Source organism: Telopea speciosissima, chromosome 11 (assembly GCF_018873765.1).
Source record: "Telopea speciosissima isolate NSW1024214 ecotype Mountain lineage chromosome 11, Tspe_v1, whole genome shotgun sequence".
Lineage (NCBI taxonomy): Eukaryota > Viridiplantae > Streptophyta > Magnoliopsida > Proteales > Proteaceae > Telopea > Telopea speciosissima.
The window spans coordinates 51,756,504-51,870,980 of NC_057926.1; the positions used below are offsets into that span (position 1 = coordinate 51,756,504).

The 114,477-nt window shown below is 37.6% G+C and overlaps 7 protein-coding genes, 1 long non-coding RNA gene and 1 pseudogene across 10 annotated transcripts; 1 reads left to right on the plus strand and 8 right to left on the minus strand.

Annotated features, from left to right (window-relative positions):
• Nucleotides 1-8,169: 8,169 nt before the first annotated feature.
• Nucleotides 8,170-13,680, minus strand: LOC122645585 (annotated as a pseudogene).
• Nucleotides 13,681-23,066: 9,386 nt separating this feature from the next.
• Nucleotides 23,067-39,791, plus strand: LOC122646292 (probable serine/threonine protein kinase IREH1). Of its 2 annotated transcripts, none has more exons than XM_043839824.1 (18): nt 23,067-23,940; nt 30,912-30,976; nt 31,117-31,299; nt 31,484-32,863; nt 33,256-33,428; nt 33,843-34,089; nt 34,381-34,473; nt 34,558-34,698; nt 34,783-34,875; nt 35,402-35,612; nt 35,743-35,828; nt 36,194-36,282; nt 37,639-37,690; nt 37,807-37,863; nt 37,961-38,137; nt 38,354-38,446; nt 39,297-39,491; nt 39,580-39,791. In XM_043839824.1, the coding sequence occupies exons 1-17, from the start codon at nt 23,214-23,216 to the stop codon at nt 39,372-39,374; spliced, it is 3,945 nt and encodes a 1,314-aa protein (XP_043695759.1). In that variant the 5' UTR covers nt 23,067-23,213; the 3' UTR covers nt 39,375-39,491; nt 39,580-39,791. The 2 variants fall into 2 exon arrangements, with proteins under 2 accessions (XP_043695759.1, XP_043695761.1); XM_043839826.1 differs by having other exon boundaries at nt 23,068-23,940; nt 37,961-38,134; nt 38,369-38,446.
• A 4,841-nt stretch (nt 39,792-44,632) lies between these two features.
• Nucleotides 44,633-63,589, minus strand: LOC122646296. The gene is made up of 3 exons (XR_006330586.1): nt 63,579-63,589; nt 53,388-53,394; nt 44,633-45,012 (listed from the first exon to the last, which is right to left on the minus strand). It is a non-coding gene; the product is annotated as an uncharacterized LOC122646296 (long non-coding RNA).
• Nucleotides 45,008-47,999, minus strand: LOC122646293 (probable inactive receptor kinase RLK902). The gene is made up of 2 exons (XM_043839827.1): nt 46,656-47,999; nt 45,008-45,632 (listed from the first exon to the last, which is right to left on the minus strand). The coding sequence occupies exons 1-2, from the start codon at nt 47,971-47,973 to the stop codon at nt 45,013-45,015; spliced, it is 1,938 nt and encodes a 645-aa protein (XP_043695762.1). The 5' UTR covers nt 47,974-47,999; the 3' UTR covers nt 45,008-45,012.
• Nucleotides 63,590-67,000: 3,411 nt separating the features above from the next.
• LOC122646295 lies at nt 67,001-67,507 on the minus strand. Its single transcript, XM_043839830.1, has one exon. It carries the CDS (start codon nt 67,418-67,420, stop codon nt 67,028-67,030), a length of 393 nt encoding a protein of 130 aa, XP_043695765.1. The 5' UTR covers nt 67,421-67,507; the 3' UTR covers nt 67,001-67,027.
• A 4,593-nt stretch (nt 67,508-72,100) lies between these two features.
• LOC122646294 (plasmodesmata-located protein 7-like) lies at nt 72,101-74,512 on the minus strand. 2 transcript variants are annotated; one of them, XM_043839829.1, is made up of 3 exons: nt 73,736-74,512; nt 72,566-72,694; nt 72,101-72,465 (listed from the first exon to the last, which is right to left on the minus strand). In XM_043839829.1, exons 1-3 carry the CDS (start codon nt 74,463-74,465, stop codon nt 72,452-72,454), a joined length of 873 nt encoding a protein of 290 aa, XP_043695764.1. In that variant the 5' UTR covers nt 74,466-74,512; the 3' UTR covers nt 72,101-72,451. The 2 variants fall into 2 exon arrangements, with proteins under 2 accessions (XP_043695764.1, XP_043695763.1); XM_043839828.1 differs by having other exon boundaries at nt 72,563-72,694.
• A 7,414-nt stretch (nt 74,513-81,926) lies between these two features.
• On the minus strand, nt 81,927-86,163 carry LOC122646279 (probable peroxygenase 4). Its single transcript, XM_043839807.1, has 6 exons — nt 86,107-86,163; nt 85,879-85,974; nt 85,637-85,722; nt 83,078-83,169; nt 82,229-82,354; nt 81,927-82,142 (listed from the first exon to the last, which is right to left on the minus strand). The coding sequence occupies exons 1-6, from the start codon at nt 86,150-86,152 to the stop codon at nt 81,995-81,997; spliced, it is 594 nt and encodes a 197-aa protein (XP_043695742.1). The 5' UTR covers nt 86,153-86,163; the 3' UTR covers nt 81,927-81,994.
• A 3,062-nt stretch (nt 86,164-89,225) lies between these two features.
• On the minus strand, nt 89,226-94,580 carry LOC122646728 (ubiquitin-conjugating enzyme E2 variant 1B-like). The gene is made up of 5 exons (XM_043840333.1): nt 94,388-94,580; nt 90,676-90,815; nt 90,350-90,475; nt 90,146-90,272; nt 89,226-89,694 (listed from the first exon to the last, which is right to left on the minus strand). Exons 1-5 carry the CDS (start codon nt 94,413-94,415, stop codon nt 89,636-89,638), a joined length of 480 nt encoding a protein of 159 aa, XP_043696268.1. The 5' UTR covers nt 94,416-94,580; the 3' UTR covers nt 89,226-89,635.
• Nucleotides 94,581-98,698: 4,118 nt separating this feature from the next.
• On the minus strand, nt 98,699-108,045 carry LOC122645316 (protein RGF1 INDUCIBLE TRANSCRIPTION FACTOR 1-like). The gene is made up of 6 exons (XM_043838631.1): nt 108,019-108,045; nt 107,208-107,291; nt 101,663-101,839; nt 100,698-100,772; nt 99,518-99,661; nt 98,699-98,872 (listed from the first exon to the last, which is right to left on the minus strand). The coding sequence occupies exons 1-6, from the start codon at nt 108,043-108,045 to the stop codon at nt 98,699-98,701; spliced, it is 681 nt and encodes a 226-aa protein (XP_043694566.1).
• Between the last annotated feature and the right edge of the window lie 6,432 nt (nt 108,046-114,477).

A 114,477-nucleotide genomic window follows, 5' to 3' on the forward strand; every position in this document is an offset into this window, starting at 1 on the left:
ATCTTTTCCTTATAAATAATTAAGAAAAAATTTTCTAAACCCACCAGGGAAGGTACCATAGCAGTTAACACCTCCCCTTCTCTCACCATACATAAAATTAATGATTTCCTTACCTTGTATTTACCATTTATTAAGAATTCAATTTCGCAAAAATCGTCGTAAAAGTGTCAGAACTTATCCCCAGTTGTTCTCACTGTGACTAGTTGTTCAAAAAACCAAAAAACAAAAAAAATTGAAAACAAATAGCTTAGTACTATATCAGAGAAAAATGAAGCTGTAGAAGAAAAGCAGAAATATGTATTAGTCTAAGAACTTGAAAAACAAATCCAACTGGGCAGGTTAATGGGAATCATGAAGAAGCCTCATGGCGGGTGACCTCCATGTCTTGGGGAGGAGTAACTGTCTATGTAAGTCTCTCTCTCTCTCTGTTCTGAAATCTTTCTTCTTACTGTTCTTCAGATTCATCACTCACAGTTGGTGTTATGTTGGTATGTTCGATCAGCAGAGGTATATCTCCTCTCTTTCTCTATGTTTCACTGTGACCTTGTCCCAAGATGAGACTTTCTAGATATATAGCATGGCAGTGAACAGTTTCCTATGTTATGGTTACATGTGTTTCAAATCTGAATCCAATGATCACAGGCTTTTTTGTTTCTATTGATGTATTCTATAATGATTCAATGCAATTCATACTGAGAAACCTGTTCATATCGATGCCAATGGAAACAAGAAATTGTATCACTCATTTGAAACCATTTAGTTAAACGGTTTGAACCAAACTGTTTAAACTGAAACAACTATTAATAATATGTAATGTCAATAATTAACCATTAATGGTAACAATAAATATGTAACGATACAAATAAACAATTTGAGCTAAAGACCCATAAAATAGATTTTAGAATATAAAGGATCTTGAAGGATTCGAACCACCATCCCCTTGGAACATGCTTGAGACATGTTCATGTTCCATGTACTCTACCAATTTGAGCTAAAGACCCATAAAGTAGAGTTTAGAATTTACAAGAGAACCAAAACAATGTCTTTATGCTTCATTTGGATAAAATCAAATAAACTGATCCATGTGTCACAACATATGAGCATATGAAAAAGAAAGATTTGAGAAATCAAATTCAAGACATACAAAATCCAACAAAAATCTAGTAAACTGTATTATCCAGATACAACCTAGAAAATACAATATATACTCAAATTAAGACATTTCACACAACCAAATCTTAATGGAAACAAAGGCATGCACTTGACAGACGTTAGGTTAAAACCCACTTCATTAGCATATTCGAACACACAGATACCCTATATGAAGGGATGCAAACATAAAGGAAAATGGAAAAAATATAGTTGGGGTCAGATAGAACTTCAAGAAGAAGAAACAACCGATTTCCACCACTGAAACCTATAAAGACCCAAAACTTAATTCTTGAGGATATTTGCAGCAAAATGATTTGCTGCAGAGCAATGGGTTACACTGCAAATTGATAAGATCTGGTTTATGTTTATGACAGAGAAAGGAAATAACCCAGCAATCAACTAATACGGATGCGTGAAAGTGAACCAGCTAATAATACAAGTTCTAACTCCTAATCAGCAAAGAAGATACACAAGAAGTCTCATAATCTAATCCATCAGTGGATGTGGCCCAATGCACACATCATTACTAGATTGGGTTGAGAGAAAGATTAACATAACATTCTAGTTTATATTAGACAGCAACAGAGAGCAGATTAACAAAAGACAGATTTCGACCCTTCAAATATTAGAAGTAAAAAGCCAGAACCATTACACAAGCATCAGCTTTAAGGAATTAGTAGTCCAGTGTTGACTTCACAATACTGGTAATTCAGAATTCCTGAGAAGAGATTGCAATGACCCGTCTCTCTCCTATCAGGCCTCTTTCATCGTCATTTTATTTCATGGGGCCAAAAAAATTTAAGCTGTTCTTCATTGGAGCTCTTCCCCAACCCCACCCCCCAACCCCATGGCACAACACTTGGTGTTCCGGGATTTTAGAAGAGATGCCACTGAAAATAGCTGACAAAATTCCTGAAGGGCAAGATCTAATAACTCCTAAGTTGATGAGCTCATTGATAGTGGTGTTATGACGTAATAGGGAGCCCACTTAAGAAAATCCCAAATAAAAGCAATGGTATCGCTGTTAAATCCCAAACAGATGATAAAAAAAACCCATAGAAGATGCAACCTCAGCTAACAGAAATCGAACAAAGATGCAGAGATCAAAACACTGCCATTGTTGTTAAATCCCAAATAAAAACAAGGGAACAAAATACTCAATCTAGCTTCTGAAAATAAAAAGGGGAAATCTCGGTTCACTGAAGCTCATACCTTTGGGTTTCTTGTTGAGCTAGAAATACACACCACCGGGGCTGATGCTTGTTGAGATAGAAATATGCAGCACCGCAAGGAGACACAGGAATACCTCCCTGAAACCAGAACAGTAATGGATATGAAAGAGGAAGAAATAGAGAGAGAGTTACCGAAGTAATGGAGATTAAGGAATTGCGCCACCACTGAGCTACAGAGGACAACGTGGGAGAGAATGGAGAGAACAAATGTTTCTTGCCCTAGGTTGCAGAGGAGATGCCTGCGCTTCTGTCCTGAAACCAGAATGAGTTCTATATGAAAGAAGAAGAAATAGGGTGGGCAAGCAAGCAAGAGAGAGAGAGAGCAACAGATATGGGAGTCTGCCGCCGCTGAGCTACAGGAGACCAGGAGGTTTGCCCTAGGTTGAGGATGGAGAAGTTGGTGGTCGAAGTCGAGGATGAAAGATTTGGTTTGAGTTTTTACACAAAAACATCGAGACCCCTCTCATATTCGTGTGTGGTTTGTTTCGTAAGTTTTGCTCCAGAGCAATGAAAGCATTTAAAAAATGCACTGCAAATCATGCTCCCAGAGCATCTTTGGGGCCAGTCTGATTCTTGGAAGCATGAAATCAAACTGGAGTAGCCAAGCAGAATTCCACTTCCAAACTGCTCCCACAAATCAAAAAACACTGAAATCACTTTTTTGAGAGTGTTACCAATCAGCCCCTAATAAAAGCCTAATCTTAAAATGAGGAACAAAACAAAACCACAACCACAAGACAGGTTAATGAAAATTTGCATTCATCAATCATACATGGAGAAACTATGAGAATGAGGCAAATAAAAAATGATGGCAACAAAGTAAAGAACAAGCTATACCACATCATAAGAACATCATAAAACAAACTAATATCCCAAACAAAACAACATCGAAACAAATTTAAAATAAATCATCACGGTGTATGGCACCACTACCTAGAGAGGTAGTGGTGTATAATAAGAGTAAAAACAACATAAAAGGCAATAAATAAAGAAAGGAAGAGTAAGAAACAACCTAGTATGAGAAATCAAAGAAATAGGGGGGTGGAGGGAGCTCACAACTTAAGTGGAAGTCCGACTTTACTTCTCAAAACCCCAAACTCGAGTTGCAGTAGTAATGATACCTGCACTCTCCAAAACATTTCCACACTTAGTTCAAAACTTCCTCTACAACATGGGGAATGAGTCTATTTAAAGACTTAGAAGGCTCCTCAGGTCTCTTGACGTCGTGGGAGTTCAAATCTCAAGCAAAACCTTGTATTTTTGTGTGAGGGATAGGTAGTTAATGATCAACTGCTCACAAAGGGATAAAATCATTTCTCCAATTAATGGTGATGGGGTAAATTGGTTAATCATGTCCTAGGAGTTCCTTGGGGACCAAGGACGATGTGCCAATGTCTTTGGAGCCTCTAGTGAAAATATTTAGCTGATAGGATCTTAGACATGGGGAACCCTGCCAAATAGGGGGTAAAAGTAACTATAATTCAGTAGAAGTTCCTGTCATTGGTCAACTTGTGGAAGTTTCCACGAACTGACCACCTAAGGGTCTTACATGGTCAAGATTAACCGCACATTAAATTTCACAAGAATCTTAAATCATTCACCCCATGTAATTGCATTTTTCCTTTTATATTTTCAGCCATTGTTTTGTTTTTTTAAAATGTATAATTCTCTTAAGTTTTATATTGCCACGTATTGAACTCTAACTGATTTCAAATTTTGCAGGTATTTGGAGTACCAATCTACCACATGGCATAAGTAAGTCAACATAAAATTTGGGTACTTACCAATCTACTACACAGGCTGAAGAAAAGAAACAGAAGAGGGGAAGAAAAAAAATATGGCTGAGGGCGCTATCATATCTGTTGCCAAGAAACTAGGTGTGATAATAGTAGAAGAATACAATTTTCTGCAAGGGGTGGAAATGCAGGTTGTGTCTCTTCGTGATGAACTCGAATGGATGAGTTCTTTTCTAAGGGATGCTGCAGTGCAACGTAGTAAGTACGAGAGAGTGGATGTATGGGTGAGACAGATCAGAGACCTTGCTTATGATGCTGAGGATGCCCTTGACATCTTCATCTATAAGGTAAAGCAACTACAGAAAAGAAACATAAGAGGGCTTATCAGTTATCCTGGTCGACTAATTACTCTTCACAAGTTTGGGAACAAGATTGACATCATCAACACAAGGGTAGAAAAGATTGCAACTTACAAATCAAAGTATGCCATTGATAAGCTAGAGGATCAGGAGTCTTTGGGCAAAGATGTGGTATTGAGTACTCAGAGGAATATGAGAGCCCTTGATGTGGAGGAACACGATATCGTTGGCTTCAAAAGGCAATCAAAAACTGTGGCAGAAATGTTAATGAAACATGATCAAGGAGATTTGTCACAAGTACCTCATGTTGTTTCAATAGTTGGGATGCCTGGCGCAGGTAAGTCCACCCTTGCTCACAAGGTTTACAATGATGTAAACAGTAAATTTGATTCTTCTGCGTGGATATATGTCTCCCAAGAATTTAAATCAGAAACTGATCTCTTGCAAAACATCAAGATACAAAATCCTGACAAGGAAGATATGGGGAAATTATTAATAGTATTTGATGATGTATGGAGAATAAAAGATTGGGATGCATTATACCATGGTGTCCTAAGAAAAATCAAGAGCACAGAGAGCAGAGTACTAGTTACTTCTCGCTTTTCTGAGGTAGCCCAACATGCCAACTCTTGTAAAGATAAAGATCCCTACAACATAGGATTATTGGAAAAAGAGGACAGTTTAAAGCTCTTGGAAAAGAAGGTTTTCCCCAACAAAAGTCTCCCTGATGACCTTAAGTTAGTAGCAGAGAAAATTGTGGTCAAGTGTGCAGGTTTACCACTTGCAATTGTTGTATTGGGTGGTCTCTTGTCAACAAAGCAGAAGACAATTGATGTGTGGAACAAAGTAGCGCATAGTGCGAGGTGGCAGCTACTTCAAGGTTCTACCGAATGCTTGGACGTATTAGCTTTGAGTTATGACAATCTACCTAATTTCTTGAAACCTTGTTTTCTCTATTTGGGTCTTTTCCCAAAAGAAGGTTCGATCAAGGGATTCACAGAAGAGAGAGGAGAAGAAACAATGTGTTCGATTAATTGTGAAATCTTAATCCAATTATGGATTGCCGAGGGTTTCATACAAGAGAGAGGTGAAGAAAAAATGGAGGATGTTGCTGAGGACTACCTGGAAGAGTTAATTCAAAGGAACATGATCCAAGTGGGATACAGGAGATTCAGTGGAAGACTTGTAACATGTCGAATCCATGATCTTTTACGAGAGTTTGCAATCTCAAAAGGACGACAAGACAACTTTCTTGACGTTTTGGGGAATAAAGGTTCGGCAACGACCCAAACTATGTCACGTCGACTCGCTATTTATTCAACTACTAGTGATTATCGGGAATATAAAGGATCTGAATTTCCAGAAAGCTCATCTTTAAATCCTCGAACGATTATGTGCTTCAATGACTTGAGCAATGTAAGATTAGAGCACAACTCTTTCTACAAAAACTTGAAACTTCTTAGAGTGTTGGACCTACGAGGAGTAACGGATCTCCAGAGCTTACCAGATGAAATTGGGAAACTTGTCCTCCTTAAGTACTTGAATCTACATGGAACTAAGACAGAAAGGCTTCCATCCTCAATACGCAATCTCCGAAATTTGCAAACTCTGGATATATCTGCAACTCAAATCAATAGCATACCTTGGTCAGTATGGAAATTGGCAGAGCTAAGACATTTTTATGCTAATCCTTATTCTGATGAAGATGATTCTACTACATCTGATAGTACTAGCACTATTGGATTTTCTTGTAAATTTCGCTGCTGCAAGATTATTCATAGTGGTGGTTCTCCTCCGCAAATTGGAGGACTAAAGAACCTTTGGACACTATCTGCTAGAGGAGACAATTGGATATGTGATGATTTTTCTCAGTTGACAAATCTCAGAAAGCTACAGATAACTGGAGTGAATATGGACAGTTATGGAGAAGTATTATCGAAATCAATTCTCAACTTTACATACCTTAGGGAGTTGGATATTGATTGGAACGAAGGCAAGCTACAGTTTCCAGATTCACTTTCACACCATGTTCACCTCTACAAAATGAAATTGTCAGGAGTGATGGAAGAGCATCTACCAACTGATTCTAATGTTTTCCCACCAAATCTTACTGAATTAGAGTTGATTCATACAGATCTAAAGCAGGAAGGTGACTCGATGAAAACCCTATCAGCATTGAAAAACCTAAAGTTCCTCAATCTCCGTCTTAGATCTTTCTTGGGAAATCGCATGGTTTTTCCTGCAAAGGGGTTTCCTAATCTTATACGCTTGGATCTTGCATATTTAAAAGACATAGAAACATGGGAGGTGGGGGAAGGGTCATTGCCCAAGCTCAAGGTTCTAAATCTCGTCCGTTTAAAAAGCCTAAGGGCTTTACCGGATGGATTGCGACAAGTCACCACTATCCAGAAGCTTGATTTACTTCTCATGCAACAGGAATTTGAAGCAAGGGTTGCAAGAGATAATGGAGATGATTGGGATAAGATCAAACATATTCCGACAATTATGTTTAGATCAGGCGTTTCCAAACTGCCGGATCACCGTTTTGTGATGTGAAGACATACCGTAGTAAGAATTTAAGGTGGCTCTAAAGTCAAGCCCGCCCGGTGAGTTCTTCAACTTTATTTCCCTTTTCCCGACCCCCTCGTTCAACTTTTCATTTTCAATTTCTCTTCATTATTGTAGGAAAAACCCCTCTTTTCTGATAAAACAGGTGAGCAATCTATGTATAGATGATTTCTAGAGGTTCTAGCTCTTTGTTTTATTATTTCAACGAACAAGATAAATTGTAGAACCATAATCAATGCATACCTCTGAAAATGGACAAAGCTCTACATTTATTCCTTCTGGTTTTTTTAAATTTAGAAAGGCCAGTAACATAGCTTTGTCTTAATGCAGGATATCTTTGAAGTGCCAAAATAAAATCCAGCTTCTTTATGATCAGGAAAATGTTTTGGGAGTATTGGAAGTTCATTTCTTTGACTGCCCCTCTTCTCTTTGCCAGTGGATGGTTGTGTTGTTGGAACAGAGTCTTTTGAACGTTTAAAATAAGTTCCACTTGTCATTCAGACATCTTGGATTGTCATTCTCTCTCACTCTTCATGGTGTGCATTTGTTGCCTATGTGTGCGTATATGTATGTATGTATGTATGTATGACCAGTACAAGAAATCAAGGTTTTAGTGGTGGTAAGGTGAAAAACTACAAAAGATCAATATGATAGGTCAGATAACTAAGAACCATCTGGAGAAGCCAGGTTTCTGACGTGGCAGGTGAGCAACCCATTGCAATATTGAAGAGAAATAATTTGCTGTTACAACTTTTTAAATTTTTAATTGATTACTGTAATTTTTTTTTTCAACTTATTATGGTAAGTTTGTTCACATGGACAAGTTAGGAATTGATTGTAAAGATGCATGCAATATCACTGTAGGAATGAATCAAGGGAACAATCACTTAGGAGATTGAGTAGCACATGGAATGTCTTGGATTCGAGACTTCATCCAATTCATATATATTTTAACCAAGTTAAAAGATCAAACAATATAAATCTTTGGAAAATGGGGTTAATCTGGATTACTTGAGTCAGATTTTTTTCCAATTGGGATCCAGGTGGCACTGCCTCGGTCGCCTTGCGTCCAGGTCCCCTCCAACGCCTTGGTTTGCCTAGATGCCGTGACAACTATGCAGCATAGAGAATGCATTTACAACAATGGCTCTGAGACACAACAGTTTAGAATTTAGACTGTGAATCACTATATCACTAAGGAGTGTAAGCTCTAGAAAATTATGCTGAAGCAACTTATCCATCAGTTTTAAGTGGTTCACTGATCTCTAGGAGCTCATTGCAGAGCCCAGTGAAGACAATTGAAGCTGTTCCTACGGGTATGAACTTCACAAGAGCTGTTGGTACCAAGTCTTCTTCCTCTAGTGTTGGTGTTCCATCTCCAGGAAACCGTGGATCACCCGCGGCTTAATCATTACTGGATGCAAAAGCTCAAATTCCAAACTGGGTTTGTTCAGTACTGAGCTGACAAACTAAGAAGAAGAAGAGGAACAGGAAGAAAAAAAGTTCAAGACCATCTGAGCATGCACAGATCAGCACTGTTAAAGAAAGGGGAAAAGGACCAATAGAATCTTCTACTCCCCATTCAAGTAAGATTGCCAACCAAGGAATAATGCCCCAGTCTAGAGTCTAGACTGAGTGCCAACAAATAGAAGAGTTTTGGGAGGGGGAAGGGGAAAGGTTTATCAAAGAGTAGAAAATCTAATGCCACTTTCATTGCCTACTTCCAAGAGAGGAGAGTACAAATACAGATTAGGAGGAGGAAAATAAAGAAATAATACGGTGATTAGCCCAATAAGACATGTATACAAGGTACTTGCCAAAGTTTATCTAAAACAGAAACTATAATGCCACGTTCATTGCTACTCCCAAAGAGAGGAGACTACGACCCATTAACTAAAGGGGAGGGGGAAAAGAAAAAAGAATTCTACAGCAATTAGCCCAATGAGACGTGTATACAAGCTAATTGCCAAATTTTTGCATCCAAATTAGTTGGGACCAGCTTCTCTACCCGTCAAGGTGAATTTATGCAAGACAGACAAATCCTCAATGGGTAAAGGCAATTTCAGAAAAAGGAATTGATGTATTCCTATGAGTACGCCATTGGTTCTTATAAATAACTCTCCGGATTGCAGATTTAGAAGTCCTAGAGGCATCAGTTAAGTCAACCTGTTCTTCCCTTTCCTATTCATTATAGTAGCAGAAGCATAGCACACATTACCAAAGAGTAAAGGAATCAGTACTTGATCAATTGTTGGTGAGAAAGGATGCCATAATAAAGGTCCATATCCTGGTGCAAGTAACTTTTGCAGGGTATGGGAGGGGTGAAACAGAATTGGCCCTAAACTATGGCACTTTTTAAAGAAAATGTCCACCATTAGACTTGAACCAACATCTTCAAGCTGGCAGCCTAATGGATGGAATAATCATAAGTTCATAACGTCGAATAATTGCATCTTCTCCTACAAGGTTAGTACTGAGAAACTTAGATATTTGAGGGGCCCCATTCTATGAGTTGATCTGACCTCTAGCTGACAGATCAATCTCAACAAGAGTGAAGCATTTAGCATGGGCAACACAACAGTGTCTAGGGGTGTTTTCTCCTATGCTACTACGCCTGGTAGGGCACTTTAATACCATTTCTCTCGATCTACTTAGCATAGGGCTGGGTGACAAAACAACTTGAGTAAATCATGATAGGAGTTAAATATATATATTTGATGAATTTCAATAGGATTGCTTCCTCATTGGGAATATGGAGTTAAATATTAATAGGGCATAATCAGTTAGTTGATTAAAATATGTTTGCACCCCCAAGGGAGTGGCATATTTTGTGCTTAAGCACTTCATAAGGAATCTAGCCTTCATTGAGAATCAAGGATCAAGAACTCGGGTTTTGATAAGGTTTCAACCTGGCTGAAACTGAGTTTTGGTCGAAACCAACCGAAACCTGGTACTTTTTTCCATTGATGGGGAAACCTTGCTTTCGGTGCCAAAAATGCTTTTTTAGGTCTGACTTTTTTGCAGATAGTCTAATTTTGACATTTTAAACACAATCCATGAATTATTAATCACTCAAAATGGTACTTGTGGTTATTGACCCAAGTTTACCAATGTATGCGCTGATCATGGAACTAAATCTCGGTTGAAACTCGAAACCATGAGTTTCAACTGAGATATCTCGGTTTCGTGGCTTTCCGAGACGAAACCATTGGGTATTTTAAAAAATGCACTGTTTCAACCTGGTTTCGCATATTTCGACCACGTCTCGATCGAAACAGTAGTTTTGTTTTGAAACTAGGCTTATATATTCACTTGTCTCAACCGAGACTTGGATATTTCGACCAAAACTCGACAGAAACTCCTCTGTCTCGGTGGTTTCGACTGGAACCACTACTCCTACAGACATTGTAGTTCTACCCCTAGAAATTTTAGCTCTTTCAATCTGAATCAAATCACCTCTCTGTACTAGAGCATTCAAAGGCTTCCGTTCCACATTTCTATGACACCTCAAACCACTTTCTCACAACTTATCATGTATCAGAGCTACTCCTAAACCTTGTCCAATTGTTTACACAGTTATAGCTGCTAGTATGGTTGGATACCCTGTTAGCTTACACCTTGTTATTTAGCCATTGTAAATGGGTATACGGTTTCTCCTTATGATATAAATATGTTTATTACAATAACTAATAAATAAGCATTCCACGAAAAGCATCCCCTGCCCCAACCTTTAAGCCCCTTAAGGCTGGACAGAGAAAGTTCTGACTACTAAGCATTTTAACCCCCTAGTGCCTCCACCTAGTGTTTCTCCTCCTCTTTCTTCTTCTCCCCCCCCCCCTTGTACAAGTAGATGGTAAAATGCTTGTGAGTCATTATGAGAACTGAACTGACAACATCTTGCAGTCGGATAAATTCCGCAACACCCATGACCCTCTATCAAAATGCTAGGGTAAACCATGCAATACAAAATTGAGATTACCATGCCCTTTGAAGAGATTTTAACACATCTGCCTTTTCCTTTGGAAAAATCAGTTAAATTATATTCCTTTTCCCTTCTAATTGAAACATAAAATTAATAGCTCCTAGCATAGTGACAGCTATTGTTGCATAAAAGTCTGAAACAAAGTTGCAGAACACAGGTCAAGTGCTTTTGTTCAAAATTGCACCAAAAAGCCCCTACATCAATTAATTCACTTTTAACTTTTCCTTTCTAATTAAGAACAAAATTTAATGATCGATAATCCACATTGCTGACTGAAACAAAGTAACAGAACAGAGTTCAAATGACATTGCTGAAACTGCACCAGCAAGACCCTCATTCATGACATTGGTTTCTAGACTAAGGCCCTGTTTGTTTGGATCTGAACTTCAGCAAAATTAAAACAAAAACCAAATGAAATTTTTTGTAATGATTACCAAGAATTGTATTACAAACTCAAAAACATACTCAATATGCTAACCAAATTATATTTCACATTTCAATCACAATAGAATGTTCACGTCCTACATTATATATGTTGCAGGTCCCACATGTTTTTGTGTCACTTTGCATCAACTCTACTTCCAACAAAGCATCCCAATGAAAGTTTCTTTTATAACTTATTCCTCATTTCATTTTACTTCACTTTACCACTGAAAATTATGTCTTACCACACTCTACTTCAATTCACTTCAAACCAAACAGGGCCTACAGATTAGAAATACATTATCCCAATGAAAATTTGTTTTGATATTTCTTTCTCGTTGCATGTTATTCCACTTTACCCCTGAAATTTTTATTTTACTTCACTTTACTTCCAACCAAACAGTGCCTAAAGTTTAGATTTTGTACCTTTTTTGCAAAGGCTAACTTATTAAAAAGAAAATCCTAATGGTACAAAGCAAAGTAGATTGAGAACCAGTCCTTCTTCCACATCTATTAATATGGCAGTCCAACATGTTTTGTATCTTTTACAATAGTTATAAAATCTAGGCTATTTGAGTTTAAATCTAAATGAAACAGTCTTGATGGAGCAAAAAACGAACATTTTCTTGGAAGTAGATGAAGACCACTAACCGCATAAAGTGCAGTAGTTGGCTCCCATAGGAAAAAGACACCTTGGAGAACTACTTCATCAGGAAACCGGATTTAGATAACAGCATTTTTGTACTGCTTCCTTGCAGCTTATGCCTGCTTCTGAATAAGCAGCTGAGATTTAGCAATCTTTTTCTTCCTCATCTCAGCTCTTCAGCAGAGAGGTTGTAGAAAGACTCTGGCAGACCAATTTGCATTGCTATGCTTTCAGGAATAGAAAAGAAGAATCGAACCTAGAAGTGTACAAACTAAATAACTGTCAGAAGTAATCACAGTTACAGATGGACAACTACTCATTGTTAGGATATATATATATATATATATAACTTCTGTATACATGAAACCAAGCAGATGATAATCCAAAGAAAAGGCAGTTCTTTATTTGGGGGAAGGGGAGATTAAGAAATATCCATAAAGCAATTTTTACCTACAGAATCTTGAAAATTTGTGCAAGGACGATGATAATAAAATTAACCAGTAAAAAACAAAAATAGTAGGAGATAAAACTGATAGAATCCAATCTATGCCCAATGAAAAATGCTATTTTTAGTAATGGATCTTCTTATTTTAAAAACGTTAAAATGTAAAATACATATCAGAGTTAGGAGTTAGATGGCAAGTAATTATGAATATGGGATTCCCTCAGTGTGTATCGTGACTGGAGTAAAAGGGGGTATAGCACCAAGTGAGCAAAGAATATCTGTAAAAAGCTTATCAGATATCTGTCTATTTTCTTTGGCTCCACGGGAATTTCTACCTCAGTTGATGCCACAGAAGGTAAGGCTTCCGTCTTTCTTGAGAAGCATAGTACAACTTCTGTCTTCTGTGGTTCCAGTAACAATCAATAAGGACTCTTTGATTAAAGATATCTGCTCCTTTGAAGGTTCTTCCATAACTGCCCACATCTCCCCACCTTCATCTTGGAGTATAAATCCAACATACTCCAGTAATTCAACACCTTCTGCCAGTGCACCAACAGCCTCTCTTATCTTTGGATTGCTCATTCGAATTCTTCGGAACTTGGCATTATTCGGTTCTTTAATGATATTCCTCAAAAGCTTGAGAACAACCTCCACTGACCCTTCTGACGGCCTTCCAGAAACAAAGGCTCCAACACTACCCATCAATTCATTCCTGGCGCCTGCATTGGACACATTAGCTTGCGATTCCTCAACAACATAAGCATTTTCAACCTTGTCAATGACTCAGGCCTCGATGTGTACAGACACATCCTTTTCGGACCTGAAAGATTGATTGCAACTAGGCACTCGAAAACATTAAGAGAATAGCCATTCTGAGAAAGTTTTCCCGAGGTAATCAAAGATTCAAAAGGATCAAAACCATCTGTTTCTCTGTGATCGCTGATCGGGATTGAGAGCATTCTGCTTCTGCGAAATTGGCTCGTTCTTCAGCCTCTGGTTTGTATCGGAATTGGTCTGGGGTGTCTGCAGCTTTGGCTTTGGAATCGATACTGGAGGATTTTGTCTTGAATAGACTATCTGGATTGGGGGAGCAAGAATCGGGTTGGAGGAAACAGAAGAAGAAGAAGAACAAGAGCCCACTACAATCGACAGAAGTATATACTAGACCCAGAGGAACGCCAACTGGATCGAACCACCGTACACCACGTGTCATGTCCCCGATGTAGTATTGGAGCACTTGTATTGGAAAAAGAAAGCTGCTTGACCAACAACTGCTTAGCTCAGTGGATGAGCCGTGGTGCGCTTTATGTCCATGCTCACCAAGAGGTCTCGAGTTCGAGTCGCTTGGCTGGTATCTTATCCCCTCCCCGGTTCAATCTCCCCCCCCCCCCTTCTATCAACTCTCATTGGCTCCCACACTGGGTAGGGGCTACGCGACCAAGTAGCGCATTCTCTCCCCCTTTTATATATCTAACTCCAAAACTTTTTGAGAATAAATTAGAAGAAAAAAAATTGTAAGTTCTAAATACACCTATGGAGGTGTCATTTAAACACTCTCATTTTATGGGAGGGTTGTTTTAGCAAGCCAGGGGGGAGTGTATCAATGAGGTGGGATAAAATGGTATCATACGAATTAGGGTAGCGAGTTCATTGCATGTGAGGAGGAGAAAGATACTTACTTGGAAGATTTTAAAAAAAAAAAAAAAAAAAAAAAGAGGAGAAAGATGACAACGAGGTGCTAGCGTACTTTGCCCCGACGGCTTAGAGAACATTGGCTCCTAATTGGTTCATGTATATTCAATCAAAAAAAAAAAATATTCGTTCATGTATTCGATTTTATTTAGTCTCAATAATTTGGTTCAATTCCGATTTAAGTATAAATAACTTATTGAGACAAAAAAAAAAAAAAATTTTGAAAAAGAAATTATGACCACATGAAGATAGCGTCTAGGGGTGTTAATTTGGCCCAGTTAATCTGAGCCTGCCTTGAGCCCGAACAAGGCCTAGGCTGAAATTTTCAAGCCCAATGTTGGGATGTGCCGAGCCCCATACGGCTCGGCCCGATCCTATGTATAATGTATATAAATCAATTGGGGGACAGAACTCGTGTAGGGGAAATTCTCCCATCGAGCATGTCTCGTAGGGGGTAGGGTCTTTGATCATTTCAAATGGGCATAAATGCCAATCCAATTGTACTCAATGCAAGCCGCGAATGTGTGGACCAGTGCATGAAAACTATTTCCAACCAATTATAAATATATACACACACCATCCACACTCTTTAATTTTTAATCCACCAACACTACCGACACTCTTTATTTCTTAATCCATCCACACAACTCACAGTGTTTGTGGGTCTGTGTTTTATTAATTTACTATAAGGAAAAGGTTGAGCACACAACTGGTATACCGCAAGGCGCAAGCTAGCGCCCACTGTGTCTATCTCTCCTCCCCCCTTCCCTCGTGAAATGACACGCATGCCCCTCCTATATGATGCCCTATCCCACATCATCATTGGTGCCACCTGCTAGCTTACCGCATGTGTAGGGTGTGCCTATCCCTTTCCCTTTATTATAACAAGGTTTACAATATTTTTTAAGAATTATTGGTGTGGGTGATGTTTCATTTTCTCCCTTTTTAAGTGCTTAAATGGACACAAATAGCAAAATACAAAGGCTGCCAGTGTCAATGAGGACCAACTCTGCCCAATCCAGCCCAATCCGGGTCACTTAGGGCGGGGCTGGGTTGGGTTGAGCCGACATGGTTGGGTCTAGACTGAGATATCCTACCCCAACCTAGTGGGGATAGACCTGGGCTGAGATAAGAGAACTTAGCATTAGACTAGGGTTTTAAAAAACCGGCCCACTAACACCCGTAATACAATCCAACAATGTCAATTCTGGTATCTTTCAAACCTTTTTATGCAACTCAACAAAAAAAATAGGGAAAATATCATCCCCCTCCCCTCTAAGTTTGCCTAATATCAATCTAGTACCCAAGTTTTGAAAAATATCTTCCCCCTCCGCTACTTTATAAAGATTATATCAACCGTACCCTAACCGTTAAAAAACGCCTTTAAGTGATATCCAATTTTTCTAAAACCCCAGATTACCCCTAGTAATTTTATTCCAATTTTACCCTCTTCAACCCAAAACCCCATTTCCTCTTCTTCCTCTCTACGTTTGTTCTTCTTCTTTTGCCAGCACCACCATCATCGCCACCGCTGCCGCCACAGATCCTCTTCCACCACCAGCACCACCGCCACCACCACCATCGTCGAACCCCATTTCCATCTTTTAACCCAGCTCCTCCATCCTTCTCTTGGACTGGATATTACCCATTTCTTTCTCCACACGAAACTGAAACTCAAGCCCACATCTCCATCTCCAATCTTCTTCCCGCCTTTCTTCTTCTTCTTCTCCAAACACCCTAATAGAATCCATCTCTCTTTTCCTTCAATTAATCAAATTTATCATCACACCGTGACCCACTCCCTTTCCAAAACCTAAAAAAACGATACCCAAAATTCTGGAATCCAAAATTTGTAGGTTTCGGGTGATTTCAGATAGCAGCCAAGATATTGATCTGATGCCCACCAAACTAAGGTCGAAGGTTACCTAGGAGATGCTCTTTGATGTCCCAAAAGTTGGGGCTGAACAGGTTACAAAATCAGATTTAAGTAACAAATCAAACCATGCTGAAATAAATAGAAAAACAAGGAATCCGCTGGTTTGTTAAAACTGAAATTAAGCTTTGGAGATTTGATTTATGTTATCTTTTATCATTCAACCATCCACAATCACCCCAACTTCCGCCTTTCACCTTCCACCTTCCACCTTCCACCCTCCACCATCCACCCAACTTCTATTTGGCTTCTCATTTCCATCTCCTTACCATGTCTCTTCCCTACCTTCTTCCTTATTTTCTTTCAACCCGAACCCTTGTACATATCAGTATGTCACTTTAACAAAATTAGGATTTGAACTCAGGATTCAAGAGATTTACTTTAACACACTCAAAGAGCTTAAGAATCCCATCGAGTGGAGATAATATATCAAGGGATAAATTCTAAAAACTTCAAGTTAAAGAGATGAATATATTCTAAGATATGCCAATTCATGATATAGGGATCAGATGTAGAGATTTATCAGCATAGACCAAACCTAATCTCAAACCAGCCTTCATTTACTGTCGAGTAACACTTCTAGTTTGATCTCCAAAATAGCAGCAGCAGTTGACATTCACCCATGATTTTGGAGGCTGCCGGCCCTCCTTTTGGCCACCACAAGGGGCGGCGGTGGGTGAATTGAAACCCTAATAGGGTTTTTTCCCTGTTTGTCGATTTGGGGAAGACGATGAGGAATATTCTCCGTCTGATTCTCTCAATATAATTAAAAGAAAAAAAATTTCTTTAAGTTAAGTAATTGGAATTTGCTAACGTGCACTGCTGAGAAGGTGCTAATGTGTGCCAGGGTCGGGTTGGTGGATCCACCCATTAACTCTAATTTAAAAAGGGTAATATTGACTTTTCATATGCTATTTTAACAGAGTTTGTCATTTAGGGTACGGTTGATAGTAACTTTATAAAGTAGGGGAGGGGGAAGATATATTTCAAAACTTGGGTACTAGATTGATATTAGGCAAACTTAGAGGGGAGGGGGATGATATTTTCCCAAAAAAATAAATTGTAAAAAATTGTATACGACTCAACAAAGAGACATGCTTGTTGGATTTAATATGGTTTAGGTTGGGTTTGATTTATATGTGTTACACTTTATTCGATTTGTTTTTATCTGAAAAAATGGTTATCAATTTATTAAAAAAAAAAAAACTGAATCAAATTTTTTTCGGTTCAATCCAATTAGGTTTTAAAAGAACGACTTTGATTTCTGTTTTTTATTCTGATTCTAAATTGACATCCTTAATTTTTTTCTATAGACAAAAGAAGATTTGTAAACATCTATTCATCCTTAATTCATTTCCATTTTCTTTTTAAAAAGGAAAATCTATTTCTAAGTCCAATCGATAATACTCTATGCATTAATTCCAAAAAAATCTTCAATTCCATATCTCTAAATCTTTAACCATTGAAGTCACATTCAAGGCAACCCAATCTTTGCCTTGTCTGCTCCATCTTCAACAAATTATAATTATCCATCAAACTCAGCCATTAAAAAAAATTCTCTTTTATATAAAAAAAAATGTTTGTGTTTTATTTAAGACTAGAATCAACCATTTATTTTAAAGGGTTTTGCTCTTTGTACGAATTTGCCCTCTTTCATATATGTATATGAGCGGTCTTCTTCATACTAAAGGGTAAAAATAGTATTATATAATTAAAAATTTTTTGTGTAAATCAAATTATATAATTGTCTTTGTCTTATTTGGTCTACGTGATTACAGCTTCATGGTTATTTCAAGAATATCCTTCTTTTAAAACAAATAGTTGTTGTTCTTTTTCATGTTGCTATAAGTATCTATAGAAAAGAACATGTTATTTGTGCACTTCCTATTGTTTACTTTTCCTCCCCCTCGCCTTCATGTCTATTACATCACCACTCCTTAATCCAGAGTAGATTCTATGGATCGGTAAAAACTGGTTTTGTTGTACTCACAAATGAAACAAACTTATGAAATTTTATACACATTAGGATAGGCATAGCTTGATAGAATTTTTGATGCCAAGTCTCAAATTCTTTTTGGAAATAATAAATATTTACATAGAAATGGAAGACCATTGAATAATTTAGACTTAATATTTGAGGTCCTAGTATTATCTCCATAGTTTATTTACCATAAAAGAAATATTATCTCCATCGTAAGTATGTAACATCATAATATATCTAAGTTAAAGGTATTTTTTCCTCATATATCACCAGAGGATATCTTGAGTTTGATTTTAATTTTTGCCACGTGGAAAGGTGATGAGGAAATTTAATCATACAGATATAAAGAAAATGTTTAAATTGGCTAGATCTTAGATTTTAGATTCAGATTCATCCATTACCTTCAATGTATTAGCAAATTTCATTGTTTTTTAGTTGCATATTTACTTCTAGAAAAATTTCAATTGTTCATTAGAAATTTCATTGCTTTATTTTGCCACTTGGCTAATTTGATTTTTTGTAAAAATTTGCATGTGAACATGGTCCTTCAGATCTACCTATCCATAAAATTTTAACTATATCCAATCTGCTAGTATCAAATATTTGCATTAATATGTGTCGCATATTTGCATTAATCTCTCTCTCTCTCTCTCATAATGGTAAGATGAATATATAATTCAAGGGAAGGATATAAAATATGCATAATCATTGGACATCCAAACAATGATTCTACTTTAGGCAAAATCTATAAAGATTTGTAGTTTATAATTGGAATCTAAGGATGGGATAACTTTGGTTTTACAAAGGAAGAATTTGGATTTTACTCTTATAACAAAAAATTCCTTATTGACAAAAGTTACATTTGAGTGCTCACAATGCCTAATTATAAATAGTTTGTGGGGAGGGTTGGGTATGCTTCCAGTTTTTGGTAAGCTAGTGACATACACCAATCACATGACTAGACATGTGAACGCAAGGAGGTCTTTTTTAAAGGAGAGGATAAAGGATGACACATTTTGGGCACCCTGACAATGTGCCCAGCCTTTTCCATATTTATTTTTATCTCATTTGTATTTGATTTTCATATACAGTCATGTGCATGATCGCCATTCACTTAATAGAGAGGGCATAAATGGTATTACTTAGGAGCATTCTATGTCTATCTAATGATTGAAATGACAGTTGTGTTTAAACACAACAATATATATAACATTTTGCCTTTTCATTTGAAGAGAAAAAAATGCCCAATACAAGACAAATTTATAATCAATGGCAAATGCTTCCACAATGCAAGTCAAAGGTATTGATGTCAACAATTAAAAGATTTGGTATAGTACAATGAAGCCCAATAGAGATAATGCTATGAAATTACAGTTATTTGGACAGCAATACAGCTGTATCTGTCTCACCAAGGATGAGCAAGGGAGTTACTTGCACTCAATGACTCATTAATTATAGTTAGGTTGGGTTTGGCATGTATTCTTGGAATGCATTCTAGATCGATTCCAATGCATTCTAGATCGATTCCATATTCTCAGACAATAAAACAACTATTTTTATCATTCAAGAATACAAAATCGACTTAGAATGCATACCAAACGCTGCCTTAGTAATATGGGTATGTATGTTTTCTGTTTTTCGTGAGAGGGTTAATGGGCATACTTGAAAGATGTGGTCATCCAGGATTTAAAATCTCCGGTAATGGATGTGGAATTTAAATAGCAATGGAGGATGATTTACCTCCATTAGGCCCAATCATGTTGCCTCCAGACATCTTTGATCAACTCCAGTAAAATCAGATCACACACACGCACTTGGTTTTTTGTATGGCTTCTACGGTCTCTCAACATCACTAGTAAGGATGGAGTTGTCGTGTGTAACAAATGTGAAGCCCTAATCCAATTCAAATACTGCCTCCACTACCATCAAGGAAAGTTACGTAGTAATTACAAAACCATCACTACATGCTCGTACATTTTAGACTGATTGATGTGGCCAACAACCAACATTGCTAACATATTAGCATATTCCTTGGCAACAACGATTGACTCTCCAACTTCTCCAAAGCATACATATTGAAGTATTGAGTTTTCCTTCAGCCATGATCACCACGGTGGGTTTTGATGCGCACGGAGGTATCAGGAGGGTGTTTTGAGGAACATACTAAAACCCTATAGGGGTTTGTGAACCCTAAGATGGTGCGGTGAACATTCCAGCCCGATGGAAGAAAACTTTCATATGACTTACTCCTAAATAACCCATGTACTAATTAATAATTTTACTACTTTTATTTTGCCTAATATATAGATACACTTACATTAAAAAACCAATTAAACATCATTTTTTCCCCACTATTTCCCATTTCTCATTCCTTTACTTTTAAATTCTTCTAATGCTATAATGGTGCAATTAAAGTATTGAACTTGTTGTGATGATCTTATGGCACTTTTGCATGCTTTTCATTGGATGAGAATTCCTGAAGGACTTAGAACCTTTAATTTACGCATAACTCAACATGCCTAACCTCTCTCTCTCTCTCTCCCAATGGCACATAACTCCTATTATCTTATGCCCTCTATTAATATTGAAGCATTATGCTTGATTTGCTACTAAGTGAAATCTAGAAGTTTGATTTGTAAAATTTCCCATAAAAAAAGGCTAGAGGGGGGAGCATTTTTTTTTTTTGGGGCCTTCTTTAGATTTTATTTTTTTTTGCTAGAAACTTCTTCTTTAGACTTGGCTCATGTATTATTTTTTGTTAAGATTTCGATTGTGATGAAGTTCTTCAGATAATGTATTTTAAATATGGGATTTTTCTTATTGACACATTTTAAAGAGTCAAATAATTTATAACTTTATTTTTATACTGTCTGAGTATAGCTTATTTTTTCTTTTAACAAAGATATAATTCTATCATTTCACAAATATACTAAAGAACGAGGGGCAATAATAATTCTTAAAAATAATACGATGACAAGCCACTTTTAAATTATTTTGAAAACCCTTTTTACCCTTAATTAAAAAAAAAACTTTGGAAATAAATAAATGGCAATCAAAGAGTATTACATGTTTTAAATACACTTGCAGAGGTGTCATTTAAAAAAATCCTTATAAATATAAGTGTTTTAAGTATTCTTTCATAAACAAACGGGAGAAATTTTCATACACGGCCGTGTAAGCATGCACGGTCGTGTCCCATCTCACAAAGAATTGGAAAAATCATAAACCCTCACCCATTAATTAATGCCTTGAAACTCTCGTCCTCTCACATACACGGCTTACACAGCCGTGTATGAAAACTTTTCCCCAAACAATGTATGCTTTTTAAGCGATTATTCATGCCATGTACTAGTTACAATAAGACTTTTTAAGAGCTTATTTTTTTCCTCAATGGAAAAAACAAAAACAAGTTGGACCCAATGACTGCAAACTATTTCATCTCTCACGTGGATTGTGCCTTTCCTTAATTCTTGTAATAATTCCAACATTATTATATTTACCCATTAAATTATCAAGATTCAATTATATTTACCCATTAAATTATCAAGATCCAATCTAAGTATCTAATAGCTAATATCAATGTTATTATGGTGCATTATATTTGAAAAAAAGATCTCTACTTGGTGGTGTTTCCATGAGATGACACCTCTACCCCCTAGTAGATATTCAGGCGTGCTCACCCATTGGCCCAGGCGCTTGTGTAGAAACCATGCGATCAAGTAGAGATCTATTGCCTGTTATATTTATATGAAGGTAAAAAAAGTTACCACAACGCCAATGTATAGTTTGGCTCTCACATACTTTTGTTATTATTTTCTCTCACTTGTTTTGAAAATGTAGATCCATATGGATGATATTTTTTTAATTAGAACATCCATTAATATGATGTTCAAATTTTTTTTCACACCAGTAATGTGGGTAACCATCTCCCATTTTTAATTTTATAGGCAAGTGATTGTTGCCTGGTTGCGTGGCCCCTGCACCTGCACGAGGCCAATGAAGGCATGCAAGTAGATCAAGATGGATGGGATTTTTTATTTTAAGGGTGGCAGAGCGGTAACTTGACATGCTCTTGTGCACGGACGCAGGAATTTGGATCCCCTCCTTGGCAGGTAACCAACCCAACCCAACCCAATGGACCAGTGTGAGATGGGTTGGGGTGGTTACTTGCCGGGGAGGCCGGGGATCTGGACTCTGGGTGTGAAAATTATCCTCTCAGGTTCTCTGCCTGGTACAGTTCTCTAGTGCCTCTAATAAGACAGGGGGGGGGGGGGAGGTGGACCCCACCTGAACAATGTATTTGGATAGGGGGTAAGGTGGTCATTGCCTCCCCCCCTATGAAAGGAACCAGATGAACTGTACCGGACAAGGATCAAGATCCGTAAAAGACATGTGACCAAGCAACGTTTTTTTTCCTCAATTTTATTGTGATTATTTTTAGGAAAAAAGAACAAAAGAACACTGCTTGGCTGTGCGGAATCTACTCCTAGACATGGAAGAGTGTGAGATTACTGCCCCACCCTTGTGAAATAAAAAAAAATATCCCCTCCCCCCCCCCCCCCCCCCCCAAACACACACAAAACAAATCGTGCAAAGGCCACGCGACCAGGTAGATATCTCTTGCCCTTATTTAAAAATCTTGGATCATGAGGTTCTTCAGTAAAACCATGGCGTGTGTCGTGTGGTCTAAAAGATGTTTAGAAGTTACTTGGGGGGACTAGCTGAGAGTCTCATACGGAAAATCGATGAGGGTAATTATGACAAATCATAGGAAATCATAGGGTATTTTAGTCAATCGAGTCAACAAAATTTAGTTAAATTACTGTACTTGACTGGTCATTTTACGCTGATATCCAGTCATGCCATTGTCTCGCTTACCTCACCTCAAAGCCGTTCTTCTCTCGCGTCTTTCAGACAAACTCGTCTTCGCTTCTTCTTCTTCTTTCTTCCACCCCGAAATTAGGGCAATTTCTCTCTACAGAGTCAGTTTTCTTCCATGTTTTGATTCCGCAGCCCTGCATCTCTAGTAGGGCTGCAAATAAAAGTGAAAATTTGTAGTTAAACATGGTTTTCAAAGGAAGATTTTTCTCTTCAAAGAAATCAAGTTCGTCAAACCCCGATGGATCAAACAGTCCCAGAACTGTTAATTCTGATTCTCCAGTCAGATCGGAGAAGAAAAAGGTCAAATCCGTGAAGGAAGAGCAGCAGATCGGGAGCAGCAGCGGCAGTTTTGGTGCCGTTTGTCGACAGACGAACGTCAAGGATGGTAGTAAGCAGCAGTCACAGCAGCAAAAGAAGAAGGAGATCAAAGGGAAAGAAGCTCAAACTCCTTCGAAGCAGACATCGACGGCAGTTCACAGTTCTGCTTCGAAATTACGAAATGTTCCGGACATAAAGGAGGCGCCTTCTTCCGTTTCACCAATCCTTGCATCATCGCTTGGCTTGAATCGAATTAAGACGAGATCAGGTCCATTGCCGCAGGAAAGCTTCTTTGGGTATCGTGCGGACAAGGGGTCTACTCTTGGTGCTAGCAATCTATCAAGGCTTGCTACTGATGGGTGTTCTTCTTCCGCTTCGTCGTCTGCTGCTGGGGGGAGGAGTTCTGGAAAGAAGAAGGACGCTCAGAAAACGAATAACATGGCTTCTCACGACAATGTGTCCCCTGTTAGTTGGGTGGACTGTGGTATTAATAGTGATAGCATGTCGATTGAGAGTGCACAGTCGAGAGACCAGAGCCCAAATGTTCAGGTCCGGTCTCGTCTTCAGAATGTTGGTGTCTCAACCGAAATGGGTATGCATATATGGTGGTTATTAATTTTGGAGTACTTTATTGTTTATTTTACTGTTTTAGAGATGCTAACTAATCTGTGCAAGAAGGGCACAAAACTTTGTGAGGATAAGTATTATGCTTGTTACATTTGCATTCTGCTATAAGGTGGCTGTGAGTGTTTTTATTCAGATACTTGTTTTTAGTGAATTTTAATGGATGATTATGCGCGGTAGTGCAGTTTAGGAATTCTTCATGCTGTTTCCAAATATGATCGGACAAACTGGCAGGCTGTAAGCGTGTGGTTAATTGAGCGAATACAGCCAGAATTGAATAACAAAACCGACGACAACTTGTGTATATGACAAAAAGCAAGTTCCTCATTGAATTGGTGTGCTTTGTTGCTATTATTATTTTGCCCTGGCAGTTTAGGAATTATTCATGCTGTTTCCAAATATGATCGGACAAACTGTAAGGCTGTAAGTGTGTGGTTAATTGAGCGAATACAGCAAGAATTGAATAACAAAACCGACGAAAAAATGTGTATATGACAAAAACCAAGTTCCTAATTGAATTGATGTGCTTTGTTACTGCTATTAATATTTTGCCCTGGGTTCATACTTTCATCATAAGGTCATCTAGTGTGAGGATATTCTCCTCAAGGTGTGTACATAAATAGTAAATGTTTGGATGGGAAAAACCAAGTATTGGAAAAGCTCAGTATGTTTAAGCTTCCGACAATTGAGTATACGGTTAGAAGTTGCTGAAAAATAGGGAATTCAGAAACAAATAACGATGAGAAATTAGATGCAATATGTTACAATTTTCATTCAAAATACAAACGCTGAAATTTAGTGTAATGTATATAGCGCCATTGGATTAGTATCATCATTTAGATAAAATATTATGAATATAGAGCAGCACCTTTGTTTATTGAAATTTTTGGGATTGGGGTTGGGTAGGTGTTACCATGGAGGTTGAAGTTACTTTGGCCAGCCGCTTTCTTCTCAGGTAGCCAAATTAGTTTATAATTTATATTGCTATCCAAGATGGCAGCATTGATTGAGTTTGTACTAAGCAGCCGCAAAGAGGTTCTTTTAATATATACATTCTTTCAGTTGTTGAGGATGTTGTATTAAATTTAGTCTTCTCAAGTATTCATCAAGTTGGGTATGGGAGATTTGGTTATCAGGAAGTTAAGGAATCTTGCGAAAGCATATGTTTTTCAGAGGGACAATTGGAGTAGGGTGGGAAAGTCTTGCACCTTTTGCTTTGTCTTTCCAGGTTGGTTCCTACTTGGAGGATTACTTATGAGTTATATTCCTAAAATAACAACTAACATAATGACTGAGGCTTGATTGTTATGTGGCTCTTGTGGAATGGAAGTTCAAAAGTGTGTGCTTCTTTTAAGCAATTATAGGAGTCCCTTATGGATATAAAAGAGGAAGGCTTATTATATTCAGGCTGAATGATGTCACATTGGAATGGGAATCAGAAATTGGGCCTGTTTGTGGCTTTTCTAGTGGTCAGTAAGTAAATTGTCACAAAAAGTCGGAGTTCACTGTATTTCATGAATGGGTTCAAGTCTTGGATCACTGTGTCAATTTCTGGGAGCAAGGCAAAAATGTTAACAGTCTTTTTCAATTGTTGGGAGCACTGTAGGAGTTGAAGCAAGCTTATACTAAACTTTTTGTTCTTTCTAGAGATTTCTAGTGTGTTTGGCTGTTGGAATTCGTAAGATTACATTAAAGGAATCCAAGAGCAACAGGATTAACTTTTTCCCTTAATTTTACACATTTAAAGAGTAGATAAATAATTCCAATTGATGCAGAAGTTTAAATATGCAGTTTCCTCTGATTCCTGAAGGATGAATGGCCAAAATAAGAGCAATCCTTTGTCCTTTGTAGCACTGGATAACTTGAAGCAAAGACCTATTGTTCTTTTCAAAGATTTAATTGTTTCTTAGATTTAGTAGGAGAATATTAAAGGAATTCTAGGGTGGCATGAGGATTAAGTTTTTTTCTCGTTTATTTACACATGGAAAGAGTTGTGAATTCTACAAGTACACACAATGTGCTTCACACATCTAAACAGTATATTCCCCATTCCTTGTTGGAAATCCTAATCTTATTGATTGAAAATGCTTTACTTGGTTGTAAATTTTGTGTTGGTCGGCGTTCTGGTCTGGTGAATGAAATGGATTTTGCATTTATCATGGTCATTTTTTTTCCCAGATATTTGGCCTAACTTTTTGGTGGCCATTTATATTATAGGCAAAGATAGCCCAGTACCCACCTATGAAAGCCTTCCTCCATGGTCAACCTACATTTGTCATGTGGTGAGGTGATATGGCAACTGTAATCTTTGGATGGATAAGGTTCCATCTGGATTTGCCACATGTCAAATTTCGAAGCCAAATTCAATCATATAACACACCATCTAGTGACATTTTGTTCATCAATTTCTAGACATCCCTTTATTTTCAACCTTTTTTCAAAGTTAAATATTTCCAACTGATTTTAAAAAGAGGAAAAATTCAGAGATTTATTTCACAGATGACCGATTATGTTTTGGATGAAATTTGGTATGTGAGTAGGGGACTCTGGGACCTACTTGCCCACAAAATTTTGGCCTCACCTGAACTGCCCTCTTGCAGATAGTAGAGTCACCTAGGAAGGCCTTCCGAGGTGGACTGTGTAGATATTAGAGCCACCTACCATGGTCATCCTGCATAGTCCTATTATATGTCATGTGGCAGATCAGGTGGGGCCCAAATTTTGTGGGTAGGTAGGGCCCAAGGCCCCTTACTCGCATGTCAAGTTTCAACCAAAAGGAGTTGGCCACATGGCAAAATGAAGACCTTAAATTGACAAGGAAAAGGAATCTTTGGAAAATGGCTGGAAACAAATGGACATCTGAAAATACAAGGGAAAAGTCCAATACATGGAGTGGTGTATGATTGAAGTTGGATTGAAACTTTACACACGGGCAATATGGACCATTGTCTGTCAGTCTATCAAATGGTTAGAGTTGCCACATCACCCTTGCATGTGGCATAATTAAGTGACCCACATAGAAGGGCTTCCTAGGTGGGCCGTTCAAAGAACCTTTTGCCTAAAGGCTATATGTATGTGTATATAAACAACAACAAAGTACAAAAGTTAATTTTTATAATATGAATTCAATCTCTCCTAGTGATTTTGTATTAGGGTTAGTCATCTCGTTTAGTGCAAAATCGCTTCTGACCTTGCCAGATAGTGGACTAGTGTCAACTCATTGGCACAATTCGCAATGGCGTTTCAAAATGGACTAGCAGCCTTTCAAATAGGAGGATGGAAACCACTAGGTAATGTAGTTCTAGTTGGAATATAATCCAACTAGAAGCCAAAACCAGAATCTGTTCTTCAAAGGGAGATTTGGTTAGGGTTAAATTAATGGGAAAAGTCAAATTTAGGGTTAGGGTTTAGTGGGGTCTAGGGTTTGAGGTTAGGGTTAAGGTAAGTTGATGTAGGGAAGTCTTCCAGTGAAGGTCTCATTAACAAATAACCAGTCTAAGGCTGCTAAACAGAATCGGCAGCAAGGTTGGTCGAGTTAGGGTTAGGTTTTTGAAAGAGAGATGAGTGGAGATTCTAGGGTTAGAGTGGGCAGAGTACGATCAGGTTTGGATCAAGTTCAAAGGGCTAGAAAGATACTCGGTCAAGGTTTGGTAGTATTCTGATGGTTAATAGGTTATGCTGGGCAGGTTATGGGTGGTCTAGAGGAGTAGAATAGAATGGTTAGGGTTTTGATTCAGGTTCACACTTACTGGTGGATTGAAGAACAAGCTTTGAACAGAACTTTGTTGTTGTAGAATAACTCTTGAAACCAAAACTTGAATCAGAACTTGACCGTAACAGCAATGGAGAAAACAAGTAACCAAATTGAATCACCCGGGCTTCCCACCTCTAGGTGTCAATCAGATCAAACACTGATTTGGTCAGCCTTGATCAAACACAAGACAAATTCTTCTTGAAGAAGACAAGTTGCAGCAGCAGCCTTGGAGAGAAATTTTCAAAATTGTGAGGTGAATAGAGCCCCACGAAAATTAGCTTTATTTATAAGGGCCATAAGGCCTTTTCCTATTCAGCCTAGGGCTAGGAGACAAAGAGTCCCCTAGCTGACTCTATTACATTGCCAACAAAATAAAAGGGTCATGTGACCACTTTAAGACTTTAAGTGGTCATATGACTACGAAACTATCTAGCCGATTCTATGAGATGACAATTAAGTTGTCACATGACAACTTAAAAAAATTACATGACCTACTAAAAACAATTAAACTAATTCAAATTAAAAGGGTCATGTGACCACTTAAGTAGTCACATGACTATTACATCAAATTAAAAACTAAGTATAGAACTAAAACAGCTAATCCCATATGCAACCCTATTACCTATACTTTAGGTCCATATAAGTGACCTATTACATTGAAAACCCATGAGATCAAAGGCCCAACATGTATCTAACCCAACCCTAGACTTATTCCTAAGCAAAGAAGCCCAGTTTGGTGATAAATGTGCATCACCAGGTCCTGATGGTTACATGGCTATGTTCCTTCAGATCTATTGGGACATTCTCGGAGAGAATATCTGGCATATATTGGTTAGCCTTTTCCATGATGGTTGTCTCCTTCACAAAATGAACCATACCCACAAGTTCCACTAACAAGTAACAACAACCATTCAGGTTACTTCATAATATTTGCTGACCTGTAGTATTCAGTTTTATATGCCGTTTTGGTTTGGGGACTGAAACGAAATTTTAGGAGCTGAAATTAACTAGAAGAACAAATGATATCCTTTATTATAGACCAAATGGGAATAGTATTAACTGTTAGAGTTATGTATTAAGGGTACTTTGGGAACTATCAGCGACCTTAACCTTATCCTTACCAGAACAGACAGAGTACGAATCATAACACTAAGACATACCAGTCATATGGTCAGTGGCTCCGGAGTCAATGAGCCAGGAAGAGGGTGGAAGAAGCAGATGTAGAGGCTTGCAAGGTGGAAGCTAAAGAATTTGGCACTGTTAGTGTAGAGGAAGAGCTGCCCAGATCTGACATAACCCTCTGAAATGCTGCAATATCATCTTGAGTGAAGGAATTGGAGTCTGTCTATAGTCTAGATGGATATGCCATAGGTTCATCCTCAATCATCATTGTGTGTGCTCTAGCTCGCCATCTGCTACTGCCATGCATACCAGGTGGACAACCATGGAGCACCCAATATCTTTCTTTAGCGTACTCAGATTTCCCTCGGTGATCACATCTGAATCTGTCTATGTCATTCCCTCGGGGTGGAACTTGGCCTCTTCCTCCAACATCTCACATAATATAGGAACACACATGAAAAATGGGGATGATACCCAAACCAAATGAGGAATACACACACTACCCAAGCAGGGACTATTCTGCCCAGGTATGACTTCTCCAAACAACCTCTGTCGATTCACTGATCCCAGACATGATGAAGATTGAAGAAACATACTTACAAGATAGGGGTAACACCCAAAGTCAAATGGGGAGGATATTCTCAATCCAAAAAATCCTTCTCAACATTGAGAAACAAGGTCCGGCAAGCATACAAGGCATACAACTCAAAGAAAGTCAACTCAACCACCTTCTGCAAGGTATAACTTCATCACACAACAACTGGAAGGGCTCAAATGGCTTACCTGACCAACATAAAGTAGCTGGAAGCATCACATTCCCACATCACAGGCAAACCGGAGAAAAAAGGAGAGCTGGAGGTACCATGGAGATTCCGAGAGAATGAGTTGTGTTTCTTCAGCACTTCACTTGAACAACTGAGACCATAGGGGAATGAAACTCTTTAAGGTGTAACATCACCTCATAGTAACTCAATAAATCCACACAATACAGTCCACAACCCAAGGCAGCTAAGTATTATCACAGGCCAAATTTCAGAAACAAGAAAAAACAGGGGAATGGTGCTGGCTATACCTTGACATCAGGGAAGAAATGAGTTGTGGCTCAACAGCCCTTCTCTTCATGAACCAAGGTCAAGAGGGGATGAAAGGAGAGCCTAGGGCGATCCAAATGATCCTACCCCAGCCTCGATGTCAGTCAGATGAGAGAGAGAGAGTCCCACTTTGGTTTGAGCTTCAAAAACTCTATTTCTTCATGTGAGGCCTCCTCTTGATGCTCCAATGATCTTCAAACAAGTTCTTCTCATGGTTTCTTTGAATCTTTCGCATAGTATTCTCTTCGTTGGAACCCCTTTGTAACCTAGGGTTCCAAAGAGAGGAAATGGGAGCGGAGAACTCAAAGCACGACTCTCAAACCTAAACCGTGAGCTCTAATACCAAATCGGAAGTTAGGGGCTGTAAGAGATTAAGGAGAGAGATGAGAGAAGGTTGAAGAAGAAGTAAGGAGATGATGGTAGAGTTTTGTGTGTTAGACAAATGATCTCTACTACACCTATATTACTTCACTAACATAATATATGGAATTGTATACAACTCCCTACTCCCTGGGGAGCTGAAAAGTAAAAAAGGACAAATACAATATAAGACAATAAGTAAATAAACTAGTTTCCAAAGTACCCTTAATACATAACTCTAACATTAACTGCTCTGATACCTTTAATGTGCTCTGAATCTGTGAAAGAAAAGCCATAGGTGCATCGATATGATAAATCTGTTTACTTTGTTCTCACTTTGTGTAATTATCTATTTGAATATGGCTTCTAAATTTGTTTATTTATTTCCGTTGTCTTTTGGACATCTTGCTGCGCTCCATGCACTTGTCTTTGGCAATTATGACTGTCTTCTTTCTCCTTCTTTCCTCTCTTGCTCTTTGTCTACATTTCCTCTCAATAGCGAAGTCTTATGTGCAGTCTAGCTTCCATTATTCGTTGTCCATGCATTTTAAGTTTGTGGATTTTAAGTTAATTGACCAAAGGACCCATTCAATTCCTTGATCTCTCTTCCAGGGCAGTGTAATTCCTCATGGGGCAATTCTGGAGGCTTAAAAAGTACAGATGTTTGTACTCCAGAGGTACTGTTGGTTCTTTTTGTTTTGTTTTGTGTATTCTGTGCCTACTGCCTGCTTCATTTATGTTTTGACTTTTGACTAAATTATGATTCTTTTATCATCTTTAACAATGAACTGAAGTGGTTAACTATTTGCATCTGTAGGCTTCATATGATTGTGAAATGCCGAAGGAGTCTGAATCTCCTCGTTTTCAGGCGCTACTTCGGCTTACAAGTGCTCCTAGGAAAAGGTTTCCTGGTGATATAAAAAGTTTCTCTCATGAATTGAACTCCAAAGGTGTAAGGCCTTTCCCATTTTGGAAGCCCCGAGGCTTAAACAATTTAGAGGTATTTGGCATGGTTGCTGGTTGCTATTATTGTTAATTTTTTACTCCATCAACGAATTGGTTCATTTTTAAGATTTGTCTCCAGGGCTGATTTTGATGTGTTGCTTTGCATCTGTTCATGGTTAAGTGGAATGGTGCTCCTAGTGTTCTTTGATGTTCTTAACATTCTGCATTGTTCCATACAGGAGGTCTTAGTTGTCATACGGGCAAAATTTGACAAAGCAAAGGAAGAAGTGAACTCTGATCTAGCCATCTTTGCTGGAGATTTGGTTGGAATTCTGGAAAAAAATGCAGAAACTCATCCTGATTGGCAGGAAACAATTGAGGATTTGTTGGTTCTAGCACGCCGCTGTGCTGTTATGTCGCCTGGAGAGTTTTGGCTTCAGTGTGAAGGGATAGTTCAGTATTTGGATGATCGACGTCAAGAGCTTCCTATGGGTATGCTTAAGCAGCTGCACACACGAATGCTTTTCATCCTCACCAGATGTACGAGATTGTTGCAGTTCCACAAGGAAAGTGGATTAGCTGAGGATGAGCATGTAGTTGGTCTTCGTCAATCTAGAGTTTTGTTTTCTGATGATAATAAACAAGTTCCATCAGGCACAGGAAGGGAGGGGAAGGTTTTCAATGCTGCTAGGGGCTCAAAGACCTCCACAAGGAAGTCTTATAGTCAAGAGCAACGTGGCTTGGATTGGAAGAGAGAGCATGTGACGCAGCCCATTTTCACCCCACCTCCTGTTACAGAATCTCCAAAGAACATTGAATCCCTTGCAAGCAGGGACCGGATTGCTTCTTGGAAGAAACTACCATCGCCAACTGCAAAAAACCAGAGAGAAGCTGTTTCAGGGAAGGCTGAACGGGCAGTTTCCTTGCAGATGTTAGAGAGCAGGAGAGAAAGTTCTGATGCAGTTGGGGCAACTTTTAAGCCTCCTGAGCTTCCTCCTGCCAAAGATTCCCCTGGACATACTTCCCAACCTTCCAAGCACCAGCACAAGGTTTCTTGGGGCTACTGGGGTGATCAGCAGAATCTTTCTGATGATACTTCGATCATTTGTCGCATTTGTGAGGAGGAAGTTCCAACCTCTCATGTAGAAGATCATTCAAGAATCTGTGCAATTGCTGATAGATGTGATCAGAATGGTTTAACTGTTAATGAGCGTCTTATCAGGATTGCGGAGACTCTTGAGAAAATGGTAGAGTCCCTTTCACACAAGGACTTGCAGAATATGGTAGGAAGCCCAGATGTTGCAAAAGTTTCAAACTCAAGTATTATGGAAGAATCTGATGGTCTGTCTCCAAAGCTCAGTGATTGGTCCCATAGGGGTTCAGAGGAGATGCTTGATTGCCTTCCTGAAGCTGGTGATTTTGTTTTCGTGGATGACCTAAAGGGTCCACCATCGATGTCATGTAGAACGCGTTTTGGTCCTAAATCTGATCATGGGATGACAAATTCATCTGCAGGGAGCATGACTCCTCGATCTCCATTATTGACTCCAAGGGCCAGCTATATAGACTTGCTGTTGACAGGAAAGGGTGCATATGCTGAACATGAAGATCTTCCACAGGTATTTCCTTTTGTTAATTCTTCACTATCTTTTCTGTTCTGTTTTTCGTTTTTGGCTTGCTTCAGAGGAAAAGGTCAAACTTGGTGGACATATGAGAATGGTTTTAATTGTAACAAAGAAAGGGTGATGCAAGATAATCAATGGGGCGGGATAACTCTCTATTGATGCTGAAGCCTAACAATAAAATAAAATTTCATTGATCTGTATGGGTTTCTCTTTGCCAGTTTCCCTATTTTAAAACAATAAAATTCTGATACATAAAAATCAGGCAAGAATTCAAGACAGCATGATACTTATTGATAGTGACTAGGACGTACAAGTATTTATTTCTCATACTTGAATTTTACTGTTGATGGTCACTTTGGTATTAAACAAATTTTGAACTGGTGCAGATGAATGAAATTGCAGATATTGCTCGATGTGCTGCAAATCCACCAATGGATGATGACCAGTCCATGCCTTATCTGGTTTCCTGTCTTGAAGACCTACGGGTTGTAGTTGACCATAGGAAACTAGATGCACTTACTGTGGAGACATTTGGAGCACGCATTGAGAAATTGATTAGGTGAGTATTTAGCTCGACAGATTGCTTACCCCCCTCCCCCTTTTTTGTGGTGTGCTACCACTGTTTTGATATTACAAGGAAAACTCCCACCCCAACCCAACCTCCTGGGTGAAGGCGAGATTTGATCCCAAGACCTGGTGACAACAAGCCTGGGTCCTTACCAGCTATGCTAGCTGACACCCTTGATTGCTAAACTTTTGAAAATAAATTCTTCTCTTAATTTGTTCTCAGGTATACTTAAATTTTAAGTTATATCCAGATAGAAGAATTGTTACTAATGCTATTGCTTTTATTGAAACTTGCATCAAGCTCTTTTGGCAGCTTTTTATTGGTCCTTCATTTGAAGAGAGTTTTTAGTGCTGAAACTTCCTTTGCTTTCCTTCTTTATAGTTAGTTGTGATTGTGGTTCTATAGGGAAAAATACTTGCAGCTCTGTGAGCTTGTGGACGATGAGAAGGTTGATATTACGAGCACTGTAATTGATGAAGATGTCCCCTTGGAAGATGATGTGGTTCGTAGCTTGAGAACGAGTCCTATTCACTCTTCTAAGGACCGTACTTCCATAGATGACTTTGAAATAATAAAACCAATCAGTCGTGGGGCATTTGGACGAGTTTTCTTGGCGAAGAAGAGAACAACGGGTGATCTATTTGCGATTAAGGTATCTATATTTAATGTTTGCAGCTAGATATACTTTTGATGCCTGCTTGAAAGGTATACATTAGAAGTTATCTTTCACTCACATGTAGTTCAAGAAGGACTTTTAGCAGCTAGTGCTTTGTGTAGATGCTCATATCAAGCTCTATTGGTTCAAGGACTTTTTTTCACTCTCTTTTCTTGCACCTGTCATGCTCTAATTATTTGTTGTTAATGGTTTTACGTTTCCATGTTATCATATAGGACATTTATGAGTGCGATACTGACTATTTATTTGTTTTTAATATTTTCGCAGGTTCTTAAGAAGGCAGATATGATCCGTAAGAATGCTGTTGAGAGTATTTTGGCTGAGCGTGACATCTTGATTTCAGTCCGCAATCCTTTTGTGGTGAGCAGGTCTAGCGAGTGAAGTATTTCTTTCAAACTACGATTTAATTCCTTCTCAGTCTAACTGGAATTCTAATTGTATCAGGTGCGCTTCTTCTATTCTTTTACATGCCGTGACAACTTATATCTTGTCATGGAATACTTGAATGGAGGAGATCTGTATTCATTGCTGAGGAATTTAGGATGCTTGGACGAAGATGTTGCTCGCATATATATTGCTGAAGTTGTAAGCTCAAGTTTATTCTCTGGGAAATATGTTGTTTCTTTGTTTGAATGTAACTATTTGACTTTCATAAGTAATTTCATGCAGGTGCTTGCACTGGAATACTTGCATTCACTACGTGTAGTTCATCGTGATTTGAAGCCCGATAATTTGTTGATTGCACATGACGGTCATATCAAGGTTAATATGTTTCCACTTTTTGATAGAATCTAGGGAATGTAGGGCTTCATGAGGAGTATATTTGGTTTGTTTTCAGATAATTGCTTTTTGAAATGGCATCGTGATCTTAGTGATTGATCTCGTTCTCTATAACATATGCATTTAAAGTGCTGAAGTACATCTATCATTTCTTTATTTGTTCACTGTTTACATTCCATGTAGGTTTGTTTTGTCATTTAGCCTAGTTTATGTACTTATCATTGTTTACTGCCTTGGTATCTGACAGCACTATATAATGGTTGTTTACTGCCTTGGTATCTGACAGTACTATATGGTGGGCAGATGCATTGTCTTGTGGCATTTACTGTGTTCAAGAGTCAAATAGCTTTGCTTGTTTGCTACTGTATTCCTTTACCCTTTATTTACTCTTAGTGTATTATAGGGCCCCTCCCCTCTCTCCCTAATGGGTACTGTCTGTGTTGTTGTTTACAATAATTATATATCCTTATGCTAAATGTTAATATGTTCTAGCTTTTCTTCTGAGCAGTTGACAGACTTTGGGCTTTCAAAGGTTGGTCTCATCAACAGCACCGATGATTTGTCTGGTCCAGCAGTTAGTGGGACTTCTTTGCTTGGAGAAGATGAACCACAGTTCTCTGTATCTGAGAAATTGAATCAGCGGGAAAGACGGCAAAAACGTTCAGCTGTGGGAACTCCTGATTATTTGGCTCCAGAGATACTCTTAGGGACTGGACATGGTGTGTAAAGCTTTATTAGTTTGTGGCTTCTGTGTGTATTTATTAGCTCATAGATTTTTTTTTAATATTATATTGTTTACATCTTGAAATTCCAGAATTTCTAATCCTTGATATTCTTTTGTTTACTCAGGCACAACTGCAGATTGGTGGTCTGTGGGTGTTATTCTTTTTGAGCTGATTGTTGGCATACCACCCTTTAATGCAGAGCATCCACAGGTTATTATCTTGATCTTTATTTTGCTTCTAGAAATCTTTTTTGACGTTAAACTTTACTATGCTTTTAATTCATTTTTGTTTCTCTAACTTAATGGAATTTGACTCTGCATATTTTCAGCATGAGGATTGATCTAGTTGTCTTAATGTTTTGTTTAATCGAAGGATTCATAATAGTTATTACCAGCTTATTGATTCTTATCAACCAATATTATTCCTATACTGCACTGCAATGGTAGAATTCTTATGTCTGTATTCATGTGCGCGTGTGTGCAAAAGCATGCACAAAATTTTGTTCTCTGTTCTGCTATTTGTTGCCAGTTTTAAGTATTGATGGGATGGTTGTTTAATTCCTTATTTGCTTGTAGACTATTTTTGACAATATACTCAATCGTAAAATTCCTTGGCCCCGGGTGCCTGAAGAGATGAGCCTTGAAGCGGAAGATCTAATTGATCGGTAAGAAAATCTGTTTCTGTTGCCATGGTTTACAAACATGTTTTTTTTACTTGTTCCAACGCCAATGAGTACTGGTATGGTGGTATTTTGTTTAGTTGGAGTTTCTTTTGGGTCCATGTAGACGCTCAGACACTTCTGTCTAAGGAGAAAATGTTGAGAAATCATAGAAATTCATGTTTAAATATATAAAATAATAACAATAAATTCATTATTTATTTTATATTTTCATTTCTATGTGGGCCACCCAAACTGCCTGGTGTTAAATGCATGCGGGCAGTCATGTTTGCTCCTTGTCCATCTAGTCAATGGTTGCCATTTGGGCTGGGCATGTAGCATGAGGTACCATAGCTCAACCTTCCAAACTTGCTCCATTGCCTCTCCTGTATCTGAAGATCAGAGTGAAATTATCCATGGATGTTTGTAAATTGTAATATGATCAGATTACATTGTGAGTTGAATGGTCCAAAATTTATCATCGTAGTTCCACACCTTAATGACAATGCATTTACAAACTGGTATTACCAACATTTAGTTGCATAAATTCAGATTGTTTAGGGAACTTCCATAAATAGCTGATTGTGAAAGGAGATCTTATCTTCTTGATTGGAACTTGTGAATCTGTCAAGATATTCATGATCTAGCACAATATTTTATTTATTATACCTCTTAATGTGTGTGCATGTGTGCCTTTATGTTTCTATGTGCGTTTTTGAGAACTTGTGAATCTGTCCTCGAGGATTTTCTATGTTTCTATAACCGACCCCATTTAGTTAGGATAAGGCTGAGTTGTTGTTGTGAACAAGAAACTTAAATGATGTATATATCTGACCATTTTTTTGGAACTTCACTGAAACATGTATGATATGAAAATTGATTGTTCAGTTTCGAGAGGGCACTGTACTAGGGTGCTATGGATTTCTTGTTTGTACTTTGAAGTTTGAACTCCAAACAGCTCTCTCTTGAATCAGATTTGAGCCTCAATGATTACCTAGATTTTTCAAAACCCTTATTGGGCTTAACCTAGTATGCATAGAAGGTTTATCTAAACCAAAAGTGGGTGTGCATGAGAACTGAAGGAGTATTATCCAAAGCTGATAAGTAACTGTTCTAAACAACAAAATGGGACCTGAAATCAAATCTTCTATTTTTATTTAAATTGTGAGATCGGCTGACATCTCCAAGTTAACCTGGCATACCCTGGCAGTCCAATGGTGTCACACGGTACTTACTTTCTGGGGTCGATCTGTGATCTGGGTTTTGTACATTGCGATGATCAATATGGCCACTGTCAGTTCTTGTGCAATGCATTGTATATATATTAATAACATGAAAGTTGTTTCTGATTTCGTGTCACAGATTATTGACAGAAGATCCTAATCAGAGACTTGGAGCTAAAGGAGCGTCAGAGGTAATCTTGTTAATTGATTTCTGGGATTAGATTATATCTAGGCATAGAAACTCTTGACTTCCTCTTGGAAGCGATTCCAACAGAGGATTATAATTAATCAGAGAAATATGATCCAGGTGAAGCAACATGCATTCTTCAAAGATATCAACTGGGACACGCTTGCCAGGCAGAAGGTGGACACTATATATAATCTACCTCATTTCTTCTATCTGGTTTTTTACTCATGTGGTAATGACATTTGACTGATCTGAATTGGCACATCTGTTATAGGCTGCATTTGTTCCTGCTTCAGAGAGCGCACTTGATACAAGCTACTTCACAAGCCGATACTCCTGGAATACTTCAGAGGAACGTGTTGATGCAGCCAGTGAATTTGATGATTCCAGTGACAATGGTAGCTTGAGTGGCAGCAGTAGCTGCCTGAGCAATCGCCAGGAGGAATTGGTAACCACCTTTAAAAGTTGATTTACTTTTGAGCCTTCAGGAGTGAAAAACCTTAATTAGTTTATTAAATTCTGTAACCTGGCAGAAAATATATCATGAGGGCCCCACTTGAACTTCTTTTTCCTTCCACCAAAATACCATAACACTGTCAGTTTAATATCATTCTTGTCGTTATCATCATCATTATTCTGTGGGATTGACCTTTTCTTTGGCAATATTGAATGCATTGAACAGGGAGATGAATGCGGTGGTCTTGCTGAGTTTGAATGCGGTTCATCTGTCAATTACTCATTTAGTAATTTTTCATTCAAGGTATGTGTATTCATGATGGCTACCAACAGAATGCTATTGAGAGCACAGTGCTGTCAAGAATCAAAGTCCAAACTGTCTGATTCAGTAGCAACTCGATTCCTTCATTTATTAGACATAGATGTCCTTGTGATTCCAATCTAATGGATATAATGCTTGATATCACCTGCCCATGTTCCTAATTAATCATTGCCACTTCTGAACTATATTTTTGTTGGCCAAAGTCATGGATTTGTTTTAAGTTAGTTGAGCTGTTAAACCATGCAGTAATGGATTGTTAAGTGGTTAATTTTCCGAGTATTATATAGCCTGGTTGATAATTGTGAAACTAAGTTTTGAGACCTCTTCTCACCTTAGAAAAACTTAATTTTTCTTGATATTTCATTGTGAATTCGGGCAGTTCTGAAAGATTTTTTGCTAAGGGGGATGTCATGACCGGATATTTAATAGAAAATGGGAGTGTTGAAGAAGTTGGCTTGATGCTGTTCTTTCAGTCAATGTTTTTGGGACTTGCATCTTGAAATCCAGCAATAGCTTTTTCAGGGAAAAAGAAAAAGAAAATTTAGCATTGCATCGCCATGCCGGGAAATTGCCCACTTCCTAGGAAGATTTTAGTTATGCCTGAAAATGAATGCTCAGACTGGAAATTGGATTTAACCATATTATTTTGGGGAAGCTGACTTGTGTTGTTGCTTATATGCACTTCCAGAAAACAGTCTTTTCCTATTTTCCCTTTGTTTTATTGAGTATATTTTGATGCTGGTTTTAAATTTTTTTTTTTTTTTTTTTAACTACTAGCTTCCATCACCATCAAGGATTCTTTTTTCACTGTTTTTCTGTGTTTGGTGCTCAGAATCTCTCACAGCTTGCGTCAATCAACTATGATTTGCTTACGAAGGGATGGAAGGATGAACCCCCCAGCAAACAATGATGCTTGAGTACCCGATGTTCTGTGCTGAGAAATGGAAGTGGGTTTTTGACACGTAGTCGTCATATGAACCTTGAGCATCCCATTCACCTCAGCAATTGCCTTGTACAGCCTGTAAATGTAAGATGCCAAGCATAGTTTCAATTATGGTTACGTTGTTTCTATTCGATGTTGAGTGTTCTAATGTTTTTTGATGCTTAACTTGCAGAGACAGAAGCTTGAGAAGACAAACTTTGGGGATGTGCTCTTTCCTGATATAGGCTATATTGTCCCACTGTGTGGGGCTTCAATTTTAGTCTGAGTTATTTGTTTTGGTTTTAAGGACCTCTCTGTACATTGATACATGCCTCAGGGTAGGCCTTCAGATGTAAACAATGCGGTTTCTCCACCATAGCAAAGAGATCACATCCCTTTTACTGATGTGTACTTTCTCAGAGCATGAGTTATACCAACTTATTGGCTTATCCCTAGTGCTCGTGGGTCCCTTCGAGGGCTTCTTTGGAAAATTCCCACGGGGATTTGTTTTAGGGTAGGGGGGAACTGGTCGTTAATTGGGACACCATTAATAATACCTGGTCCAAGTCCATGTGTTGATTTCCAGTTAAGATTCTGATCCAATTGGAGTTCCTATGCTTAGTGCAATGGGATGAGCAGAGCAGCTTACTGGTGCAGTGCTGCTACATAGCAGTTTGGATAGTTCTCAAAATGTGATACCAGAAACATGAATTGAAAATTTTGCGTAGGGTAGTTACCAATGTAACAAAGGGACAAAGGGAGGTGATGTTTCTCACAAAAAAAAAAAAAAAAAAAAAAAAAAAAAAAAAAAAAACCAATGGAAGGTGATGTTTCTGAAAATCACAAGACAAATCTAGTCCATCGATGTTTACATTATTTTAATCTAAAATGTTTGTATCCACTAAGAATTGTGACATGTGGTAAAAATAGACATTTGTGACTAATAATTTGCCCGTGTTCCTTGGTCGTGTGGCCCTGTGTCAGCACAGGCTAATGGGTGCATGTGCGCAAGTATCATAGGCGGCAGGATTTTTGCATTTTCCATTACCACCAAAAAAAAAAAAAGATTTCTACCTTTCCTTAAGTGTAGAGTGGTCATTTTGCATTCACATGTGTCTAAGCATAGGGGTTATGCTACTAGATAGTGTTTTTTCCCCCTAATTTTTTATTTATGTATTACATTTCAATAGAATGATTTAGAGGGTGGAGCTTAAATGCAACGGTAAAGTTGCTCTAAAGCCGGGGTAAGACTGTGTACATTATGACTCTTTCCATATCTCGCGATTGCGAGAGCCTACCCCTTTTTTTTAAAAAAAGGATAAAAAAAAACATTTAAATGTGAAATGACAAACAGACGTATCCTTTTTTCCAGTAATAATAAAGATACAATGTAGAACCAATAGGAAAAGTGCTTCTTATTAAGCTTATTAATCTGCCAAGTGTGAGGTGGGCCCACTCTCTACTCATAATAATTTACATTTTTCCCCCTCAGTTGGTCGAAGCAAACCTATTTAAATTTTAAACCGTCTCCTCTTTTTCTTGTAGCACTGCGATTTTCATTATATAAATTTACCGAACAGTTTCTCTGTGCAATTGGATTCTGATTGGAATATATATATTTTTTTGGGTAATGGTGCAATTGGAATATTTGGCTTAATGGAAAAAGATCGTGATTTCATCTAATGGCGACAAGCGTATCTGCAGTTTCAAACGATAGCCGAAATTTTTAAAAGAATTTCTGAATTTTTCAAAACCCCGCCCAACTGTTTTCAAATTTCCACACGAATTTTTCAAACTTAATCGAACTTGAAAATGGGACCCGACTTTTTCAAGTAAAAAACCCTACCGATTTCCTGTTTTTTCAAACATACGCGAACTTTTAGAATCTTAAATTTGTTGCTGAACGAATTTTGTATCCGAATTTTTAAGGTGTACGAACTTTCCACATCACATAAACGAATTTTTAAAACGTATTCGAACTTTGTGACCGATTTTTTGTTCTACAAATTGTAACCCCCAGCCGAACTTTTCATCAGAAGTTTTATAAACTCATCCCTCTCTCTCCATCCTTAATCCCAGGAGGGTTCTTCCGCCTCGCTCATCAAATTCTGTTATAAATTCTCTTTTACAATATTTCTGGTTTTCCACAAGGAAGAAGACGACTCTTCCTTCCCTACAATTCAATCTATGTGGGTTTTTAATAAATTTTGGGTTATTCTGTTTAGTTGTGGTTGCAAATGGAACTGATCAAGAAGATTTTGACGAAATTTCATAGTTTGTTGAAGCTTCTTCTTCTGTGACCAGTCCCGACAGCTCTGTTTTTTAGAACTATTATCGTCTGTTGAAGATGAGGGTTTGCCTAATCGTTTGTTTTTTCGATGAAATCATTTCAAGCTGAAGCAATTAAGGAGAGAAGTAGAAAAGAAAGATAAAAAATACAAGGGGAAGAATCTATAACAGATTCCTGCTTACCCTTTTTTTTTTTTTTCTCTCTCTTTTAAGAAGATCCAGAAGCTAACTTCAGAGACAAAGTTGCCCTTTTATGAATAAGAAAGAATCCTTTGTAACCAAGAAAGCACAAGAGGATTCCGGTTATTGCTTGAAAAATTACTTCGTTTGGTCTTCAATTTTCATATGCTTTTCTACTGGTGTTGAACTTTGATTACAAGATGATTGACTTAGAGTTGGAAGTACACAGTAATGACAAAAGTAATGGTACACATCAACATACACGAGATGCATGCCAATACACGGAGGGTATTTGATTGAATTAGGTTATGCTATTTGACACATGATTAAGTTAGACCATGTCTTCTCTATCAAATTAACGACAGAATATGTCTTATAATATTTGGAAAATAATAGATCCTTATGACAATAATATTTCACCTAGTCACCAAACAAGAACAAGTATCTAGGCAACAAAACATGGAAAATTTGTTTTTTTTCCCAGGGAGAGAATGTTGTCAAGTTGTGTAGCGTATGGTAGCACCTCCCTCTGTCTCTCTCTCTCTCCTCCCTCCTATGAAATGATATATCTACCCCCTATTATGAGAGGAGAGAGACATGAAGACACTAGTATACGCTACGCAACCAGACAAAGAACTCAATCCCTTTTTTTCTAAATGTGACATTGCTAATTTGATTCCAGTTTTGATTATTTTCACTTACTTACATTCACTTCATCTTATTTTATTTTACCAACAAAATTTTATTTATTTTATTGAAATTTACATCCAACCAAACAAAGCCTAAGGCTGTGAGCATCTAGGAATGTTTGATTACCTTACAAAGTGAGCTTCCTTTTATGACAGTATGACCAATGGAGAAGAGAACTTACTTGCACGACTGATCACTAAGCTCATTAAGTAATAACTGGTGTTGTTGCAACAAAAAGGGGGAAAACCCCCCCTCTAATATGAACTTGATTTGTGTAGATTGGCAATGTGAGAATTAACCAAAATTATAGTCTTACTTTGTTCAAGTCAATTAGGATTTTCTAGAAGTAGTTCTGAAAGTGTCTCCATAAGAAAAATTCAAAGACTCCAAAACAGACTCTAGAGGGTGATGGACCTGAAGACCATAGACTTTAGGGGCAGAGCGATCTGGCTAAGGCATGATCAAAAGGGATTATGATTAAGGCCATGAAAGAAAACCTAATCAAGAGATCTTGTAAGGGTAAGTTTTTTTTAATTTTTTTTGGAGTAAAAAGTCTTGTAAGGGTAAGCAATCTCTATTCTTTCATGGTGTAATATGAAAGGGATGGGTTAGAGCAGCAGATAAGAAACTTCTTCTCTAAACCCTTTTCTTTAATCCCTTTCAATAGCCACCTATTATGACCTCTATCTAAATCATGCAACAATGAATCTCCTCGAATATTTGTCAGCCCTGAAATTCCAAAACTTCATACGATTTTATCTCCTCTACCTGCTAACGTCTAAGTCGTGGTTTTAAAAATCGGGAATCGGATCGATGAATCAGCTGATTCAGATTGTAATTGACTGAGACCGATTTTGATTTCCACTGCTCCTAATCATTGTTTCTTGAATCAGAATTGGATCGACCAATTTCTAGTCATTTTCTTTATAATCCATCTTGAATCGAATCAATTCTTGGACTGATTCTCAATTCCTAATCCGATTCGATTTTCACTATAAAGTAACTTGGATTCCTAAACCAATTCGATCTTCAAGTCAATTCGGAATCCTCTTTGACCGATTCCAAGTTTTAAATCCTTGCTTCTAACCGATCAGCTTAAGAAGAGAAACTAGTCAAGAAGACCTGTTCCACATTATCTGGTATAAGACCAAACAAGATTTAATCCCTCTGTTTCTCTCTCTCTCTCTCTCTCTCTCTCTATTCCCTTGTGGTGTTAGGTTGTAAAGGAACTTATAAGTAAAAACAGCTAAAAAAAACTTCTATATATGTTACTTCTTGCTCGATTTCGTTTGGGCAACCAATACAACTTCCATTTTGAGTTTTCAACAACAAAACAGGACCAAGAAGGGAGGAGTGCAATCGAAGTTGACCAAGTGAAAAAATTAAGGACTATAGAGAAATTGCATGTCAACGAATGGGGGTATATTTGTCAACGAATGGGATTAGGTAGCATTCATTTTCCATAATAATAATAATATGGGGAAAAAAACGTTGCTAGGGTTGCAATCAGCCTGCGCCCAAGCACCCCTACAAAATGAAAAATGTCCAAAAAAGATTATTGTCTGATCATGTAACGCCTGCACCAACGTAAAAACCAATGAAAACACACGCAGGGAGATCTGCCTGAATGGGATTTTTTTTTTCAGTGTAGCTGAATTCATACAACCCTGTGAGAGCGCAGGAACCACACAATCAGTGTTCTTTTTCCTATATATAAAATGAGGTTGCTGCTTTCCTATATATGAAACCATTCATTTTCCAAATAAGAATTTTTGTGCTAGGAAAATAACTTCACTTGGAAGGAAGAACCAGTATGAACAAAGATGTCTACACCTCTTCAAAGGTCAATTGTAAAGAAGTGTTCAATTCCAACCACAAGACACCAGAAAAATATAATTCAGAGTTGAAAAAGCCTTGGTGCGTGGTGTGTGTGTGGCCATCTTGGGCATGAAATTTTCTTTTGGATATGTACAAAAGCTAACCACAATTGACTATAACGTGTGCGTATTGTGTGTATGAGACACAGAGGAATAAATAATCCAAAGCCTAACTTGAAGTCAAGCCAAGAAGAATAAAACATCTCAATCTCAACAAATCAGAAATCGCTTCAAATATGAAAAACAAATGTAATTACAGCAAACGCCATCTCGACAACCAACCCCCATTACGAACTAATAATACACAATTACATTTTTTTTTTTTTTTTAAAAAAAAAAACATGAACCCACCTTCCCCAACTCACCATGTAATGTATGAAAGTAAAATTAAAGAAAAAGATGCTACTAGGCAATGGGAGTGAAAAAAAAAAATGCACAGTTGATATGTAATGAAAAGGTTTTGATCGAGCCCATCTGAAATCCTTACTGAACAGAACCCAAAAAACCAGATTAAACATGCTTAAAATGGGCATAACAGATGGTCATTACCCTTCTTTTCTCTTCAATCCAGAAGTGAGGGAGGTGGTTAGCTATGATGATCCTTCATCATCTAACTCCTCGTCAACTAGATCAGGTTCTTGGCCTACGCTGGTGCGTCGAAGCTCCTCAATCCGCTTTGTAACCTCAGTCATTGAGGGGCGCTTGTCTGGGTACTGAGCACAACAATCAGTTGCAAGCTGCAAGAGCTGAACCATCTCTTCCTCAACATTCTGGTACCTCAGGAGTTCAAGGTCGAAAACCTCTGATGTCCACTCTTCTCGGACCACAGACTGTACCCACCTTGGGAGGTCGACTCCATCTTCATTCATCAGAGCATGGGTTGGAGGTTTTCCAGTCAGGAGCTCCAATAGGAGGACACCAAAACTGTAGACATCTGCCTTTTGCGACACCTTGCGAGCATCTGTAACCTCAGGTGCACGGTAACCAGCAACGCGATTGGGGGTAGAAGTAGGGCCAACAAGGCTTGCAAGACCAAAGTCAGATACACGAGCATCATAGGATTTGGTGAGGAGGATATTGGATGACTTAATGTTGCCATGCGAGATGTTGGGTCCCCTCCCATGGAGATATTCTATACCACGGGCAGCACCAAGGGCAATGCCGGACCTGGTTTCCCAATTCAATGGCGTCCTACCTGCTCCTCTGTTTCCTGTAGACAAGAGACAATAGATACAGAAACAGAGAAAATTGTAGTTAGGGACACAAGGAATGTAGTCAACCAAACTTGTTTTGCTCTCAGAAGATCATTTGCTTTTTCACTATCAGTGCTTGATGGCTTTCACATGCAACATGGTAGAGAAAAGTTCTAAAGGTTGCAGATGAATGATGAATAACATAGTAATATCAGAAGGAACAATGGAGCTAGCACAGAAAAATAACAGTTAGCATTGCTAATGTAATACAATGGGGGCAGCACAGCAATACCATCAAGGAAATTCAAGAGAATCTATAAATCCCACAACAGGGTAGAAAAAGGAAAAATCTGATAATTTCCAAGCACTAAGATATATAAATCCAGAAAAGCTAACAGCAAGAACACAGGGGTTTGGGATCTCTGGGCTTCTAGCAGACTGTTTGACAATGTAGACACATAATAATCCCAATTAACCAACCTAAGCAGAAAATTAAAATACTACCAGTAGAAATAAAAGCACCTCAAAAAATGAAGAAACAATATCCAGCCATGATCATTAAAACGAAAAAAAAGGAGCAGGTTTTATGGACGAGCCTGTCGACAGATATCTATGGCCGGCCCACCTATTTGTATCACATAATTGGTCTGATGGGGCTGCATTTTTGTAGAGAGGTAGACCCAAAGGTCTCAAATGTCAGGTTTCAATTCAATTGGAACTGGTCAAATGGCAAAATAAAGCTTTCAAAAAAATACAGGACTACCAAAACAAAACAAAAAAAAAGTGCAGAACAATGCTTAGACTCCGAAGAAGGCCCATGAAAATAGATGGAAGGGTCTATGATTAAATTGAAGTATGGAATTTGGCAAACGGCCATTCCAAACTATTCTCTAGATATCCAAGCTAGAATTGCCACATCACCATTCACATGGCACATCCAGAAAACACCGTAAAAAGGGAACTATGATTAGACTAACAAAATACTAAAAGCAGAGAATCATATATAGAGAAAGGAAGGGAAGGAAGGAGAAAATACTCACCATGCAAAAGTGCAGATAAACTGCCCATGGGCATGTAATCATAGACAAGGAGCTTCTCGTCCTTACTGAAATAGTATGCTCTAAGCGGGACCAAGCTTTCATGATCCATGGATCCAACGATTTCAATCTTCTCCCTGAATTCCCTCTCAGGGATGGTTACATCCTTAAGCCTCTTCACAGCGGCCACCGTTCCCATCTCCAAAACTGCCTTGTACGCCGTCCCAAACGTCCCCTTCCCCAAAACCTCGGCAGAAGCCCTCAATAGATCCTCCAGATCAAAAATCCTTGGAGCATTTCCAAAGAAAACAAGCTTCTTGTTGTTCCCACTACCATTAACGTCCCCCTTAGAAGCTGCCAATGCCGCCGCCGTTGCAGCTGTCGCCCCAGCAACAGGAATAGCACGGCTGCTCAAGCTACCATTATCTCCTTTCTCACCTGCAATCTCTACTTCACCCCCTTGCTTCGCTGGAGCCATGTCGCTCGTCCTCCTATCACTCTTTTTTCGGCACAAAAAGAACAAAAGCAGAAGAATCAACAAAAACCCAACCACAGATCCTATCACAATACCTGCAATTGCTCCTCCCGACAATTTCTTCTTTCCACTACCACCACCATTACCGCTACTCGGCGGCTGCGATGCATCACCAGCGCACGCAAGGAGTGGCCCTCCACACAGGGAGTTCCCGAGGAATGCTTCAGCACTCTTGCCTCTCAGACTCGAGGGGATTGAACCGTTCAATTGATTATACGAAACATTGAACTGATCAAGACTCAGAAGCTTCGGTAGATCAGGAATCGAACCAGTGAGTTGATTGTATTCCATATAGAGAGTTCCCAACCTGGTGAGGTTGTTGAACTCGGGCGAGATCTCGCCGGAGAAGTTATTATTAGCGAGATTGAGACGGACGAGATTATAGAGACCGAACAAGAACTTCGGGATCTCACTGGAGAACTTGTTGCCCTGCAAGTACAGATTACGGAGATCAGTACAGGCGGCGAGATCCAACGGAAGTTGCCCGGAGAGTGAGTTGAGACGTAAGCTAAGGGTTCGGAGATGTGTAAGGTTGCCGAAGATACCAATCGGAATTTCACCAGAAAGGAAGTAACCAGGGAGGCGAATGGTGGTCACGGTAGTGTTATTGTCGCACTCTATTCCCGGCCATGTGCATGGGTTTGAGGAGCTCTGGTTCCATGGAATATATCTACCGACGGCTGCCTTGAACGCGAGAAGTGCTGCCTTTTCCGATGCGAGATCTGGTTTTCCAACAGGAAGGAAAACCAGAAAACAGAGAACCACAAGGTAATGACACCACCCCATTCTCGGTTTTCTGAAACCAAAACCACCCTATTCCCTTAAACGGCGGTTTTCATCACTTTCCCACTTCTTCTTCTTATTCTTCTTCTTCTTCTTCACACACACAGAGACGGAGAGACAGAGAAAGAGAGAGCTACCTGCGGTGCAAAACCCTAGTTGTGTATAACCCAGAGAGGCAGAGAGAGAGAGAGCGAGAGGATCTTGCAAATCTCTTCTCTCCTTGCTTTTAAAAAAAAAAATGGAATGTGAGTTAGGGGGAGAGAGCTTTTACTTATTTTTTGGGATTCTTAATTCCGTAAGCAAGCTGGAAGTTCCTTTTTTGGTTTTTTGTAATTTGAAAAAGTGAGAAATAAAATTCAAAAAAGGAAAGAAAATGGAGAATTTTAAAACTGTGGAACTTTAAAAAAAGGGAATAGACGACAAAGCGGACAGCGCCTCTCTGAGTAGTCATTATATTTCGAGAAGTTGACTCAGTTGCCACGCTGGTGTAAGAAAATTAAATCCCTTCCGTCCAAATTATATGATCAATTTACCATAAAAAATCCAAATTATACGATCAAATGTGCTGTCATAAAGTTTTAAATTATTATTTTTTTGGAGTAGAAACATAAGATTTTAAAATTCGGTACAGGATTGATCGAAATGGCCGTGGTTCTCATTAAGGGTAACATTTGTCCAAAATTTTTTTTTATTGAAATTAAGGCTACGTTTGAATGTCAAAAAAAAAAAAGATTCATTAAAATTTTGAATTTGAAGAAAAAGATAGACAGTAAATAATCATTCTATCATCAAGATTTTTATCCCATTATATTTTTTGTTTTCTTTTGTTCCCTTTTCTTGGCATCCAACATACCTTAAGGGTAAAACTATGTGATATAGCTGATAAGAATGGTTGGATTGGAGCCTTGATCCATTTAATGTTTCGTATAATTACTTAAATGGTTCAATTCTTTCTAAACTAAGAGGCTAGAGTGTTAATGCATTCCTCAAAAATTAGCTCGATTAGCGATAGTCAAAAGAAGAAATTGTCGGGAAGAGGAATTGTATGTAGATATTGTGATTGGATTTATGTTGGGGTTTCTATTGATTCCTCTGCTTTTGTTCTTTTAGCGCCAAAAGAAGAGTCATGGAGGACAAATGCAATGACTTCAATGAGACAAGGGGCTGAAGTAGTGATTCATTCTAGTGAGAAAAAGAGAGAATGGTAGCTTTTTGAAATCATGCAAATCGATTTGATTGTCGAATCCATTCTCCACTCTCTAAAACCATTGGTTCATAGCAGAGACAATTGGGTGAAACTTTGCTAACAGGAACAAGGCTGGTAGCAAAGGAAATGGGATTTTAAAGGGTATTTAAAAAAAATACTCAAACTTAATAAAGTATTTATGAACCCGAAGGGAAAGTGAATTATTCCATTTTCTTGGCTACTTGCTACAAGTGTAGCAATAAATTTTTTTCCGACAAGATCAATCTTGAACCTAACCAATTCTAAAAATTCAGGTTTGCTCTCGTGTTTTTGAATTTGGATCAGATCCCCACATAGGGATCATGGGACAAATCTGGACCTTCCATGGGTGTGTGACCCATATCTAATATATAAGACCCACACCCCATGGAGGATTTGGATTTGACCCTACACGTCTCATGTGTGGGACCTGATCCAAACTCTTTTTATTTTTCTTAGAATAGGTTTGCCCATTTTCCCGTGGTTGGATTCAACATAATAGATGGTGTGGATTGGCTATAATAACATGATTTGGTAGTGGGGCCATGCGTTTATGAGTTGTTTTGTTAGTAATAAAATAGTCAATATTATGGTTGGCGGTTAGTTGGGAAATCTGAAGGATGTATGTGTGTCAACGAAATTGTTTGTTAGCTGTATCTCAGGTGGTGGGTCCCATTAACTCCTAAAGCAACATAGGGGCGCCTCTATTTAATTTTCCTAATATACTCACATCTCTTACCTTAAAACTTTTTTTTTCTAATTTTCTAGAAAAAATTAAGTTTCAATTTTATTCTCTCATGATATTTCAAAGTCCTAAAATATCCCTCGCATCACCCTCTTCCATGCCCTTGCATCTTCTCCATTAAAAAATCACTCTATAGAAAGGAGCCAAAAAAAAATACCTATAATCTGAGATATGGCAAATCTCTGTTCATTGCAGCTTAAGAAACTTGACACCCTCTTCAACTTCTTATGGGGAGAGAATGAAACTAAGAATCAAAATTTTCTCATTACAAAATAAAAGAAAAGATGCACATGTTACTAATCTATGCTAAGAAATTAAAAGACAGTATTTTAGGGTAATGACTATAACATTTTTGGGAAGTAGAATCACGTCCAATATGGGAAGTAGAACCGTGAGAGATCACGTCTAATATAAATCTTGTAGTCATTACCCTAAAATGCTGCTTTTTATTTTGGGAAGTAAAATCATATCCAATATGGGAGTAGTAGAACCATGAGAGATCACATCTAATAATTGAAGTTTCAATGGCTTCAGTTTGTCTTTTATTAAATTGGGTCTTTGACTCTTTGTTAGTATTTTGTAGTTCTAAAGAAAGTCTTGTTTGTCTCTCTCATTTCCTTTGGTGTTTTGGTTAATTCAAAAAGTATTTTTTATTTTGTGTACAATGCTTAGAACAAAAACATCGTCAATAAAGAAGAAAAAGATGAAGAACAAAAAAAGTGTGGAGGATCTTTTGGTTTGTAAAATGAGGTATTCTTCCTTTCATGTGAATTAATACTATTGAAAAATTTATCATCCTAAATGTCTGAAGAAAAATGTTTCATTCTTATAGAGAGAGAGAGAGAGAGAGATACATGTTAGGGATGTAAGTGGATGATTGAAAATCTATATTGAATTTGTATTCGTATCATTTTAAGGGAACCCGCATTTAAAAATTAATTTTCGAAAACTATCAGAATTCATTCAAAAGTTTTTAGGTTTGGTCATCATAAAAAAAAATTATTCTCAGCGTGTGGAATTCTACCAATGGAGACAATGAAAAGGATAAGTTTGGAAAACAGGGGAGTAAAGCGATGTGGAATTCTACCCCAAAAAAAAAAACAAAAGCGATGTGGAATTAAAAAAAAATAATAATAATAAGAAAATATTGAGGAAAATAGAGAAAGAATAATTAAATCATTTTTCTGATTCCTTGGGTCCCACGTTTGTAAAAACGTAAAGTCTAAGGAATCCCACTCTCACTTATCGTCGCCGTTAGGCTTGTTAACCGTCAAATCAGAGCTGTTAAGAATCGGGAACTCGGAGTGGGACCCACCCGCAGATGGGAAATTAACTATTTGACGCCGCTTCTTTTTATGGAAAAGTTCGCTCTAATTAATTTTTTTTTAATTTGAAGGTTCAAAGTATGATTGTAAATGAAGAACCGAAATCTGTTTCTGTATCCATATATCTGTTTAGTATAATCTGAATCTGTTTGAAAATTAAATGGATACAGATATGAATAGATTATAGTTATCTGAAAAACTATATTTATGTGTAAATGGATAAAATATTTATTTCGTATTCATATCTGTATTCGTTTAGCATTATTTGAATTTATCCGAAAACTAATCAGATGCAGATACAGATATAGCATCGTCCGAACCAAATTCAATCCATGTATATTTCTAATTACTTAAAAAATAGCCCTAGTTACGACGGCACTGAGTCATTGACTCGTTTCCTCGAACATTGCAAAACTCGGGAACGGGCGGGAACACACGAAATATCGAATACCGTAAATATCCTTAAAAGTAAATGCAATGTAGGGGTAACAATGACATTTAATTCATATGATTTTATTGTCTGTTTTTGAGTCCTCCGATGCTGGGGGTCTGGCACTCTGGCAATGTTTACTCCGCTTTACTTAGGACCCGAACCCGATATTCCGATGGGCGATGGCTGACTGCGGGCCCCACAGTTTGAGAAGCAATAATGGAAGAGAAGAACAAAAAAAGGCGCGCCAAGTTTTCTGTCTGTAGGTCCCACTGACCCATTGTGGCATTGTGCTATAAAACACGTGTGATCTGTAAAAAAACACAGAGGAGGCTCGTCTTTTTTAAAATTTCTGATCAGGGGAAACCGGAAATGGGACCTATTTGGAGATTCATTTTATCTTAACCATTCGATCTGCCACGTTCAGATATCGATTGATCTGAATTCAAGACAAAAAAAGGTCGAGAAAGGTACAGATGTATCACAACTTATAACATGGGGTAGGATATCGAAGCACTAGATATTCGCCACGTGTAATTTTGACGATTATCAACTTCCATATGTGTACAAAGTGATTTGTAGACCCCAGAAGGAGGGGGGGACCATCAATCATGAATCCTTCTTATAAAATAAGACCTATTTCGTCCAATAGCTACAATACACGTGGTGATCAGCCAAAAGGGAGCATTTTTTTTTTTTTTTTTTTTTTTGTTTTTGTTTTGGTAAACGCAAGGGAGACCCATTCGTGGATACATGTGAGGCACATTTAGGTTTTGATAACCGAAAAATCTTGTTGAAATTTTTTTTTTTTTGGATGAAAGTTTAATCACACAAACCCCATCAATCCCGAACGGTTAATCAACTTTTAGGACCGTGGAATGATAGATATACACAACACACATCCGATATTTTTTGCCGTTTTAATACATAATATTTGAGAAAGAGTTATATTCATGTGGCTACTACATGGTTCTGTGTCTATATGAAGTTGAAAATCACATCCAAACCAATGCCTTTGTGTGTATTTTCATTGGCTACCATGCTGGTGCAGGGGCTACATGATCGGTTAGCGTTCTCTTGCCTATAATATTTTTGGGTAAGAGATTGTTGGTAGGCTGTGTGGACTTGCATCAACGCAAGGCCAATGAGAGCACACATAGGGGCATCAATATGAATGAATTTTTTTTTTCATTGGGACGCAATAATAATTATGTGTGCTCATGTGTCTGGACACAAGCTCCACTCAACTTGGCAAAGATTTTTTTCCCTAATATTATTTTGGGAAAAAATTGGCACACTGCCCGCATATCGCAAGCTAGGGTCCACTGTATCTATCTCTCTCCCCCCTCGCTTTGAAATGAGCCCTGACCCACCTATACGATGCACTCTGATACATCCAAGATTATACGAACCAATCAGAGGCTGCCACGTGTCCCGATCCACGAAGTAACCCATTCCAGAAGTAGGGGAGAACCAGCTTGGACGTAGGCCTCAAGGAAGATCACAAGTGTGGCCTCACCCGCCGCAGGTGCGGCCTCTCCCACTGGCGCGGCCTCACTCCTCGGACGCGGCCTCACTCCCCGGACGCGACCTCTCTCTCCGGGCGTGGCCTCCTCACCACTGGCGTGACCTCTCCACAGGTGCGGCCTTATAGGCGTGACCCCCAGACATGACCTACGCGAACGTTGAGACACCTAGCCTATGATCCAGTCATCACTATAGACATACGCCACCTCCAGGACTTTAGGCCACCGCCTAGAAATCACGTTGCCCAGACGGACTTAAACACCAAAGGAGCTATCACCGTACATGCGGATATCTATCGATTAAGGATCCCAACACCACTGAGATACTCCCTCCCGCAAGGAGGCGACCAACCATGGAAGAGCCCTGCTACCCAGGGTCTCTATCCACTCTACGGCTCACTCGCCATCAAACTAGGACTCTCCACATTGCCATACTCGACTATAAAAGGAAAGGTACTCAACCCCATCAAGGGACATCTTAACTCATCTTGAATACTACTATTCATCTGTTTGCTCAGAGAGATCTAACTTAGGCATCGGAGAATCCTACGCCGGAACTACACCGATTCTCCTTTGTCACCCAAGATCTTTTACAGGTTACGACACTCGAATGACCGCTGAGCGATTTCTTAATACAACACACCCAATGGTGCCACCCATGAGTGGAGTGTCCCGTCTCACACCTCCATTAGTCCCTCTCTTTTTTTTCTTCAATGAAGTAAATCTTGTCATTTCACATAAAAATTACATTAAATATTGCATTAATGCAGGAAGGGCAGAATGGCTGCTCCGCCCCAGTGATATGAGAAATCTCACCCCCGTTAAAAACCCCCGCGCATAGAGGCATTGGTTTTTTATTTATTTTTATTTATTTTTTAAACCTTGCATTAAATAAATTAAAAGGTCACATAAGTTCTAAGTTGACCACTTTGGTGACAATAAGTTGTTCACTGTAATCTTTACCAAAAAAAGTTGTTCACTGTAATCTTTACCAAAAAAAAGTTGTTCACAGTAATAGTGAGTTCTGGCTCATTTTTTTAGGACCACTTGGACCCACCACTTAAAAATATAGGGATTGCTCTACCGGATCTGATCCAAATCCATCCAAGTTAGAGTGTTAGACCGATCTAATCCAGATTGAAATCAACCGGGATCGATCTTGATTCCAATTTCATGTTTTGAACCCCTGCTTGGACTTGGGATTGATTTCTAATATCTCCATATCTCATGTGTGGGACCTGCCCAAGGGACCAATCTACGATTGAGATCATTCACTTTGATATGGGACCCATCAAAGGTCAGTGGTGGTCTAGTGGAGGGGTGTCTTTTGCTGTATAAGGGGTTAGGAAATGACACTCTGTGAAAAGAATATTTGTTAGAACCACCACCTTTGGTGGAATGATGATTATTAGAAAGAGAAATTTACAAACAGAATATAGAAGATCTTTTAGAACCTAATTGAATGAGTTTAGGTGAGAAGAAGAAGAAGAAGAAGTAGAGAAGGGATTTCTCATGAACCAATCAATGATTAAAGGTTAAGTAAATAATGGTAGAGGAAACAAACATTATCACTCAAACCAAAATGTAGTTAAGTAAATAATGGTAGAGCCAACCAGACAACCACCACCTATAGAAAAGGACCATACTATGTTTGGTTGGTTAGAACTTAGAAGGCCTACTTTGTCAAGAAACTTGGAACTTCTTACTCTTTGATAAGTTATACCAATTGACTAGACTCAAAAGTCAAAATCTTAGTTCCATACATTTGAAAATGTAATAGACACTATAATAAAATGAAAGAGAGGTTTGGTTTAGATCACCTACTCATACATGTATGAGATCTGTCTTAATATGCATGGAAGAGCATCTATAAAAATAAAAAGGAAAAATGTCATCACCTAACCGTGCATTAGAGGTATTAATCGATTGGTTGGTTCGATCCGATTGCGATCAGATTGAACTGGTTTGGATTGGTAATAGACGAACCAAAACCAAACCTAAACAAAAAGTTGGTTTTGATTTCGATTCAATTTGGATTGATGTTTTATCAAGTTGACTGAATGGGTTATTATGGGGGCTGCTACCGGTTTGGTTTTGTTTTTTCATATATAGGATAAGGATATATTTATTTTCGGACTGAAAATTGACTTTCGCTATTGTATGTGAATTGTACACTTATGGATAGGTGGACGAAATCATAGTTAGAAAATCAGATTTTGACTTGATCGAGTGGCCGAAGTCGAATGAAAATTTTGGAAAACTTAGTCAAGAGTCATGTAGACTTGATCAGGGTAAAAAATAACAAGATTCGATTATGAATCGTCTAAGTCAAATAAGATAAGTCTTTTTACCCAAATCACTATAAACTCGGTGAGTCTAATCATTTAAAAAAAAAAAGGAACACTGATTCACTACTTTAGTAATTCACTCACATTATTGCCATGTTTGCAATGATATAAACTCTAAATTCAATGATATGTGATTCCCCATTTTCTATTATCTCATATATATATGTTGGAATTTTTTCAATAATTGTGTGGACGGTTTTGGGTCATTCTTTGATTCAATGTTGGTTTGATTTTTTGGCTAAGGGACATGTATCTTCAAAGAGACATATTTATTTGTATAGGTGCATTCATAATACTTGGATTGGAATCTTTTAATCTAATCCATTGAACCAAGAGACATACCTATACCATGGGGTATCTTCAAGAGACATTTACATATAAGTGCTTGGATTAGAATCTTTTAATCCTATCCACTGATGTCAATGGACACACCCATTCCATGAGGTGTCTTAAAAGGATACATTCACCACTATAAATAGAGGTGAAATGGACAGTCCAAATCATTCAATTTTTGTGGTATGAATTCAGTCAATCAGGCATTAACAAATTCTCAATTCTCTGATAGTTTCAAGTGATTACCGTCTCTGCAAATCAGTAATCAGTCTAGCCTGTTTTATCTTGGGAGGCTGATTTGCTGCAACCCAGTGCAGTAGTAAGGGTGCAAATACTGTCTTAAGGACAGAGCATTCTTGTTCGACTGCCTGTTGTATCTTGCTTGGGAGGCAGATTTGCTGTAACCTAGTGTAGTAATAAGGGTGCAAATACTACCTTGATATTGATTCAAAAAGTAAATAACAATCACAATCCCTATAGCAATCAATGTCTAGGGACATAGAAAACCTTGACATTGATTTGATAATACCTTTAAAACTAAGATTAATTTTTTGTGTTTCAATGTATTACAAATTTGTGGAGGCCCGTTCATTTTTCTTCTTAGGAATTTTTTTCTTCTTTGAGAATGTCTTCTTTAGTGTACACCACAATTTTTAAAACCAAAGCGATCGAAGCAAACAAAGGTTTGGTTCTAATTGAATCTAGTTTTGATCAATAATACCATAGGTTAGATGGATTGAAAGCCCATGGATGGATAACCTTTGGAGGCCCCTACTAAAATGGCAAGAGTCAACAATGTTTGCTAAGTGGAAAAATAACTGTTACAGGCCACAAAGCTTAAAACTATAGAAAGTGGCAAATCAATGAATTTGAATCTAAAAATCCAATATGTGATTAAACAAGATAATTTCCTAAATATCCAATAGCTAAAATTGTGAGTTATCTTCCTTGTGGGAAAATAATTGCGGAGTTCAAAGATACCTCTCTAGAAAGAGTATACTAGAAACTTTTTGCCCAATGAATATCTTCCATTTTCTATTAATTCCGTTGTGAAGTTTTTAATTCTAACCTTTATTGTTTGTCACGAGCATAACGTAATTTTTGTTTTAATAAAATATGAATATTAATCAAACTTAAAACATTTAATTTTTTTATTCAACTCATTTTATTTTATTTTTAGAAGAAAATTTTAATTCTACTTCACTTTACATCATGTCTAACCAAATAAAGCCTTGATGACATGACTTTTTTGGTTGAAGATCTAATCACACTTCTTGTGTTTTTTTAGGGTGCAAGAAGCCAAGAAGGTCTAGTTAATAGTTACCCCTTTAGACCCTTCTTCAAGTTATGTAACATACTAATATGAGCTATTGCCAAAAGAAAAAAACATACTACTATGAACATAATTTGAGAATAATAATTTGTCAGGTTGGTTTCAATTTCTTACATTATCTTATAACCCTTAAAACAACATTGTCCTTGAAATCAACTTTTAGAAATTAGTACAAGATGAAAATGCCTAAAAGTATCCATGGTCACACCTTTCATTTCCAATAATAATGTTTGGAACATTAGAATCCACATTCACATGTAAGTGCTTTAGCAAGAGGGCACTAAACAAGTCACAAATGTCTTTTTCTGTCATTCTTGTACAATTGATGGCCTCAAAGTTGGTTAATGAAAAGATTGATGGGATTTGAAACACTAATAATGTAATAACCTTTGGTACCTTGTCAATTAGTTATTTATTCCTAAAATCTATTATGTCCTATAGATGAACATGATTGGTTAAATCTCTAAAATTCTATATTTAGATCCATTGTTGTTTCTTCATTAGGATAGAAAACACCACAAATGGAAAATGTTATTTTTTTATTGATATATATTTTAAATAAAATTTAATCCTACTTGGCTTCACACCCTGTCTACTTAAATAAAGCCTTGATGACAATACTTCTTTGGTTGAAAGTCTAATCACACTTCTTGATTTTTTTAGGGTGCAAGAAGGTCTAGTTGGTAGTAAGTAATTACCCTTTAGATCTTCAAGTAGTTACCCTTTAGATCTTCAAGGATTGATGGGATTTGAAACACTAATAATGTAATAATCTTTGGTACCTTGTCAATTAATGATTAAATCCTAAAATCTATTTTGTACCATAGGTGAACATGATTGGTTAAATCCCTCAAATTCTATATTTAGATCCATTGTTTTTTCTTCATTGGGATTGAAAACCTCACAAATGAAAATTGTTAATTTCTTTATGGGTTCATGTTCTCTGTGCCGCAGCACAAGCTGTGCCCATACACATGGACCTGCCACTCAGGGGCAGGGTGATCATTGTGCCCATCCCCATGTGTCTGGACGCAGCCTACGCCCCCGACACATAGAATATTCTCCTTTTCTTTATATATAATTTTAGAATGAAATTTAATCCTACTTGGCTTCACACCCTGTCTAACCAAATAAAGCTTTGATGATATTATTTCTTTGGTTGAAGGTCTTATCACACTTCTTGTGCTTTTTAGGATGCAAGAAGCCAAGAAGGTCTAGTTAGAAGTTGGTAGTTACCCTTTAGACCTTCTAAGTAATGTAGTAAACTAGTATGAGCAGAATTTTGAGATTGTTTCAATATCTTACACTATCTTATAATCCTTAGAACAACATTGTCCTTGAAATCTTTTTTTTGCTAAAAGGTTAGCAAGTATATTAAAATTGAAAAGGATGTACAAGATACATATCAAATGTTGAGAATTAAAAACTCAACCAGGAACGTAAAATGCAATACATTAGCAGAATCGATAGTATGGTCTGCTTGAAGTTTCCCTACTAACCGAGCGAGCAATGAAATTTGGCAATTCATCCCACTTCTCTGAGGTTTTAGTGGTGGTTACCCTTTTAGCTAGGGTGTCTGCTGATGCATTACCCTCTCTGTAGCAGTGGGTAAAATGCCACTGTATAGAGGAGATGTAAGATTCAACACTCCACCACTGTTGAAGAAAATCCCAAGAGATGTTAGAGACTAGTATCCCATAGACCACTGAGGCTGAATCGCATTCCACCCACAGGCGTTCTACCTGCATATCTTTCGCCTCTTTTATGCCTAAAAAGAAAGCTGCCATTTTTGCATGGAAATTCGTTCCAATACCTTCAAAGCTGGAGAAGCATCGTCTGGATATTTCCAAATGATTCCTAAGAATCCCCCCAGCTTCAGAGTAATCGAGATTACCAATGGAGCAGCCATCAATGTTCAGTTTCCACCACCCCATCGGTGGAGGAGACCACTGAAAATATCCTCCTCGATTTTGGTACAGCAGTAGTCACCTTAAAATACTTAGCAAGCATGAGTTACTGAACCGAATTAATTTTAACTCCTTTGATGAGAGAGTAGTCAGCAATCGCACTATGCACCTTTGCACAACTTGCCTTGAAAGGCTTCTCTGGTCCTTGAAATCACCTATTAAAAATGAGACATTTCCAATTATCATGTTTGAAAAATTAAATTTCAGTCACATATGTATGTCCTCTAGTAAGAGGGCACTAAACAATTAAAAAATGTCTTTTCTGTCACTGCACAATTGATAGCCTTCTCTATGTTGATAATGAAAGGATTGATGAGATTGAAAAACAAACTAATAATGTAGGAATCTTTAGTACCTTATTAATTATTGATTTGTTCCTAAATCTATCTTGTCCCATAGGTGAACATGACCTGATCAACTCTAAAATTCCATATTTAGGCCATTTTTTTTCTTCCTTTTTTTGGGTTAGAGACCAAAAATGAACACATAAAATTAATTCATTAACAAAAACAAGTGCATATAATACTAATATGTTGCATAAGATCCCATTGGTTGAAAAAGACATCTTCTATTTAATTAGAGTGATGTTGAATAGATATAATAGATCACATTGGCTCGAATTTTCCTTCATCTTTCACCACGGCATCGTTAGTGTCGGATGGCCAAAGAGGAGGGTAGTTTCGACCTCGTCAATAAGGAGTGGGAGTATGATGATGACCCATGAATGCATTCACAAAGTCACTTCAATTTTGGAGAAAGAATTCTTTCTTATGTACCCTATGTGTTAAAAAAAAAATTGGCAAATAAAGCTGCTAGAAATATCAGGCTAAGACTCAAAAAGGGAACATTGATACATGTTAATGAATTTGGGATGGGCCTAAGAATTATAATGAGACCCTTGGGTCCAGGCCCATTTCTATGTATAAGAATCGTGCAAGCATGAACCTAGAAAATTTCATCCTCCCTGTTCTTAAAAGCAGCAGGTAGCCGACATGAAATAAATAATTCAGCCACTCTCCCCTTAGCTTTTTAATGGCTTAATCTTTGTTCTAGCCTCTTGCCCCAACTTCCTCCCCCCACCAAGAAAAAAAAAATATATTCTAGTGAAACTGGTCAAACAGGTCATCCAGTTTTGGAACACTTGTCATCATTTGACAAACCCAATTTAAGTTTTATTCATCAAAAATTTTGTTTTTTTTTAAAAATAAAATCCAAATTAGTCTCCTTTTGTTTATGTATGACATGAAAATAAGTGAATATTTCGAACAATTGGGTATTCCAGAGAAAGTTGAATACATGGTGGATCATGTGGTATGAGGTTGAGCAAAGATTAGCCCAAGCCCAGTTTGGATCGAAGTCAAATGAAGCATGGGAATCAGTCACCAAGTCCTATAATTGCTGGCAGATTTTTTGCCACCTAGGGTGAAAAAGAATCTCTTCATCTATGGTGATCTGATGCAATGATTAGACTCTTGGAATAATAAATCTCTTTCTTGATTGAATCTTACGGATCTTGTGGCTGAAGAGATTCTCTCTTCACCAAGGGTGATGGAAAATTTGGTCGTAATTGCTATTGTCTACAATTTGCATTCTATATGTTAGAGAGAAAATGCCCTGTACATAAATTTAAATATTAGCATTGGTTTGGATATAATTAATCAAACTAAAGTTGATATATCATAGCTTCACAACAATACATGAGCAAATTCTTGTAATATGATGATTAACATTAAACAAGTTCTATGTGAATTTTTTTTTCTAGAGTTAAACACTTTTACAAGGAAAAAATTTATTAGTACACAATACCAATAGCTGAGAAAATCATTTGTCTCATTTGAGATATATTTATAGATTTGACTTAGTTAGGCAGTGACGTCCAAATTCCCTTGGGATATGTAGTTGGATTGAATATTAATCAATTGGAGATTAATTTGATCTCTAACAAGATGTCATTTAATTGAAACAATGGATATATTTTAGTCAATTTGACTAGTATAAAAAATAGCAATTATGCTCTCAGATATTTATTAAAATAAGCAAAAGGTTTTGTGCATGATCATGTTCATATATGGTCTTCGCTTCAATCATTTAATTTGGGGGTGTGTTGGGGGGGAGGGGGAAGAAGGAAGGTGTGTCCATTTTTGCTCTCTAGTGGACGAAGAGTTGAACCGTTTATATATTCACAACCATGCACAAAAATCAGACCCAATAAACTATGGGGAGAATGTTCTCTGCGCCCAAACACATGGGCAGCCTGTACAGGGGAGTAGGGTGATCATTGTGCCCACCCCCATGTGCCTGGGTGCAGTCTACGCTGCGGCACAGAGAACAGCGCCCCTAAACTATAATATAACTTGAATCACATGTAGAAGATGAAACTTATAAACTAGGGGTGAAATCTTTTTGCATAATTCTTCTATCATATTGGCCTATAAAAATACTGGTCAAGATGGAGTGTTTATGTAGGTAATTTTAGAGCTTAAATCTCTTCTTTAATTTCTTTATATGTTAAGGATTAATTACTATTTGTGGGTGATTATGACAATTAATTAAACTGGTAAATCACACACCCAGTTGCTAAAATAACCCTCTCTCTCTCTCTCTCTCTCTCTTACTTGCTTGAAATCCCTAGTTTCTTTTCTCTAGTAGATATCACAGCTGTGCTCGAAAATATAGTGACACTAGAGGGTTTTGCATTTGTAGAATCTTCAAGAGGGAATTCTACAACTTTTATCTTCTAGCTCGTGATCCATAAACCATAAACTATTAAAAATTTTAAAACTACGAGTTATCTCTGCCCTATTATTTCACCTCTAACTACAGTTTTCCTGGTAAAATGACCCATGATATGTCTTAAACCAATGTATTTGGTATGCATTCTAGAAATAGATTCTGAGTCTAGATGAAACAAATAACATGAAAGTCTACTTTGATGATAATTTCCATGGTTACACGAGAGGACCCAGATCCTCCATTACAAGATCATGAGGATAACACTATTGCACCAATCACTAGGTGTGAAATAGACAAACAAAACTGGATAGAGAAGGTCAGACTCCTCCTAGTTCCTCATGAAGGGATATAATACAGACTTTTGTATAAGAGAACATAAATAAAAATTCCAATCATCCCCAGAAACACACTTTTAGTCTCCAGTCCAATGGGCCAGTAATGCTCATGCCAAACCATATTGAAGGATGGGAAAACCTTTTGGTTTAGTTGAGATAAGGCTGAATTGAGTCACATTGATGGATTTAAACAAGATAAGAGCATTTAAATTTGAAAAAACAATTTGTACAGTATAGTTTACAGCAAAATATCACATAACCCATAAGCTATGCACTAAGAAAACATGGGTGGTGATTATACCTTATCATCTATAGCCTGGAATGCTCCCATCCTACGAGCCCATGGTTCTATTCTTCTTGATAGAACCATGGATGGGTTTGAACCCCATCGAGTCGGTCACCCATCAATAAATGGACAATCTGTTACAGACACACAAGACCAACCTCAATGCTTTTTAAACTATTCATCGATCGCCCATCAACAAATGGACCATCTGTTTCTGTGAGATAAAACAAACCTAAATACTTTTAAGCAATCCAAGCTAATGGTAATCCTCAATAGTTTGATTATTGCCTATTTGCAATCCCTAATTCACAACCCACTTGTGGTTGAGCTGATCGTAAACACCCTAAACAATTAAGGCCAGCTTTGGAGGCAGCAACAAAAGTTAATCGTAGACCACCCCCCACCACCCTTCAAAAAAGAACCCCAAAAGGAGGAGAAAAAGTCTAGTTCAACGAAATCTCCTCTTTAATGACAAGGAGAAATATAGATTCGATATGAAAAACTTGAATTGATTCTTAACCTCCATAAGGGTGAATACTAACACTGTTGTGGAGCAGCTCTTAGCCTCCAGAACATGTTTCCGACTTTCATCCAAAGTTTTGGATTTCATTCAAACGAGCAGAGTGGTTTACCCTCTTCGGACAAGGAACATAAAACCCTTGAGAAAGAATCCCCTCTAAGAGTCACTATATTTTCTTCTTCAAACTTGCCCTGTTAAAGCTCACTTACCATTTCCTATTGGACAAACATATAGAAGGAACGAAACCATGTCTGTCAAGCTACAATGGTCAAATAAATATGGAAGTATATCTATGCAATTCATAGCAAATATGAACCTTGCGAAGCTCCAATCTAATATAGAACTTGACATAAGATTGCAGATTGCCGAGCTCTTAGTAAATCATTAAATAGCATCCCAGTGCATGAGGCTCCCGCTACTGCAGGGTCTGGGAGGGGCAAATGTACACAGCCTTACCCCCTGCTTCGCAAGAGAGGCTGTTTCCAACTTTTGGACCTGCAACCAACTGGTTGCAATAAAGCAACTTAACCGATGCACCAAAGGTCGCCAGCTCTTTATAAATCATTATCATTGCAAAATTAGATCTTCAAGATTCTTTCAATTTTGCCTTCCAAATGTTGTAAAGAACTTGAGCTAAAATAGGAACCGTTTAACTCGAACTCCTCTTCACCAAGTAAACAAACCAACACTAAGAAGCCAAACACTAGAGTCTCAAGAACGCCTGTCATTCAAAGGGATCAAATCGAACAAAATCCAACCCCTACCAAAAGCATAAACCCAGATAACAGGGGGATATTAGCAACTGATGGGCAACTGAAAAACAAAATTAGTCTCAAAAGATATACTCTGTCCATCATGTACTCTAGTGTGTGAGCTACTGCAAAGAATCTTGGCCCCGTCCAATTTACGGAGAGAAATGATAAAAACATGGCACAAGCAACAGCTTGCGGACATGCATGGCTGCTATCCCACTGTTACAATGGGACTCATCTACTTGAAGACTTAGTCTACAGCACAGGTGAGATTCCAGCCTAGTGTACAGACACAGAAAACCCGACATCATTTTACTGCAGTTCCATACAAAAATTTGGACAACTTTACGTTTAAAAAAGAGTGATGGCATTTTGATCAAGCATAAAACTGGCATCCATGGAGGATGCCAGCGCTGTTATATGACTCGATGCATTTCCTCAATAAACCATCATACCTTGTCATGTAAAAAAAAATGAAATAAAGTAACAAATCGATTTTAATATTACAACTAAAATATAAAATAGATTTTCTGTTGCAAATTGAATTCTCCATATAAAAAAAAAAGCCCGTAGAAAGAGCCTTGGGCCAACGCATGGACACAGAAAACCAGTTGGTCAAGTTACTTGATAAACATGAAGTATGGTAATACTCATAGGAGTTATATGAGTTGCTGCTGCTACTCCTACTTTTTCCAAAATTCTAATTTACCTGTCTAGGCCTAAAATAACCTGTGATCCGCACCTTTTCCTGCATTTTCCACATTTTCAATTTGATCCCAAGTGCTTTTGAATGAGGTTCTTTGAACATCACACAGCTCCTGAATTCACCAACCCAAGCAAACCTAGTCATCACCACCGTGATCCAATTACTGGAGTCCTGAATAACTAATATCTTCAACAACTGAGCCAAAATCACCCCCGATGAACCAATGGTTTTAATCCTCAATAACCAATATCTTCCAGAAAGTGAGCCAAAGATGTTCCAACTCTCCTGCTCTACCATCCACTGAAATCCCAAAGCAAAACTTCCACACGACTTCCTCATCATAATGAAAACCATTACCCAGTTCAGTAACCCAAGTACATTTATAACAGTAACCTTAACGCTCCAACTCCAACATATCACTCCAACACCACTACCAGGTAAGAGCCCCAGAAGAGCAGACTGATGATGGTAGGAGTAATACAATGAAGCTGATCCTAGTTAGTAGAGAATAGGTGGGTGGTTCAACTAATCAGTCCCAAAGTGCAACATGATGGCTATACAACTACTTAAAAAATCATGCTCCGCAGAGATCCTATGGATGACAGGGACAGGGAAAAACTCATCATCCAACCACTGTCATCCTTGGACAGATCATCGCTGCCCAGTTATAAATTTGAAGATCAAAACATATGAAAGTTCAGCAGCATTCAAAGCAAAGTTTATGCTAGCCTAGATCATAATCTTGAAACACTTAGGCATTACAGAGTCCACAACTGTAGGAACAGATACACAAAAGTATACAACAGACTTAGCAGTGAAAGCATTGATTGAATAAACAAGACAACATCACATAGACTCTGAAAAAATAACTCCAACAAAACAAACTACTGTATCAGAAGTACAGTTTAGCAATAATGTATATTTATCTCCAATCATAATGTCCTTCACGAGTTCTACAGAACATATTTATGATAATTGCTGGAATAAATATTGATTTTGTTTTAAGGAGTGGAACACTCACTCAAAAGAAGAAGCTATGGCAATTTTTTTAATAGTATCTTACATGCTGTCACCATCCAATCAACTTAGACATGGTGCTTATTCACCAATAATTGGGGGGGTGGGGTGGGGTGGGGGGGGGGGGGGGAGGGGGGGAACTTTGACATGTTACTTTAACACTTATTTGTCACTATAACCAGATTTTGAAATGGAGAAAATGAAAAAGTAAAAAAATCAAACAAAAACAATTCCCAAAAATTAAAAAATAAGAAAAACCTAATGTGTAATGACAAGACTAAATGCAGAAACCTTTACTCTGACCTACAATACCTATATCTTCAGCAACTCTTATCTATTAACTGTTTGAAGATGGTTATTACCAAAAAAAAAAAAACTGTGTTTGAAGATGACAGCCTAGCGCATTGGTAAGGGAGACCAATGGCCCATTGATTTGCCAAGTCTTGGGATCAAGTCCAGCATTCACACTCTCCTCTCTCTTATCCCTCTTCTCCCTCAAGTGAATAATGTGATGAGTTTCGTAAAGAACATTTATCAAATGTTTCAATCATTTAAAAGAAGAAGAAAGCAGAATATCAACAATGATCATTCAAATAACAAAGACTGAAATATCCCTCTACATTAACACAATGCTTTTTTGATACCTTGTTTACCATTTCGTAATCACGAATAAACTGACATCCATATGAGAAGAATTGAAAAGCAAGAAACTAAAGTGCAATCGAGTATTGAAATGAATTGCCAACATCATAATGCTAACTCAGCAAATATTTCTCTCTATGGATGGACATTTAAAAAATGGGGAACCAGTGTAAGACTTAACTTTATCTGTTGGATAGATTCCAACTACGATCGGTCATTCCCCCTCTTCACATCATAAATGGTCATTATTGATAGTTTAAATCATGGGAGTTGAATCAGAGAGATAAAAAAGGAAATTCTTTTTATACCTAACATCTCTACCCTGATCCAACATGCAATTAGACAATACCTAGCAGTCTTGGAAACAAAGGATCTCCAAATTAACAATACTTGAAAACGCACTCCAAATAGTGCATCTCAACGTAACTACATCCTCTACATAGGCACGAGTTGGTGTTACCAAGAACCATCTCATAAATTAACGCAGTTCAACGAAAAAAAAAAAAAAAGATTAGTCGATTTGCTACTTCAATTCTCAAGCAACACATAATCCTCAATTCTTCTCAAATCTAAGTAGAATGAGTAGCAGAATTGTAAATCAAAATCCAGAACTAATGGATCAATCTGATTCACATGAGCATACGCAGTCACAAAAGATCTGATCTTTAAACCCATCGAAAGAAGTCATACCGCAATTGACAGCCTAAATGTTCATTAATACCCGTCCAAATGTAAAACATGTATACAAATCAAAATCCAACAACAAAGAAATCCAATTCAAAACAGAAGAAATTTTTTTTTTCTTGGAAGTAAACCAAGCTTATCTTTCTGCAGTCAATCTTGATTCTTCAACTTCTCAACGCGTTGGTTGAGTTGCTCAAGGCGGACAACAAGTTGGGTGACGGAGAACAGAAGCCAGTAGAAGACGAGAGCAGCGGCGATCAAGAGGGCATTACGTTGGCTCTTCATGATGGATTTTTGGTGGCGAAGATGCTCGGTGGGAGTACATGATTCACCCTCGCATTTCGGCATTGTTTCGTACTTCCAGTAAATATCCATAAGCAGAAACAAGCAGAACGGTACCACCGACAGGAATGGCTTCAGTAGGTTTCTGGTCACCGCGATGAGACCTTTCCGGAGACGGTCCAGACCTGGTAGGGTTAACAGAAGGAGCATGATCGCTTCCGCACCTGCGGCATACCCTAGAACTACCCACTCCAAAGCCATGGCAGAAAACCCTAAACGAGAGGAAGTCGGTAAGGTCAGATTTCAACAGATCGGTGTCTGGTTTTTTCGATTCAGTTGAGACAGGAGAAACAAAAAAGAAAGGAGATAAAGGCAAAAGGCGGAGAATAATAGGAGAAGGACAGACGGAGAAGGTATAACTGGTGCACGTGGCAGCATCATAGCGTTTGAATACGTGGAAGAATCGGAACATCAGGCGGAGAGGGTATTCGCCAAGTTAACAGAGTTGGGCTGGACGCGTTAAAATCCTCTGCAATACCGGCGGGGTGGCTGTGCACATTTGACGGTACAGCAGAGGTCATGTGTGCGACCTAACCTGGGCTGGACGAGGAGCAGGCCCGCCGCCAGCCTACCTTGCCCTTGGCCCTGGCCCTGGCCCGGGCCAGTTTGAGATGACGGTTATGGAATGTGGGCTTAAGTATCCTATTCTTTTTCTACCTCAAGCACTTAATTACTAATCCTGGACTAACTTATGGGCTTATAAATTAGGTCTATTACAAGAAAATAAAAGGTCCATGCAACTATTCAAAACTTGTTTTTCAGCCCATTGGACTGCTACTTACTCCTTGTGAGCCTTCTAGACTTATGTCTAGGCCTGTTTACATGATCAATGTCTAATGCAACTACATCAAAAAAGGTGAAGATTGATGATTAAGAGATGTCTTAAAGTGACCATTTCCAGAATCTTGATTCAATCATGGATATATAAAGAGAGAATTGGAAAGAAGCCTCTATATCATTTCTAAAATAAGAAGTTTTACTACCCTGAGGCCTGATGTCTTCAGATTTGGAAGAAATGGATCATTTGGTGCCACTCAACTTCTGGTGGTGCTTTAATTTTTTTCATTACTCACGTGGTAGACATAAATAAATATGGTCAACATGATTGAGGATCTTAAATCAATTTCAATTCAAAATAGGCAAGAGAAATGGTAAAAAAGTGGGTCAAATTTAATTTGTAAAATCAAACTTTGCATACCTTTAAATCTTTCCTCATTTGACCACCAATGGAAGTTTATCTAGTTGGCTCAATGATATTTGCCACATGGTATTTAGATTGGTCAACTTTTGTACCCAAGGTTACCCACTTGTCAAGTTTTAACCCAATCCAAATTGGCCATGTGGCAAACAAATTATTAAAATATCTAAGGCTGTCATGAGGGTGCACGTTACCATCTCGTGATACATGGACATACACGAGAGGATGAATTGAATTTGGATTTGAAATTTGACATGTGACTAATCCAATGGCTTGAAATCACTGTATGACACAATAGAAAAATTTAAACCTAGAATCTCAGTGGGCTTGATAACAAAGCCCATGATGAATATAACAAACCCATAAAACCCATGGCCTCATAAGGCACCAATTATTCGTGTAATTAAGTAGGCCCACAGGCATGACGGCAAGTGGCCAATCATTGATACCATGACACGTGGCCAATCCATAGGCCCATTGGCCAACCTTATGGCCCACCAAATGGGTATCCAAAGATTAACCCATTCATGCAATTTGTTGTTTCATCTTTGGAGTTCAACAATACTAACTTTTGTTAACTTTATGGTTGTCGGTCATGATCTCCAACAATCTCATAATGCCACACTTTATTTGTTAATTTGGTTTTCACTATCTTGACCTCACTTTACACTTTACTTTCTATAAAGCATATCTGAATCATGGTTGAAAAGAAAATCATCTTTGGGAAAGACTTCATGTGCTCATACCATATCCATACTAACATAAGAAATTAAAGAAAGAAAGATCCAAGAATAAGCTAGTATCTTCCTTTGTCATGCTTTTGCAAATGATATAGAATGTCTTCATACTTTATTTAATCTGTCTTGAGGAGATCCAATTACTAGTGAAGGCACCTCACATCTTCATACTATAGTAGTATCAGACATGCTTATCACTTTTATTACATGGATAAGTTTTTTTTTTTTTTTTTTTTTTTTTAAGATAAGAAGAGGTCTATGTATTAAAGCGAGACCAGCGCAAGGTATTCGAATACAAAGCTCAGATAATCAAGGAGTGGAAGACTGTCATGATGTTTGGCACGCAACGGACAAGACTTTCGAAGCCAAGGAGTCAGCATCGCTGTTATTCTCATAACGGGACAAGTTGGAGAAGTTACATATTCTCATAGTGGGACAAGAAGGAGGTGTGTGTGTGTGTTTTTTTTATTGTATTTTATTTTTCTACGCAAACCCACAATGGAGAAAATTTTATCAAGCCTCAAAAGACTAACACTGAAGTATAATCTTGAGAATATCCTTTGGGAATGATGACTCCATAGACCCTGATGAAGGAAACACAAAGCCCACCGCGAAATAGAGTGAGCAAAGACATATATTTCAAGCATTCTAAAGTTCATTATGATGTCATCGACACTTTTCCCCTCTTGACCATAGTTTCGTAACTTGCTCGAACATCAGACCAGGTTTTGATTGGTCTAAAAGAAGGTCAAACCCAAGGTTCAAATAAGCAGAATTGGCCTGAACCCTAGAAACCCTTCTTGGATTGACCGATTCTCGTTGGTAGGAATCAGGATCGGGCTCAGTCAATTCAACTAATTGATCCCGATTTTTTAAACCCTGATCAAACCAGATTGATTAATCTGATGGTGTAATAATATTTTTTTTTACTAAGTGTTCTTGGTGAACTTGGTCTTATCAGTCAAGTTGATTTGGTTCTTGTGCAAATCTAAACCCTAGACTGATAGTTTTAGGTTATATTAATAGTCACATTTAGAGTAAATCCATTAGGTCATAAGAAATATCTAAGCAAAAAATACTTGACAAACAGTGAATGTGGTCTTGTTGTATGATTTGATACTTGTTACAATATCAACAACAACCCACAAAAAAACAATTTGTCACACATCAATTACCTTCCTATTTGAGATAAGCTAGAAGTTTTTAGCTGCAATATTACACAACCTTTTATAAATGTGGAGAAAGATCAAAAGATGTCCACTTGATATTAATTAACAATATATTTTTCTGTTTATGTTCTGATTATTGATATGCTTAAGTGGTCCATGCTGATTAGATGAAGATTCTCCAAGTATTTTTTGCCCCCACCATGAGAATTAATGAGGAGTTTATGAGGATCTTTTAATAAAAAAATTACAAAGATGCCCCAGTCTTCAGAATTTTTTGAATCAATTTTTTAATTGATGTCTTAATTTATACCAGCTTAAAAGGGTAATGATGGAGAAAAGCTAGCCTTGTATAATTACATTAAATTATGAACTAATTAATAAGTAATTAAAAAGAGAGTTTATTACAAGAGTGCATGGAAACAACCCTTGTGTGGATGTTTTGTCCTCTACATGACATGCTGACTAAAAAGCCTAAAAATCATTTCCAACTTTATAAACTACAACATATTATGCAGATCTAAAGAGGAGACATTAGAGATAAGAAGAATATTCCATCAATTGGGATTTATAATTCTTTATGTATAAATCTTCCCTTTTTCATGATCTATACCTTTATCTTTAAATTCTTTCAGTTTTCTTTTCATCGGACATGACATCCAATGCTTTATTGTTGCATTGGTAGATAGGAATATACACAAAGCTTTTAAGGGTTAATAGTGCCTTAAAATATTTAATCTACCAATTAAGCTATCATAGTAGTATCCTTCACTACCTTTCTCCATTGCAAGCAAATCTCCTTTATTCACCTTCTTTGGAGTGTGTGGTACGTAGGACTTAAACAGTAAGAAAACTAGAGATCTCTCTCTCTCCAGAAGGTTTTTTGAATAAAATCTGCCCTTATAAAAAGTCTCCAATGGGTTTCTTGAATCAAGTAAGACCCATATAGAGGGTTATGGTCTAGGATAATTAAGGGTATCCCCATATAATCATGGTTGGATTAAAGGAGCAAAGTGGTAGTGCCAAAGACTAGATTGGGCATGACCCACTAAGCCTTGTACCATATCAAGAGTTATCTTTCCCAACCATCTTACTGTAACTAGATTGACTGATCCACCTTATGGAAAACTCCTAGGCCATAAGAATTACCAAGAGCTTTGTGATAATTGATGAGAGAGAGAGAGAGAGAAGATACAAACACAATCTACTTTCTTTTTGTTGCCTATAACATAGACTCCACAACACTAACTTGTATGCTTCATAATTCATATCATGTGGATGAATGTAGGGTAGGAGACCTATGGTCAATTAATCAATATAGATATAAAAAAACAAAGGGAGAATGTTTTCTGTGTGGGATGTAGGGGCCAGAATGACCGCCATGCCCCCATGTATGGTAAAAATTCCGCCCCCTTTTGTGCCACAGCATGCACTCTCATTGGCTGGCGTGCCTGGCATGACCCCTGTGTCCCACCCAGAAAACAACGCCCCCAAATAAAAAAGGCTATTCGAAATTTATACTCTTTAAATTTCTATTTGATAGAAAACCCATCTCGGATGCTTAATGAGATGCATTTTGATAATTTAGCTGCGAAATAAGCATCTTAATCGATGATTTTGTTTTGGAATTAGTAGCACAAAACCATGGAAGTCATCGTAAAATTTTGATTGAATCACATTGAATTAACAATGAGATTGAAGAACTACTGAAAAAGTAGGCTTAATTTATAAAAATCCTCCTCATAAGAACAAACAAATAATAACATTTTGACTTCAAATTACCTAACTAAAACAGACATTCCACATTATATATCATCTGCACTTTCACAAAAGAATTTGCATTTTTGCTTTCTACACAGTTTTAGGACAACTTTGTTAAGTGGGGGGTGGGGAGAATGTGGAATCTTAGGCTTCTCCTTTCTCCTCACAACTTTCTAAACTTTTGTCACTTGTACCAAGGTAACTGCTTCCACTCATCCTTCCTTTCTTCTTCTCTTTATCAGTCTCCCTTTGAAAGGAAACACAAAAGAAACTCCAAAAAGATCAACAGAAAGAAATGTAGAAAAGCATGGAAGAAAAGTGAATCAAAAGAGCCACCGAAAGCCAAGTTACAGGAGCTTCCACTTAATTATTATTTACCTCCACCTACACCAGAGAAAAGAAAAATTTAGAAATTAAAAAGATAAATAAGAAAAATTAAAAAAACAAATAATTATGTAGAAAGTAATTAAAGGGGTCATACTATTTCTCCTTTCAATGGCTCTGCTTATGAAAGAAACAAAAATTATGATCAGAGCAACCAAAGCCAACATTCCAATAATAATCGCGAGAGTCTTTGAAGTCTGATTTTGTTGAGAAGAAGAAGAAGAAGAACCTGTGGTTCACAATAAGAGAGTAAGAATTTTATGAAAATATTCTCTTGTCTTCAAGAAAAGATCAAAAAATTTCTCATCAATAATTTTTCTTCTTTTGTTTTCCTTTTTTGCATGAGACGAGAAATATTGCTTTCTTTACATCAAAATCAATTCAAAAACCACACACAACTATAAGTCATTTCAGTTTCTTTTTCTCAAAAACTAAGGTTTAATTAGCTTTATTCTTCAAACTAATTTCAACCAATTTTGGGACATAATCCTTTTCTTTAACTATCACATCTTCATCAAACATTGGATTCTTCTCCCATTGTGTCACAATGAGAGAAAGTGATTAAACATGGAGGCCTTAGGTCCCTCATGAGATTGATAAAAAAATGGTTCACTCAGATCAAAAGGGTATATTTCAAAGTCTTCTCTACATAAAATTTAAATATTTCTTCACCTTTTGATTCAATATAATTAGAGGGATCCAATTTCTCTCTAAGTGAAGAAAAAATCTCTTCATCCATCACATCAGAGAAGATTTTTGGCTCAAATGAACTATAAACAATAGGAGGTGTTAGTTAATAATGAACTTAGAGTCCAATCATAGTATCACATCACGAATCTCTTCACCATGATGGGTTAAGAAAAACTTAATCCTAAATCAATATTAAGTGACTTCTCGGATACTCCATGTGAAACAATTTTCTCAGCCCTAGGATTTTGATCAAACGGCTCTCATGCTCTAAAGTTAGTTCATCATAAAACACTAATCATGTAACTCAATCAGACAAACAATCCCTCCTGAAATTCCTAACCACCATGATCTCCTTGATCAAAACATATAAATTTAGTCAGGATTATAGGTTATTTATGTAAATTTAAAAATTTATAAACACACCCAATAACCCAGGGCGGCAGGGGTAAATTCAACAAGATGCAAGGAGATTTCTGTAAAATTTCTTGACGTTCAAATTCTTCTACCTATACTAATCAAGGATGCAAGAACTAAAACCAGAAACCACCATGAAGATATGATGATGTGTGAAACCCCTTACCGTTGCTCCCATGGGAATGATCTCCACCGGTGGAATACCTCACATAACACTTACCCAAGAACATATCACCGTACGCCGCTGCACCACACTCGCTCCGCAGCCGTCCGATCGCAGACGACAAGCAATCCTGACATTCGTTGGCACTCAGGTCACCCACACACTGAGCTACACCTTGTACTTCCCCAGACCCACCGACCCGGTATAACCCACCACCACTGGCCAGACCGTTCAACACCGCATCCCTCTGGCTTATCAGGTCCGATTCATAACTGACCGGCGGTCCACACTTCTTCACGACAACCGTCTTGTCTTCCACACCCAAGAAAGATGTGTTATCATATTTGATGAAGCAGCCTTGCAACTGTACTGCGCCACCCGTAGAACTCGGACAGAGGATACCGAGTTGACTCACTGCTCGTTGAATACAGTTGGAACAATCGGGCATGGAGAGATCGCCTTGGCATTGGTAGAGACCGTAAACAACGTCTTGTTGGGTAGAGCCGGAGAAGGTTAGTTTGTTGAAAGAAGAGTAGGTGGCTGAGTTGACAAGCGAGGTGAGGAGCGAGTTGAGGTTGGACTCGTAAGCTGAGCCCGGAGAGTATGTGAGCTGAGAACAACCACCGTAGATGAAGGAATTGGTGTCTGCAGTTGATGGGTTTGGGAGAGATGAGAGGGAGAGGAAGAGAGTGAGGAGAAGGAACAAAGGAGGAAATCCATAAGCTCTGTACATGGCTCTCTGCTTTGCTTTGCTTTCTCTGCTAATTCTTTGTCGAATGACTTGAGGGGGGATTTAAGTGAGAGATGAGAGAGACTATGGACCGTTTGATGGTGGGAGATATTATCCCTGAGACATTCTCTGAGTGAGATTTAAGAAAGGACTTCTGCTTCTGGTACTGGTACCGTCTGATCAAGTGGTTCCCACCCACAAGATTTTCTGGGCCAGAAATTGGTCAGGTTTCTGGTTTGATTAAAGACCAACTCCGGGTTTTCCGTTTGATACTAAGTAGGAAAGTTTCTGGAGCTGAAAGGAAACCAATCATTTAGTACTAATGAGGGTTAAAAGTGCGTGACAGGATTAGGTAATCCTGGAACCGTGTAACATGTGTTTGGGTCAAAGTCTATCGAACTTGGACTTTTCTCGCCAAAACAAACCGGTGGTTTTTTTAATAAATCCCACTATTCGGGTCATATTATGCGAACTGGTTCGACCAGCTGGTCCAATCCAGATTCGACATTACATGCATCATAATGCCTTGTCCCAAGTAAGGTTTTAGTAATCGGTATCGGTATCAGCCGATACTGATCCGGATCGGTCTGTATCGGTTTGAATCGATCAAGTTTACCCTTATTTTCTTAAAAAAAAAAAAGATTTTTTTAAACATCTTTATCCTTGTTCGTATTAATCCATTAATACAGGATCAATCAAGAATCAATATCAATCTCCATCAATACCATTACAAATCGATCGGTTCGATAACAATTCCTCAAACCATGGTCACATGAGCAACAAAGACAGGACTATCTATATCAATCATAGACACATTGAAAAGATAAGTCAGTACAAGGGAGAAGAGAAAGCTTGGTAAAAGATTGAGCTCTTCTTTTCCCTCGTACTTTCTCTTTTTTCCATTTTTGTTTTAAGAGTGAAGAAAGAGATAATGTTTCAGAAGGGAATTAAGGATTCTGAGGTTTTTGATGATTTTTTTTTCTTCTTCTAGTTGCTTTTTAGTGTTTTTCATTTTCTTAGATTGTCAATTCCTTTACATTTCTTTACACACAAATCTAGACAAAAGACAGCTATTTCCACCCCCAATGATGGAGTTGCCATGTTCACCTCACATATATGATTTGGAATCAAATGGGCCGAGCCAACCCCAAAGTCTTTCAATTTCAGGTCACACCTGACCAGACTTGGTTCATTTAGCATTTGATACATGCAGGCCAGGTAGACCGTAGCTAAAGCTTAAGAACCGGATTGGACCATCCAAGCAAACCAAGATAGATCGGACACTGTCCTTTTATATTGACATCATACACGTTTGAAAGAAGAGAAAAGTTTCGGTGGATGTTGATTTGTATGTAAGAGATCCACATCATTAAATAAGGAGAGAGAATGAGAGAGCTTCAGAAAAGGGTGCATATCGCATTTGTTAAAAAAATGATCTATTTTACACAATATATAAGGTGGATTGGACCAAATGGTCACAACTATAGGTTATGTGGGTCCAGATTAGGTGATCTAAAATTGACCATTTGAAAGAAAATTATGAAACAATGATTTTCGGTTTTGTATATCCCCTTAAAACAAAACCATATAAGGTTAACTCTTAATTCTTATTTAATTTGACATATAATTAACAGTGAATGATAAGTCCATTTTTATTGACCAGCAAGTCCTTCCATTTTGTCCATTGTGTAATAGAAAATTATGGAGAGTTTTGTTTTGTTATGTTGTGGTTTCTTAATTCTAAGGAGCTCTAGTTTGGTCACTATCGTAAACTGCTTAAAAGTTTTATAGGAATAGAATCTTAAGTTGACAGTAAACAAGACAATTTAATTTATGGAGAAATGGAGAAAAGTTCTGAGAGAGAGAGAGAGAGAGCCGCCCACAATCAGACACACAGGGGGGATCGAAATGACTGCCCCACCCCCAATGTGTCAACTCACATTTTCATTGGCCCCGTACTCAAAGGGCCACACACCCCCACACAGAGAACATCAGCCCTTAATTCATTTATTCAAGAGAAATGTTTAACTGCAATGAATTTCTCCCATATATTGAAGAAGTAGAAATAAAGAATAAAAAAAAAAGGTCCCAATAACTGATTGATCAAATCTCTTCTCCCATGTAGTGAAGGAGCTGTCCAGCTTTTGTTTTTAGTTTGAAAGAACAAGAGGGCTCACTTTGGACCATTACTATCTAAGAATATATTTCACCTAACTTGATAATTGAGGTGGGAATCTTAACAATTAAACTCATTCAAACTCAAACTCAAACTCAAGGGCATTCATATTTTAAGATTTTGATGAAAGAATCTTTATGTTTAGAAAAAACCCAACTCATCATTCCATATATACATATATGAAAATAGTAACAAATGGAATTCCATCTTCCCCACCCCAAAACACACACCTTCTCTTATATGTACCCTTATTAGAATTCATTCCATCCCATTTGGCTTTAATGTAATGCAATTAGAATTTCTAAGTTTTGGTTGGTGGAAGGTCATACTACCAGAATTTAAATCAAGCTGAATGATGAAGAAAGATTCATGTAGCTGATCCCATTTAGTTGAGATAATTAATAATAGTTTAATAGAATTGAGGTTGGAGAATTTACTATTTGGGAAATTTATGCGTGAAGGTTTAGTTTTCGCCCTCCTTCCTCGCCTTCTTATGTGTCATTTTGAATGTGTTTTTCGTCTTTTTTTTTTTTTTTTTTGTGTGTGTGTGTGTAAGCAACCACTAAGGGACATACAAGAGACGTATAGAAGGGGCAAAAATGGGGACCAAGAAGACCACACACCTTGTAAAGCAGGAAACTAATACTTAATTGATGATACATATGCCAAGCATCAGTGCATTGAGAGGAATTGATATATCTATTGACAACAACCATCAGGCAAGCTCTTAAGCGAGCATTAATTCCATTGCCTTTTTCACATATTCATATTTTTGGCTTCTTTCATTGACTTTAGGGTTTTACTAGCATAATGAGAAGATTGACAGAAGAGCATTATGACTCTGATACGAACAAATCTTGGGGCATCATGATTTTTGTTAATTAGAGATAGTAAAATAAAAATTATTTTTGAGACAACTGATTTGGTTACTATAAGACTCCTTTGTCAAGAATCTCGTGATGTTAGGGTATTCGTTAATATTATTTTTCTGTGGCACTTTTATGCCCTTTTATTATAATCCAATCCTACCATTTTACATTTCTACTAAAAAAATTTGATTGTTTTTTTTTTTGATGAATAATATGTAATTTTTAATAATGACATAATTACAAGTCACTTTAAAATTATTTTATTTTTATATTAAATTCTTTTGAGGATAAGAAAAAGGCAATAAAAAAAGATTACAATTTCCCACCTCACCATTTACATGCAAATATAATAATAAAAAACTTCATGTAAAAACGTGAGCCATGCTTTGACCTCTTTCTCTCTCTCCATCAACCATTGCTTGGGTGGGGGAGGGGTTGATGGGGACTTGTTTAATTTAATTTGGTTTGTCATATAGTTTTATCCATCATGGAGGAGGTCCAATCCATGGTTGTTGTTCCCACATAAAGCAATATAAGAGGAAAGAGATGGAAGAGGTAAGGGGTCTCATTCAATAATGTAAAGTCATTTTTAACAAAATTATTTTTAAGTTATACGTACAATTGGGGTTTGTCTATATACTTTTAGATGCTTCGTTGCCCACGCGGACCTTCTCATGTAATACCCGACCAACCCCATTCTCATTTTGTTTTTCCAAGCTTAGATGGTGGCTTCCCAACCCCTTTCCTCCAAAACTTCAATTTAAAATATTCATGAATTTCCTTAAAGAATGAGTTTTTTGACCATTTTACTCTTTATCCGTACTGTGCTATCGATACAGTATCGGCATAGTATTGATATCAATGACTAGTAAAATCAGTACGTATCGCTCAATATAGACGATACAATACCGATATTTAGAACCATGAGTAGAATGTTAGAAGATGTTATTTGTACGAGGGTCAACCTCGACTCAGACCATTTCCATGAAATTGAGAAAAATATTTCACCTTTGTCACGATGGTGACTTGTCATTCCATTAATTCCATTAATTTGCAGGAAGAGGGAGAGAGAGAGAGAGAGAGAGAGAGAGAGAGAGAGTATATGTAGTTCTACCACGGGGTCAATCTTGACTCGGACCATTTCCTCTTGACTTCGTGGGGGAATGGTTTCTATCATTTCAATTTCCTTAGGCCCCGTTTGTTCGTTTGACAGATAAAAAAGGTTGAGACACTTGTGAGGGTGGATCCCACATGTTGTGGATTGGATTGATGTGTGGTTTGACAAAGAAAGGAAATGAAATAAATCATTTGGGATTGGTGTGTGGTTTGTATGATTACATTTTCATAAAAAATAAAAAAAAGTTACGTTGTGTGCATTGGATGCGTGGGTTTAATCACACATATGGTGTGTGTTGTGTATATCTACCATTCCATTGTCCTAAAAGTCGGTTAACCTTATGGGATTTAGTGTATGGTTTGTATGATTACAATTTTGAAAGTAAATGGGGTGGGAAAAAGAGGAGTGTCATCTCACCAGACAAAAATAAATGCATTTAATGAACTTGTCCCACTTGTTCTAACCAAATAGTCACATTTGTGGTAATTTGTGGGAAACAAGTACAAGTTTTTCACTTTTCTCCATTAAACAAACATAACCTTAAAGATAAAGATATAGGCTTAAAACACTAGTGAGTTTGTATTATAAATAGTATCAGGCAACAGGCATAGACTTGTCTGAAAATTATGTATCACATGTTAAGTTACAATTTACAATAATAAAAGAAGGGAGAATGTTTTCTGTGCCAGGGGTGCAATCTGCGCGTGCCCAGACACATGGGGGTGGGCGAAATGACCATCCTACTCCCCTGAATGGCAGGCCCATGTGTTTGGGAGTAGGCTGCGCTGCGGCACAGAGAACATAAGCCCATAAAAGAAATATAACTTTTAGTAACAATCACGCATCAAGTAAAATTGTAAGTATGGAGATCCTCTTCTCATATCAAGTATGCAAAACTGTTCTCTTGTATCACAACTAACTCTAGTGAAGTTGAATCATATATGAATACTCTTCTTAAGGTTTTTGAATGCCCCAAATTTGTGCAGATCGGGTTGACCATACAAATACAAGTACAGATATAAATACATGTTTCTATTTATAGTTTATAGATACAGAAATGCATGTACACATATAGGTGTATCTGTATAAGTACATGTATACATACATAGTGTCTCTATGTATACATATACAATTATACATGTATAAGTGTGGTGTTTGAAAAAGCACCCCGAACACAATCCAACACATGAGAGAAGGGAGATACCCTTATAAGTCTACTTATAAGCTAGTCATTCCACTTGTTAGAAACCAATGTGGGACTATTCTTGAAAGGGTTCCTTACCTTTAAAATCCAACAGTTTGTTAGATTGCTGGTTATCTTTTTAAGATGATCAGCAATGTGTAGGCTATTGAGATTCAAGCACTTGAGATACTGATAAAGGGTGCATATGAATTTAAATCGAAGGCATGGGAAGTTCCTGATAATATTCATGAGTTGCAGGAAGTTTCTCAATATGAAACAATTACATTTCTCATTGTGGCCAACCCTGTCAATTTATTTTTATTACAATTCTAATTCCTAAAAGGAGTAAGGGGTAGAGCATTCTATGATCTACATGAGATATGGGTGGCAAAAGGGCGGCCTGGCCTGCTAGGCCCAATATAACCCAGTGTTTGGGCAGGCCTGAATCAAATATCATTAATTAAAGTCCAACCCAATTGCCACAAAATCTAGCTAGGGGTGCAACCAGCCAGGTTGGGTTTGGGCTGGGTTTTCTAAAACCCCAGCTCAACCTTAGGTCACCTTAACCAGCCAGGTTGGGTTTGCGCTGGCCATTGTGAGCGTACCCGCAAACATCACCTTGGGGCGAAATTTCTACCTTTCATTGGGGCAGCATGATATTTTCGCACGCTTCTTTGTCTAAGCGCTGGAGCCTCGCGGCATTCTTTATCCCTATTTATATATACAAGGCCAAGCAAAGTGGATTGGGTTGGGCTCAGATTGAGGCCTCAATCCAAGCCCAGCCTGACCCTGCCCTGGGCCTGAAAATCTCAGTCCTGGCCCATCTAGCGGGCTGAAAAGCCCAACCCAGGCTATGTTCGGCTCAGGGCGGGCTTGGTCTTACCGGGCCAAACTTGCACCCCTAAGTCTAAATTCTGGGTGCAAGAATTTTCCTGCATCAATTGGAGGCTTTTTAGGCTCTTATGATGGTATATGCTGGAAAGAAACATTGAATCACGAACTACAGAAGCCTGGGCTGATTGTAAATGCATTTTGAAGGCTCCCTTTACTTGGAATTATGTGACTTTGCCACTGGGTGGAAGGGAACTCTGAAGTGATTGTCTCTTCTCTTTCTAAAAGCTTTACTTCTGGACTTGTTACTGTTCCTTGGTATATCAAGACAATCGTTAGTGACTCTGTGTTTAGCTTATAGGGAAGTTAATTTGGCTGCTCAGAACATGATTGCAGTAAGCAGGCAACCTAGCTTTCTGAGGTGGGTTTGGTTTTCTTCTTCCAATTTACTCTATTTCATGTTAGTGATCTGTTTTGTTCCTAGATTTTCAAGGGGATTCTCTCCAAGATCTAAACATCTTTCACGTAGACCACCGAGCAAACACCTTAGAAGCACATATATTTGGTTGTGTTTGAAATAGACTTCCATGGATTGTTGTCTGTTGTTGCTGATTCTAACAGGGACTACAAATTGAAATACAAGAAGGCTTCATGAAAGTGAGGTAAGGTTTAATTGGGATTGGATCTTTGAGTGACTGTTGTGTTGCTTCCTGCTCAGAAGTAAACACTGATGATCTATAGAAGATTACGATCAAAGGTGACCGATTAGTGACATTTTATTTTTATTAGTTTATGTTTTCTTGCCAAATGGCAGAATAGGATGGATATGATGGGTCCTTGTGATAGACGACTGGACATAGGACATTTGATGTCTTCATATACTAGTTAGCCACTTAGCCCCTCCAACTAATAGTTCGAGCTTTTGGGTTGAAATCTAGCACATCCAGAGGTGCTCTGCAATGTAGAGTCAGTGCAAGTATAAACAATTTATGAGATGATTTTGAAACAGCTAGTATTTTTAGCAATATCTTGAGGCTTATTGACCATTGTACACTGTAGATATTAGTAGTTCATGTCTACTATTACTAATGCTGCTGCTACTACTACTGCTACTACTACTACACTCATTCAACTCTGTTTCCTCCAAACTTTCCAAGTAAAATACAGCATAAGTACATGTGTAAGAAACTACACAAATTTCTACAAACAATCTGCTCTTTCAGGAGAAAGGTACACGAATAATTCCAATAAGAAATGTTTCCTTTTTTTTTTCCTTCAACTTTACACACATTAATTGAGAGTACTAACAAGCATAAAATGAATCATTGTAGTACTAAATCTTGTCATTTTAGTCAATTATGCTTTTTTGTGAGCTGCTGTTCTCTCCTCCAACTTTTCAAAGAGGGTTCCATCATAAACACCTCTAATGGTATCTTTGTCTAGAAAACCATTTTTGTCTTTGCCCAAGAGGTATAATACCTTCCATTCCGTCCAGGCGCCCAACCTACCACCAAGTCCATAATTTTTAACTCGTTAGGTTTTAAAGAAAGCCATAAAGATATAAAACACTAATTAGAATGACATACTAACCATCCTGCGTAGTCTTTAGGAACCCGGTTGTCCTTGAGCAATTCAGATAACTCTTTTGATGTTAAAGCGTTTGGATTAGTATGGGCATGTTTATGAAAGATCTGCTCAAACTTTTCTGGAACGAATCTGAACAACATCAAAATTGACATTAGAGAAACAGAACGATGAAACAGCATCGGAGACAAAGTAAAGGTTTGAAAGCTTCATTCCATACTAAAGGTATGTAAATTAATATTTAGTAAGTTCTGTACAAATAAAATGTTTCTCTAAAGAGGATTTACTTTGCCAAATATTTTTCCATGAGTTTCAAACTGTGCAATCCAATCTATAGGCACTCTGTGTTATTGGTGAAGCCTGATCTCAGTTTAATCCAGGAAGAACTGTTGATTCTTCCCCAATTCTGGTTTATCCACGTAAACCTTTATGTTTTGTGTGTGTGTGATCCTGTTTTGTTATTTCTTCTGTCAATCGTTGTTCTGCTGCATTGTTAATTCCTAACACTATGTTGATGGGAAATGGATAGAAAATAAAATCAATCAAAAGACATATTAGTGACTAGTTTGCTATTTTGTTATTAGTTAACCTCATCACATGACTAGGATAATCAGATGGGTCTATTCGAAGACTGCCTATTGTAAGGATGATCTAGATTGAAGGACATGCATTCAACTGTTGTAGAAAATTGGAGTTGTTTAAAACAACATTGAAGGTTGGTGATTTCTCAATAGCACAACAGGTATAGTTAAAAGATTTGAAGATATTAGATATGTAAACATTCTCAGCAGACATTTTCTACTTGGTGCAATGTATAGGATGGCACTCAATAATGAAAGTGTATAGGATCTTTACCTTCCTTCTGTATCATAGACACCACTGTCGCTCCCATGTTTGCCTTTCTGAATGTTCTTTACCTCAATAGGGAAGAGAAGAGAGAATTTTCCCTACAGCAGAGATGATGAGGCAATGGATCTTAGTTAGGATAAATATGAAAAACATAAATTGAGATTAGAATGAGACAGGCTAGCCCAAAGAATCAATTAATGCAATATTTTGAATCAGGAGAAAAAGAAAGAGAAGCTTGTCAGAATTGCCCTTTCAAGAGATAAAATTAGGGGAAAGACATTGTTAGCAACAACTAGTACAAGGATTGATTTGTAGAAACTCAACTCAAATGTATTCTAAAGCATAGTTTTACAGGGTGTGGAGAAAGCCATGGATTAAGGTATCAGAATTGGATCGGCCATGGCCGATATCGATACCAGCTTGATACCGGATTGTTGGTACAAAACCAGGGAGGGCAAAATAGTCAAAAAAATTATCAGAATCTGGGGGGGGGGGGGGGAGAGGGGGCAAAATTGTCCAATATGGCTGATCCGTATTGGGATCAACTAGATAAGAAAACAATATGGTCTGACTCCCCTATTGAGCCCACCTGATACAACGCGATAATTACTCTCCTGGCATTCAGATTCTCAAGGATCCAAACAGGGGGCCTTGTAGGCAATATGAATAACAGCATTTTGTTATAAAAACTCCATCTAACAGAACAGATTTTAACCCAAGAGATGGCCCAACCTATGTCTGATACAAAGCAATCCCTATAAGTTTTTCAGTTCAGCAAAACCCCAACCATCTAACAGTTCAATAATTCAGAAGGTTAAAGAATAAGCAATAGTAATTTGCTTGTCGGTGGCGCAATCATTGTTTGGGGAGTTGGATGGACAAAATCATGAGTCTGGGAGTATTTCAGACACTTCGTATATAAGGAAGAGTTAATTATTCAATTTACATGTTCTATTGCTCCGACTATAAACTTCATTATCTGGTCGGCAGACCAACAAACTTTTATCATATTTATTTCTTGGTTTAATATTTTTCAATAGCCATCATTCCTATTCCTACTGAATTTGCTCCATCTTCTACTCAGTCATTGGCTGTTAACTGGACTCCTCCCTCGGCTCCTTGGGTTAAATTGAATGTGGATGCTGCTTGGGTAAAAGGTTCGAATAAAGGTGGGATTGGGAGTATCATAAGAGATCATAGAGGCCTTCCTCTCTCGGCGTATTCCTTTGGGGTTCATTGTGACTCTGCCTTTATTGGAGAAGCTATAGCCATTCGATCTGGTCTATTGCTGGCTATCAAGGGCGGTTTCAAGAAGATTTTGGTAGAATCTGACTGCTCCAGTTTAATCAACCAGATCGCTTTTTCTAGTCCGGATATTACTATTAGCAGCATCTATCATGATATTGTTCTTTTACAAAAATCTTTTGATGATTGTGCTTTCTCCTTTGTTCCAAGGTCTGCCAATTCTGTGGCTGATTCCTTGGCCAGGTCTGCCCTTTGGTTGAGTCCCGAAAGTTTGGCCTCTTACCTCTCCTTGGCTTCTAAGTCTGTGTGAAGATGAAGCCATTGGTTGTATTGGCTTTTTCGGTCAATGAATTTCTCTTTACCAAAAAAAAAATCTTGCGGTTCTTATTCCTCATATCTGAGGCTGACCCAAGGAAGTAATTGATGGGTCACTCCTTCCCTTCTTCATGGCGCATTAATTAATGCGGATAAGCTTATCTTAATGGCCACCAAATTCTGTGACATGATAAAACAATGTGCCAATTCCAACCGTTTGATAGAGAGTGAACAGTTTAGTGTCTTTCTGATCCATAATCAGGGATTAAGAGGCTCAGGGCTCTAGGGTTCTTCTAAAGTCCAATTATGGCGGTGGTGGTGGTGGGTATGTAAAAGAAGATGATGATTTGGGGAAGATGAGGGCATTTTGGGGTTTTTAGGAATGAGTATCTAGGGGTAAAATAGTCTTTTCAAATTAGGTCAGGGTAATACATAAATAAGGGCAATTAGGTCTTTTCATTTATAAAAATAAAACAAAGGGTAAAATAGTCATTTTTAATTAGTTTAGGACAACAAATAAATGAGGATAATTAAGTCTTTCCAGATTTAAGAAAATAGAGCAAAAGGTAAAATAGTCAAAATTTTGGCATATAATGGTGGTATTTAACGGATTGAACTTATCTGGCATTTGGGGTGTAAAACAGAGGTAGTACGGGGAATATTAAAGAGGCGGTTACGAGGAATATTGGGTGCATTATAAGGGGGTACGTGTAGTTTACCCATAAGTTAATTAGAAAAAGAAAAAAAAAAATACACTATAAAGAAAGATTATGAAAGCCCAGGTCGTCCTTAAACTTCATTTGCCAGAGATGTCTAAAACTATAATTTAATGGATGATTCTGCAATTTAAAATTATAGATCAGATGGGCTCTCGCAGTCCTGCAACTCCTCCTGCCTAGGTGTTGGCTTCGATGTGTTTCCAACTTTTTGAAAAGCATTATAGAAACATATGGACCCAGTTCTCACGAAGAAACCAGAGAGATTTGGGAAAGTAGAGAGACTTACAGGACGAGTTTTACCACTGAGAGCGACATTAATGAAGATAGAAGCAACGGTAGACAGAGGAATCCCAGAGCCGATCGCACGGAACCCTGAAATTTCATGAAAACATGGAAAAAGAAGTAGAAGAAGCAGAGAGATGTTAGAAATTTGAAAGAGGGGGTTCGAAAAAGAATAAAAAACCAGTACTTTAAACCATATATATGACGAGAAAGGAAGGAAAAAGGAAAGGAAAGGAAAGGAAGAACCTTTGAAGGTTTCCCAAGGGTAGATAAGCCCGTCTTTGTTCCTGTCGAAGAAAGCCGCATGCTTTTGAAGAGGTTCCAGATCGTCGCCATAGATATCTGCAACTGTTTTTTCAGTTTCAGTAAATATCTAAAATAGAGACATAGGGAGAAGAACACAAACAAAACAAAAGAAACCCAGTTTGAATCATTTGAAAAAAAAAAGAGGCAAATCATGTCAGAAGAACTTACCCTGGTTTTTTGTATCATCAGAGAGTGCAACAGAAGAGGAAGCCATTATAGAAGAAAAAAAATAAACGAGAGATCTGAAGAGGGCTTTGTGGGGTTGGAGGAGGGAGGAGTAAGGTCAGAATCGAAGGATGGGTATTTCAAAAGAGAAAAGACAGAGAATCGTGTATAAGGGAGCCCTTTTTTTCAAAATTCTAAATCTTTTTTGTGGGCTTTGGTTACACATCCATTTTTGGACGAGTTAGACAGTTAGAAGAATAAAGAGAAGAAAGCTAAGTATAAATAGGTTATAGAATAGAAAAGGAAGGTTAGATACTTCAATCTTCGATGGCTTTTTCTTCAGCGGATTGGGGAATGTGAACGGAGCTTTCATGCTTTTACGCCACACATGTAGTTCTACACTTGTATCGTTTACGTTTCTCCACCGGGTTTAGCAACTTAGCATCCGATGGTCCACACGCCATTAACAAATACTAAATCAGCTTCTCACGAAACGTCAGGCCTTGGCCTGCCTGCCTTCATTCATCATCATTTTATTCGGTGAAGCTCTGAACCTGCAAGCAAAGTAAAGCAATATTTTTTTGGGTAAGATTACAGTAAAAAATACCTAAAAACACATGAGGGAAGATTCTTCTGCTCCCGGACGCAATCTCATCTCTCCCATGGTTTCATTTCGTTTCGTTTCGTTTTGTTTAGGGAGAATGTTGTCTGTGCCGGGTGCGCCAGACACATGTGGGTGGGCGCAATGATCACCCTGTCCCCCTGAGTGGCAGGCCCATGTGTTTGGGCGCAGCTTGCTCTGCGGCACAGAGAACATGAGCCTTTTTTTTCTTTTATCACGCAAACAGCAGGCCAATTCCAAAAGGGTCCCATTTCGTATCTTGATTGACATCGTAACCATCTAAGTTTGGATGGCGGCTCCTAAATGAGGAATCTAGTGTATGTACTCAATCTAATAAAGCCAAATCTTTTCCTTAACACATCTATTTTTAATCCAAAGGTTACATCTAAAAGAGATCATAGTCTTAAAATAGCTTAGCCTCAATTATACCTCTTCTAAAACAAATGGTCTACCTCAAAATTGGTAATGATAATAAGGCCCAGTTCTGGTTTGATCCTTGAATCCCATCGATCCCTAGTTGCTCTCTCCCACTCTTCCCTTTAATTTTGTTCATGCTCAATCCAATCTCTTGTGGAAGTGACTCTATCTCTCGTCTATCCTGGAACATCAGTAGCGTTTTGAATTCCTATCTCTAGTCAAGAGGATCAATGGTCATGCTCGATATCTAGCTAAGAAAGGTTTATTCTCCACTCAAAGTGCTATTAAATTCATTCGATCCCCATCTCCCTTTTGCCCCACTTTTTCTATATGGTGGCGATATTTTTGGAAGTTTAAATGCAGGACTCGGGAATTAAAATGTTCTTTTTGCTCATTTTAAATGCAGGATTACCAGTCAAAGCTACCCTCGAAATGAATCTCAGTCGAGCCTACTTGTCTTCTGTGTAGTTCTCGTGACGAATCCATTTCGCATCTCTTCCTCTGTTGTAATTGGACTAAACATATTTGGGCTAAGCAATATCAAAAGATAAGCAAGAGATAGAAACATTATGATAGAAACATTATCACAATGTCTGGTTAATTAATCCAAACCCTCATTCATTCTTGAATAGGGATAAGTTCAAATCAGCAATCTATCGATTGACATTGTCTAAAATCTCTTTTGGATCCAGGGCCAGGGCAATCCTGTGCTTCCAAATGAAGTAGGAAGTGATTGTGATCACACTAAAAACCCATTTGCAGATAATCTTTCAAATATTAATCCTAAAGGACCTACAAACTAGATCCTTTTGGCAAAGTCATACGTGAAAAGAAAATGCCAAATAGATTCCTGGTGTGTGTTATAGAAAGGATACCACATGTTTAGGTTAATCCATTTACCTAAGATTCTCTAACAGGTATCCCATTATTAAAGACCCTCCAAAAAAAAATCTTGAATTTGAGATGAATACCCAATTTTCAAAAGAAACTCCACCATTGAGGCGCCGGGGAGAGGTTGTGTAATCCACTGGTATGGGGAGGATTACTTTTGATCTTGAGGAGGTACCCAACAGCCAGTTTGGTGGTAAACTGTCCAGTTCGAGATAACTGACACCACCAATGATCAGGAGTTCAGGACCCTAAGAAAGAGGAATATTGATGGTTTCGGACTAGAGATGAAGGAAATAGAGTAGACAGAAGACTCACATTCCAAGAAGAACTAAATGGTTTAACAGCAGAGAGTTTTTGGATAGCAAAAACCTCCTTTCACATTTAGAGTTCTCCTTTGAATAGAACTTTCCGTAATTGCATTACAGCCTAACGAATTGTATCATTTCTATATTTTGGTATTGATCATTCTAGTGAAACCGGATTCAACCATTTTGAATTCCAGTGTCCATAGTAATGGCACCCCAGAACCATGAATAGTACAATAACAAAACCTTGAAGAAAACCTAACCAATTGTTCATGCAAGATCTACATTCCTAAAATGCATGAGGTTGGATGGGTCTCAATTATGATTATATAGGCAACATATATGCAGCTGCTATGATATGGAATTTGGATATACAGGTTCTGTACAAGAGACTGAAGCCAGGGGTATCAAGCAAGTACTCATCAGAACAATGCCATTGGGAGCAAAAACTGTAGAAATCTGGACTAACAGAGAGCTTGCTGGACTGGCTCTACTCCAGTGGACAAAATCTGTTGCCATATTGTGCCACAACTTACCAAGTACTTGCAGAGAAAAGGAGAGTTTTTCACCCAAGGTGAAGAGATGCCACCAGAAACGATGGTCATAATTATTCCACCTCTCTAGTGCTAAGTCCAAAATACCTCTACACTGCCCAAGACGCCCCCATCCAACTGCGATAAAAGTGGTGGGTGAGGAAATTCTTAGTTCAGTGTGTGAAGGTACACTTGATCTGCAACAAAATACTCGAAAGGCTATTATTTGGGCTGCAACAAGAGAGAAATGGGTCCATAAAAAAAGAAGAGAAAAGATATGTTTCATATCAGATGGCCCCCTCCAAGTCTTAACTCTCAACCATGAAACTGTGAAAACAATCTAAAATTACAAAATTACAAATACAAGTTCAACAGTCCAATACATATTAGTCATCAGTATACTTCTTAAAAACCCCATGAGATGCCTTGATCCTCCTTGTGAATGGAGGACCTGTGGAGATAATCAATGGCTCGCTGCATCACAAAAGCATGTTTCAATCAGGAACCTCAACCGCCAAATGCATGGTCTGGATTGGCTGCATCACCCCTACATGTAATTTGTACCATGCAACATATGTACTCTACTTGGTTGATATTCAGGAAGTAAACTTTAATATCAAGCAATCCCAAGATGTTGGATTGCTTTGGTCTAATTTGTCCAGCCTACTTTACACACAAACAAAAATTTGAAGGAAAAATCCCCAGCCAGAAGGCCATCTACATGGAGATTATATACATTACTGTCATTGTTCGTTTCACTTTATTTAGAGAATGCAACATCTCAGCACCAATCCCTTTGGGTCTGCTCTTTGCTCTTCATTGCCTGCAAAAATATGTTTCAGCACATTTGCAACTCCACATTCCCAAATAATAAAAGATGAAATACCTCCACAAGTCTAAACAAAGAGGATGCTTTAATTACCTAGTATGAAATATAATAAGCCCCAACGATTGACTGATCCTACCCATTAAATTGAGGGCCATGATCTTAGATCCCCACCAATAAGATCACTCTAACCATCCACCCTGACCCAGCTTCCTGCTTTATGCAAGTTTTATACAATTAAGGACCAGCCACCACCCCTTTCATCTGGTTAAGATGATCCAATTGGTTTGTCTTTTAAGCAGCATTTCAGATTTGGCATGGCCCATAATCGCAGAATTGAAGAATCAGTCAAGCACATCAATTGTGGGGGAAGCTAACCCTAGATTAGTAGTCTCGTCCCTTAAGAACTTAAAAGACTGTCAGAGAGGTGAAGACACATGGGTCTCACCTTCAGGAGGCTGGGCTAGTTTCCGATTCTGAGGAGACATCATTTCCTTCTTCAACTGGGTAAGTACGTCCTCCATTGTGCATTCCCTCTGCCAATCAGCAAGCATTGGAAACTGACTGGGTTCAACCTGTTAAACAAGTGGTACATAAGATAAGAAAGCCAAAATGCTTAACAAGATACTATCTTGTGAGTAGCAGTACCTACCATTCCAGTTTCCTGGTTCACACAGGTCATGTTAATCCGTGTTTGGAATCTCACAGTTGGTGGATTATCTGGGTAATCTTTATCGCAGAAAAGTTTCAACTGGTAGATGCGCCCCTCGTGAACAGTCTGATATGCAACAGGAATAAGTAAAACATAAATTCTAGTTTCTTTCTCCAGCATGAAAGAGGGAAAGGCATAAATACTATAGAAAAAACGTGTAAAATATGTAAATCCCAAGTTCCAAGAATCTTGACAAATCATAAAAGCTTACTATTGGATTTAAAAATGGATACACAGAATTGTAAGGATTAAAAAAAAAAACCTACATTGGGAGGACCAATGATGGTCCCAGTCCATGACTGCATTAATATGTCATCAGCGTCATCCATTCCATAACTGACAGTTCCATCTCCGATTCCCTTTTCCCCCCGCTCGAGTTCTTCCAACAGTCTGAAGTTTCTCGGAACTGCAAGTAAGCGAGCAATATTCAGTTACATATTGAATTCCCTTTTCCCATCTATAAAACATACAAAACATGAAACTGAAAACCATGGAAAGCTCCTATACACATTTATTGACTCATAACTCAAAAGGAAGCAAGTCTAGGAGGTACATTAGGTGTCTCACCATGGTGCATATCCAGGGAATTACAGGTACCAAGGAACCTGCACAAACCGGCTAAAGTAGCTACCTAGATCAATTTACAATTTCCAAATTTGGAAAACAAACTGGATGACCATTGACCATGCTTAATGCCCTTGTTTGGAAAAGAATTTTGAAAAACTTAATATTATTTTCAGCAATATCCTGAATAAATGAAGACAATTTTGAATGTCAAATAAAGCATTAAGTAGTATAGTTAAATCATAGCACGTCTGACATAAAAAAAAAAGTATAGAAATGGACGATATAAATGCCAGTTTGGTCTCTCTTATAGCAAAGTCTAGCATCCTATTGACCAAGCATTCATTATAGAGTTTTATCAACAGGCTGGATTTATATCGTCTGCGGTTCCCTGACCGGTGCGGTTCCCTAGTGCCTCTCACAAGAGGGGGTGGGACCCACCTGGGGCACCTGACCGAACACTCTGTCCGGGTGGGGTCCACCCTCCTCTTGTGAGAGGCACTAGGGAACTGCACCGGTCAGGAACCACAGACGATAAAAATTCCAACAGGCTGCATATCATGCCAAGAACTGACAAGCATAAGCATAATACCCCATCTGAGGAGCTGAAAAAGAGATTACATGGAGAATCGAGACTGATTATGAAGGAAAGGTACGAATACTTTAACTATATGGAATGAGAACTTTGTGAACTCACAACTAGATCAAATTAATTCAATCCAATTGACAGTCCATCCATTCAACAAGAAAAAATATTTAATACATCAAAGAAAACATTGTCTGTGCTTGAATAATCAAAAGCAAATATGTGTCTATCAAAAAATAATGATAATAAAAAAGCAAGTATTTTAGGGCTGCAACAGTTTGTGATCATGCCATTTCATTTACGGATATAAAGGAAGATCAAATAAGGAGTTAATCATTCTGATGATTTTCTTTCTTGCCAAGCGCTGTGGGTGAAAAAAATTGAAAAATAAATAACCAATTAGAAAGCTGACTCACAAATTACACTCTCCAAACAGAGCTAATCATTCCAATGAATTTGTTTCATGCCAAAGGGTGCAGGTGAAAAAAAAAATCGAAAATAAATACCCAGTTACAAAGGTGAGTCAAAGATAACAGTCATCAGAGAGCCGTAGGACAAGGATTGAGAAATTAAAAATAAAAGGCAGAATGACAATGTGTTGACCAACACATGCAGGCTATATGATAGAAGTACCATGTTCCTAGGCCAATTAAAGGTACAAAAGTTCAACATATAAGTATGGGAAGAGGGCTATCACGAAGCAGATCCAAGCAACGAGCATTTTGTACATTTCATAAAGTAACCTCAGAATGCAATGATCATGATCTAGGAAAAAAAAGAAAAGAAACACACCGATTTTTCATATTTTTATTTTCAAAAAAACAACTTTATTGAATGTAACATATAACAGATAATCTGTTGAAATCATACCAATTGAAACTGGAAAACCAAGAAACTTTATTGGGGGACCTCCTTCAGGTTATGTCATGACCTGGCAACTCAGACCCCCAAAGCTCAATGAAGAAATGAAATAAATATATTTGAAAACAAAATCATACAATCTCTTTATTGGTGGTCTTCAAGAGCTTCACATGGCTCGGTTCTTATTTAAGGTAATCTGACGTGCAATACAAATCTTCAAAAATTCCTCGACGTGCAATACAAATCTGTAACTCTCAAACTCACAGATTGGCACTTGTTCATTAAAATATAAATTTACTCCCTTGATTTTCTTAAAGAAACTAAAAACAAGTTTTAGAATCCAGACCATCTCATCCACCAATTTGAAGTTAATAAGAACCATGAGCACCAGCTGTAGTAGTAGAGATGCCAGTAAAAATGTAAAATACGTCAACTCCAAAATGGTGAAGCCTTACCCAAAGCATAATTTTTTCCCGCTTTAGGTAAATACATAAATCTTGCATAAACAATTACAAGTGTACAAAAAGCATGCTCACACTAACAAATGTGCAAAAACACACATACACACACATGAACAAACACAAATACATATGCACACACTGAATGCTCTCATGGATTATACTCCTCACCAAAACGTCTCCATCCTCCTCTCTGCTTTGAATCTCAAAATCCAGTACTAAGAAATAAGAATTCTTTTACCACTTTTGCTGTTACACTCATCAGACCATGTCACTCTTCAATTCCATCTTTTACATCAGAAGATACTTCAAAAACATCTCACTCAACTGCATTGCAGGTGACAAGGAGGATATTCCTCTCTAAACAAGATGCACTCATATAATAAGCCCTTAGTGGCTTAGATCCATTAATTCATCAGCGAACTTGAAAAGGCATGAGGATTAGGATTCAGGAGTATGGTCAGTTAGGCAAGCCTATTCTATACCAAAATTTAATAAATACCACTTATTACCTCTTCATGATAAAAGCAAATGTGTGTTTCAGATTACTTTTTTTTTTATACATCTAGTCAATGGGATATATTTCTTTTCATACATCTAGTTAAGGTTGAAAAATAACACCAAGTTAGTCTATCATTCACATATTTTACATGACAAGGCTAACTACTTATTACTCACAGGACCCCGAGTACTAAACATATTAAAGCTTTGAAAAACTAGATCCTTATCATCTCCTATTTGTAGCCCCAAAATAAAATTTTGAGACATATTTCCAGTTAATCAAACTAACAACCCACAACAGGATCAAAATCTATAGACATTTGTTGGCACCTCTCATCCAAAGCTCACTAAGACCCGCGGTTCACAAACAAAGTAGTGTACCCTCTGTGAACTCTCAAGGCGTTTCACACCCCTTGGCCCAGTGGTAAAGTCTCCAGGTGTTGATAGCATAGACTTGAGTTCCAGTGATGCCTCACTGGGGGTGGGGGTGGGGGTGGGGGTGGGGGTGGGGGCAGGGGAGAGGGAGGTTTACCGAAAAAAAGAAAGAAGTCCTTTCACAACACTATCAATCCCCAAGAACAGAAATATTTAAGGAAAAAAAATAGTTCTTTGGATGTTCCTAACAGCTAAAATTGAATAAACAACCTATATTTTCAGTTCAATCTGCACACATTATTACGGTTGCATGATTACCCAGAACAAAGGAAAGAACTAAAGGAGACTTTCAAGATCTCAACTAGTCTTAAATCTGTATCACCCAATTGACTTCAAACAATCATTCGACTCCACTGAATCCGAAATCTAATTTCAGAAATCGTTAAACATCTCAGTCCACAGACAAAGGCAGACAGAAAACCATAAACATCCAGTTAACAAGCAGCAGCACAGACTGAGACTAGAATTTCATCAGTGTTACAGTTACTAGAGAAATATATAGCAAAAGCAATAAATCAAAGAGAAAATGAAGTTGAAAGAGAAGAAACAAGGGTTTCTTGTTTCTTAAGTTACCTACGACCGACGATCCTTCAGAGCCCATTTCACTGCAGCGACGCGGAACAGAGCTAGGGTTTCTCTCTGTCTTCAGCAATCGAGAGCTGAAGAGAGAGAAAGGAAACAAAGAGAAATCCAGAGAATCTAAGAGAGAGAGAGAGCGAGAGCGAGAGATTGAGGGAGATCAGGAAACAGTTGGGTCGATTGGGAACGGCCGGAGAAAAAATGAAAAGCTCTCTGACAGATACAGAAAGTAATCCGCCTAACTACCAATCACAAGTCTCAAGAAAAAGGTGATGAAGCCTTAGATTTGGTTAATCAGATTCTTTTATCTGAACAACCACTCTCTGTTTTGCTTCCACGTAGCACTAATTTAATCAGAACCGTTGAAGGTAGCACCAGGAGAAAATCGCTGTGGGGAATTGATGCTCACTATGTAACAGCGAATCTAATCGTTGGATGGCTATGATCTCATCACGATACACCTCCACTAAACTCTATTACTAGGGATTTTCACTATTATGCAACCAATCATGAGAGAAGAAAAGGAATTTTCAATAATTTTTTGATAATGTGGCTTTAGTATCTTTTTGACTTTTGCCTTCATCCCCTCCAATTCTGACACCCTCCAATTCCCCCTCCAATCCCTCATATTGGGAGCTGAAATGACTACTTACACACTGTAAGTAGTCATTTCAGCTTCCATGTGAGGTATTGGAGGGTGTCAAAATTGGAGATAAAAATTCCGCTAATATTTAGACTATCTATTGAAATGCCAAATGGGTCCATGATTTAGGGCACCGCTTCAATCGGGTTTAATCGGGTATGGATCCGGTTAGCTCCAATTGGGTTTAATCAGTTCCCATTAATTTAAGATTCTATCGACCATTTAGATAGTTGGACATGGACACGTTTCTATTTGATTAGTCAATTATTAGTCCATAATCGAACTATAACACAGTCTGATTGGTTAATTGGGCTATAAATTGTGCCTTAACAAGTTATAATCCTACTAAATGGGCTTAAACGGATGCCGGTTGATCTCAATCAAGTGCTCTCAGGCTATAACCAATCATTGTTACCGACACTTTCCACAATCAGGCTTGGCCTTGCACCAAGCCATTTACTAATCAGTCAGTCCTATGTAGGGCTTTAATCGGTCAGGCCTATACGGCCAAACAATGTGGGATAGCATTTGACAACCCAATTGAATCAGCTGAATTTCGACTCAATTGGAATTGACCTGAACCCTAGAAAAACAGTTTGAATCGGGCGGTTCAAATCAACTGGAAATGGGATTAGTCTCAGTTGATACTGAGTTAATAGATTTGACTGATCCAATTCAATTACGAGATTAATCCCGATTTAAGCCGAACAATTCAACCGATCCAATTCCGATTCCTTGTGATTTATTAGGGTCATTAAAATTCTAGCTTAGCTTCTAATTAGGTGACTAGATCATTTAACACCATTTAGACTCACCATTGGCAATCCTTAGAACTAGTTGGGGTCCAATTTTAGAAAATTTTAAACTGTCCTATACTATTTATTATGTCCATTAATAAATAGGCCACACAGTCTGACAGTGATCTTCTACCCTTTCATATATGAAGAGATCTATCATTCTTTTCAATTCCATTTTCTTCAAATGGAGATGATACTAGCTGATTTCTAACATAACTGATTCGAATGAGAAAAAAGCGTGTATTCAATGCACGAGGTTCCCGTCACTACGAGGTTTGGGGAGGGTCATAATGTATGCAGCCTTATCCTCACTTCGTGGAGAGACTGTTTCCAGAAACTCGAACTCGTGACCACTTGGTCACAATGGAGCAACCTTAACCTTTGCACTAAGTTCCACCCTCTAACTGATTCGCATGGAAATTAAGTCAAAATAGATGAAAACCGATATAATGTTCAATTCTGAGTTTTAACACTTTTCTAGAGTCTATCCTAGGGTGTCAATCGGTGTGGCCCAATCATTTAGGTTAGACCTAATCGATCCCCATTAATTTAAGGCCTCACACTGTTATTGCACCACTTAGTTAATTGGGTCTCATAGGCCAAGCAGGGACACATTTATATTTGATTTATAAGCTACCGATTTATACTAGGCTTCATACTAATTTGGCTGAGTAGGCTATAAACAAGCTTTACTTGGTCGATTACCCATGCCAGTGGGTCCCGATTGGCTGCACATCAGGCTACAACCAAATACCAAGAACAACCAAATATTAATCAATCTAAACCCGACTCGAGGCCATTTACTAGCGGAGGATCTGATTTCGGGCTTTTATCAATCAATTTGGATCACACCTATTGATGCGGGCCAGCTTTTGACACCCCTAGTCTATCCCAAGGGAAGGCAATTGCTTATCTACTCATCCATAAGGTGTGACAGATGATAAAATTATACACTTTTGACATTTAACTATTTATGTACATTCTTTGGTTTGTTTTTTTTTATAGAAATTTTTTTTTTTGGATAGAAAATAGGTTATTCATTCATGTACACCCAACGCCAAATAAAGAAAAACAAAAGACTTAACATGATAGATAGCATGATAAACACAAGGTATGGATATCTGGTATCCAAAACCAAAAAGTTGAAATTGATCCGATCTCACATGCCATTGACTGAGTCATCCTGACTAGGGTTATGTTCTAGATAAAAACTATTTATATATGTACATTCAATGTAGTCTATGGATAGAAGAATACATAGAGTTCCACATAAAATAAAAATAAAAATAAAAATAAAAGATTATATTAAATAGAAGAAACATATATACGACTCCTTCATGCATGCTCCATTTGGCTCTTGAGAGCGAAATATGTGGAGATAAACCCAACAAAACAAATGTTGGATAGATGACTTGTATAGAAGAGGTGGAATCCTACATAGCTGACCTGAAAATCACAAAAACTGAAGAAATTGGGGTGACGTGGTAGAAGCAACAACCACATACACCTAAGAGTTACACTTGTTTCTTAAACAAATGATATTGAGCTAGAGTTGAATAGATCAACTACCCTTTGGAATAGCATGAACTGACCAAGAACATTGTTACACTAAAATGACAAAAAAAAAAAAAAAAAAAAACAACTTTGATTACTAAAACATTTTCTTTAAATTAATTATCATTAGGGTTATGTAAACCCCCATGTGTCTGGGTGCAAGGGGTACACTCCCCCACAGGTCATCATCACATAGAACTTTCTCTTTAAAGAAAAATACATCAAGTTGTTATAATAAATAAATAAATAAAGTGGTTTAGAAACCTAATCAAATAAGTTGACAGTATTGCCTGTTCCATACAAAATGATGTGATTAGGAGGTTGGTCACTAGGCCGGCCTTGTGGTGCTTTTTTTTTAATTTTTTTCCTCATTGTATGTATAGGATCGATGTTCTCTTTGTCTGAGCCGAAGTTACGCCTAAACATATGGAAGAGGTATTTTCATCATTCAGAGGGGTAAGACAATCATATCGTCACCCCCATGTGTTTGGGTGTAGTCGGTCTGTGCCCCCAATACAGAGAACAATTTAAGTGACATTAACATTGGTCACTAAAGAATGGTACGCAAAGAGAGAGAGTGGTGAAGAATACAATCCTCCTTGCAAATGATAAAGCATAATTGTGGATTGTCATTTCATATATACGACCTGTCTATCTCATGGCTGAAGTGACAAGCATGGATACTACATGTAAGGTTTTTCTTTCTTATGGGAGGTCTCTTGATTCAGGCAAGACTATCTTAACAAAAGGGATAACAGTTATTTATGTAATCAAACAAACATGGGAAGTATCTCCATCACTGTTTTAAGAATCTGTATCGGATAAAGGAATGGTCTCCGTCGATTTCGATCTGGATCGGCTAATGTCAGACAGATTTGTCTGATTTTCAAGGAAAATGGTTTGTTCACCACCCTTCATCGGTACAAATCTAGCGATACAGAATCGCCCTAGAATCGGTATTTCCAACCATCGATACAGATTAGGTTTTTTCAATAATCCGATACCAAAACCGATACCTAAAACTGCGATGTCCATCTCTCCCTCAAGTCGATATTTTCCCTGGAGGGAAGAAAGAAAAGAAACATTTGTTATGAATAAGGATACGAAAAGTAAAGTAGTTATTGGTTCTTAATTTAAAAAAGTTAAAATTAACAACTGAAATTAAAGGTATTGGAGGTCAAGAACGATTGTACGGAAGAAATTAGGTAGTAACTAAAGTATATGGAAAGAAGAATAAAACAGATGATGTGGTCTGGCATCTCTAATATCGAAAAATCACTTCATTTGCCAATCACCTACTTACCATTCAACTCAAAACTGAGGGGCCCTGCTGGGTGATCCCTTTCTCTTGCGTGAGTTAGGTCTCTTCTCCTTCTTCTCTGAGGGTGAAATGGTGTCTCTCTTTTCCTCATCTTTGGTAGTCTCCTCCCCTTCACCATTTTCATCCACCATGACTGGAGTTTTATCACCATATATTTCAGCAACCTGGAAGGTTAAAAACCAAGCACTAGTGAGATTAGTTGTGGCAATATTCTTTCATCAAGGAAACTAGAAACCCTTGGCCTTTCCACCTGAAACTTCAACGGATTCGGCTCATCTGCGGCTTGGGGTTGAGCGCCCATCGTGCTGCGCTTAACTCACAGGCCGTCACGTGGATTTTATGCCGATCAAATGGTTAGTAAACGAGCTTAATTCAAAATTCAAAATTGCCACTCAAATTTCAAAAATGTCAGGCCACCGTTCAAAATTTAAAAAATGCCAGGACGTGCCACTCAAAATTTAAAAAATGATAGGCCGCTAAGGATCTTGTCTACCAACCATTGGATCGGCATGAAATCCACGTGGCAGCCTGGGAGTTGAGCGCAATACGATGGCCGCTCAACCCCAGGCCGCAGACGAGCTCGATCTAACTTCAACTCGATTTTCTGTTAATAAATTTGTTATGGACAAACCTCGACACAACAGTAAGGTTGTTCTATTGCAACTTAGTTGAGAAACAATCTCTCTGCGATGTGGGGTTAAATGCTTCCCAAACACTGCAGTGTCGAGAGCCTCTAATGAGGGCTCTTGTGCACTAGATGCGCCTTTTTTTTTTACAATAATAAATTTGTTAAATTTTAAAAAACTAACCTTGCACCGAATGCTACAATAGAGTGCTGCATCTTGGAGAGTTCTTTCACAGCTCACACAACGATAACTTGTAGTACCACTTTGTTGTTGAGAACTGGGCCTCTTTTCTAAAAGCACTACTTTGGCCCTGTTAGTTTGAAATGTCTGTATGATCAAACACATGAATGATTAATTTGTTAAAAAAAGTAAAAATAAAATAAGGGCTCATGTTCTCTGTGCCGCAGCGTAGGCTGTGCTCAGATACATGGGTCTGCCACTCAAGGGGGCAGGGTGGTCATTGCACCTATCCTCATGTGTCTGGATGCAGCTTGTGCCCCTAGCACAGAGAACATTCTCCCATAAAATAAATAATTAGAAGGATCCATTACCTAGGTGGTTCACAAGGAATGGCATGGGTTACCCAAATATCTATCACGTGGTAGCTCAATCGGGGCCTAAATTTTGTAGATATGTACATCCCTAGGTCCCCTCCATACACATCAAATTTAAACACAAATGGGAGTTTGCCAAGTGATAAATCAGAACTCTAAAATAATTGAAAAAGGGAGACTACATAGTAGTACTTGTCATACTATCGCATAGGTGTACGAACATACATGGAGAAGCATGCAAACATAAAGGGTGGTATTTGATTGCATTAGAATATTTAATCTAAAACATCCAACTTTGATAATATTTAGAGGATTTTGGAATAATTAATGTATACCTAAAAATATATCTATATTTGCATTAAAAAAAAGTATCTAAATAAAATTTTCATTGTAAAATTGTCAAGTGTTTGATTTTAGAAGGTAAATTTGGTGTAACATACTTATCAAGTACTACTAAAAATGGGTTCTTGAAAACTTGATAGAGAAATTATGAGCTATTGAATTCGAAAAAACTAAGTATAACAATTTTTTTTAAGGGAAGTAGTTTTCTGTCCCGGAGTGTGGATTACACCAGCACTTCCATGTGTCGTCTATCTCTCTTCTCCTCAAAACAAGGGGGGTAGAGGTGTCTTTTTATATGGAGAGGAGAGAGATAGACTCATGGGAATGCTGGCGTAAGCCACATTCCTAGATAGAGTTCTTTTTCCCAAATTTTAATTATAGATGTAGCTTTTATGCCCTTGTGCTCTTTGAAAACCCCCAATTGAACCAACCAATCTAATCTGATATTTAAAACTATGCAAATTAACCTGTATTCCTGAACATCTGAAAAGCTTCCGCAGGTCTTGTACGTTGATGACATGTTGGTACATATACCTCCGTATCTAAAGTCAAGTAAACAAGTTGAAATAAGAAAAGATTATAATGATGATAATGATAATTTATATGCCTTAAAAGTCTTTTGCAATCAACTAAACCTTATAGCAATAGTTTATGATGTTTGTCGCACCTACAACATTGATACCCCGATCTTCTACTTCCATCTGCCCCTATTTCCATGTGCACCCTACGCACAACGGGATGTGCAAAGACCATCTTACCCTTGCCCGAGTGCCTTGCCCGAACGGGGGTAAGACAGTCTTTGTGTGCCTCATTGTGTGTAGGGCGCACACGGAAATTGGGTCGATTCTTGATACCCCACCCACAATGGGAAAAAAGAGTATTTTTCGTTTGGGAAAAAAATTTCTATTTGGTAGTGTTTTCTCCGCCCTCTCACATGGCACCGTGAGACGTCTTTGCCCCTGGGTAGGTACCAGGGCGTGCTCACCCATTGGCCTAGACGTTTGTGTAAAAACCATGCAACCAAATAGAGATCTCTTGCCCATTTTCTTTTTTACATTATATGGGGGAGGAGAGAGATACTCCAACTAGAGGCATTTTTTTAAGGCTAGATTACTGAACTAATTTATGAAAAAATTTAAATGTTTCTAGTATTTGCATCATGGATTAGGATTTAGGAAAAGAAATATATAAATATGATCTTATAAAATTCAAATGATGTGAGGAACATAAATATAAAAATCTAAGAGAATGTACACCCATCTATGATCAGTAATCTTTACCCCTATAGTACGAAATCGATAATACCCCTTATTCGATCTTCTCGATACCCTCTCAACACCATCTGAATTCATCAATCAAAGAAATTTGGGGGGAGGGGGGACAGTTAAAAGAGAAGCATAAGTCAGGCTCAGAGAGAGAGAGAGAGAGATACTTGGATATATTGGTGCTCAAGGTGATGCTGAAGACAATGTGAGCACATAGAACAGTGGCAATCAATGCAGAAGAAATTCAAGTCGTTCTTCTTTGCCTCCAAGTGGGTCTTACAAGGCTCAAAGAATTCCGCATTGCACAACACCTTTAGCCATGCAGGTACACCACTGGAGTTATCCTGCAAGAGTTAATCACCAATTAGCACACATTAATCATCAAATCTTTAAGAAGAAGAAGAAGAAGAAGAAATAGACATATATGGGCTCATGGTTAATGATGGACCATAATTATGGTTAATAATAAGCCAAGGCTGTTCCTTTAATTTCTCTTGAGAGTTGAGACCTCTTTCAACTGTAATAGATATGAGTTATATATGTGCATGAATCTGATCGAAGTGAGTACACAGAGAAATTTGTAGAAATAAATGGAAGATTCTAACATAAGAGAGATCCAAATCTAGTTCTTACCATAACTAATCAATCACAAGTTCCAAAATCGTGAAGATTTATTAAGTAAATTAAGTACTTAATTGGAAAGATTGAGATAGCAATCTCTATAAACAAGATCTAGCTGCTTCAGTGAACAACCAATTTTTAAGCCCACTTCCCTTAGGTTAATTGATTCCTTTAATAATATTTCCTTAATAAGAAAGTACTTTCTTTACACAACCCCATGTTGGAAATTCGCAAGCATGGTGTGTATTAAGAGACAAGATATTCAATGGGGTTGTTAAAGAGTACCTCTAAAATGTAGGAACGGTTTTTATGATCGGTGTAGTATAGAGGATATCGCTAGACTAAGGGTATCAATCCGTCAGTTTGGTTCAGTTTTTGGTCCAATTTTATCGGTTTCTTGTGATAATGAGTGAATCGGAAAATAAACCATAAGGAAAGATTTGGTTTTGGTTAGTTTGATGCGGTATTGGTCCAATTTTATTAGTTTGTGTGTGAGAATGAGTGAATCCAAAACTAAACCAATAATGAAAGATTTGGTTTCGGTTGATTTTATTGTTTTGACTAAAGAATCCAAGGCTCATTTGATTGATTGAGATAAAATTCATAAACCTATTGTGGAAGGATACTTTGCAATACGGGTATCAAACGGTCGATTCTGTCTAGTTTCGATGGTTTTCGAAATATGTCAAAAATTTTGTAATTTTATATTCTTTTTTAAAAATTTTTTAAAATAAAAGAACTCATAATATTTTTCCAATGAGAGAAATAATGTCATTTTACATATTTACCGAAAACAATGACACCTTTTGACAATGACAACAATATGTCACTTTCTATTTATTTTAAAATTTCTTTTATACCCTTTATCTTAAAGGATTTTTCGGAATCAGACAAGGGACAATTAAAAGAAGGGAGAGAATTCCCTACATTCCCTGAGTACAATTTCAGGCAAATGAGAGAACCCCCTTTGAAATATGACAATAGAGGAGCGGGAATTTATTACATATCACTCCTCACATGAACAGAATTCACTAGCCTAATAGTGTTTGTTTGCGAAATGGTTGGCATATCAATGAAGTGATTGGATATTTTATTCCATTTCTTTGCCATATATTTTTACTCTGCTACGTGTCTGTGGCCATCGCCTTAATGTGCTATGCGATCAAAATTTTGAAGATAAATTTAAATTTAGTAAACTTCATTGATGTATTTCTACTCATCGTCTTGCCTCTTAATTACATTAAGAAGTAGTTTTTTCTTTTTTGGTAGGACATTAAGAAGTAGTTAGCACTTAGCAATACAATTACATGGTGTTAGAGAGCCTTGACTGATAATTATTTGAAGTTAGAAGATCTCATAGTGTAGAAAATAATGTGAACTTAAAACAATGTAGAAAAGAGTGAAAATCATAAACAACAATCACACAGTATACAAGGATTCACGTGGTTCAATAAAATTACCTAACTCGACGGTTATTTGAGATCTGATTCATCATCTATGGAGAATAGGGTTACAACTACTCATCTTGACACCTCTCACTATAAATATATAGTAAAACTCTACACAAATACAAATTACTGAAATATCCATGTAGCCCTACAAAATTTATACTTGGACTCTTCGAATCCTACGATCTCTTAAGGGTCCTTCATAATCAACCCACTAATCCAAACAACGGAATATAAGACATGACACGTAACTCAGGACCCAGACAGCCCTACATAATTTAATTATAAAACAAAATAATATATACAAAGTGGAACACCAACAAGAATAATTTAAACAATTCAGCACATAAAACAAAAATAAGGCACCCACCCAATTACAAAAGAATTATATAATATACAAATTGTCTACGCCTAATTAAATTGTCCACCACTGTGGCACTAGGCACAACTTGTAGTGCTGAAACTAGTCCATCAAGCGGAGTAATATTGTTTGTTAAGGTTAGAGTTGGAAGTAAAAACGAAGAAGGGAGGAGTTGAGTAAAAATAGAAGATTTAATTATAAATCATTTATATCCCTCTGTTGCCGTGATCTCTTAAAATAAGATTACCCAACATCCTACAAAAAATGGTTCGATCAGGTTCTCGTACGAAAACCTTATCCCAATCAAATTGTGATAATATGAAAAAAAGGTCTTCGAGCTCCATGTTCACACTCTTCATCATAAAAAGTTGTTCCAGTTTGACGATTTCACATTCTTTGGGACAAGCTCATCGTTTGTAGTCGACCATTTCACTTGCGGGGCGTATAACAGATAACTCTCAAATTCATATAAACAATGATAAGATATAATGGAACATTGCAATCAATTCAAATCATTTCAATTTCAAAAGAAAAACAAAGAAATAGACAGAACAGGAGCTAGTTTAATGTGGGTGATATGCACAACTTTTTTTTAACCATCAAATTAGGTAAAATTTCATTAGTTTCCTCCAATATCTCATGTTTTTTCTGTTGTATGGCTCGAGCTACTTTTTCTGGTAAGATAAGATCGATGGGCACTTGGAAACCATAGATGAACATGGTTCCAGTTTGACATGTTTTGAATTCTTTGCTATATTAAAATGTTATTATATTGAATCAACAAACAAGGACATTTTTGTATGACACACAAAGAATAAGTGAATACCTTATTACTAACTTTTCATTAGAAAGGTATTTGTCTTGTAGGAAGTTTTACATGATGGTCCAGTAACTACTTACACAGATGGTTTTTGTCATGAGAATTATGAGTAGCATTGCCAACGATCACATCATAGCTATCGTCTTGGCTGACATGTGTCACATAAAGATGTGAAAAGATCAATGAACATTCGTCAACGTTTCCATCTTAGATACATGATTGTTATTTTTTCACCAATGAGAGCGCACGATGTGGCACAGTAGTGGTGACATTTTCACCATACATAGAAGGTAGGGCGATCATTCTGGTCCTTGTTATGAATGAGCGAGGCTCTTTTCTATCAAAAAAAAAAAAAATTTTGGGGGAGGCCCTTGCGTCCCACACAGGAAACGTTCTCCATTAATTTTTTTAGGTTAAAGTTATAATAAAAGGGAGTCGGTTAGTAGCCTGCCGGATCATAGAATATTAGATGGTCAAACCTAATATTCGCCATGTGACGGATCTATTAAGGCTTAAATATTATACGCTAATAGCCTAATAGGTTCTTACCTTATCTATAAAATTTTGAGTTAAATCGATCAGTGTTTTGCAGTATAAAGCTTTAACGATTCAAAACATTGTGCAAGAAAATTTGAATGGAAAAAATTAAATGTGAAAATATGCCGATACTTATGGTGTACGTAAATTATTGAGTTTTGCAAGAAAAGAATAAAAATAAAAATGGCATATAGCTAATCTAGAGTCTAGATCATGCCCTTTTTAATCAAGGGTTGGATTTGTCAAATCATCTTTTCAAGTAGCCATGGCACATTAGGTGGTTGAGTATATGGAAGCTTCCATGGGTGGACTAACCTAAGAAATTTGACCTAAAACGATTTCAATTTAAAAAACTGTTTTTTTTAGAACACGGGTGTTTACACTCTATTTTTGGTCTATTTTGGTCAATAGAGAAATAGATCAAAATCTATTTCAACCAAGATTGACCTATTAGTCAGTGACTGGAAACGATCAAAAAATGGTCATGACTAAAAAACGGACAGAAAATGGTCATGATAAAAAATGGTTAATGACCAAAACAGTCAAAAAATGGTCATGTCAGTGACTGATGGATTGGCAGTGACCGATAAATGGTCAATGACCGATGAACAGTGAGTAGGGTGATTATAACCAATTCCCAAAGAAATGGATAGTTATAAAACTACTTTTTTCGCTAAAAGATCCTTGCATTAAAAATTCAACCAAAAGAAAACAGAGAACCAGAAAACCCAACTACAAACAGAGATGGCAAACCATCTCCCCAAACCCATTACATAAATCTGTAACTAGGCAAGCCTATGGCATTACGACCCAGCAACTCTTCAATATGACTGGGAAAAGAAAGGTTAGACACAGACTCTCCAGTAATCGTCGCATGTTTAGCCAAGTAGTCTGCTATAGGATTTGCTTCCCTGTAGTTATGAAACTACTTGTTAACTACAGAAACCGGCCACTTGAACTGCCAATGATGTCTATAAAAAGAAAAAATTCAAAACAAAGGAAAGGATCCACAAATCAATGAAACAATTCTATACATTTATATTCACAGATCAATCAAACTATTCTTTACATTTATCTTTTTGTTTTTTTTTTCTAGTTGTAAATGGTTTCCGTTCTTTTCCTTAAAAGAACCTGTTGGGGTTACTCTCCACCAGTACAATCAGATGCAATGATGTATCATTCAAAGTCAAATTGAAGATCTCTGCAGTCCTTCAATGGCAAGATGGGAGGATCTCAAAAGAGGCGTCATTGGCTACTGGCAGTCGGCAATTTGGTGTTGTTAGCACATTTTTAAGACTTGTGTGGCGCTCTGGTGCCAACATCAAATTGAGGCTTCAACCCGACAATTGGTTGTTATTAGCACACTTACCATGGAGATTTTGGTGCCGGCATCACACTGAAGCATTGATAGTGCGTTAATGGAGGCTTTGTAAACATTTTACCATAGATGTATCTAGAGAGAAAATTAATTTGATTTCTTCTTTTTCTTCTTCTTTTTCTTGGCATTGCAATATATCTCTGCATTTTTAAAGAAAACTCCTTGGATTACCAAGGCAATGGTAGGACCCATTCTTTGATTCAATTCATTTTATGGCATTTTCAATTCACCGCTGCTGATGCTGAATTTAGTGGAAACAAGGGGATGTGTTTCCACTATGTGTTTCCACTAGGTGATGTCCATTATAAAAGATAATCTATTGAAATCAAACTAATTGAACAATTATACTAAAGAATGCACACGTCCGAATTGAACTCAAGTTTCGGGTAGACAACACCATCGACGCAGTGATCACCCACCAGTTCGTTTATGGAGATTCCTTAAAGAATTGAGAAGTTCCTTGTAGAGATGTAGCTTAGAATTGCGAAGTTTCTGGCAGATGGAGCATAATGAACGACAAAATCCTTGTAGATGAGGAGGTGCAGACCCTCTCAAACTCCATGTAACCCATTTCAAACTCCACACACCCTCTCATTATTTGGAGAAGCTCTTCTCCTTTCATTCCCTCTGCCTGTAAAAGTTCCATTGTAAGATTCAGAACTATAAGGTCAAAATAATGAAGTTCGAGTTTGAAATTCTGAGCTAGAAAAGATCACAAAAGAATAGTCAATTCGTGGAGTACCAAAATGAAATTTAATTATTTTAAGTTGGTAGACCTCATTGTGTAGAAAAATATGAACATAAAACAATGTAGAAAATAGTGAAAATTGCGAACAACAATCACACAATACTACTAAAGTACTAAGGATTTACGTGGTTTAGTAAAATTGCCTAAGTCTAGGGTGATATGAGATCTGTTTCGATAACTATCAATGGAAAATAGGGTTATAGTTACTCATCCTCACACTCTCTCAATTACATAGAAAACCATCCCACTACAAATATATAGTGAAATTTTACATAAACACAAATTATGAAAATATCCATGTAGCCCTACAAAATTTTTCCTTAGGGTCTTCAGACCCTAAAGTCTCTTAATGGTCCTTCAGAATTAACCCACTAATCCATACGACGGAATACAAGACATCATACCCAACACAAGACTCAAGCAACCTACATAATTTTATTTATAAAACAAAAGAAATATATACATTGTGGGACACCTACCTTAGCCCTAAACCAGCAATAATAATTTAACCAAGTCATCTCACAAAACAAAAATAAGACACCCATCCCCAATACAAAATAAATTATATTATATGCAAATTGTCTAAGCCTAAATTGTATTCCAAACGAACCTGCTTTACCTCATCCGCAAGTATCATAATTCATAGCTGATAGCTTCATCCCGATCGTAACTGATTTGATTCTGCTTTTTAATAAAATTTTCTATGGTTTTACCCTTGGATCATATCAGTGGATTGGTATTTGATCAGTCAAGAATCGAGATTGGGATAAGTCTCAGCTGATCCTGATCTAAGACCGATATTACGGAACTTGGACAGAATATGTATCTCTATGTCAGTTAAAGAACATCCATTTGCTTGTGAGGTAAAGGATGCTGTATAAAATTGTCGAATACCGATATTATATAGAATTTCATTAGTTTCTTCCGATATCTCATTTTTTTTTTCAGTTTTGTGGCTCGAATACGGCTACGCTAGTAAGTTAAGATGGCACTTGGAAACCATATGATGAACATTGGTCCAATTTGTCATGTTTTGAATTCTTTGTCATATTAAGATGTTATTATATTGAATCAACAAACAAGGAAATTTTTGTATGAGACACAAAGAATAAGTGAATACCTTGTAGGGAGTTTTACATGATGGTCCAGTAACGACTTACACAGAGACAGTTGTGCATGTCATGAGAATTATGAGCGGGGTACCCACGTTAACATCATAAGATTTAGGGAGAATGTTTACTATGCCGCAGCGTAGCTGTGCGCAGGCACATGGGCCTGCCACTTAGGGGGCAGGATGGTAATTGTGCCTACCCCCATGTGCCTGGACACAACCTACGTTGCGGTACAGAGAAAAGCACCCCTAAGATTTAATAGTTATCCTCTTAGCTGAGATGTGTCACGTAAGGGTGTGAAAAGATGAATGTTCACCAACATTTCTATAGACCTTTATCTGCTCCATTTCTTGGGCGGGTCCATTTCCCAAGTTCCTCTAATAGAGGAGGCAGAAATGACCATCCTACCCCCTGCCCAGGTGGGGTCCACACCCTCTATTAGAGGAACTTGGGGAAATAAAGCGGACGGGAAATGAACAGATAAAAATACCGTTTCTATCTTAGATGCGTGATTGGTCGATCCTTCACCAATGTTTAACCCTTTATGCCCAGCTCAAACCAGTGATCAAGAATTCGATCGAAACCTGTCAAAACCGTCAAGTTGTCTCGGTTTCGACAGATTCTGAGACGAGTTGGATTGAAACTTTTAAAAATCCCTTAACTCAGTCTGGTTTCGAGCATTTCGATTTGGCTTCAATCGAAACTGACGGTTTCAATCGAAAGCAGGTTGAAACGGTTGAAACCATGACCAAATAGTATGCTTTTTCCTTGGTTTTAGCTGAACTGAACATGATGCCAATAATTCACAGACCAAGCATCTTTACTTTTAGGTGCAAAACCATACTACACAGCCTTATCTTCTACTCCTCCTACCTTCTTTTTCCCATTCAAACCAATGATAGCCTTATCTTCTATTCCTATCTTCTTCTCCTATTCTTTATTTTTGCATCTTCTGCTTCTTATTTATTTATTTCTTTTAGTTAAAATTCCATTATGGGTCAAAATCGTCCATCCTTCCAAAGATTTTTGGTTCAAAATGAAGAAAAAGATCTGATGAAGAAATATTTGGGAGAAATGAAGCTGTTCTTGGTATTCCTCTAGTTCTATTCTATTATCGTCCATTGTAATTGTTTAAATTGTATGCTGTGTTGTTTTGTTGATTTACCTTTTTATTTTTGGGTTCATAGATCTCGAAAAGAGGATCATTTCAAGGAGGAGAGCAGTTTTTATGGAGGCATCTCCTTGTATGACAAAAAGTTTCTCAGGTGGGCTGGGGAGATCAATAAAGAGTTTGACATTAAATTCCAACCCTGTGCATTTCTTTTTCCAATCGGTAATGGACTATCAGACCAATTGGTCCCATAACATGTCATGGGATACATATGTTGTGCATTTGGAGGAACGGCTTCGCAATCTTCAGTGGTACGCTGCTCGTGGATTAGACTCACCAAGAAACTCCACATGAAATTAAAAAGGGGCATCTTAATGTTTTATTTGGATTCAATGTATTATTCATGGTTCAAGTACTTTATAATTATGTGAACTAATTATAAATTTATAATACCATTTTATTGTCTGTATTGTATCAGCACGTACGTTAGTAAACTTGGGTCAATAACCACAAGTATTATTTTCAATGATTTTTTGATGAATGTAATTCATGGATTGTGTTTAAAATGTGAAAAGTAGGCAACCTGTAAAAAATCAGACCTAAAAAACATTGTTTTGGGGTCGAAACCTAGGTTTCCCCATCAATGGGAAAAAATCCTAGATTTCGACCGAGATATGGTCAAAACCGAGACAAACTCGATTTCTGACTGATCGAAACCTCGAAACCCGGGTTTTAAAACCTTGGCTCAAACCCATCTAAAGCCCAGCTAACCATCCCATCCGAAACCCATCTATTTTCCTTTTTTTTCTTTCTTTCTTGTTTTTGTTAAAGTTATAATAAAAGGGAGACCATATAATATTAGATGATCAGACCTAATATCCACCATGTGGCAGATTAATTAAGGCCTAAATATTATGCACTAACTAGGTTCCTTCATTATCTATCAAATTTTGAATTAAATCAGAGTTTGCCATGTGGCAGTATAAAACTTTAACGATTCATAACGTTTAAAAAAAAATATACATGAAAAACTATCCCAATATATGGGTGTTCGAAATTTTTTTGAGTTTAGCTCAAAAAAAAAAAAAAAAAAAAAAGAAATTTCACAGACACCCCCTAAAAGTATTTAATATCTCAGAAATTTATCATAGTTGGTCAAAATGTCACAGACACCCCTTATTTTTATGAATTTATTTCAATTTAATCCATTTTGTTAGTCTCTACAGTTAAGTATCTGTTAACTCTTTTTAAATGATGAAATTACCCTTACTTTAGTGAAATCCCTAAAAATTTATTATTTTTTTTCTCCCCTTCTTCTTCTCCTTCTTCACCAACACCACCACCACCACCACCTCCAGCCCTCCGTCTCTTGCTCCCCTGCAACCCCGCCACCACCCTCTCCAGTCTCCCTCGCCCGACCATGCTCTCAGCAATCCAACCCCATAAAAACCCTAACTCTACAAATTAAAACCTTAACCCACCAACGTATGGCGTAGTCCAAAAAAGCCTTATGCTCTATGAAACAGAAAAAGGAAACAAACACAGAATACTCTGCCCATCTGCCATTGCCATCTGCTAGATGAAAACGAAAGCAAAGGTTGCAGATTGGCGATAGACGGAGAGGAACACAAACATAATTTACCAATTTCATCACAACAAAAGGAAAACACAGAAAGAGTGGAGACTAGACTGTAGAATACATATATTGAGCAAATACTTTTTTCGGCCATTTCCTAATTTTCTTGCTCCACCCACCAGAAACTTTGTTCTGTTCTTCCCTTCGGCAAGAATTCAAAATTTAAAAATAAAAAATGATTAAGTAGAGAGAGAGAGAGAGAGAGAATATTTTCATCATATTTTGATTTTTAATACTATATTTGAATGAAAAACACCGACTAACACAAGTAGTAATTTTGTAGAAAATTGCATCGAATCAAATTGATAAAAACAGGGGAAGTAATCCTTATCGGAAATCCTCTTGTGGGGAAATGTCTGTGTGTGTGTGAGAGAGAGAAAGAGAGATTACTAACCCTCTCGAGGGCTCCAAGGCACCTACTGAAGCCGAATAGGAGGAGTTTCTGCAATTCCGCTCCAAGTTCCTAACGACGGCAGTGGGCGTGGCGTTATGATGTGAAGAAATTAAACGCAGCGGGACAACTAAGGAGGTGATCTAATGAAGCCGAATCCCGCAAAAACAAAGGATTGTCTCGCATGTCGCGTTGGGCTGTGGAATATGGATGTTGCGATTGAGAAGAGACGTTTGCAGCGAATTCACACACTTCTGCGAATCGTCCGGCGTCATAGGCCCATTCGATGACGACGCCGGAGCTGGTGCCGGAACCTGCAATGCAAACTTAGCATGCGCCGTAAACAGCCACGCCACTAGAATGAGACAGCAACAGCTACTGTCAAGAGACTCCCTCTGCAAATGGGGTAGCTACATGCGTTGATTCCATGGTCGCCTTAGTCGGAGCAGGTGATGGGAGCCGGAGCCGCAGCCATAGAGGGAAGAAGATGAAATGACAGTTTTGTCCTTTTATTTAAATAACTAAGGGGTAAAATGGATATTTAGGGAAGAAGATGAAATGACAGTTTCGTCCTTTTATTTAAATAACTAAGGGGTAAAATGGATATTTCACCTTTGGGTACTACCTGTGCTTAACGTTTGGGGTGTCTCTGACATTTTGACCAAGTATGATAAGTTTCTGAGATATTGGATACTTTTAGGGGGTGTCCGTAAAATTAAAAAAAAAACAAAACATATGACTAATTTAGAGTGTAGACCATGCCTTTCATAATCAACGGTTGGATTTGTTAAATCAGGTGACTATGGCACATTTGGTGGTTGAATGTATGAAAGTTTCCATGGATGAATCGACCCCAAGAAATTTTGCCTAAAAGGAATTCAATTTTAAAAACCGTTTTTCTAGAACATGGCATGTTGCACAAATGGAAATTTTGTGATAGACAAAAATCAAAGTCTCCTCCTCATCTAGTTATATGTCAAGTTTCATCTCAAATGGAGTTGGGCAAATAACAACATAAAAATTTTGAAAATCTAAAGAAAATAAATGGTGACAAATAAAAGGATTATCTCAATACACGAGTTCTGTAAATAATTTTGGGGTTGTAGGATGACATGAAATTAACTTTCTTAACTCTTTATCTTAACCCCAAAAATGGCAAGTACCATTAGGGTACCTAACCTTTAGTGAAAGTACACCTAAAATACCTTACATTTACAATATTATGTTTAGGGTATCTATATTTCATAAATATTATGTTTTGAGATATCGATACTTCATTTTGTCGTCCTGGATTTAACTCAGGAGATTTCCCATGCCCTAGAAGCATTCCAAATCTTTTTGGTCTAGGATTTTTTTTTTTTTAAATGCTTATTCAATATGTTTTAAAAATCATAGAATTGGATTTACATAACTAACCCTTACTCTATTTAATAAATAAGATGGAGAGAGAGAATGCTCTCATTTGCTAGTTAGAGAGGATACGTGTGTGAAATTCGATTTCTCTTTCATTTGCCTTTTTTGTTTGTTTTTGGGTCTTTTTCCTTCTTATTCTTCTCCATATGAGTGGAATAATTATCACCTCACTGAAATCTTGCACGACAGGTTGATTCTGAATTCTCTCAAGTTCTTGAGTGATCTTAGCAATGTCAACATTGCAATTTTGAAACGTAATATGACTCCATCGTCCAAGGCCAAAATTTCAGAGAGTAATGAAATAAACTGAAATCAAATCTAGTCGGTGCTCGAGAACCGGTGGTAGTTCAAGACGAAGTTATATTGCCATTACAAGCCAAGACAACTAGTTGAAAACCATTACAACAACGCAAAAAAGATAGAAAAACCATGTGGAAATTATTGTCACAACAATCCACAACTGTTGTACGAGAATTGGTGGCAGTTCAACCAACACTTTGTGCAGTAGGCACCACTTCCTCAATCCGACAAGTTGGAGCTTATTCTCGTCCCTCTTTGCTATAGGTTTGTCTAACAAAAAAGAAAAAAAAAACATGGTTGATTGATAACTTTTGAATGCAGGATAATGGTTGGATCTCTTTCTTCCTCCTCCTTGTCAATCTCTTGCATATAGTATTTAGGGTAAACGATGCTGAACTACACATTAGAAAGTCATTTGAAAAGGTGGATGCTGAACTTGGGATCCTATTAGACACAAGAAGCAAATTTAGATGGGTACTATCACCCATACGATCCATAAAATGACTGTTTAAATCTTAACCTATTTTTGATCTTATGCATAAATTCTAGTCCCGATAAGAAAACTAAACAAGATCTATTACCAACCTTTGATAGTTCCAGCGTACTAAACTCACAAGCTATAAGCTGTATAGGCAGATGCCAAGCTTAACTTTTAAAAATATCATTTCATTAGTTTACTCCAATATCTCACTTTCTTCTTGTAAGATATGATGGCACTAAAAACCAAATGAAGAGCATTGTTCCAGTTTTTCATGCTTTGAATTCTTTGCTATATTAAGATATGTAATTATATTGAATCAACAAACCCAAGGAATTTTCTTTTATGAGACAAAGAATTAAGTAAATAGCTTCCTTGTACCTGATCACTACAAATGTATTTCTCTCCCAATGTGTTTAACATGACGGCCAGTAACCACTTACACAGACTGGTGTGCTTTTCATGAGAATTATGGTTGGCATTAGGATTTTTATCCTCTCCAATTCCTTAAGTGTGGCAGTGCGGCAGTGCTAAGTGGAGATGTTGACACCTGGCAACTGTCGCATCCAACGGTCCGAGCTCATTGATATGGACGGTTAGATGCAGCAGCTGCTAGGTGTCGACATCT

Bases quoted from the DNA above. Each gene is read 5' to 3' on its own strand.
- LOC122646292 (XM_043839824.1), top strand. From the start codon at position 23,214: ATGGTTTTCAAAGGAAGATTTTTCTCTTCAAAGAAATCAAGTTCGTCA. The intron at 31,300-31,483 runs GTATTTGGCATG...TGTTCCATACAG, and splicing joins GAGGCTTAAACAATTTAGAG to GAGGTCTTAGTTGTCATACG. The intron at 37,691-37,806 runs GTAATCTTGTTA...AATATGATCCAG, and splicing joins GAGCTAAAGGAGCGTCAGAG to GTGAAGCAACATGCATTCTT.
- LOC122646293 (XM_043839827.1), bottom strand. From the start codon at position 47,973: ATGGGGTGGTGTCATTACCTTGTGGTTCTCTGTTTTCTGGTTTTCCTT. The intron at 45,633-46,655 runs GTGAGTATTTTC...TCTTGTCTACAG, and splicing joins TTTATCTGCACTTTTGCATG to GAAACAGAGGAGCAGGTAGG.
- LOC122646295 (XM_043839830.1), bottom strand. From the start codon at position 67,420: ATGGCTTTGGAGTGGGTAGTTCTAGGGTATGCCGCAGGTGCGGAAGCG.
- LOC122646294 (XM_043839828.1), bottom strand. From the start codon at position 74,465: ATGTACAGAGCTTATGGATTTCCTCCTTTGTTCCTTCTCCTCACTCTC. The intron at 72,695-73,735 runs GTAAGGGGTTTC...TGTGAACCACAG, and splicing joins TCATTCCCATGGGAGCAACG to GTTCTTCTTCTTCTTCTTCT.
- LOC122646279 (XM_043839807.1), bottom strand. From the start codon at position 86,152: ATGGCTTCCTCTTCTGTTGCACTCTCTGATGATACAAAAAACCAGG. The intron at 85,975-86,106 runs GTAAGTTCTTCT...AAACAGTTGCAG, and splicing joins TGATGATACAAAAAACCAGG to ATATCTATGGCGACGATCTG. The intron at 82,355-83,077 runs GTAAAGATCCTA...GATGTTGTTCAG, and splicing joins GTCTATGATACAGAAGGAAG to ATTCGTTCCAGAAAAGTTTG.
- LOC122646728 (XM_043840333.1), bottom strand. From the start codon at position 94,415: ATGGGCTCTGAAGGATCGTCGGTCGTAG. The intron at 90,273-90,349 runs GTAGGTACTGCT...CTTGTTTAACAG, and splicing joins TGAACCAGGAAACTGGAATG to GTTGAACCCAGTCAGTTTCC. The intron at 89,695-90,145 runs GTGAGACCCATG...ATATTTTTGCAG, and splicing joins ACTAGCCCAGCCTCCTGAAG to GCAATGAAGAGCAAAGAGCA.
- LOC122645316 (XM_043838631.1), bottom strand. From the start codon at position 108,045: ATGATACTTGCGGATGAGGTAAAGCAG. The intron at 99,662-100,697 runs GTTAATTTGCAT...TTGATCATACAG, and splicing joins TCAGATGTTCAGGAATACAG to ACATTTCAAACTAACAGGGC. The intron at 98,873-99,517 runs GTTAGTTTTTTA...TTAACCTTCCAG, and splicing joins ATTGTAGCATTCGGTGCAAG to GTTGCTGAAATATATGGTGA.